Here is a 144,179-nt window from a genome sequence, read left to right as displayed (position 1 = left end):
CAAAAACTAGCTTGTTATGTATCTGGTACGACGTTCATTGGAAATGGAAAAGTCCCAATGGAGAGACTAAAAATGAAAACGACTTCATAATGTGTTCAACCCCCGCCATTATGCAAGATGTAGAGGTAATCGGGAAAGTGCGATGCAGTGACCACAGGATGGCGAGGTCCCGAATTAGCCTAAATCTGAAGAAGGAACGCAACAGATTAGTAAGAAAGAAACCCATCAACGAATTAGCGGTGAAGGGGAGGGCAGAAGAGTTCAGGATCTCGCTACAGAATAGGCATTCAGCTCTAACCAAGGACGGCGACATTACACTGGAAGCAAGGAACAATAATTTCAGAGATATTACTGAGTGCGCGGTAGAAGTAGGCGGTAGGATAGTAAGCTGTCTAAGGAGACGAAAGATTTGATTAAGAAACGCCAGAGTATGAACGCTTCCAATCCAACAGACCAGATCGAATTAGCCGAGATATCAAAGCTAATCAATAAGCGCAAGGTGGCCGATATAAGGAAGTATAACATGGAGAAAATTGAGCATGCTGTAAAGAACGGGGAAGCCTTAAAGTGGTAAAGACGAAATTGGGCATAGACAAAAACGAGATGTATGCGATAAGGGACAAGGCGGGCAACGTCATCACTAATATGGAAAAGATAGTCAAAGTAGCCGAGGAGTTCTATACAGATCTCTACAGTAGCCAAAGTAGTCAGGACCGTAATGAGATTGGCGGTAGGGAAAAACAGTCAGACGTTCCACCAGTGACGAAGGATGAGGACAAGAAAGCACAAGAAACTATGAAAAGGGGGAAATCAGCTAGAAAGGATCAGATAAGTACAGATTTGCTAAAGGAAGGGGGGGATATCGTGCTAGAAAAACTGGCCACCCTGTATACGCAGTGACTGGTGTCATCGACGGTACCGGAATCATGGAAGAATGCAAATATTATCCTCATTCACAGGAAAGGGGACTCGAAGGACTTTAAAAATTGCAGACCAATCAGCTTACTGTCTGTTACGAATAAGGTATTTACTAAGGTAATCGCTAATAGAATCAGGACAACCTTAGACTGCAATCAAGCAAAGGATAAAGCAGGGTTTCGGAAACTGTACTCTACTATCGATCATATCCATACCATCAATCAGGTGATAGAAAAATGCTCGGAATATAACCAGCCCCTATACATAGCATTCATTGATTACAAAAAAGCATTTCACTCAGTTGAAACCTCGGCGGTGATGCAGGCATTGCGAGATCAGGGAGTAGACGAGCCGTACGTGAAAGTGCTGGAAGATATATATATAGTGGCTGCACAGCAACCATAGTTCTGCATAAAGAAAGTAACAAAATTCCCATAAAGAAAGGTGTTAGGCAAGGAGACACAACCTCCCCAGTACTATTCACAGCTTGTTTAGAGGAAGTATTCAGAGAATTGGAATGGGAGCAGTTAGGGATAAGGGTAGATGGAGAATACCTCAGTAATCTGCGATTTGCTGATGACATTGCCTTGCTAAGCAACTCGGGGGATGAGCTGCAAATAATGATTGATGACCTAGACAGGAAAAGTAGAAAGGTAGGCTTGAAAATCAGTATGAAGAAGACTAAGGTAATGTTCAACAGCCTCGGGAAGGAACAGCAGTTTACATCAGGTAGCGAAATACTGGAAGTAGTGAGGCGAATATGTCTACTTAGGACAGGTAGTAACCGCAGATCCGGACCATGAAAAAGAAATAACAAGAAGAATAAGATTGGGATGGAGCGCATTTGGCAAGCACTCGCAGATTATAACTAGCAGCTTACCGGTATCGCTCAAGAGGAAAGTATATAACAGTTGCATTTTACCTGTACTTACCTATGGGGCTGAAACGTGGATGCTAACTAAGAGAGTTCTACTTAAGTTGAGGACAACCCAGAGGGCTATGGAACGAAAAATGGTAGGGGTAACATTAAGATATAGGAAGCGTGCAGAGTGGGTCAGAAAAATAACTCAAGTTACTGACATTCTAGTGGAAATTAAGAAGAAATGGACATGGGCAGGACATGTAGTTCGAAGAGAGGATAACCGATGGTCGCTTAGGGTAACAAACTGCATTCTAAGGGAAGGAAAGCGTAGCAGGGGGCGGCAGAAAGTTAGGTGGGCGGATGAGATTAAGAAGTTCGCAGGGGGTCAAGTGGATGCAGCTAGCACAGAACCGGGTTAAGTGGAGAAATATTGGAGAGGCCTTCGCCCTGCAGTGGGTATAGTCAGGCTGATGATGATGATGATGATGAAAAAGAACATTTCAAGGTGTGCGTAAAGGTAAGCAGCAACTTACCTATTGCGCATACTGGTACGCTCCATAAGGCAACTGACGACCTAAATGAGAACTGCCTCTGGTAGAAAGCCAATTATTTTATATATAAAATATATCTTCCTTTAGTAGGGTTTAACATAGAAGAATGCTATCCGGCATATATGCTCAGAAAAGTGCATACCTAATTATTAACGACGGCTAACACCTGTCAAAAGTGAACTCTGCAGCGAAAAGTATGGTTGTAGACTCTTGAGATTGTTAAGGCGGGGGAATGATTAATTTTTACACTTCCAGAATGCTTTCAACTACTTCGGCGAGATTTTTCGCGTGCAGTTTTGCCACATTCAGAACTTCGACCTGCAAAGCAATAAGAAGAGAACATTTAGCGCAGCAGCCACTTATTCTTAAGAAAAAGATCTCTCGTCGTCACCTCTCACCAATAAAGGCGCTGCAACACGCATGACTTGAATTGCCGTTTACGTGGTTCTCCCCTACCACAGGAAAACCCCTCAGACGATGTCACTGCACGACCGCAGCTTTCCCTGGTCCCCTGCCCACCTCTGTTACAATTCGGTAGAATCACTTGTGCGCCGAGTACTTGTCGCGGCCTCAACGAGACAGCGGGATCGCCCGCTGCCGAATCCGATGTCGTAATGTCCACAGATGCGTAAGTGTCCTATAAGGACGCAGTGACTGCTCTCTGGAACCATATCAGCCTAAACAACACTAATGGTCGCCGCTGGAATTTCGCCTAATTATGCTAAGAGGCCCTGCGTCTTAAAAATAAGTGCATGCCTTCGGAAGGAAAGCCATATTTTTAACAATAACCTTACGGAGTTAAGAGCGTCAAGGAGGCCTGAGAAAAAGTTCACAGAAACCGATATATTCAAGAAAATGCTAACGTAGGAAGACGGGCTGATTATTTTGACATTGTGTCGGTAACGTAAAAAAAGTAAAGAATGAACCGCAAAATATGAAAAATGGAAAAGCAGTCGGTGAGCGCTAATAACTGCAAATGTTGTTAAGTACGGTAGGTAGAATGTCAAATAAAAACGCCCACCCTTTATAAGCAATGAAATAATAGTGCAAGCGACCTATATGTAGATATCACAAGCTCAAGTTTGGTCACGTGACGACCGCGGTGCTGCGCTTCTTGCATGGCGTGGAACTGTGAAATATGGAGGCGCCGGCGGAGCCGCCACTTGGCTTGCTTCCTGCGCACGCGCGGCGAACAAGCTGTGCTACGCGATATCTCACTCTGACGGTAATAGTATCCCCTAAGCGAAACGAAGATATGAAGATCTATTAAGTTGTGGGCTGTCAAAGTAGTACAGTACACACAGAAATTGATACCACCTTTGAAACTCTACGGATTCTTCCTTCAGATCCTGCGCAAGATCTCTTTTCCAGCAATAAGTCTTGTTAGGAGATATATCGCATTATTAGTGAAAAGAACAGCCATTTTTTTGCGTTAATACAGAAATATCTTCAGTTTATCAAGCTGGCTTGGCGTGAGATATTGAAAGGAACGAATGTCTGTGATGAATACAGTAATCAGACCTAAAGAAAGAACACAAGCCAGGTTCTGGCCTTTCGATATGGAAGGAGTTGTAGGGTAGCAGACAATGACAATTAGCCTATCACCCTAGCGGATGTTATGTGAGAGTCATGCAGCTTTTCGGGCTTACTGCCTCAGCGTTACTTCTTACGTACGGTAGTATATCGAACCATCAACTCCAACTCCCTTCCGAGGTCTGTCATCATCATCATCAGCCTAAATATACCCACTGCAGGGCGAACGCCTCTCCCATATTTCGCCAATTAACCTGGTTCTTTGCTAGCTGCATCCACTTGACCCCTGCGAAATTCTTGACCTCATCCGCCCACCTAGCTTCCTGCCGTCCTCTGCAACACTTTCTTTCCCTTGGAATCCAGTTTGTTACCCTAAGCGACCATCGGTTATCCTCTCTTCTCACTACATGCCCTGCCAATGCCCATTTCTTTTTTTTTTATTTCCACTAGAATGTCAGTAACTGGAGTTATTTCTCTGACCCACTCTGCACGCTTCCTATCTCTTAATGTTACCCCTACTATTTTTATTCCATAACCCTCTGCATTGTCCTCAACTTAATTAGAACCCTCTTGGTTAGCCTCTGAGGTATAAAGTTATAATACCAGACCTATAAAATCAAGAAGGCGGATAACTGGCATGGAGCAGCCGGACAGCCAATATACAGCAACCCATTGTGCTTAATGATCCACGTCATGGCTTTTTCCAGCTGGGACGCGTTTTCTATGATTAGCTGATATATAGCGGCAATCTGCTCTCATCAGCTGCGTTTGCCAGTGCCGTCACTGTCGTCTTCCGATTATAGCTGCATCACCAGGGGGCAGTCAATTATAATCACCATAACGCTCCGCCGGAACCAATCTAAAATGAAGTCACCTTTCGTCACCACAGCGAAGTGCATAGACCAACACCGTGTTTACAAACAAAGTGGGCGCTCCCGACGCCACAGTAGACTGGAGGTGAAAACTCTTAGCGCCCTAGGAATGCATGAAAGCGAACGTTTTCAGAGCAGTTTTTGAATTTAACGGGACACCTATGATGTCGTTTGGTACAGAGCAGCCATTGAAATACTATAACAGATTGCGAAACCTTGAGTAGCCATTTAAATGTCGCATTATTTTTAAAACACCGCAAAACGCCCGAGCGTGCGGGTCAGGAGGATGACCCATAGAAAACATGTAAGCACGGTATTGACTGCAGCATTTTTCTCGTTTTTCAGAGCATGGTGGCCGGTCGTTAAACGTTACGAGCATTTTGAAGAAATATGTGACAAAGTATATAGTACGCCATTCCTGTGTCTATCTAAACTTGAAACGCTGCTAAATGTATGTGCTGTGAAGGCGTACATACCGATGACACGCTCGTTATATGCTTTGTGTTTCTCCGAAACTGGCAACCTTCTTTTGTAGCCCAGTATACTGTCATAGGCACTGAATTTGCTTATTAATAGCTGTCGCTCAAGGTGCACAGCTTAAAAATCTACATAAAAAAAGATCTCGTCATAGCAAGGCGAGGAAACGATGCTCTATTTGATTGCGCACGACACCGTGAAATGGTAACGAGACGTGTAAGCAGACGAAAAATTTTGGTCGTATGCTGCTGCACGCAGTTTAATCATGTTGCGTGTGGACTGCCTTCAGCTGAAAGGTTTTTATCATTTAAGCGGCATTACCCATTGGCAACACCGACGTCCTACGGACATCCTTGTGATGTCAGAATAGTAAATACGGACATTATCCAAAAGGTCCAAAATTCATCAGGGGACATCCCATACACGCTGCTTTGGCCTATGGCTTTGGTTGCCAGGGGTGTCCGAGGCATATCTCGCGCGATCTAAAGCGGACTTGGGACGTTATCTCGTAGCTATCGTTTTGTTTGCTATTTTGACGATATTTTAAGGTTCCGATGCAGCACAAGACTCAGTAGCAAGACTTTTCCTATTTATTGAAACATTTATTGCATATTTGTGAAATCATGTCTACAAGGCAACCGTATGCAGTGCCACTTCATGCTTAAAAATATATCAAGATCGCAGAAAAAAGTGGTGTAAATATGTGGGATCTGAATACGTAACACTTCATCACCACATCGGCTCCAGCGCAAACAATGAAGGATAAACAGAAAACACTTGAAGCCAATGCTTGTGCTTGAAGAAGTACGCCACTTATCTGGGCGCACTTTCCATATTTTCGATGGGCACCGGCTGACAAGCCCCGCAGCTACTAAACGTCCAAAGAGACTCCAGTCCTTCGTCAAATAAGTCTCTGCTCCAAAAAAAAAAAGAAAACACGAGAGATCGTGCACGACGCCTGCGACATAGACACATGTGTGCACATGCAGTGTTTTGGACAAACTACGCGGGAGAATCGTAGCTTTTTGAGAAGTGCATCGTAGTAATGCGTGACTTGAAATCTTACAATCTCAAACTATAAGGCGTACTTTACAAGCAAAACATTGCGCATATATGCGCACAAAGTGCAGTAAAGAATCATTTACACAAGGTTGTCGCTAGCAAGGCCGCACAGCATATCCCAAGGATAGCCGGTCGAGGATATATAAATAAAAAATATCCCTAGATAATCCCTCCGATGTCCCATACGTACTGAGGCTATGCGGCTACTCCCTGGGATATATCTGGGATATGGTGTTTTACTGAGTAATTAAGAGGGAATGTAACCTGCGGGGCGGTACGTGGGACAACATGAGGAGCTGTAGTCATTGCGGGAAGCACCCAACGAATGACTTCGTTTTCAAGGGTATTTTGGTATTTACAAGCCACATTTACAGAGACATATTAAAGATTAATTCCCTTTGAAATGACGTAGCTTACTTTGTCACACATTTTCTTCAAAACAGCTGGTAATTTTACCCATTTGCCATGTTTATTGTTGCTCCTGAAAACAGGACACATATTTTGGTAGGTTTCTCTTGCGCGCGTTTTTATGAGCAGTGCTTCCCGCTTGCATCCCCATACGTTTCGCGGTGTTTTAAAAATACTCCACGTCTGTAATAAGGTTTCATACTTCCACAATGTGTGCAACAAAGTCGATAGTTACTCTGCACCGATTGACGACACCACAGGCATACTGTGAAATCAGTAACCTGCTTTGAAATCTTTTGATTCGATGTATTCTTCTAGACATTAAGCCTTCTTTTTACCCTAGCCTGTCCAGCCTGGAGACAGCAGTGCCACAGCATCTTAAGTTACAGATTGGTGTTGGTCTATAAGATAAACGCGGATGCTGCATCGAACTAGAGCTCTTGGCAGCAGCCGGACGTGCAACTTGCTGTGCAAACCATTTTCCTTTACGATCAAGGTTAGTTGGTACTTACCTGTCAAATATTATCGTAACGACAATACATTGTTGTTGCTGCTGGCTTGCCCACTATGTGTGAATACCTTGTTACGTTTTCATTTTATTCCTTTTTACCTTTTATCTTGTGGCGATATAGAAGTTAATCCCGGCTTAAAGGACCACGAAATGCTCGACCAGTTGCTAGCTGGTCAAAAGACAATGCAATCAGCTATCCATAACATACAAACCACCATGAAACACTTAATAAATACAATAATCCCATTAACGAAACCTGTCGATACCATGTAACAACAGGTTAACCCATTTACTCTGTTAACTGCTGATGTCAAGGACATGCAAGAAAATATGAACGAAATTGAATCTGCACTTGCTTCCAAAACAAGTAAAATAGATAGCATGAATGTTAGTCGGAAAAATGATCTAATTATTTAGGTAATAAAAATTCCTAGCAGTGAAACACACCAAGAGCTCCTGAAAATAGCGGAAGTGATCGAAACTAAGGTAGAGAGAAAAGCATGAAGTATTTAAAGATGCCACCGACGTGGACGAAAAAAACTATGCAAATTAAAATCGACCCGTAATCTTGAAGTTCTTTTATCATTGTGAAACGACGTCGTTATTATGGCTGCACACATGCAGAAAGGCTCTCATAAGTCCATTGCAGGCGATTTCTCACTTAGAATTTGGGAAAGCACAAAAACCTCTTAAAGAGCTGTGAATAATAGAGGGAAGATAGACCAAAAGTACAGCTGCATGGTTTACAACAAGCTCAGTGTAAATGGTATGCTATATTACTGGGATGCTGTAAAATAGATGTAAGTCTAAGTGAAGAAGAACGACAATTAGCGGAATATGCGCGACCCTCGCATATTGAGAATTGTGAACGTGAATGGCAGGAGCAATAATAATTTTACGGAATTAGAAGGACTCTTTGAAGGTTGTGAGTGACCCGCATATTGCAGTAACAGAGACACTGTTAAGCTGAAGCTTTTACAATAGCGAATTTGTGCACGTTCTTTATATATATATATATATATATATATATATATATATATATATATATATATATATTATTATCTTTCCCCTTAACAGATTACATTACTAATTTCTGTGATTATCCAAGTAAGCATTAAAAAAAAAAAGACATAAAGTACCATCCCCAACGCTTTCCTTGGCCTCGCCGACTGTTGGCTTCTTTCCTTCATGTATTATAACGAGCACCCTCATTTCCCCTTGATTGATCCGCTTGTAGCTTACGGGGGTCTCGGTTCTGGCAGTCTTGAAGCCATAGGTAGCGTAAGAGGGTTCTAGCACAGCTTTCGCCCTCGCTCTTGATCACGTTCTACGTGACGCTGGCGGTAACAAAGGACGTCCCACGTCCGCCGCTATGGCTGAGGGTGGCGCTGGTGAACACTATCAAGGTTCGTATACAGACAACATAAATACCCAAGAAAGTAGCAGGGGGGACAGCGGCCGATGTAGCTCAGTTGGAAGAGCACCGGACGCGTTATTCGGAGGTCGTGGGTTCGGATCCCACCATCGGCACGTTGTTTTTTTTTTTCTTCTACTTTGTATCTAATTATCTTTCCCCTTAACAGATTACATTACTAATTTCTGTGATTATCCAAGTAAACATTAAAAAAAAAAGACATAAAGTACCATCCCCAACGCTTTCCTTGGCCTCGCCGACTGTTGGCTTCTTTCCTTCATATATATAAATATATATATATATATATATATATATATATATATATATATGGCTATGGATATATATATATATATATATATATATATATATATATATATCCATAGCCAAGATCGTGGTAGCAAAGGATGTGAGGTGGGTAGAGTTTCCAACGCCTTACAAATGATAAGAATGCCCGACACACAAAACGTCAGCGGAATATTCTGCAATGCCTATCACATTAGGTATATCATAGGGGCTAATTATCGGTCACATATTTTTTCCTCTGAAATGCTGGATTTCATTAAAACTGGCGATTGGATTATTTTGGCCATAGATTTTAGCCTGCCGGGCTAGATCGGCTTTCCATCTCACAAAATGTTCCAGGAGATAGATGGGGCGATATGATGATAGACATAGCATTTGAGTTGGATCTACTTCAAGTCGTTAAAATTTTCACGAGAATTACAGCTAACACCAGATCAATACACAATCAATTTTTCATCAGCGAATCAATCGCAACAAACCGCAGCTGTTAAGTTCTCCACGGAATTTCAGATGACAATACAGGTTTATTACGTAAACAGTCTATAAAAATTTCATTGCCCAGTGTCTTGCGTGCAGAAGACATGTCAATATTAGGCATGCTGTCGTTCAAGTTTGATTCTTTTCTGAACAGCACCAAGGCTATTAATGTTTTCTGAGAGAGATTTAAGCGCCTCATAAACCATTGCATCGAGTGTTTGTTTCTTGAGTTGCGATAAAGAGAAGTCATAACCCCTATATTTCTCGAGGTACTTTGCAACCGAAAAGGCTACTTAAGCGCTTAAAAGTCAATAAAGGTACTGCTAAAGATCTACTGCACCCCTAAAGATAGTTTCCGAGGTTCCATTTGAATTCTATCTGAAGTAGGTTCGGGAAAACAGCAATATTACGGTGTAAAACTTCCCAATTGTATTTCGTCGCCCCCCTCAAAAATTCTGGAGGCTGATTATACATGTCGAACAAATCAAGTCGTTCAAAATAATGTTAAATGTGAAGAAGTTTGTAAATTGTAAGCGCTTTTAATTCTCATTTCATATCCCTGTTCAGTAAAGACAATGTGTTCTATTAAACGTCGATGGATAATATGCACCAATACCAGACATTGACATCAATTTAAAAAGCATACATAATTTTCTTTTAAAACTTTACGTTAAAAATCACTCGGGCTTGAAGGCTCGTAATAAATTTCTGAAATGTTATGCTCCTCGACATCAAACTGCGTATATGGTTTTTTCTCTAAATCTTTGCCTGATACATTCCAAGTGATTGGACAACTACAAAAAAAACGCCTCTTGATAAGAGAGGTAAAACAATCACATTACAAACTACCACCCTATTTTATTAACCTCAACATCCTGTAAGCTTTGTGAGCATACAATACACAAACACATTTCAGAATTTCTTGACAGGTTCAATATTGTACCGAGCGCTCAAAACGGTTTTCTGAAAAGGTTTCTCCACATTCACAAAGTTAGCAATTACCGTACATCACTTCGCAACTTCAATAAATTGATGTAGACATTGCGATGAAATGTTTATATACTTTGCAAAAGCTTTTGATAAAGTTTCACATAAAAACTGGCTCCTTAAGTTACAAAAAATATCAGAAAACACATAGCTCATCAAATTTATTTCTTACTATCTTTAAAATAGACAAAAGTATACATGTTCCTTTCAAAGATCACAGTTCTGATAATATTTCAATTCACTCTGGCGTGCCGCTAGGCTCTGTTATTTGAATAATTTTATTCTTCCACTCTATTAATGACATTGTAAATAACCATGATGTTAAGTTTAATCTGTACGCCGATGGTTCCGTCCTTTTTTCTGAAATTAACAGCAATAAGGATATATGAGAGCTAAATGAGTCATTTCATAAAGCAGTTTTTTGGTGTGAGGAATGGCAAATGGAGGTTAATTTTGAGATAACGGTATTTAAGACAATAACCACAAAAAGAACCTTCTTCGTTTCAGGTAGTCATCTCGAAATGTTTTTCAGTTAGGAGTTCAGTCCTTTTAGTACCTCGGTCTCTGGATTTGAAAGATCTGAGCTGGAGAAAACATATTAAATATGTAACAAATAATGCTTATCAAAAACTCTTTTTTTCTAAGACGAGCATTAAAACTTTCCACACCCGCTCTTTGGTTACTGACTTAGAAAACTCTTATCCTTGCAAGCACAGAATACGACTCTATTATCTGGTATCCCTATATCAAAAACATAAAAAGCTGATCGCAAATTTTGAGAAAAAGGAAGTGCGTTTTACTTATAATAGCGTTGGGCGCACCTCCAGGACAACACTTTTAGTAAAGACTAAACTTCCTGCGCTTGCAGAAAGGAACAGAGCATTGCGCATAAAGTTTTAATTTCAGTTAATAAAGAGTGATTATAAAGTGCACGTTTCAGACATAATTTCTTTTTCTACAGGATATGGCACAAGACAAATACATTCACTAACAATAGCTCCTTATACAGTTCGTAATAACTACTTCAAATCTTCTTTATTTCTTAGGATTATTACTGAGAATAAGCTACACAATGAGATGGTTTCACTGCCATCTGTCAAGTTGTTTTGCTTACGCTCTAATCTGTAACGTTTGTCTTATCATTACAGTGTTGCTGTTTGCCGTGACCTATTTTATTTGTTTTTGCCTTTTATTGAACTTTGTATTCTTGTTATTGTTGCCCATATTACTACGCATTAATGCTGCATCTCAAGCTGCTTAAATCCCGCGTACGATTGCAGTATTCATAATCAATCAATAAATAGATTTTTTTCTGAGATGCGACATGTTTTAGCTGATTCGTGTTTCTCACTGCTCTGATATTGCTATTTATCCAACAGAATCAGCCCAATTGACATGGAAATGCTGCCTGAAGAAAACTTTGCACCTAATTTTTATAACTACCGAGAAGGTGTAGACGAACGAAGAGTTTTTGCTGGAAAACAAGTGTGAATAAAACCCAGCAATGCGCCTGGGGCTCCACGCCTCTGACACAAAACACCACATTGTGTCAATAGGTTTATGAATGCAAAGCTATTATTCTAAAAATAATAAAGCTCAAGCATAGAATAAATGCTGAAATCAAGTACCAAACTACAATCGGGCCACTTTTTTAAAAGTTGGGAAGTGAGTATCGATCGTGCTTTACGCTGTTGCGCCGAAAGACTGCAGACAGAAAAAAGCATGCATATGAGGACAAGGGCGCGCCACGATTGCTTCTACCAGGCCTTTATAACATGTACAAAACCACCCCTGCCTATAGTCCACTGTTAAGCACCGATATATAAGAATGGAGCAGTTGTTGGAGCGGTTGTTATCTGAAAGAGCCTACATATCGGACACACACAGCTGCATGCACGCTCAAGAACTAAGCTGTGATTACTAGGTAGGAATACGTAATCGTTGAGGGCCCTAGATATTGTCGTATAGAGTTAAACGAAACATCTCAGAGAAAGTAGTTGGATCCAGAACCGGGACCTAGCATCGTGTTTCCAAAGTCAAGGGCTTGCCTCGATTTAAAAAGAAAAAAAAACACGCAGAAAATACAACTCGAGAGAAACATTTTCCCACAACTCGGCAATCAAACATCCTTTTCGGGAGTTGATTTGCACAAAACAGAAGAGCCATGCACATGACGCTTACCTCGACAGCATGACTGATGAGGCTGCTCGTTACCTTTCATGATTTCCTCTTTACGCCGATCTCCAGGCGCAACTCGAGAGAAACATTTTCCCACAACTCGGCAATCAAACATCCTTTTCGGGAGTTGATTTGCACAAAACAGAAGAGCCATGCACATGACGCTTACCTCGACAGCATGACTGATGAGGCTGCTCGTTACCTTTCATGATTTCCTCTTTACGCCGATCTCCAGGCGCTGATGCACCTGGAAATCGACGCTCGCGAGATACCTTATTTCAAAAACATTGCAAAGTGCACAGCGGGTTTCACTGAGTGCAAATTTCATCTGCTTCTGGAATGACCTGGCGATTAAAATTATGATCATGATTTTGCTTGAAAAACCAGTCCCAATGAAAACAACAACTAGCAATGCGCCGGCTGCGGGGTAACGCTTCTAAGACAGAAATTTGCATTATGTCAACAGGTTTCGTGAATGCGAAGCTAATATTTTCCGAGTAATGAAATACAAGCATTACATTTTTAGTGCGCGGCGAGTGTGTGTCGGAAACATTACCAGGTTTTTCATTCTACTACCATCATTCGCGGTGCAGAGACTCTCCCTCACAGTAAATGTACATTTCCACTGCGCACAATTTATTTTTGGTATGTCGATTATAATAAAACCAACTATATATACGTCGTATGCAACAACAAAAAGTCTCGTAAGCGAGTGCGCTGCCTTATCCTACTGCCTGTTAATAGTTTTGCTCATTTTAAAATAAAAGTAAATAATCTTTAATAATTCGTTACGGTCTTCCCTCCAGATTCACTCCCTGCACGATATTGTCGCTCACTTCGAAGACGTATTTTTCTGCCAAATGAAAACCTTATTCATTAATCGTCTTGCGCTACAGTGTATGCATCATTAAGTTTATCCAGTTTAATTAGGTGTACTTTTCAAACAGTCGCGACCATCAGGCGGATATTGTATTTCGCAGCCTAATTATATCCATATTCATTCATTCTTTTGGTTTGCAGTGTATGCATTATTAAGTCCCTCCAGTTTAATTAGGTCTACTTTTAGAATATTCGCGACCATCTGGCGATTCTTAATTGCACTATGGAGTTCGTATTCTGCGACACCTCGGCGCGAAGGCTTATATGTGCTTAACAAAGAGCCCGGCCTACACCACCAAAGCAGGCAACGGAGCAGTAAGCATTCCAGTTTAATTAACCTGGCGTGTAAGGCACCATGCGTTGGAAGATTAAGCGTCGCTGGCCGATGCTTTTGGGCCTATAACAAAGGGAACATCAAAAGCTCCCCAAGCCGATACGCCTAAAGTCCTTCACATAGAAGGATTTTGCTAGGATACTCACAAATAGATAAAGGTCAGCTTCCTACTTGTAATGAATCAAACCAGCATGCAGGTTTTCTCAAGGACCATTTAATAATGCAGTATGTTCTAACTAAATTTGGAAAGATTGTAAAATGAGAAGAATAAAATCAACCCCTTTAAGCACACGTCCACAATTTTCGGGAAAGCACACCACACATTCCAATCCTGAGAAATGATGAAATAATTATGGAAGCAAGGTTTAAATGTGACTTGTGCATATTTTTAGTTAATGGTTCAATTACTGCACAACCACCATGGGCCAGCACAGATGTACCGGATTGATCCTAAAAAGAACTGTTGTCAGACAGGGAGATATGGCCTCTTCGTTACTACTGACCATGAAATTGAAGGAAATGTTTATATATCGGACCTACGATGAGTACGAAGTAAAAATACCTTAGATCATCATAGCAATTATTGGTTTGACATTAACATTGCCCGGATATATGCAACTGTGGTTAAGTGTTTCAAAATAAAATTTGATGCATAATAATGAGAAAAAGTGCTTTTCGTCTACAAATGTTACTGAGAAAATAGAAGTACTTCTCTAGTTTCAGAGAAGTGAACATTAGTTAACCATAGGTAGACAGTGAAAGAAGCCAGAAGAAGGGGGAACACAATGTTATAGGGCAGGTAGTGGGCGCAGATCCAGACAATGTTATTAAAATAATATGAAGAATGAAAGCACAATGGTGGGATAGATAAGGCTTCGCGTATGTTCGGACGTCATGAAAAGAAGTTTAATAATGACCTTCCAAATGAAGATATATAGAAATTCTAAATTTACATAATAATTCGTGGGATAATCTTGGAGGCTACGTTGAGTCTTCAGTCGACATTGTGTACAGCAACACAGTGCAGAAATCTAATACGATATGTGGAACGTTGACCGAAGGGAGCCTATTTGGTCGGCAAAATAATTTCGCCAGCAAGCTATTGACGTTACATTCAATGTAAAGACAGCAGATGGCACAGGAACTACACTTAACGGAAGGTAATACAGTAGGCGTTCTTTAAGGGTAACGGACTGAAATCCAAGAGACAACAAGATTAGCAGGGCGCGGCAGAATGTTAGGCAGCCGGGTGAGATTAGGCACCTTGCGTTGATAATGCTGCTGCGACTAGAACGCAACATTATTAATATTGACGAATATGAGAGGAGCTTCACTACTCTATAGAAGATTGTTCGGATGGCGCTGATGGCCGAATGTAACCGCCTTATTTCAAACAGCGCTCACGCCAACATCACTAAATATAATTTCAAATTAAAAGCTAGAACAAAGAAAGTTAGCAGTTCTTTTTTTCATCACTTATGGTGAAAATCTTTGAAAATGCTTTAGAGATCAATAAATTGGATTATGTATCCATTTATATACTGATCGCAATCGTATATCTTTATAATCCAAGACTAACTTTGCTTCTTAAGGGTGTCCCGAGCATTGTCCTTTTGTTCGTGCATTTAAATGTAATGTAGAAAAGAAATAAGGCGCATATGGCAAATAAATGCAGAGATCGGCTCGAGATCCACCCGCGGAGCGGAGGATAAATCAACGAACGTAGTGGAAGTCTTCTATTCATAATAAACTGAATTCATATGGAAGTTTTTTAAATGAAATGAAGCTTACTGAAGACATTGTTGTGGAAGCAGTCAATGTCGCATGGTGGTAAAAAATCACATTTGATATATTTGTTTTCTCAGACTTCGAATATTTCTTGCAAAAGGGACCTTTTCTTTCATAACCAAAGAGGTCAATGGCACCATCGAATTTGAACTTGGAAATTTGTGACTTGCTTTCTCATTAATCAAATATTACGACTCCTAGCATCTTTTCACTCTTAACAAAAATATAAACAGTTTTAAGGAATCTTCGCAACTACTACTACTACTACAGAAGATATTAATAATAAAATAATATTATTAATAATAATAATTTTAATAATAATGACGAATCAATCAACCTTTATTTATTGTGCACAGGAAGAATTATAGGGTCTGGGTTGCAGCGCTGATAAAAAGAAGAAATGCACCCGCAAGTTTTACACACACAGATAAAACAGAAAAGAAGAAACAAAAAAATTATGAATGAAATTGAGACAAAATTAGTAAATATTCGTAAAAGAGAGCCACGGAGAGATTGAAATCAGTGAGTAGCATGTCCTGTGATCACGGTGTAAGAATTGTAGAGCACGTCACACATAAATAGCGATAGATAGAAAAAAAATAACAAAGAACAGGCATTGACTGTAGTACTATAGAAATGTGCACAAAATAAACAACCATTCCTGGCGCGACAAGTGTGTGGCACCTAAAACACTGGATTGAAATAGTGGGAAATAGAATAAAAAAATACAATTCAACACGGGACAGTAAGACTCAAATATTAAGTTTAAAGTTAAAATATAAATGAAGAACTGGTAAAAAGCAGTTCAAGATACAAACAGCATTGAAAAGAAGAAAAAGCAAAAGTGAAGTAAATACAATATTTAGGCTCGAAAGCGATAAAGTACCATTTAGCATACAACGCCACGAATATATAATATAACAGAAGAGAGCGAGTTTTGGAAGATGTCAAGGTGAAGACAAAAAGAGTTAAACAACATCTGCAATCTGTCAAGAGGGAACTGGGAATGAAGAAACTGCGAAACTTGAAACGGTCTGAATTCTCTCATGCTCTTTCGCGGAACGCGCAGAAGAATGTACTCTACGAGCGGAGGGCACATAATGTGGCCATGAAGGAGCTTGTACAGAAAAATTATATCTACTTCGGCACGACGGCAGGTAAAAGAAGGAAGATTCATTGGGGTACTCTTGGTGGAGCGAGAGGAGGAAGTTGAGCAAGGAAAGCAATATCGAAATATTCGTAAAATGTTTTCTGTACTTAATCGACCTTGTCACAGTTAGATTTGCAAATGTCATTTCAAACAACCGGGGTGTACCGCAAAAGCAGCAAGCAGATGGACAGGTAAATATTTAGAAACGGAAGTGGGGCGCGGAACTCTCTCTAAAGCCTACACATAAAACCGAAGCAGGCATAGCCCGCTGAGCAATGTCACATTGACGTCCGCCTGATATGACGTCATTGGTATAAGCCTCCCTTTCTTCTATTTGCTTGTCAATAAACTTATCACGCGGACGCGCAAAAAAATTGTTTATTTATGGCTTATAATTGGGCACGATGGCTCAAGTCTCAGCGTAAAGTGAATGGAATGTCAACTTCTGTAAACATTTCAATGCTCGATAGGAAGGGACATCAAATTTGAGGCAAAAGAAATTCTTGATATAAGTTAATTATCTCACAGTATTGATAATTGTATTACTCGTTCATTACCGTATGCTTCTTTTTCTGTTTTGAATAGTGCATCTAAGTGTGCAAAATATCTATATTTTTGACACATTATTCGTATGCTTTCTGCTACCATGAAAAAATTTGTCATGATTACAATATTAATGCTTCAAAATACACTGGTAGTCTATTGATGTGACATTTCTCATCCTTGCAAAATATTTCGAACCGAATAATGTACATTTGATTTATTAGATATGCACTAAGAGCCAAAAATGTATTTTTACATATTTGTAAAAATATGCACTGTCGTAATCCCAGTTTTCACACACACACACACACACACACACACACACACACACACACACACACACACACACACACACACACACACACACACACACACACACACACACACACACACACACACACACACACACACACACACACACACACACACACACACACACACACACACACACACACACACACACACACACACACACACACACACACACACACACACACACACACACACACACACACACACACACACACACACACACACACACACACACACACACGCACGCACGCACACACACACACACACACACACGCACGCACGCACACATATATATATATATATATATATATATAGTTTCCGTTGATTTGCGTTATTCAAATTTGAACACACTTATTTGGTGCCGACATTTCGGTCGGGGCCCGACTTTTATCAAGACTGAGGTCGGGCTCCAAGTACATATGTCGACAACAGGTACATGTTTCTCTATGAAATGTCTACTCTCTTTAACTATATATATATATATATATATATATATATATATATATATATATATATATATATATATATATATATATATATATATATATTATTCTGCTTTTACGTATAGTGACAAAAAGGTAATATAGATATGAAATAAATAAAATGGACTGGAAATGCTTTTTAGCTCAGTTTGTTTTTCCTGAGATGCGCGCCACTCAGTGTGTCCAGCTTAAATAGGCTGATCCAGTAGTTAAATCTTGGACTAAATTAAAAATGCGTAAATTTTCCCTGTTTTTATGCACCGTCTGCGTAGCTTTCATGTGCTTTCATTGTGAAAATTCGTCGCACAATGCAATAACTCTGCGTTTACCAATAGCTGCTCTCACCAATACCGCAAAGGACAGAGGCAGTCGGTTGGGCAGGTGCTGCGCTGCAGGACTTTTTTGATAGATTCAGTGCTTAGAATTAGTGGCCTTGTATAATAAGCCTATGCGGGCGCCTTCAACCAACGTTCAGCAACAGGGGGAAGCCGAGGGTTGAGTAGGCGTCCAAAAAATAGAACCTTATCGTACAGCTCTTTGAATGCATGCTACACTTGCTTTGACTAAAAAAAGCGCTGCAACCTACAGTGGGCATTCAAGAATACTACCTCGTCCAACATAGTTACGTGCCGCTTCTTGCTGCTTTTTGTCTTCCTGCTCCCATGATCCGCATAAGCCATTATGTTTGTTTTTTTTACTAGTTGCTTGACATCTGACTTCTATTTCCCCTTGTTATGTGTTTGCGAGACCACCACTAACGAATGTCACTAAACCCTCGGTGCAGGATGCTAAAGGGCTTATGCACTAAGGCAGATGTGTGAAGGCAGTGCTGACGACGACCAATTCCGCAAATAAAGCAAACGATTAACTGCCTTTTGTTGTTTAATGCATGAATTCCGCACCTAAGGTAGCACAGGAATATTCCACAGAAGCGAGACTACCAGCCAGAGTTATCACCAAAGTGGAGAAAATAATTTCACGTTAACAAAGTGGAGGTGGTATGGATCGGCGGGCGTAGCCCGACATCTTGCACCATTAGTCCAGCGGCGCGCAAGTGTTCACATTCTCATTGGACTCGCACGCAATATTATGCATACCCAAGCAAGCGTTCATAAATCGTGCGAAATCTGCAGATGCCATGGGATAAGTTATCCGGCGTCCGGTACACAATCTACCAACGCAAACAAGTTTTTCTTTTCTATGACCGAGCCCTTTGTGTAACGTCACTTGCCTCTCGACGTTACTTTCCTCGCTTCTGCCAATTTTACTTCTATAATATGCCCTTGAGGAATATATTTTATTCCATATATGTAATGATTCCCGCTTTTCTGCACGCGCTGGTGAATCATAAAAAGTCCTAATTGTTTAATGTCGTGTCGATCCCATACTCCTTAGTCATTTATTCGAGGCTGTCCATTAAGCAGCAAATCCGACTCTTATAAGCACAGCAGCATTAGAGACGACGTTCGGAGCAAACCCGGAGGTAGTATGCTATAAAACCCGGCTTTGGGCTAGAAGGATGCGGTGCCACAACGACACGACGTCGCATAGGTTAATCACACTCTCCCCATCTACTAAATAGGATAACAATGATGATCACTATATATTACCTCACTGGCCTACGGGGCATGGTTGGAAACTCAAATCAAAACTTGCAACAAGTCTCGAACGTCATTACAGCATGGCTAATTGTACATCATAAGCTTATTTTGTTGGTAAAAAAATTCGAGTGAGGATTGGATAGATTCTGGAACACTTCGGTCCACAGTCCGACACACTTGCTTTATGGCTTCGAGGCACGTCCGATGGGCTTCTGAAAACGAGGAGTTGTAGGTATAGTGAGAAAATATATAAAGCGAATAAACAAAAATTATTTTTCTCTTAGGTAAGTGATACGCAAACAGTACTCCGGGCGGCTTCAGTACCCATTGATGATATCGAGTCATAAGCTTAAGGCAGAGGTTAAACTGAATTTCCGGCACTTTTTCAGGCTCACTGATGTTAACTAAATTGGAACTGTGGGGTCTCCTTAGAGTAAAATTTGTGTGTTCAGAAAACCACACATAAAGGCGGTTTATCAATATCTCACGAAGTAATTTTAAAACTAACGCAAAAGCTTGTGACGCTCGTCTAATTGAAAATCGTTTCATGGCCTAAAATAGCACGGAAAAGTCTACAACGGCCATGCAGCAACCCTACAGGGCCAACTTCGTTTGAGAAAATGGGGTGGGTTACACTGATAGCTCTTTGCACGCTTCGGATGCTGCGTCCTCGTAATTGGCATTAGCGCATGTTCAAGCTTGGGGCATGCCACGAGACCGCCGACGCTACATGCAAACGACGGGTCAAAACGCAGGCGAGCCATAGTCTGTACACAAGCCGCATCTATCGTTGTTTCAGGTTCCTCTATCTTTACCTAGCACTTGCTGCGTGTTCCTTGCAGCCTTGATTGGTAGCTTATGCTGTCTTGTGGATGCAAGAATCACCCGGCGAAAAGAAACACAAAGGTACGGCAAATTTCGCAAAGGCTAAGGGGTCAGGAACAAAGCGATTTTTTAAATCAGGATCCTCAACTTTCTTCCCAGTATTACAACAGCTATGTGCACACAACTCGGCACGCTGTACTACTGCAAAATACAATGTCTCTGATGGAGGAGTTCGGTTTCCCAATTAGGAGGCAGTGATTGAAATCAGATGTTTTGCCATGACCTTCCGGCAGTTTTTCGCCTCGTAAACTATCAGTGTGTCGAGGGGCAGGAAGAGAAAACGAGCATAGATTGGCAGATAAAAATTTGTTATTCCCAAACTACTGTAAGAGGCAACTCGCGGCACCAATAACTGAGGGTTTGGAGCGTCAACTTCGCTAGCGACACGACGGTGGGGGGCGTCGATAATGATGCAAGAATGGTAATGTGGTTTAGCCCTTAAGTTCGGCCGACCTAAAAGTCAGCGTTTTTTTTGTTTTCAAAATATACGCCACCACATCACGTTGCGCGAATGCATGAATGATTTTCTAGCCAGTCGTTTCGGCAGCCGAGTTTAGCTATATTCCTTATACCTCTGAGTTCTGCCCTCTTTTTTTCTTGGATGCAGAGACAGCTTCTTAATTCTTTCACGTTGCCATTTGGGAAAATATTTCTATACGTCCTTCGTAACATCCCTATGGGATGCCTAATATTCGCCGCTTGTGCCCGGCAGTGCGGATGTATTAATACACTGATTTTGTCGTTTCATTCAGTTGAAATTGATGCTTGTTCGTATGCACTCTGTAGTGATTCGGAAACGCGATGTCCTGCGTTCTCCCAGCATCGCTAACAATGTGCCCTTGCCGCTGCAGCGGATCGTGGGGAAAAGGGATATGGCTGTCGTTGCCACCTAACGGGTTGAGTCCTCGCTGTCATCATTCATTATCTTTGCTACCCTTGCTGTCACCACCTGAAAAACGAATAACTAATTTTCGCCTGTGTCCGCAGCACGGTGCCACGATCTCAGAACAGCGGCCGCGCGTGCATGCCGCTCGGTTGGAAATCAGTCTCGTCATTAGTGATGTTAGTGAGGGAAAACAGTGCTCCCTGGGCATGGGTAGAGTTTGAAATTCAGTTCAAGTTTTTGATTTAAATTATTGCCTTCGTGTCGAAACTAATTAAATAGCCTACTTTGATGAGAAAGCCTTTGGCTGTATAACCACCAAACATTACTTTTTTACTATCGTAAAACTATCGGAGCCCCGTCTGGGCGGCAAAGTGATTAGGACGCTCGACTACTGTACCTAGATTAGGGATCCAATCCTGGCTTCGGCGGCCGCTTTTCAGTGGAGGCGAACGCAAGGCACCCGTGTGCTATGCGTTGTCAGTACACGTTCATGAACCCCAGGTAGCCAAAATTTCCAGAGTTCTCTACTGCGGTGCTTCTCGCGGCCTGAGTCGCTTCGGGACGCTAATCCCCATAAACCAAATCAAATCAAACCAACACTAACGTAGTTGCTTTTCAAGTAAGAACCGGCTAAAATTGCTTCGTTTCATATCAACTGTAGACCAGCGACGCAAGACTCCATCAAAATCACTTCGTCAGGTAGTTCATTTCCATGTGATGATACTCCTGGCTTGTTAAAAGAAACGTAGCGATCCACTAGCGGCCAGTAAAGTTTTTCGCTGTGACAGATTCTATTGCCTTTATCATTGGGTAGCGACATACCTTGCCGCAAATTGTACTGTGAGATGCCTGCTGACCTGGCGAATTGATACTTTTTTCGTGTGCGTGTGTGTGTAAGACACAGTGCCAATCATTACATCATGTAACTTCTTCCTTGGCAAGTTGGTGCATATTGAGCATTAAAATCAAAGCGTTAAAAAACAATCACACCCAGAAAGACTAACGACACAACACAAACGCTGACAAACCAACAGCTTTATTGCCAGAAGGTGACACCTCATACAGGGCGAAAAGAGCATGAAAGAAGTACGGAAAAGAAACATAACAAAAAATGATAACCGAGAAAGACTACGTACGCGCAAGCAAGAAGCAATAAAAATTTAATTTTTTTTCTTTAAAATAGTCCTTGCCGGCGCGCAGGGACAGTTTTTTTCGGCTCAGAAGCCTAAAGTAATGTTCAACAGCCTCGGAAAGGCACAGCCATTTACGATAAGTAGCGACGCATTGAAAGTAGGCGAATATGTCTACTTAGGACAGGGAGTAACTGCAGATCTAGACAATGAAACGGAAATAACAAGAAGAATAAGATTAGGATGGAGGAGATTTGGCAAGCACTCGCACATTATCACTAGCAGCTCACTGGTATCGCTCAAAAGGAAAGTATACAACAGTTGCTTCCTACATGTACCCACCTATGGGGCTCGAACGTGGGGCTAACGAAAAGCTTTCTACTTTAGTTGAGGACAACGCAGATGGCTCTGGAATGAAGAAATCGTAGGGATAACGTTAAGAAGTAGGAAGCGTGCAGAGTAGGTGAGAGAAAGAACTCAAGTCACACAGATTCTAGAGTGAAAATCAAAAAGAAATGGGCATGCGCAGGACATATAGTGCGAAGAGAAGATAACAGATGGTTGCTTAGGTTAATAAACTGGATTGCAATATCTGCGCACAGGGAACGAGGATGTAGTACATTTGACCGCACCATGCTGATGGGCCTCCATTGTATATGGCGGTCGAGAATGGCAGGTTATTTGTGCGAACCCGATGCAAAGCCTGCGTGCATGTATTTTCGGCAGTGGGTGTAAACGTTTTTGTACGAACTGAAAAAGTCATGTATACCAGAAAGGGTTCCACAGCTGAAACCATTAAAAAAGATTAGGGAATATTTTTTAGAGAGCCTCTGCCAAGTGGTCGGTAGGAGACTTGCGAATGCTTTTCTGTGTGTTCTGTTGAATTTCTCAAGAACTGGCAATAAGAAAACACGCGATCGACTGCGGCGATATATGCAACGTTCGGACTCGGTCACAGTGGTGGGTTCGGGGGCCCGAATCCACTTCCCTTGAAGAATTTTTTTCCCCACTTTTTTATATCAAGCCACAAATGTCTTGGTAGAGATTTACTTCTGAAGTATCGCTTTTTCGCTGATAATTTTTCGGGTTTAATCTGATTAGACCAATGGGGCCATGTGAAAGCCACAAGCCAGAGCGTATTTTCTTTGACGTCAAGATATTGTGGGTCAATTAGAACTCAAACTTAACCACTGTTGACAAAACGCCTGCTCGCCTCTCAGTCCATAGGGTAATTTGGCACTAGTATTGGATCATCCTCCAATGCGTGTCTGTGGCTGTGTGTTACAGGGGGGGGGGGGGGGGGGGGGGATTGCGCGAGAGGAGCGCGGGTTTACACGAACTGACCGACACCACCAAAAATGCTTGATTTAAAAACCTCGCTGCATTGTTAGATCATTTCACCGCAAATCAGCTTCTGAAACACATGTGGCCTCAGCAACTGTCTTCCCACCTGGAGCAAACCAGCGTTGCCCAAGGGCAGTGGCCTTCTATAACAGTGCAGTGTCGTCCTATCTGGCCAACCACCTCCCACTCCACGCGAAGTCGAAGAGAAAACCGCTTTAAGACGCATTACTTACCCATCGTTAAAAAGCACTATTCCCTTGTTCAAAAATTGCGCATGGAATGACGAAGTGATGAAGTAATTGGTGGTAAAAGAGCCCGTAATACGAAGGACAAAGACGGAACACACAGACGAGACGTCCCTCTTTGTCCTTCGCATTAAGCGCTGTTTTATCATCATGAATCACCAACTCACCCAACAAGCATCCCTTCTTTATGTAATTGAGCTTTAATTTTGCACGTACAATGATTTCATAGAACTACGAAGTCATGGATGTAACTTGTCGAATTCGGCACCTACTTTTTGTATGCTTTGCATGTTCTCAACTTTTATCATCATCATCATGATCATCAGCCCGACTATACCCACTGCAGGGCGAAGGCCTCTCCCATATTTCACCACTTAACCCGGTTCTGTGCTATCTACATCCACTTGACCCCCGCGAACTCCTTAACCTCATCCGCCCACCTAACTTTCTGCCGCCCCCTGCTACGCTTTCCTTCTCTTGGAATCCGGGTTTTGACAACAGAAGTCAATTATTTGAAGATGCCCATACCACAGAAATGTAACATTTATGCGATCCGTTTTCGCTATCGCCATGAAAGTTCCTCACTGTGATATTTTTTGCCAGTTGCAACATATGGATGTGAGTGAAGGAATATTTTTCGAGGAAAGATAACACCGTCAGTCCAAAGCTTGCACACTTTTATTCAATATTTTCATTAGAGCATTTTCTAGTACTCCGAGAGAAAGGCAAAAATAGCATAGAAAGGCAGGAAGGTTAACTACGCGATGCCCATCAGGCTACCCTACGCGTGAGGATGGAAACAAAGGGAGAAAAAGAAAGGAAAGAGCTCCAAGGAAATAAGTCTGTCACATGTCCAGAGATCTATAGTGACAATTGGGTACAGAGCGTACACCTAAAGCCTAGAACTCAACTCCAAGTCTTTTAATAACTTAAGTTGCGCCTTCACTGCGTTTATAAACTCTGTGGGCTACGCAGCCCACGGAGGCCCTCGGAGCACAGGCCTATGAGCCGCCCTCAATCGCGTGCGTTCTCTTCTTTACCCGAGTACGAGTGCACTCTTGTGCGCCGCTACGGCTCATTCCCGACTGTTGCGGAGTATCTGATGGAAGCGGCGGCAACGCTTGATAAGCACCCAGCAAGCAATGTTTCTAGAGGAATGCAGGTGTCCACGCGCTCCGCGATTTCGCAATTCACTTCCGCTTGTCCAACGCGTGGCAGCAGCTCAGGGAGACATGTTTAGAGCGCCGTGAGCTCGCTTTTTTGTCGTCAGTTTTAAGGTTTTTGCCTGCAGGTCAGCTATGCATTTCTAATCACTACTCCCTGTCAGTTAGTTCAACTTCAATGGGGAGACCCATGTACTGTTACGTGGCGTATGGACTCGAGTCTACTGACAGACTCGAATAGCATGGCGTCGTTCTCTTTCTTTTTTCCGAAACAAAACACCTTTATTCACATATACATGTACAATACGGCTACTCAGCGAATAACAAGAAGTAGTGATTGCTTCTCGCGTTAACATCAGCCGGAAGAAACAGGAAAGGAGTTTAATGTACAAAAAGAAGTATATATAGAGGCGTCTGGTAAGTGAGGACATAGAAGGTTAGACCTGTTCATCGAGATGCGCACCAAGAAAAAAGGGTGACTTCCACACAGGAGAGGGAGACATCTTTGTGTAACGCTGCATGCAGCATCACCGCCACCTAAACCGTTTGTACTGGCGGGTCTTGAAGACAACCACAGCGCGACAGCCCCGCTTCGGTTCTTTCCGAAGGCTGTCGTTGGAACCAGATAACAAGAATGCGCTCTCTGTCCACTCTGTTTTGTCCACATATTGCCGCCACACTGGTTTAGGGAAATGCACACTCCACCACATCCACACGCGCACGCCAGAGCTAGGCTTGAGGTGCAAGTGCTATCACAAGTACTATCACCCGTGGGAGACAAGTTCGAAACTCAAACGTGCTGCTAGTTGTGCACGCCATTTGACGTACAAGCTTCGACGTGTTCGCTGTTATAAAAAGCAAAAGACAAAGCAAACGACGAGAAACGACTGGCTGCAATGATACAGCGGGATGTAAAATAGGATTAGAGTTGGAAAAAAGTACTTGTTTCGAAGTTAGAGCTACGTCTTTTGCACATTGTATCATTTTTTCTTTTAAGCTGGATTTGAGGTCAGATAGGTATATAGAGAAAATTTTCAATTGTCGAATCGTACGATGCTATAAATAGAGACGTCGAGAATTTCCAGCAGCTGTAGAATGGTGCTTCTCACACGTAGGTATTATCGGGATCAAAAGTGGTGTTTACCACTCGTCCTTGAGCGCCTCTCTGCTCTTACGGCTTCCCCTCAGTTTTTTTGTTTTGTTTTTTGCCATGCCGCAGAGCCACGGATCGCAAAATATGGTCCGACATGCATCAAGATAATTATGGTGGCATCCTACCCTATCTTGATAGCACGCGTTATCCTGAAACATCCGCGACAACCTACTCTAACCGAAGCTGATTGGCATACACCACTTTTTATCCCAACAGTTCCAAGTGTACACCGACCTCGCAGCCATTGTCTAATTTTACACCTTTCTTCCCCTTAAACGTCGTCCCATCTGGTCACCTAGTCTAAAAGGACGCGAGTAAATATGTCAGGCAAAACAAATTACAAACTAGCATTGGCGGTCTGGAGTCCGCATTTCAGCCCCAGTTATGCGAAGTAACATTGTCTGGCTAAGATTTTCATTGGCATATCTTTTGAGTAAGACGGAATAGAAACAAAAAGCAGAGACTTCATGATAAGAAAAAGAGGCGGCTTTAAAGAGAGCCATTATTACTTTTATTCTCATGCCACAAATAATATTTTATAAGCCGCGCGGGCTGGAGAATTAGCGGCAATCTACTGTATTCGCACATGAAACGTCGGCCTGTTTTTTAATAACTGCATTGACAGTTAGGTGGCCAGTGCTGAAATGCTAGACTCAGTAAAGTCGTGAATCTGACATGCGGAAGTCAGAAACAATGCTCACCAATGGAGCTTCACATGTCCGCGGATCAGGAATTCGTGCTAGAAACTGACATAGCTTTGTAATACGAGAACAAGGGCTCAGCAATACGAGTTATTATCACCGCTTCCTTCTTCCGTGAATGATCTAGCGAAAATATACATAGTGTGATCTCACCGTAGGCTAACAGTTCGTGATGACTGATGGCCACAATATGCAGTTTCCTGTATTTTATATAACCAATTTCCGCTTTTTGCTCATGAAAGTTAACCGCGCGCATATGAAAAGAGCAGAAACAAACACAGAAGGCTCTATGCACTGCACCACAGAAACTGGCAAACAAAGATGATAGATCGGGAGATGCTGGCCAACGCTAGTTGCCTTGCTCGACTGTCATTCGCTCTGATGATAGACAAGACGGCAGCGTGTTGGTAGCCCATACGGACTATTTTAGAATGGTAAAGCAATCGGACAACCACTATCAATCAAACCGTTGCACTGGAAAAAAAAAACCTGGCGCCATTTGTTTGCGTTCTCTACGTTTACTTATCCCTCATGTTAATATCACTGTGTGCTGCCTCCCACCGCTTCAGCTGGGATTTGGCAACGCGTCCTGATGACTCACTGCTTTGGCGGTGACTAGGACGTGCTCTTTTTCTCATTGAGGCAATAATTATTGGACACGGCGAAACCTTACGGCGGGCGCTAATTCTTTTACGTCATTGCGGAGTCTTCTGCACACATGAATTTCAATATGCATCATGACAGGAGAGAAGCCAGAGTCCAAGTACTCAACAGAGTTCATCGACAATCCCAGCGCAGTCTACACGGACGGAGCAAAGTACCGTTACCAATGCAAATTAGTCGCCGTGGTAACGGACGTTGGAGGTAAAAAAATATCCAGCAACAATAAAGAACCCAAGCATACAGGTAGCTGAAAAAGCCACTCTGGCAATGCCCATGCCAATGCAACGAGACAGAGCCTCACTATAAATAGGATTCCAAACACGCATGCCAAAACTACACAAGGAGCAGAATTGACACAATCGCTAATCGTGTCATAAAAACGACGACAACGCATATAACGAACACTGCAGACAGTATATTATGGGTTTCTGGACACGAGGGGATGAGGAGCAACGAGGCAGCAGATGAGTGACCTCGAGGGTACGTCGACCGAGCGGACTCAACCCTCTGCATCAAGGACGCCATGGACTCTGTTTTCCCCACATACTGAGATATACTAGATCATTACAGAAACCAGCGAAAACGCTTCCAAGTACTGCCCAAAAGGAGGCAGTACTCAGGCGCAAAATACAGTCCAGCGTTTATCCACACCTACACAAAATACACAAGAATTTCCTTACTCAATATGAAGATGAATGCCGATAATGTAATTTTACACCGATGCTCGAGCACGCCACGCGGGTCTCTCCTGAGGCAGACGTGGACACAAAAATACAAAACCCTAGTTAGACGTAATGAGAGCACTTGCTGGATATCGAGGACGATGAAGAGCGAATATTTCTCGTACTCCAAGCCACAATGGCAGCAGTGAAGTGCGTCATCCTGGACCGAGGATTGACCACGGCGCGCAAGTGACCAGCAACGGTCACAAGCACATCGAATATGTAGAAAATAGTTTTTGCCATCCATCTGCACAATGGGATTCGTGTGACGTTCAGCGAGTACTGTTTCCATTGGCTGTTGGGATACGTAGTTTCATACGAAAATGTATCCGGCACGAAGATTGTTAAGAAGAATGACCAAACTTTTCTTCAGTCCTAAATGTTTGTTGGCGACACCAGATAAACACACCGTTCGGCGCCACAAGACCGCAATTATGGCGATGGAACGTGGGCCTCAAGAAAAATGATTAGGTCTAGTTGTCTTGGGTTTAGTCGCAGAGCGGCGTCACTACCTCCGGACGTCCGCGAAGGGCTTCACGTGCTTTCTTTGATAAATGCGACTGCTACCACCGGTACCTGCGGTACCACCGCAAATTCGCCGTGAGAACTTCAAGACTCCCCCATCGTTCGTAACAGCGTATAGGTGAATCAGGTTAGGCTGGCACGTTACCTGACGTACGCATAACGCTCTAGAGGGCCGTTTACAGCACATGTTTTGTACGCGGTACTGCGGTTGTGTTAGAAGATGTAGTAGCGAGCCATTCTGCAGAGGTCTGTCTAGTACTTAGGAATTGAAGCGCCCGATTAGGCCTTATCTTAGCGTGGGAAAAAGCCTTCGGTCCTCAGGAGTGGGCCGAGGCTGTTCCTGCAGATGTCGTCCTAGACGACCATGGCATTTATTCTCGGAATGTAGTGAAAATGACCAGGTGTGCGTTCTTAGATGCAGCTCCATAAGTTTGGCGCTAAGTAGGAGACCATATGTGGTAATAAATGTGATGACGACGGCTTCGGACAGGTTATCATCTCCCAAAATGGGAGAGTTCAGATGTGCTCTTATCCCCCTACTGCAGTCTCTTACACCGCTCGTCGCTTTGCTGCTCCCGGACTCCTCTCCATCGCCGTCTTCCACAGGTGCATTGTGCAGAGTAAGGGCACAGGGACCGATACGAGAGGAAAGAACCCGACGCTGAGAGATCTTGTGCTCACACAGGATAGAGGGTTCTGTATTTTGTATTTTTCCTTATTTTGGTAGTGTTCAATCGCATACCTCAAGGTAAACTATTGTTGTGTATCTTTACTATTATGTCGAAAAAGGGAAGAGTTTGCTTGGCACGGTGCACTTATTTTCATGCGTCAAATCTGAACCTTGCTTCTACGTACTCCTGAATAATATATATATTATTATGCATATGTGAGCCGAACAGATGAGGTTAAAGGAAATAGAACTGCTTAGATCTATTACTGGATCGAGTTTCTACAGGAAAAAGAGACAAAGCTCGCTCTATAATACAGTTTTCTTCCTTCCCCGCTGTTAGCACAGCGTGGCGGATGAAACAAGCCCTACTCATAGTCCTCTATTCTAATCTGCTAATGCCCGTTATTTATTTATTTATATTTATTTATTTCAAATATCCTATATGCCCTTGCGGGAATTACATAGGGGTGGGGGTCATCAAACAAACACAAATATTTTACAATACAAGCAAACAAAAAAGGTTTTAGGAGATTAAAAATAAAATAAAAATGGACATCTAACAAAACAGAAAAATACAGCACTTCAAGCAAAAAAAAAATGAAACTATCGCAGTCGGAAGTTGCGGAACATACATGGAACCGGGAATTGTTTCAGGGCACCTAACGGAGCACGTAACATACACGATAAATTGAAGAGCTGGAAAGGTAAAATGCCCATCAGATTAGGTTCGTGAATTCAAGTGCGATACAAGAGATGCTTGAAAAGATGATGCTTAAGGAATAATGGCGATACTAGAATGAAGTGATTCCCACTTGTTAATAGACAGAACCAAAGGTGAGCGCTTGAATTTTTCTCTTCGCGTTAAAAGGTTTAACTTTGTTTACTTTGTATCTGCTCTGAAATATAAATGAATTGAATTGAATTGAATTGATATGATCTACATAAGCAAAGATGTGCGGCACCGGAAACATATACTCAATAAATTTACATTTACAGGGTGAAGGTGTTATTTTGCGTAAGAGAAAAGGACACGGTCATTTATGCAAGATGCGCGGAAGATTTTGATGCTTAAAGTATATATTTAAATATTTACAGCAATAGGAAGGAGCATAGCGCATGCTGATAATCGACAAAAAGCAGTTAGAGATGATAATTCCTGCATAGATCTCGCATGGGTCCGGTGGACAGCAGGCGACTATATACAAGGAGATTATGCACACAGTAAAAAGCTGCCGTGTTCGAACAGAACTACTAGCCTGCACAGTTAGCCTGCCGTAAGAGCGAAAACCAGCTCCTTGTTTCAGATTATTTAAGTGCATTCGCGTGTCTTTGTCAACAACACGCTTATAAAGACAAAAATAAACTAATACTAAACATTTACGACAGATGGTTGGAAATTAGGTTAGGCCTGTTTAGTGCTTAAATAACACCATAAAAAAGGTCGGTGATTGCAAACACCTTAATGGCGATATATCATAGGTATAAAAACAGCCAACGATGACTTTGAGAAACGGAACCGGAAGGCATTTATAGCTATGATGTATTATGTAAAATAAACTTTAGATATTTTTTATCTAAGCTCTTTTCTCCTTTTCTAATGATATTTCATGGGCTATTAGCCGAGTGAAATATCTTGGAATCTTTTTCTCGTGTCAACGTTTCACTATTACAAATGATGTTCAAGTTTCCTCGGTTGTAAAATCCAATTGTACCAAAGTCATAAACCGGACACATTTTGCATTTTTAGTGTTATTGTATCCTAGCACTTGACGTTCGAGCCCGATGACGCGGGGTTGTTTGTGACCATGGCGGTCTTGTTTCAGTGGAGGCGATATCAGGCTGAGGAACATGTCTACTGAGAGATCTTACTGCCCAGTAAAATACCTAGAGCTGAAACATGCTGAACCGGAACCCTCACCAGCTGCATCCCTTATAGTCGACATCGCAATTGGGCGTGAATGCAAATAACTGAACCGAAATCGACCCCTATTTTTTGTGAAAAGAATAATTCGAATCTCGTTATTTCCATTCTTGCCATATAAGGTATAGCCTATGTGGCATTTCAAATTAATGCTTACGACACACGATAAGTTATCTTCAAATACTTTGACTACTTTTATATTACTTTTTAGCACCCTATATGTTTGGTTTGACTTAATGACCGAAAACAGAGGTGTGGTAATTTTTTGTTGGGGTTTTTAACGAAACCTCAGCAGGAAAGGTTTCTGACAACGTGGATCCTTCTTGTAAAAGGCTTATCGGCGCCGTCATTTATAATTAGATCCCCACAGCATGTGGCGTAATTAGTCTTATGCACCTTGCGATGGTTGAGCACCCCTTTAAAGGTACAAGCCAATATATTAAATGATATATATATTTCAAAGAAGTTTTCGCTTTGTAAAACATTATCATCCTCTCTTGCGCAAACGTGTTGTTCGAACGATCTCCAGATCCCGAAAGCTTGTGTTTTGGATACTGAAAGGTTTCGACTCCGACTTAAACCTTGGTTACAATACCTTTTTGAAAACAACAGGCGTAGCAACCTGATATAAATTTGCGTGTTGTTTCTTTACTAAGCACCAGTGGGCCTCATAATTACCTTCTAGACATTAATGCCGAACTACACGCAGAAATCACTTAAGTTTTGTGTTTCGATGTTATTCGTTTTATCTGCAATAATGTGATGCTTAGAGCATTTGATGCTGCACCAACTGCCAAGACTGTATGATTGCAGTAAGAAATGATGACATAGTTTTGGCAAAAGAGGCAATCCCGAAACTGTACCAAGGTGAATAACTTAGCAGAGGTAAGCTATTGCTCTCCCTTCGGTCTTCATTAAATATGAGACAGGCCAAAGGTTGGGCATTTATTAACAAATTTGATTCAGTGTTAGCTTTACAAATCTTGTAGTACTGGTGGGCCCACAGCATGAAGGAACATCACATTCGTCGAAAAGGAGATGGCAGTAGTGAGATGGTGCGTTTGTATTATATTTTTTCTTAATATCTAGGAGGATATGGTTATTTTACATTGATTTCTCTGATCTCTTTTAATATTACTGACACTTGCGTTTCAGCCCAAGTGGCCAATATATAGAGAAGCCGACATGTTTCCAGCCTGTATACCGTGGCCCGGACGTGAGGATGACGTACACAGATATTTATGTCAGGTGCTAATATAGGGTCACAATCTCAACGTGCCAGGAGTCGCTTGCGTCCTGAGTAAGGTCAGCGTCAAGTTGTTAATGATCACCTTGGCTAACGTCAATGTGTACAGCGAGAAAAAATGTAGTATGACGCTGCTTTAAAAATACTTGCGGTTCCAAAATGCAGAAAGCCTGGCTTCTTCAAATGCCGCAACGGAGAAGCGTAAAAGAAGGGCTTCACACTAGCTGCACAAAAAAAGAAGAGAACAAGTGGACGAACAAAAGTCCGCACAAGATGGAGGCTATCCCATAAAACAATGACTGCCAATAATTCAGTATGCAAGAGGACAGTTGCCCAACCGCAACACTCTGAGGCAAAAAGGACCCTGAATTTCGCACAATAGAGAGCAATAATACGATGCCAGAGCTAAGAAACCGCTTCATAGAATACATAAAATAAAAAATAGTCTTTTCCATCTTTTACAAAGCTTCGTGCTACTAATCTAACAAGCCGTTTTATTTTTATTTTCTTTTATTTGGGCGCAACAGTCCAATAATCAGATTACCTGAATATTAACATGAAGGTTTGGCCGTGCCTTTATGTTCTACTGCAGTTGATCTTTGAAGCGTTTTATTACTCTGTAGATACCCCGCGAATTGCCCCAAAACCAAGGAATTTCTGCGTTGATTTCTATTAATGGTGTGTGCGAATGCGCTAGACACGTTGCGTTTTTTCGCCAGTTTATAGGCAACGACCTAGCGGCTTCATCACTGCTACCTGATGGTTTTTCGTAGTTAATATAAAGGGTTTTTTAGTGACCTCCATATCACCTGCGAAATCGTATTGCACTTTGGGCCCTTAAACTTTAGCAGGTACGAAAGGTTCCGCGGAATAAAGCACTTTTTAACTGCTATGTCAATGCAGAGCTAAAGACGAAAACATAGCATTCGTATTAGCAAAAACTGTAATCAGAAGTCGCTGGCAAAAACTGCAGTTTTTTATCATTTGAGGCAAACTATGAAATACTCCGGCACTGTAATTGCAGAGTCGCAACATTTTCGTGCATCGCCTCTGAGTGCAGGATCCCCGAGGAGAATACACTCGGTACAGTCGCACCCACTGTGAGCGACACGAATGTCGATTGTATCATATGCAGCACTGCAAACTATCGCCAGCCGTCAGGGATCATTTTTCGATTCGCGACCTGCGCCTTTATTTCCTGTAGCCGACTGCCAACTGTGACTAGCAGAGGTTTTGCGGTAATGTTTCCAGTAAAAACGGTGCCACATGATGCCAGATTTCAACCAATTCAAATCAAAGAATGCCAGGACAAATCAAATGCCCGGTGTGAAAGAGAAAATAGCGGCGTATCCTGAGAAAAGGTCAATTTACAGTAGTTATGAATCGTATTTGGCGTCCTAGCTATTGTATTCTACATAATGTCTTGTCCCCGACATTTGCTTCATAGAACAATAAACCTATCCTCCACAAAAGGCCCGTCTTGAGAACAATGTCCATGTACCATATATATATATATATATATATATAAAGAAATCACCGCCATGCTGAAGCGACGAAGCGAACTCTAATAACACTATTTCAGAAGCAATAGTAACGAACAAAATGTTTCGTTTTGTCATTTGCAAGGGCTTCGAAGGCGCATTCGGTCATTGTCGTAATGTTGATGTGAGAATGCCGACCATTTCTGCGCCGTCGATGCCACACTAAGGCAATCCAATTGAAAAAGAACATGCTTTGTTGTTCCAACAGCAAAGCTTGCCATACGTATTGGCAAGCATGGCATTGCCATAAATGCAGGAGTGGCCTCGGCTATGGAATAACATGAATAGAGCGAGAGACAATAAGCGCGACAGGTTGTTTTTAATGGTAAGAATTGTGGGTCTCAACGAATTTACTGAAGAGATGGCAGAAAGCAGAGACAGAGAATCCGTATAGAAATGAATAGGCGTAGTGGGAGGGTTGTTAAGCGCATAATCAACTGCAGACTTAAAGGCTACAAGTTCCGCTTCATACGCACTGGAAGGTGGCTGCAAAGAAAGGCGATTAACAAATAATATGTTTTGGATTGAGTTAGGCACTACAAAACCTGTGCCAGCGGAGTGAAGTGTGAACGACCCATCAGTATAGATATGCAGTGTGCGTTGAGAAGAGCAAAACATGGCTTCTTGGTAGGTGCGTTTAATAAAATGAAATTTAATCTTCATTGAGGGATGACCAGTCCAGGAATTGAACAATGGCTGTGCTTCAGAAGGGTTGTATGTAACGTTGCCATAAACTATAGGTTGCCGGAGTTGTATCATCATCATCATCATCATCATCAGCAGCAGCAGCAGCAGCAGCAGCAGCAGCAGCAGCAGCAGCCTGACTATTCCCCCTGCAGGGCGAGGGCCTCACCCATATTTCTCCAATTATATAGCCCTGTTCTGTGTTAGCTGCATCCACTTGACCCCTGCGAACTTCTTACCCTAATCCGCCCACCTAACTTTCTGCCGCCCCCTGCTACGCTTTCCTTCCCTTGGAATCCAGTTTGTTACCCTAAGCGACCATCGGTTATCCTCTCTTCGCACTACATGTCCTGCCCATGCCCATTTCTTCTTCTTAATTTCCGCTAGAATGTCAGTAACTTGAGTTATTTCTCTGACCCACTCTGCATGCTTCCTATCTCCTAATGTTACCCCTACCGGAGTGTAAAAAGGCTGAACTAGGAACGTAACTGGTCTAGATGAATAGACAATGGAACAACATTTGCAAGAACACGAAGTGCAGCTGTTCGCGTGGTTGCGTAGGCGCCAGTAAGAGCGAGGAGCGGTATTCGTTGTAATGATAAGACGCGATCTCTTAGTCGAGAAAGAGGCCAGTGATACCACCATGCAGGGGCAGCTAATGTAATCGAGGGGAGAATGGCTTGGGGATAAATTTGACGCAAATGAAAAGGCGGAGCCTGAAACTGTAAACTAAACCAAATAAGGAGCTTAGTTGTAGAGGCCAAATTTCAGTTTGCAAGTGATTTACTTGGGGAATAAAGTTAAGGTACGAATCAAAACCAACCCCTAAAATTTTGACAGTTTACTCGCCCGTAAGGCTGTAAGATCCAAGACGAATGGTGTTCTTACGCTTGTGTAATGGTGGTACTCCTTTATGAAATAAAACATAAGAATATTTGTGCGTTTAACCCACGCCGTTGCTACCAAGAACATCAAAAGAGGTATGGAACATGTATAGCACGAGACCAACCTTCTATATATGATAGAGGTTTAACTTCGTTAAACTAAGTAGACATGGAAAAGCATGTAATTTGTCTCGTCATCTCATGTTTTCCTTTGTGTTTGCCGAATGCCAGAGAGCGCCAGCAAAACAGGCTGCGTGAACGACGGTATTGATAGGTACGAATCTGCGTACTCGCTTCTTGCGAAAATTAATACTTTTCACCGCCACCACTACCACCTTGGTTAGAATTAGCTCTAATTTTTGTTGTTATGCAAGGTTTGGCAAGTGAAACCAGGATAAACAAAACATCATGTATAATGAGCAACTTTTGCACACAATACATCCTTCAAACTAAAACAGACTACAATTCAGACGCACACCCTTCTCTCTGGAGCTCCCAGATGTTGTATCTGAAGTATAAACAAGACATACTAGACATGCCCCTTCGTTGCAGTTATCGTAAAATAAAGACAAAGACATTCAACCTTAGAAACCTGAGCCAGGGATTGCAAAAGTTAGAAATTTTCATTTACCTTTCTCTGTAGATCTCAAGCCCCTGTTGAACTCGGGATTGTATAAACAAGAGAAAAAGCGACTAAGAAGTATGTTTATCCGACATGCTCCTCAGTCCAAATTAGGCCACAGGCAATATGATTTATTTTTATAGGCGACAGCGGTCATATTGTGCTACCAACAACAGCCTAAAAATAAATATTAATCACAGCCTCTGTCTCAACATCCTCCTAGGCATGAATAATATACTTGGGCGGCTATTTGTATCAATAACGCGAGCTCTTATACCAGACATCGGAAATACGTTTGCGTAAATAAATATATTACATCGCAGAGCACTGTCTGCAGATAGTGCAGGAGATATGTCAGTTGTTGCATATGCTCCTTAGGTATACGACATCGTAATGAAATACATGAGGTCTAAGAGTGAAGCTTGCGAATAATGCGACATGCCTATCTACCTACAGAGTAGAAATTTGCTAAATAATTCCCACACATAACTCTAGACACACTGGCAACGCGACAAATTGCCGACCATATTCTTTTACTTCTACAGCATACAAACTTTTAGAGCATACCATACTCAAGCACATCGTGACTTACATAGAAGAAAATAGACCGCTCAACAAAAATCAACATGGATTTAAAAAGGAATTGTCCACAATAGCGCAGCTGGTGGAAACCACCCATGACTTAGTATCTGTAATACACAAGTGCGGACAAACTGATATGTTGCTCCTTGACCGTTCAGAAGCTTTCGACAATGTGTCTTACCCCAAAACATTATCGGCACTAGCCTAATCACTAACATAATAGCAGCTTCTTTCAAACCGCTGATAGTTTGTCTAGTTTGAAGGCTACGATTCGGATAAGACTGAAATAATATGAGCAGTCCCGCAGAGCACAGTACTAGAACCATTACACTTCATAATCTATGTAAATGATATCACCAATGATACAGACGTCAAATTGCGCATGTTTGCCAACGATTGTATATACTATACAAATTAACACTCGAAATGACTAACTTCAATTAATTATTGTCGTTGAAGAAATAGCAGCTGGGTACGATGATTGGCAAATGGTACTAAATTTAGATAAATCAATAGCGATGATAGTATCAAGAAACAGAAGCCATTGACTTTAACTTACAAATATAAAGACATGACACCACAGGCTGTTAACGAGTACAAATAACTCGGAATAATCATTTCCTGGAGTTTCAGGTGGCCAAGTACGCATTATATTTAACAACAAAGTCACCTACCGCCCTTTGTTCACTCAGACGTTCCATTTGATTCGCTTCACCTGAAACCAAATTACTTGCATGCACACCCTTGTACGGTCAGTCATTATATTATACTGTCATAATAATAAGTGCGGTCAGTCAACGTAATATGCTTGTTTCCTCACACAAAATTTTGATTTCTAAACTGAAAGGAGTGCAACGCAAGGCTATATTATTTGTTTTTAATAAGTATCGCCACCTCGATTCCACATCTGAACTTTTAAGACGAGCTGGATTTCTGATTATTAGTTTTCGCGCGAATACCGAACTAATATTTATGTATATCGTTTTGTCCAGAGCACTAAACATCGACCCTAATCTGCACTTATCTTTTTTGACAACACAAAATTCTAACACTCAGACCAGAATATCGAACACACAACAATACCTCTAAGTTCTCATTTTTCCATAAGAAATTCGAGATTGGAATTCGTGGCCAGATAATACTGTTAATAGAACCTGTTTGAATGCCTTTTCTCCGCAGTTGTCTAGCCTTGGCTGGAAACAGAGCACTGTTTTCGTTTTGTCATTGTTTTTTTTTTTTTTTGCCGTGAATTTCTATTGCATTGTTGCTTGTTATAGGTCTATTGCAGGTGGTTTTATGCTTGCTAATCCATCTATACTGTGCATCCTTTATGTGCTTTTGCTTTTCTTTGCTAAATGCTGCAACAGCCTCGTTGAGGTTAGCAGTATGTACTAAAAAATAATAAATACTCCCTCATGGATCACAAAGTCAGCAAAGTTGGCTTTACGACTTCAGAAGTTCTGAATTAAATTGCAGTTGTAAACGATGAAACAACTGTGGGATTTCTAAAGAGCTCAACACCTGGCATCGTACTGACGTGGACCCATTTCTCGCACAGCGTACTTCGCCCATACTGATGACGAGTTTTCGCTTTTCTGCCATCTAGTTATTGCTTGACGGAATACCAAAGCACAGAGTAACACTTCAATGCTGCCCATTTCGACTTTAGTGAAGAGAGAGAAAGAGAGAGAGAAAACTTTATTTAAAAAAGAAAAAAGAAAGGGGGGGGGCAGTGAGTGCAAGACCCCAGTGGCCTGGGCTGCCGCTCCTGCCTGAGTTACCAGCCTACGCTGGGTCTCTAGATCATACCATTGCAGAGTGGCCTCCCACTGCGCCTCCGAATGATGCATGTTTATGTGTGGAGGTTTGGGGCCTGTGTACCCCCATGTGACGTGGTAGGCAGTGGGCTGGTCGTTGCACCAAGGGCATATGTCTGTGTAGTGTTCTGGGAACATTATGTTGTATTAATGTAGGTTGGGGTAAGTGTTGGTTTGGAGCTGTCTCCATTCCCGCATTTCTTGTGCATTTAGACCCTTGTGTGGAGGGGGATAAATCCTACTTTAGTGAAGGATTTGATCAGTCACGTTCCATTCATTAGTCACTGTTTTTCAATGTACACCCATGGCCAGTATGCCTTCAGTGCTGCTCTTTGCATGCTCTCACATCACTGCTCTATGTTAAGCAATGCCCGCTGAAATGACATTGAAACTACCACTGATAAAGTTACGTATGCACTCACAAAAAACTCTGGTGTTTTTTATTCCGATGAAAGGAACAAGCAAGGATGCGTTTATATGCACAACTGGATGCGTGTTTTCTGACCAATCTCACTATAAGTTGAAAAGCAGAAAATATAGCTCTCATTTAAGGTATGGCCTCATTAGTAAATATAAAAGAGAGGTAATTAAAAGGCACAGAATGTCTATCTACATTTCAACATCTTTTACCATGATAATTTTATAACCGCTTACTTTGATCGAAAGTGGAGATGAGTGCGCAGGAAATGAAAATCGTGTTCGCTCAATTAGTTTTATTAATTTGCAGATTATGTTGCACCACATGCGCCTTAGATACCCCCATGTAGTAATGAGCAGCATAATAAAAACACTTGCTACCAATTTATATCAATTTCTACCTTTGGCCCCACATCATTTTACCGATGTGAAGCCGTTTTCAGGAGTGTCTGTAAAATTTTCAGCAGTTCTCAGTCATCTCTAACGCTGCGGAGCCTGTCTTCAGCCCCTCTTGCACAGCCATTCTTATCAGGTTTTCATTCTCCTACTGCTTCTCAGTCACCTTTAAATTAGCTCCTTAATGCTTGGTTGCCTTTATCTCCCCGAATATCACTTACCCATAAAGTAATGGGGCATTGCAGGCTTCAGCCAGTATTATTACATTTACATAAGTCGCAATTAAAAATTTCATCTTTCTCTTGCTCACTCGTGCTATGATGCCATAAGTTATTGTCTTGCGTTGTGACTAGCGATTATTGGCATACATGTTTGCTACCACTCATCTCACTTTCCTCACGGTCCTACTCTCCATTCACCTTTTACATACCGACATCAAATCACTATTTCCCAAGAAGTTAGATTCAGAAGGACAGTATACCCTTTTCTACAACTTCTAATACGTATGTTGGACTTAAAACAACGACACTGGTTTTAAGCCCTCTAGCTGTGCTACCATTTGATCGCCGTGCGTAAGCACTCTTATAGGAGCCCGAAACAAGTAAACCTTCACGGCTTAACATAACGGCGAAAGTTTCGAGACGCCTATTGTGCTGGATGTATAAAAAGGTCCCTTATTTATCCACCAGAGTCAGCATGTCTGGCACATTGTACGCACGTGCCGTGAGAACAGCTTACCTCTGGCTGTGTTTTGTAAGTGACGCCCGATCTTAAAATATTCTCCCTGTTAGATACAAGGTTTGAGAGGTATTAAATGCCGTTGAAACAACCGGTCGACTTTACTAGAACCTGGCGGTTGCTTTGAAGTTTCCGGTGAGGCTGGTAATGTTGCTGCGTCAGTGCTTGTCCGGGAAATTGCTAGTGGAAATTACTTTCGCTTCAGCGCTTTTTTCACAAAGATTCCGGCATAAGCAGCAATCGCGGCGCAAAAGGACACGCGAGCGCTTTCTAATTCCCCGAGAATACGTCCGACCGTCTCCGGGAGAAGAGCTTGTGAAGACTCCGAAGACCTCTGGTGCTCTTTTGTTGTGTGTGTGTGTTGTGTTTGCGTATAACTATACAGCGCTAGAGGTCTTTGGAGTCGTCTAGTCAACTTGCCTGCTCGCAAGTACTACTGAGGCTGTGAAGGCCTTGGGTTTCCTTAACGCTAGAGGTTCAGGAATCCTCTTTATTTCCAAACAATTCATGCCTTTGTGCCATTCCTAAAGGCCCTGTTGACGACTAAGGAACTTCTGCTCAGATTATTCCGCTGTTATATCGTTTATATGAGTCGAAATTAAATCAGGCTTTTCCGAACTCAAATGAGATAGTTTATAGAAACAGGAAAGTACGCTTATTTGTATTGGATGAGATCAAATGTTTTTTTTTAAGCATATAGAATGAATGACCCGAAAGAAAGAAAAAGTCAGATGCTTGCTGCGTAAGATATTGCGTGCAAATATATTTTCATGACAAAAACGTTAACAAAGGTAGCATAGATCAAGTGAACGAATGTGCGCACATAAAAAAAAAGGGATTTTAAATTGAGCATTATACTCGTACCTAATATGCTCTTAAACGTCCATTAAGAAGAATCCGGCAAGTTTTTTTTTTTTTTTTAGTCAACAATAATAGTTTTCGTAATACAAAACCTTCACATAGCTCGGTAATGTGATCCACGAGAAGTACACGTCCGAAAGATATCTTTCTTAAATTCTGTTTTCGCGAGATTTGCAGAATTTTGAAAGAGAAGAAATATTTCGGCAAAATACATGCAAAGAAAACAAACCCCCACAGAGGTGACAGCTGCTTCTGTAGCCTGCGTAGATGCTGCTGGTTGAAGGGCAAATACTTTGCCCCAGGTTTTGCCAGGTTTCGCACATCTACGAACAACACCACCTGCATATTGGCAGAATATTTCAGGCTCGAATAGTTTGCTTTTGTTTCGTGATATTTAGCGTTCAAGATTATTCTCTACGTGTTTTGCGCAAGCGCTAGTTATGGCCTAGTGTGATTCGTAGCTAAGAATAGGCAGTAACATGCATCAAGCATTTTCAAACAAATACACGAAGCTGTAACCAAGTAAGAAATATCTTATTGATTGAATGCAGCAGCTTTTTGAAATTGCAAACCGCGGTTTCCTCCGCATAAACAACCCTCTTCTCTTGAGTCACACGGGCCTTGTGAACGGCTTCCTTAGAATTTGAATTTAAGTATTTCTCGTGCATCACAACATTTCTTAGCAATTGGTTTGAGCTCTTATGATCACTTCCAACAAACGATAAGCCGAACAGCACCCTAATAGAAGATAGTGGGGTTCAGCCTGGCTGACAATAGTTAGAGCCTACCTAAGCTTTGTACGCCTCGCGCTGGGCTACATCAGCAAACTTTTCTGGTTCAGTCGGACGCTTGCGTGTAGATATCGACGGCCTAGACACCGCTTCATTCACTGCTACACACAGGGAGGGAGGCGAAGTTAAGCAACTGATATAGCCTTTTTGACCAGGCGCAATTTCGCAAAGAGGGCATTGGTTTACATCAGCGGCAAGATAAAAGAGAATCTCACGGCACAGCTGGCGGTCACATGACTGTAAGGCTAGCATTATTGTTGGTTCTATCGGCGGTGAACTGAAGTAGAGAGTACACGGTGCAGCTGAGGCGACGCCCTGATAAAGCAGGCGCGTATACGCAGTGCCTGCATATCGCAAAATAATGACCTCGGATAATGGTACCAGTAAAACTTAGGCTCAAATTTCAATATGCACAAGAATAAAGTATTGTCATAAATCGCGAGACGCTGGGAGTAGTTAGAGTACGTCTACTCAGGACAGTTGGTGGTCGCAGATCGGAGCTACAAAAAGGAATTAAGTAGAAGAAACTCACTCGGGTGGAGTGTATTCGGCAAGTAGTATTAGATCATGATCGGCAGGTTAGCGGTATCCCTCATGAAGAAAGTATCTAGCAGCTCTATTTTACCAGGACTCACCTATGACTCAGAAACCTGGAGCCCGGAGAGAAAAGGTAAACTGAAATTTAGGATGACGCTGAGAGCTATGGGAAAACAATTAGCTGTGGTTTAGCTTTATTTAAGCCCGCTAGGTTGCGAAAGCCATACTAGCATGGATACGCCATAGTTCCGTTGCCGTTCTTCTTTTGTTTCCTGAACTCGTCGTTGCCGCCTAGTTTTATTCCTACGTTCTTGACTGCTGAGTGAGCATGTCGACAAAGAGTCTTCACTGTTCAAAGCGTCCATTACATTGTAAATATGTCAGCAGTTTAATAGAGAGTAGGGCTAGTGGCTTCTGAGTTTTTGAATATTCTTTATTTTAAAAGGAAAAGTGCTGCACGATAAGAGCTGCTGCACGAACGTTTTGCTGAAAAGCTCAGGAACAACGAAACCGTCGTAAAGAACTAAAGAAAAGTCTGATGTTACGAATCAACTACATATTTTTTTTGTGATACGTTTTGCATGGTTCTGCAAGTCTTTCGAGATGGCTTCTCTCACTGCTAATCCCCGCAGAACGTAAGCTGTGTAACAGCGTCTGCAGCTCACCGAGGAGTACCTTCTTCCAATACAATATTCTGCGTCGGACGCTAAACGTATGACGTCAAGTTTTCTTAATGGGGTGGGTACGAGACATTAAAAGGGCACAAAATCAGCGGACTAAGTACAACCAACCTACGCCTGCCATAAAGGCATCGCAAGTGGGAAGCACTGTTAAAGGTCGGCTGAAGTAAGGGCTTTCGGACGAGAAGGGCACCCTTCCGTTCGAAGGCAAACAATTAACGCTGTACTGTTTCCTTAAGATTTGTTTACTTTCTACCGCGTTGTTTAGCATTCACTATTGCATTTTTTTTATTTTTACCCTTTCCTCCTCTCATTATCTCTAGCCGGCTCAAATTACGATGAAGTGAGCTCAAGCGAGCAAACTTGGAGCAGTGTACAAAGCACGTCTTTGCTGTGCAAACTCTGTGGAGTGCAGAGGCGTTTTTTTTTTTTTTTCTTTCAGCCGGCCTCTCAAAAGCAGACTTTGCCAGTGCGCTTTTGTGTGTACTGTGCGGCTTTCCAACCTTCCCACACATATTTTCTGCAAATTGCAAGCTGTCCCTTAGGTATCAGAGATACCACTTCAGTCTTCAACCTTAACATAACTTCAACCTTAGTCAAGGTTCTGAACAGGTGGTTTTTAGTGGGATCAGTGTACTGGGATGGTTTGCCACCAAAGCTGTTAGGGCGATGGGGGGAGGGTTTATGTCGAGAACTAAATCATTCTTAGTATATTTGCTTTGCAATGTTGGATAATTCTAACGACCACGCCAACATTATTGAAAATCTGTTTTCTTGCAACATATTTTCTTTGGTGTTTCTAACTCGACCCTACTGTGAAAACAAAATCTTCTGCAGGAGCATTAGAAGATGGTATAGTTGAGACGAAATATACCATAGAAGTACAGGCTACATAAAAGTGCAAGGAGAAAGAACTAGAGAATTGCAAAAAAATAGTGCACAACTAGAACAGTCTGACGTTATACGACAGAACTGGGAAAAGCATTTTCCCATTTTTTACTTGAATGTCGGTTACTAGAGCTGTGGAACGCTTCGCATCGTCTTGTGCATGTTTTATGTCAAGTGGTCGCTGGCGTCCGCCGCCTCTCTAACTGGAAAGCATTGAAAGAGTTTGTGCCCTCTTTTTTGTTAAAAGTCATCAAGGACTGTTACACTGTGATTAAAAGAATCTAAACGAGGTCTAGTTAGCACGGTGCCTAATAATGGCAGAACCTGGTCATAAACGACCTAGTTGCACTGGGATGCGGGATTTTGCAAGACAGGCTGAAAAATCCTGGGCATTTGTGCGAAACATTTTGCGGTAGAGACGAGATCTTCAAGCTGTTCATGACGCACAAGGTGGTCACGTAATAAAATACAGCCACACATGCAAAATAATATCTATTCCGGTATTCTGCAGCTTTTAGAAAGCTTATGAACATGACATCCGAAGCGATTGGGGAAGGACTGACAGCTTAGTATTGAAAGAGATGGCGCATTGTTCTTAAGAATAAGAAGTGTCCACGAGGTTCGTGCACTGAAAATTATGATCTTATTTTTGACAAGGTTCGTGCACTGCAGAGTATGATCATAATTTTAGGTGCTCGAACCTCTTGGTTTGTAATTTGCAGTTTCACGCCACTTCAAGGCGCGTCTCTGGCCTTCATATTGCATGAGACACACACTTCAGTCAGAAGGCTGCAAATAAATTTCCGATTAGAATGAAGAATGCTCTCGCTAAAAAAAGAACTTCATTGGCAACTGCTACATAATAAATGTCTAAAAGATAATATAATAACAAGACCCAGGAGGCAACAAAAATGCTGTCCAATCAAGAATAGGGTGAGATCTATACAAGCAACTAAAATATATCTGGTAACGGTCAAAGTAATGTCTGAGAATTATAGCATTTATGAAGCCATTACAGTTCGGCGCAATAATACTAGAACCACGATCAGTCACAAATAATAATATACGCTAATTTTGAGTGCACACTCATTACTTAAACTGATCCAGACAAGATAATCTGACGTCTTCACAGCAAGCGGCACAAGACGCTAACAGCACTCAGTTGTAAAGCCGTAATAACGACGCCAGGAAACAACATCATTTGCGAAATGGTTCACGATTAGGCGCATGGAAAACGTATTCTACAACAGTATCCAGGTTCGATCCGTACCGCCGGCGGCTGGGCTTCGATAAAGGCAAAACGAAGTGGCGTCAGTGTGCTGTGCGATGTTCGTGAGCAATGAAAAATTCAGGGTCACTTTGACTCGTTAAATAGCTTTAATGAGGAAGCCTTCCCTGTGGCGCTGCTTAAGGATTGACTGCGAGTTCATTTGTGACTGAATAGGATTGTTGCAGATACTGCGCATTTTCTTTGATAGCCACCAATTGTAAACGCTGCTGATGTCTGCTGTGCCAAGTCTATTTCTTTATATTCTCTGTTGTGCGGCATTTAAGGAAGTGCTAAATGAATGGCTTCGCAGGGATGCCGGGATAGAACGCCCGGCGGGGTCAGCTACTATGTTCGAACTAGTCATCGAACCCCAAAAGGCCAAGGGACGCAGAACAATTATGCTGAGATAGGATACGTCAGAACACTGTATGCGGCGAAAAGCGATACGGTCACGCCAAACAACAGCTTTTCCGACAATCCACGATCAAGATCGGCTTTGCGAATATGAACCCGGGTATACCCAACCCTGAAACACCGGAACGCTGCATCTAAACCCGGAAGAGAGGAAGCGATGTAAAAACATGAGCCCTAGCCTGAAATTGCGTGCGCGACGTGAAATATATACTTCTTTCATACTGTATCCATGCTCAGATTTCCGTTCAATTTAGCTGCCGCTTTTCGGATCCGGTTAATAAAGCCTGACTTTTAAATCGTGGTGTGTAAGAGGTCAAGCCCCACTTGTAATAAAATGCGCCCCTAAAAGGAGCGCTTCAGTGAAACCGATTCTAAATGTTTCTTGAAGTAGTCTCAGTTGTCACTTCTCAGGGGCAACATTATAGTGAGGTTATTACTTGAATTCCGGCTAGATATGTCATTACTTAAGAAAAGAGATATTGAATTCTCGTCGCAGCGAACGCCAAAATGTTCGTTCAATTCACAACGCCTGGACATTGGTTTCAGAGTTATTTGTTAGCCTTTCTAACAGCTATATATTTAGAAAATATTGTGAGAGATGTCGAGGCAGAGAAAATCATTTAACATGTTGACACGGACGTTGAAATCTCTGCGACCGAAAGTGTATACGAGAAGAAATTAGAAAGAAAAATATGAAAAGCATAAATAAAACGGGAATAAAAATACCAGAGAACAATTATCAAACGCCTTTTCTGGGTCGCATTCAAAGCAATATTTTGTTCGTGTCAGATGAGCCTAAACGCCACTTCGAATGTTGACAACTCATTGACAACTCATATAATCGATGTGTGTGGCGTGTATGTGAATGCGCCGGGCAATTCTAATTTAGTGGCACAGTTGAACTATGAAAATGCACATCTTGGTTTCCGTGTTCCCCTTAGCTGATTGGTCACAAGTCTTATTGCCACTCTCACACGGGCATGACTGAAGTCCTTTCAAATCTCTTCACTGTGCACGGTTGTGTTTATCTCGAGGGCTATGCGTTCCATGTCAAATGACAGACCTTTAGGAAAGAAAGTTTAAGGAAGTTCCGAGCGAGAGGAAATCGGCGATCTCTCTTGAATGGCGAAGGGAGTACTCATGCAAGATGGAGAAGAAGGGAGCAGGAGGAGGAAAAAAGGAGGGCGGAAGGCAATAGAGAAAGCCAGCGACATAACCTAGAGAGACATTTCATTCATATGAAACATGTTAGAACAGCTATGCGCTTTCATGCGAATTAGGTGGTTCTTGGTAGCTCCACGCAAAGAACAATAACGCTGCGAAAGCTAGCAACCACACTGGCGTCTCCTCGTTACACTTGTCTCAGAGACGTAGCACATCAAATCGGGGAAGCGCTTCCGGCTGCCTGCTGCCGCCAGTGAGACTGGATCTGTTGCGGATTCTCTTCCCAACTAAGGAAAATTCAATCGTGTATTGAGTTGGGCCAAAAATAAAGAACTGTTTACGTTTTAAGTATAAAAATGCTAGCCGATATTTTCATGAAGCGACAGTGTCAAAAATGCCTTTGTACCTCCATCAAATATTATATTAATCAAAATATAACATTTTGGATCATACGGTTTCCCTGATAATGCTATTTGCCTCACAATAAAGAGAACTTATCAGCGAGGTTTCTCTACGTGCGCAAATCGTAGCACCCACGCTTCGTCAGTTCCATGCTCCATTGTCGCTGTTATGGTGCATTGTTATGACTGGTGCTCTGACATTTCCGTCACACATGCGCAGGAGAAAGTATGGAATCTTTCGGAAAGGCTCTTCCGGCAAGCTTCTCAGTCGTAGTGCTGATGAATAGAGCCCTTCTTCCTAAATGCACCGTCAAGGCAAGCCCCATCCACTGCGGTCAGCAAGAAACCTACGTCGGCAAAAAACGACTAGTAAATCGCAGCACCCACATTTCGCCTGTTCCACTCGTTACCCTCCATGCGGCAGCCAATAAGGTTTTGTCCTGCGCTGCAGCTTCGTCTTGATAGCCAGCCCACCAATCGCCATCTCGGTTGGAAGCGGGCAAATATTTCTCCTGGGCATTCTCCGAGTAACCCGTAGCGCTGGGCCGAGGTAGCTGCGGCGTCATCCATACGATGGTTGTTCGGATTGGTACTTTGTTCCTTTTCCTAACCTCGCAGCAAGTGTCTCGTGCTCTCTTGAGGAGCACTTCCGGGTCTGAGCTGGAGCTATTCTTCCAGACAGCGGAAAGACAATGATATAAAGATACGAATGAGATATAAAGGCATGGAAAAGATACCGAGCACTTAGGAGGATTTATGAGCTTCAAAGACTAACGATTTGTTTTTTTTCTTGGACGCCATTTTATCTGTATTCTGTCACTCTTCAACAATAATCAATCTAAACCCACACAATTCCCACAAAAATAACATTTGCCTTAATTCAACTCAATCGTTATTTTTTTTCAGCGGCTTGCAGTTCATAATGATTTAAATATAACACATGCAACGCAATCATTCATACCACCATCCAGCTTATAAAATTTTAATCCACCCTACTCGCTATATTTCAGAACTAAATGAAGAGCGATTAACAGCACACCCCAGAATCAACCATAACCCAACTTACTGCATGTTATTTTCAATTAGGCCAATAATTCCTCTTAGAAATCGCAAGATTCCAACCTTATGCAATGTATCCACCGTAATCTACCTTATTCGCCTTAATCTCTTAGAACCAACTTATCCCAATCTATGCAGTTCAGTAATTCAGCACGCGTGTTATCCCGTTGCTAAGTTGAGGTAGCTTTTATCAATGCCATTGGACAGATTTCAGCAAAGCAAGGACTTGTGGCTTGCCTGTTTTATGACTCAATATGCAAATTAACATATTTGGTAACAGTTCTCGGACCACCAAGAAAAAAACACAGACAGCATGAACGGGACAAGTGCTATATTCAAAAAGGGTTATTAAAAGGTGGAAAAACGTTTTTATAGTTTTGTTTTTTTGAACATACACCATAGGCACTCGTGGCAATGACGATGCAAACATGAACACTTGCTTTATAGGTTTCTGTCAACGGAATTGTATTGGGTAAAACTCGCCGAAGGGGTGGACATTCAACCTCCAATTTCGTTTCTCATATGGAAAACGTGCGGAAAAGCGTCATTGTGTGTTCTTACATCTGTCGTTTCAGCAAAGGCGACCTGTTTTGACATCAATATTTTCAAATTACCGATATAGTCGTCTCGGCTACTACCCGAAGAATGTTTCACGCTCACGAACCATCCACGTTTCTCAGTGTCCAGTTTCCCAGCAATAAGCGGGCAAATGATACCGAATCTCCACTTTTCCTTCCAACTGTTAGTTTCATGTTGTAAATTTATCCTCTATGTCGCATTACGAGCATACTGAGCCAACTCCGCGACAAAGTTTTCCGGCAGTTCAAAATTTGTTCGCTTGGAATTTAAATGGTAAGGAAGCCTAAACGCGTTAGGACTGAACGGTCGTTTTTACTGCTTTGAAGTCCGAAGCTCCCGAAGCACATGTATTAAAAGCTTCAATTCGCAGATTTTGTAGCCTGTTACATGGATGCCCCTTTACATTGATGCTACCGATGTTAATTATATTTTCTGTGCAGCATATTCTTCAATATGAAATGCATAAGTGCTCAATGCATGAAAAAACACGTACATTAATTGTCTCAGAGCGAACTTTCCTTAAATATATCCATTTGCGAACGCCCAAAATTTATCCCCTTATGATTGCAGTCACATTTGTCGCCATAATTTTTCGAAGTATTTTAACTTGTAAAGCACGGTAAATAAAGTAAATCAGGTAATCAGAGCGGTAGTCAGGATCCTCTGCGAATATAAGTTAAATTGCTGTATAACGTTTTCTTTTTTTACTTTTAAGGCCGGCAACAGGCTGCAGTGTATAAAAATACAATTGAATGTGAGAACGTTATTTGAGCATGCGGCAGCGAGACTGCACGATTGAAGAGATTTCAGAGTCATTGGCGGCAATGTGGCCATGCTGATACTGGAATGATGAGGCTAGAACCTGCAGCCAGATGAGCTATGTAAAGTTGCTGCTCGTAAGAGGTTTTGCTTTACCGGAAAGGAGACAGCACTACTAACCCCTTTTTCTAAATTATCGGAATGTCAATATTATATCCATTTATTACTTCGCGGTAAAGTACCAGTTGGATTGTCTGGCAGAGTCAATCTCTAACTGTTTGGCAGGGAACCTCGTAGCGCTGCACGATTTAGCAGACAGGGTCAAGAGAGCCTATATAATATATACGTCATTATAGAACACGTCATTATTGAACACAGCATTCCCTGATCGTGCGAAGAATTCGGATGATTTATTCTAGTATTACTTTTCAATCACGCTTGTGCATCGACTATGTAGATTAAAGGACACGGAAAACATAAAACAGAAAATGTGGGCAAGGTGACGTGTACAAAGAACAGTGGAATAGTTTCTGAACCTCAAATGGTGGCTGAGAGCCACATCATTCATGTCAGGAGGCGAGACGGAAACGTAATATCTATGCTAGGGCTTTATAAGAGGAGTGCTTATTTTATGGACCGGAAATACAAATATAGCAGTAGAATGCATTTCACTGAGGCACACTTGATTTCAAAAAAAAAGATAGGAGACGAAAGAACTTCTTTTTGATGGAACTGCGTGGCTACGACTCTCTTGAAAACAATATGTGCGGGGAACGCTCGCAGCATTAAAAAATAAATAACAATATTCTTTTCCTGTTGTAGCTACACAAGATTAATGGTTGAGTGTACAAAACACAGGAAGTACACTTCAGCCTCCACGATAAAATGGTGAAATAAGAGGAAACAATCAAAGCATGAGTCCGCTTGCTACGAACATGAGCACACGAACTCTCATTTTCTGCTCGCAAAGAGAGGTCGTTCGTGGTATTTTGGCAGATAATAACAGACCTCACGAGTGCTCTTACCATGCTTCAAAACAGTAAACAATTTGAGCTCTATGTTTTTACGTTCATGATTGCTGCGAGCATGAGCACAAGAGAAGCTCCCATTTTCTCGCCAGAACGAAACTTGTTTCTGGTCTCTGGAGGCAGATAATAAGAGGCCTCCACGAGTGCCTCTGAAAGCTCTGTTGCTGTTGTTGTGGCTGTAGGAAGAAGGAAAATAAAATGCATGGGCCTGTTAGTGACTCTGTATCAGAGCCACCTCCACTGCGAGTGACACGACACGAAAATGTGTATAAATTTCCCCTCTTCTCTGCTTTCTAATGAATCTCAGTTGATAGTCAGCGCTGTACTCGTCCTCCTCCCTCTTTTCATGTCTGTCTGCGCTATTACATCTCTATGGATTACCAACTAGTCCAGCAAAGGACTATTCTAAGTCATATTTCAAGCACAGTGGGCCCTGTCTTCTTTGAAACCCACCCCTCTGCTTTAGTCTCCCTTGCCGCCGTTGCCACCTGTCAAGCAAGATCCCTTCCATTTTTTGCTTGAGACGCACGTTTCTCTCGCATGACGTCAAGGCTGTCCTCGGAGGGTTCGTTCCTGAAATCAGTCCTGCCATTTGGCTGACGAACATACTTCTATCTGACTACAGAAGGCAAAAACAAATTACGAGAAACTTTGACGACTAAAGTAATGAGAGACGAAAGCTTTAGTGCCGCATTCTGCTAAGCATTTGTTGCGAATGTGGCGGTGAATGATGGTTCGAGTAAAATGGGTGACTACTGTTTCACATTCTTCCCTTCTTTTATGGCATGGTAAATGTATACGCGGAGAATTGTGACAGATACCGCGCCTTTTCTATCCTGTAAATCAAATTCAAACGCTGCTGATGCCTGCGGTACTAATGCCTCCTAGACATCTGGGCCTGCTTGTGTTTGCTGTGTTGTGCGGCGTTCAAACAAGCGGCAAATGAAAAGACACACAACATCTGGATCGCACTCCCGATGTGGTAAGCTTCGTATATACATTAATTGCCTTGTGGCGTCATGACCTGTCGTGACGTGTCATCGCGCGTCCCTTATCGAACACAAACAGCATTTCATTGAAGGCAATAAAGTTCACCGCCGTTTTATAATTCGTCTAGAGGAAAGAAAAGGTGCTATCACTGGGGGATTCTGGCTGTCATTCTCACTGTAGACAAGGAGAATTATGAACAGCGTTTCGTGATCTGGAGCGTGGCGAAGTGGGAGAGCGCTGGGCTGAGGATCCAAGGGAGGGAGGTTCAATTTCCCTTTGGGAGACATGGTTTATTATTTATTTTTTAAGTATCAGAGGCACCGCAAAAGCGTGACTTTTGCTGACGGCAATGATTTGCTATTAAACGCTTTCACCTTAGTAAAGACTCTAACGAAATCATCTGTATGTGTTGATACGAATTTGGTGCAGGCTTACCTCCGTGCCGTATCAAGGACGACCGAGTTCTTCTGGCAGCAAGTATTCCACCAGCTTCAGACCATAGCGCCAGGGAGACGATACACATCTCGAAGAGGCGTCACCAAGATGGGTTATGTCTACCTGAGCACATAGAAAACGACCTTGCTCTGGCCCAAAGTTTGCAGTCGAACCGCGATAGCCTGCTCCTGAGTTGCTGACATTGGCCGATCACGTCGCAAGGAGGGCTCCTGGCTGTGAACGTGCAAGGTGCGTTTCTGAAGATGTAGACGTGCTTATGCGGCTTAAATTGTCGAAAAGACATCTGCACGTAAGTAAGACATCTGCTTACTTCACCTGTAAGCAGATGTCTCACTTCGCGATCGATTGCTTTTTTTTTTTTTGCTAGATGTTCTTTTGGTTTCATCAATACTGTGTATATAATTATTAAGCAATATATTACATAGTATATAATACTATGTAAATAATGTATATAAATTCCCCCTCTTTTTCAATAAACCTTAGTTGAAAGTCAGCGCTGTGTTCGTCTTCCTCACTGTGTCCATGTCTGTCTGTGCTACTACTACATCTCAATGAATCTCCAGCTATCCCAACAAAGACAATTCTAAGCAATAAAATAGCGTCGCCTAAGCATTGTATTGTTATTGAATGTACTCCGAATCTTACATAGCTGGAATTGAGAACAGAAATTTGTACTCCCTGGAGAACACAAAATTTCTTGGTGTCTAGGATGAAATTCTGGATCTTACTCAAAGAAACTGAAACATACCACTCGTAACCGAGCGCAAATAAGCGTGCGGTCTGCCGTGAAGAAAAAGGAATGGCAAATTTGCTAAAATATGGGATTGTAATCATGTAGTATTTGCTGCTTTTTATTGCTGGAATGGGTATATTTGGTAGATGTATATCTATAAAAAACCCTGCTGGTGCAATTAGAAATCTTGCTGCTAAGAGCGGCTATATTTCTGTTGATTCCACAAACACAAGCCTCCTTTGAAAAGTGGCGGTCACGTGCGCTATATGGTAGTTGCCGTAAGGGAAAGGTAAATGCCGTTCTATATCCAAGTGGACGACAAAAGTTTAAAGCTGATTTCAAAGAAACGCCTTTCCTAAGTTCGAATTCACTAAACAACAAACTAATTTACCACAACCGGCGATCATCGCTGTGCCAGCACGTGGAACGTCTTCATTATACTCTTTAGGTTTATTTACTCTTCACAGGGTATTGAGCCGCTTAAGTTTAGGTTCATGTGAGGAAAATACCACACCCCTTTTGTCGCAACGTTTTTTTTATTTTAAGCGCATATAGTCCAGCGGATCGTATGCATAACTCACTGTAGATTTGCGCTCGCGAATGGGCTCATTTGCGTAAGCTTCAATGGACTTAGGTTGGTCAGTATATATGACGCCACAGAAACAGCGAATTTTTTACCTTTCAAATATAACACGTTTTTGCGTTGATATTTCAGGCGTGCGAAAATAATCTTTTTTGTTTAAATATACAAGAAAAAGAGTGAAGTCCATTTTAATAAATATGATTGAATATTCCATGCACTACATTAATCTAATGACAACATTTATTCCTTAGCGGTATCTAATGTTATTCTAAAAGTTCTGCAAGCGGGGGTGAGGGGTCAAGATCCCGTCGCCCCCACTGCCCTAACGTATACACATTCCTCCACACACGCTCGCACACGAGGCCTCCTTAAGGATCAGGGTTAAAGGCACCGAAATGCTTTTTTTTAACTTATTATTCAGATGCGCGCATTATAATATGTGAAAGTTGTAGATTAAGCTCACAAAGTATATTCGCGGTAACGTATAAAGTTATGACGTAATCTACAATTATATTTCTGGCAATTATCAGGCTTCTCCTCGCAGCAATACGGCAGTGCGGTGAAACTAGACAATGACGTCATTATGGGTGACATTTAGAGTTTAATATTTCGCCAAATTCTTTCTGCGAGTCACCTGATACCGCCAAACATCACCTCGCGACATTTACCTTTGTTGGCGTTGGTCTTTATCAGAGCAAATGCTTCCGCTTTGGAAATGCATCATCTCTAGTGATGACGTCATCACTGGTGTCCCCACTTATCACCGTGTACTGCGTAGAAGTCTGAATGCCAAAATAGATTTATTTAGCGATTACGTTCGCGAATTTAAATGCTAGCGCAAAACGGCTTGTCATAAATACCTTTAGCCTTCACACGTTCGAATCCTTTAATTTAGTTTAATTCTAAATTTCTTCAGTTTCCATTTAAATTATGCGTCTGCTGTGTATCAAGGAGGTCGTATTTCGCAGACGGGCTGCAAACGGTAATGACCGCGTCTAAGTATCATAGCAAAGCCTACTGCACGCAACAAACATGGCCAAATCTTAAAACGGTTGTCGCGGTCTCTGTAATAAAGTATGTAATTCGGCATCTGTCTTGTGAAAATATATGCCTGAAATTTAAGCCTTTGTCAAAGCCACAAGTTCTCTTCTTTCAGGAAGACGACAAGCTTGTCATTGCTTACAGCCGTAGCCCTGCGGTGAAGAAACATCCTGAAATATGCATGTGTTGTGTGCGTGCGTGTGTGCGCGTGCGTGTGTGTGTGTCTGTGTGTATGTGTGTGTTTTTGCGTGTATGTGTGTGTGCGTGCGTGTGTGTGTGTGTGTGTGTGGTGTTCCACGCCCTATATAAGTGATTGTTGGTCATGAACATGTACCTACTTCCATTAATAAAATCTCGCATCGCGCACTGCTTTCCTTTTTTATTTTATGATTAGTGGGACGAGTAATTGCCGAGGAAATACTGACTGTGATTTCGTGGAGCGTACTTATCTGCACGAGAAATACATAGGAAACCATAGGGATCCAGTAGAAGTGACGAATCGGTGACAATTTCTTTTCTGTGCGCAACATTTTACAATTTACAATGTCCAAATAATTCTTGCTGGCACTGATTTTTAATATTATATTCTTAGCGGCCGCCATTCGCATGAATAAAATCTAGAGCGTAAACAAATGGCATATATAAGTCACTGCACTGGCTGCTTTGAAATCCTTAGCAATTAAAGAACAGCACTGCAAACAGGGAAGTCAGCCGATCTCTTTCTTTTACTGTCGTTTTTTTTTTGTTCTTATATGATTTTTTCACTATATGCACTGTATTCAGTTTAGATAACAGTGACCTAAACTGCCCTTGTAGACAGGTTTCATGCGTAGTTTGTGCTAAGATGCGATACATATTGCTACCTCCTTTCTCTTTCAATTTCCTTTGATGCACCATTCTAGTCAGGAAATGATGTTGTTATAGCAAGAAGACTTGGTGACTGGCCAAAGCAAGAATACGAATGACATTTCGGGTACCATACGAGGCCCTTTTTTATAAACGAACTATCTCGGTAAAATGGAAATTCATATACAGGCTTCAGGATCCACTGTAAAATTTCACTGTAGATATGCTGAAGTCTGCCCTCGTACTTGCTAAGCGTGATGGTAGTCGTCTCGATGACTATAGGGACTCCGAATATGCTCTTGCTAAAGTGCTTCTTTGGATAATAAAAAAGTCATATCATCCCAGACTATGTCCTGGTCGGTAGATTCTGCGTGTCGTACAAATGCAAGCATTGCGCATGGCTTGTTTCTTCATCGCCCTGGTGCTTCTTTATTACTTGCTGAAAGATTCCGGTTTCCGCGATGTCTACGGAGGAGCAGTCGGTTAACGGAATTGCATAAGGAGTCTCGGAGAACGCAGCACCCAGCAGCTGGCCGATCACTTTTACAACGTCAGCCCACAGCTTACATTTTGACACGTGTGCGATATATGCCCCGTTTTTTTTTTTTTTTTTTTCTGACGATCCGTGAATGCGTTTCGCTGATCTCAAGAATATATAAAACTTTAGCGCGTGTCATACTTTTTGCTCTCAGTTGTCGTGCTCCTCACGTCTACTGGAATGTTTCTTCATCTTCTCATAAAATGTTTGAAGAAATCGCCTTGCTTAAGATGTCCTTCACTAGCTTTATTCCATTGCCAGGTTCCCCGAACTGTTTGCTGATTTTTTGTTGAATTCCACGCTGTGACGAAACCTGCGTCTAGATCGGGGAAACCGGAAACCTTTAGCGAGGAATAAAGGAATACAACAGCGAGATACGAAATACAACAGCGAGATACGAAAGACATGCACACCAGATGATGCTCGTGTTCTGCAATAGAAAGGTAGGAGTCCACCAACCACGGAATTGGCCGGAATAAAGAGGCGATCTCGGCAGCCGAAAGCAACCCTTCGGCAATATTGCACTAGTGGTCCCTGTCACACCAGATGCTGGCACGTGTTCTGCAATAGAAAGAGGGGGAGTCCCCCAACCACGGAATTGGCCGGAATAAAGAGGCGATCTCGGCAGCCGAAAGCAACCCTTCGGCAATATTGCACTAGTGGTCCCTGTCACTCAGATGACAACCAAAGCTCTAAACGAGAGTTAAGACAAGGTCATTTATCTGCAGGAAAAAATAGAGAAAATCCTAAAGTCACAAAAAAATCTTATTTTTTTTTTTCTCATGATACAGTCGTTTTGTGTAGAAGGGCCAAGTATGGGGGATCCAAAGCGTTGTTTTCGTTGTAGACTTCCCGAGTGACCCAATATTTACGGTAGTAATAACTAACCCTCACTAGACGATGTCTCTCGAACCATAAGCCACAAAATTATGGTCCTTGTTTGAGTAGAAAATGAATGCTTGCTTATTTCAATTGGTTTTATGAGTGGGAATGCATAGATATTAATTTTATCTGTCATGCAGGGTAAATATTTTCTTTAAATGCTTATTTTTTCCGCAAGCGAAAGGTTTGCTTGATTTTATTGGTAATATTTTGTTTTATGAAATAACTTCAGAATATTTCCCGCGTATGTTTGTCTGTGACTGTTTTATAGATTTGGGAAGCCCGACGTACAAATGGCAAAGCACGTGTAAATAAACGCTTCCTCAAGGACTACACATAATGTGTGCCCCATTTTAATTCACGAAATTCAGGTCCGACCTTACCGTGCTAGGTCTCCCTTATCATCCGATTTCGTCCTCGCTACTGTTCTCTGGACGCAATAAGGTATGTAGTACATGTTAGGAAATCGTACCCACGAATAATAGAAAGATTTTTCACTCCGGCCCACAACACATCCCTCTTGGATCCCATATCCCATTCGGTTTTGATATGCATCAAACATTACTTCTTTCTGCGAAAAGCGAAATGCATTCTCGGATTTGAAATGCGCTTTGTTATTTTTCACAAGCGCACTTGAGAGCAGAAGAATTCTCTGCATAGACAGTAGGGCCATGGCTCCAGTGTAGCAGCCATAATGAATATACCACTAGCGAGGCCTTACATATTTTTATTTAGAGAAAAGCTGATTGGCCTGTTCTCCGTTCCAAATCTCCTAGTCGTGTTTTTAGGTATTTCAATTCCGGTTATACATCGGTGGGCTAGAAGACTACCAAGAATAATCATATCAAGGAATGCTCCTTGTCCCAGCTATGCTACGGCGACTGACAAGCAGGTGTGAGCCAACCGCTTTTGCTAATTGTGTTTGGTCACGGCCGCACAGAATGCTTATAAGGCATCCAATATGACCGCTTTCGGATATCGTTTTATTTACATAAACTTTTGTAAACGCAAGATATTCAGCGGAGAACATAATTCACTTGTTTTCATGAAATCCGAGTTTCTGTATCTCTAAGCAGTTATTTTTATCAGCAGAAAAAGAGACACTTGTCGCGTACCCTCGCAATTATTATTGCTTTGTCAGGAATAGCACTAAAAGAAGGTCTTGTGCTTCTCCCAATGTACCCTTTGCTTTACGGAAGGTATCTTGAACGACCTATTTGAGGCTATAAATAAAACATTTGACCACAATCTACTGCCCTAGAAAGTTACTGTGTTCAACGGGATTAACAGCTAGATAATACAGAAAGAAAATGTAAAGAGCGGACACTCGTCTTGAACTGGCCTCAGGAAGCACGTCACAACTATTCAGGCGTCTAGTAGTATCACCCAACGCCAGAGGGCACGAACAGGAAAACAATGTTTTTAAACTCAAGTGCACAACTTTATGGATGTTAAATAATTATCTAATGTTTTAAGAACACTATTTTAACATGCATGTTCAGATATAATGTATGGAGGAAGCATGCAAGACTGCCAGTCGTCTGCTCTGTCAGATCGCTATTGCTGTGGTGCACCAAACGACTATTCGCTTCCTGGAAAACACGTGAGACAAGATTTACTGCTTGAAAATACAGACATAAAAATATAGCGCAGGCTAGCATTGTTTTTACATCGCAGCTAGTTTTTCATTAACGCACAGTATGGTATTTAAAGCGCGGCGCCCGTGAAGGTTTCATTGTAATAGTAACAGGATGGATGAGGGGCCAGAGCGCATTTATTCGCGGTTCAGCTGAAGGGCAAAGTTGTGCGCATTTATGAATCCCTGAGTCTGTTGGTTACTCTGACAACTGCGGGCAGGCGCTGAATTGGCGCGCATTCAAATTCCGAAAAATGCTCATATTAGTATATTTCTGGTATACTTTATCTGCGCCTGTCATCAACTCCTATTTAGAGTCAAATAAATCCCGTGTATCAATGCGACACCGTTTCTGTATGGCGGAGCACTTTTCTGCGGCGTTCAAAACAATATTTAACATATTTATGACTTGAGAATATGAATCGGTAATTGAGAATAACACGAGCGTGTATTGACATTTTTCAGACCATTCTTCCATGCCATCGGCGGCCCTAGTTTCCTACGGCAGCTACATGTTGTGTGTCGTTGTCCCAGAACAACGGCAGAACGCACATGAAGCCAGGAATTAGTTTCTTCCGCATACCATAGGACAGCAGGACAGCGAAGGCTACAGTTCCTTTCGCTTCATAATATTTAGGCTGCTGACGATGATTGACAGGCCACACAGTACACAGACTTGTGCAAATTGGTTCATAAACAAAGGCAATGGGCTGCCGACATTGGAGCAGTGTTTTTTTTATCATCTACACAAGCTACAAAGCAATACCTGCACTTTTCAGCATGTCCATATTGTCTTACTATGTTTTGCTTCAAGCACTAGCGATGTGTTGACTTTTTGTCTTGTGTTCTTTCTTTTCTTATATATGTATTCAAATTTGATTTGGCCAATGAATGCAGTTGCGTTACTATCGAGCCTTTCTCCGCCAGGCTAACGTACTTCTCGTCACGATTTCTTGGTAACTGGAGAGCTAAGGAAAAGACGGGCATCAGCATAAGGTAGTCGCACATTCGACTTGCTTCCAGTTCAGGTCGTCGACATGCGACAAGGCAAAGTTTCGCGGCGATTTATTGAGCAAAGGCTGGTGCTTAAGATGGTCCGTTTGAACTGTATATATAATAGGCTCGTTTGCTGAAGTAATTTACAAGACCGACAGCGTTCTTCGACGTCAGTCGATAGATGCTGGCTACGCTGCATAGCTCAGTAGAAAATTTTCTTCTAGCTAGAGCCTTTCAGTATTACACCTAAAGCCGTCTGAATGCTTTCCGTTTTCTAGCGTGCACTGCATTTTCCTTTTTTTTTTCTTAGAAGTAAGGTGGGCGATATCTCCAGGTTTCCACCTAATATCATATAAGGTTGCCCATTCCTACCCTCAACGCGTGCGTATAGGTGTGTACGCATAGCTGCCATGTGCTAAAATGTAATAATAACAAAGTAAGCGCTCCTTTACCTCAGTCTACGATCGTGACTTTTTGTTGTTTTTATCGTAAACTGCCGTACTCAGTTGAAGCACCGAAAGGTAGGGCTCTCTCCAAGTGCGCGGTGTGCGTCGAATGCGAGCTTTTGAAGTAAAGGGGTATTCAGACACAGGCGGCCAGAAAACCAACGCTTCAACGCGCAGAAAACATTTAACAGCTAAAATATAATAGCCTTTCTAACTTTTGCAATGACAGAAAAACCAAATTCTCTGAAAAAAAAAATGCTTTGTTCTGAAGGAAGAAAAGAACAAGCAGGTATCTTGGATTTGAAACGACGCGTATTCTGTTTTGTGTTGCACATTCTTTTTGAATGTGCACAAAAAGCCCCCCGTCGCATATGATTTTATTTTTTTATGCGTATCTAGGCACTTCAAACCGACCTTTAGTCAGGCAACGAATGAAAACAACACATGTAAATCATTTTCGGATAGAAGCGGCTTTGTGAGTATGAATGTAGGCCGGTTTGCTTGCTAGACCTAACCATTAAGCCCTAACATTAAGGCAGCTAGGAACATTTGAACACTCCCTGGAATCATACCCTAAGAACGATGGAAAAAAATATTCTTCCGGGGCCTGCTGGCTTAGCCTGAATAGCACTCAAAAGATTTCGTCGTCCAGCCACCTTTTGTGCTTCGACCGTGGGGAATTCTTTTTTCTCTCCTGTCCTTTGAAGAGGCATGCAATACGCCTTCTTTGAACCACTGAAATCCCTTTTTATCTGCCTTACCCGGAGCAGTAACGCAGAAAACGGAGACCAGCATAATCATCGCTCTCTTGTTGATCCTCTTATACGATCTTCCTTTTCGTTGGCAAGGCTGCCAGGGGACCACGGGAGAGACTGAAGCGTGAATACGGCCCTAGGTGTCTCGGTTTTTTTTAGAGCAGGGGTTTGTGCTCTGCTCTTCAAATATTTAGTTTCTTGGTTAGAAAATCCAGAACTGAATTGCAGAAAGCGCACAGAGGACGTTTGTATTATTATGTGAAGATCCGGCTTTTAAACTTTCCTAAACGATGGAGCGGGCAGCGGCGCAGGGAACAGAAAGAGAGGAGAGGGAGTGCAGCATGGATATATTGGAATGTATTGCTAGCTGAAAAATGTTTTTGCTATTAGATTATTTTCACCGCTTTATGAAATCTAGGGTTTTTATAAGCACTGCTATCGTTTTATCGCAGAGCATAAATTTAGGCCAGTGTGGTGAGCACAGATTGAAAACCAAAAGGGAATAACGCTGACTACCGTATTCTTAGTGTGCGCTATTTTTTAATACTTTGCACACGTACAATTGTTTTGTATATGAGGACACATTGCAACACAAGCTGTCTCTATCTCGGAAGGGTGTAATGGAAGAAAGGCAGGGAAATATTGTTGTTGTTTGGTTTAATATATAGACTTCAGCTTTTCAAATATATACAGGCTACAAAGGATGTCGCGGTAGAATGCATCGGAAAATTTTGATCTGGGGTTTTTCAATGCTCACTAACATCGCAGAGTTAGTGAACTTTGATAAGGCGCATTGCTTTCAAAAGCGGCCACCACGCCTTTGATTAGGCCCCGCATTCATGTGATCAGCAGGCAGATGACCCAACAAGGCGAAATTAACGATGAAGAAAAAAAGTAAATATGGTGACATCGTCAAAGACTTATAATTATTTCCAGCCCTCTAGTCTTCTTTTATTTACAAACCTTAGCTTTGCCAAAAATTAATACTTGGAGCACATCTTCGTAGAAACGGCGTCCAACGTTGCATATCAACTTTATAAACGTGACGTTTTGATAATTCAACAACACATATTTAGTGCTGTTTGCATGCTTCCATTCCTCTAATATTTTCTGACAATCTGCACACATGACCCACTCAATAGCTACTTACTGAATGGCTTACAGACCGCACGGCCACCTGCACAAATATAAGCGCAGGTTGAAGTCAGGTGGAAACCTGTCTTTCTCCATCGGAGCTTGAGACTCGTTACAAAGAACAGAATTCTGAAACAGATTAATATTTCACAACAAATAAATGCAGAAATGTCACCTAAATTTCGGTAAGGTCCCAGTTAGGTTGAGAAACCAGTAAAAAGCAAGTAAGCTCACGTTTTATTATGTGTAGCTAGTGGAGGTGGTCTTTTATTACAAAAGCATCCGGCCTACCATGATAATTTTTAATAATTTTTTAATTCTGGCGTTTTTGTCGGCCATCCTAAGCAGGACACGTCTGGAATGATGGGAAGAGGCAATAGAGCAATGGCGATTGCTCAAGATGCCACAAAAATCCGTTGGGAACCTTATTCGGTGAGGTGCAGCTTGACTTTGAAGCTTGTCAACTTCATTTTCCTTTCCTTCGGTGACGGCGAGCCTAAAATGGTAGTAGAGTGACATCATGAAGCATTATGTGATGGTTGTCTTTTTTTCACTGCCAGTAGACAGTGCGAAATTCCCTTGTCAGTTAGTAATGGTTTGGTTAAGGGGACTCTATTTTATATAAAAAGTCAGCAGCTCGATATACGTTTTCGTCAAACTGATGCGGAGCTCATGGAATTCAATATTGTAGGCCAAAACTACAATGGGAAGAACAATTTGACGTGTCCGTTCAAATTCAACGAAAAATCCGAAGAATAAAATTTTTTAATTCGCTTTGACGTGCGTCTCTTTATTTAAACTTCGGTGGCATCACCAAGAACGCGGTGCATTGTTTTCGTGAAGGCGCATGGCTAGAACTTGTTTGGTACTATCCCACTGCGCTTTATTGAAGCGCACGTAATTCAAAGTATTCTTCGAAATTGTAGGGAAGTCTTTATAGAACTTATATAGCTTCAAAACGGGAAAGCATAAAAATAGCAATATTTGGCACCTTCGCTTCTCAAATGCAATATTACCGGCATTCCGGTAGTCCTGCAATCAAAGGAAGATTCGATGCGATTTAACTAGAAATACCGATTTCAACTAAGCCCACAATGAAGGAAACCGAGATCCAAATCAGTTACTGGAGGGCACACAACGTCGCCCTACATTTAGACCTAATGTGGTAGTGTTGTTATGAAACTAAGAAAGGGGTTAACTTATATTCAGACAATCCACACTTCCTTATGATAGTTAGGCGCAGTCGGCTATTATATTTACGACCCTGGTACCCTGACATGTACTGAGATAAGCATCTGAGGACCACATTTTACGGCTACTCAGTTCTGTTAACAGTGCTGTCATTAGATTGTAATATGATGAGAAAAAAAGAGTGCACGATTGCAAATATCATCTAATAAAGGCAACATTTTGGTTCTAGAGCCTTTTTTATTATTTATTACTTTGTTTATAACATACCTACAGTGCCTTCTGGTATTACAAGGGGAGAGCGGGGGCCCTCACAAGCACAGAAAAGTGTAGAGAACATTCAGAAAGCACATCTACTACATGTCATATTTTGGTACACTAAGAACTGACTGGCATCGCTTCCGTGAGAATGATTTTGAGATCATATCAGCTGCGACAAGAGCAGCTCTTCTACACCATACTTTATTGGCACTACATCCAATGTCAAAGGGCAACACGCACGTGCACGTACATAAAATGAGACAAAATTCGGTACCCCATTTATGCGCGAATAAGGAACCAATCTGTGCAATAATGTGAGACCGATATAAAAAAAAGTAAAGAGAAAGAAGAGTCCTACAGCGAACACGCATGTGCATTAACAATATTAGGATAAGTGCGATCATCGTATCGAAACGCGAACAACTAATATTGTGTGCAAAACTACAAGCCAAAAATATGAACAAGAGGAAAACTGTTTGCGTTATATCGGAGACACACATCGTAAATAAAACGAGCATTCGGTATATAGCAGCTTGATGGGTGATCTTTTGCCTAGGAACGTGAAATAACGTTCTTATGCTAATAGAAGCGATTATGCCGGTCGGTAGCTGGGTAGGGGATAGAGCCGCTCCTTTGCACGTAGAAGATACAAAACTATAATCGAAAGGAAGAACCAGCTCCCGCCCGATATAACATTATTTCAGTATGCGTATGATCCTGCATGTATTGCATAAAAGAGGGTAAAACGAGGCTTTAAGTGCAATAATTTAAGGAACGCGTGTTTAAAAACATTGCAGGTTTTCCACAGTGTGTAGGTCGGACATTATGAATGTATATGATGTAGAAACGAACATTAAGATGCTTTTGTATTCAAGACCTGATGTATCGGTTTACTAATTTGCTGCGCTGAAAAGCACTGTTTCAAAAGGCTTATTATTAATACCAACTTCTTTATATATATTGTTTTTAGATCTCTTCAACCGTGATCAATATTATCATTAATATTCAGAAATATTTACTGATATGGAAACAGTACACCGGGGGTTCGAGCTAACTGGACCAATCGAATTAAGAAGATTTGACGTAGAGCCGGCAACACCGTTACATGCAACTGCCAGCTGTCTTGAGCAAAACAGGCAATTTTAGTTTTGCAGTTGCAATTCGTTATTTCGGGTAATTGCTTCATATTACAAAACCATACTTTAGAACTCAAAATGTGGTTTGGAAAGTTTGAGGGCGCCTACAGAAAATCTCATTCGGTATCTATTTTGTCTAGCTAAAAGAAAGTCTGTGAGTGAAAAAAAATCACCTGACAAGCGCCAAGGCAATAATATATTCTGAGCCTACCAAAATTACTTGCTGAAAATTTTTTATGCTTTTTTTCTTGAGGAAACTGCAGGGCAAGAAAGTTTTTTCGCGCGTTCTAAAATAGCAGGCACGTGAGCGCTGCTTTGCAGGCGCGGGTCGGTAATAGTGACGCGTATTCAAACATCACTGCCTCATTTATGGAAGCTTCGACCGCAAATAGATAAGGATAGCTCGTCAATAAAAAAAGTCCTATTTGAACGAAATGGTGGCATCAAACGACTATGTGGAGGAAAAGAGTGTTAAAATAATGCGGACATGAAGCCCTTTGACGGCTTCAGATTAACCTCAAAAGGCAGACCAGTGATGGCGACGAATCACTCAAAAAAGGCGGTAACTTTCGACTGAGGCAAATTCTGCTGGATTGCCAGTGCTGTCATCGAGAGCTGATGGCAAAATTCAAGATTCTAAACAACTGCGCAGGATCATTTTCTGGCCAAATCACTGCTGCTCTCTGATCCCCCTAAAGCCAATCTGCGTTTACAAGTTAGCGCCGTGAGATTTAGAACTCTGAAATGAAGCTTCCACCATCGCTCTTCAACACAGTCTTATTTCGTGGCTGTCATGCTTAGGAGTTTACATCCAATAAAGGAGTATAAAACTTGACTAGCAGTCATTAACTACCTTCCGGCGAAATAAGGCAACACGTAGCTCTGCGAGAGAAAACCTCCACAACTACGAATTCAATCGAGAGATTGATCTAAAAAGATTTACCTGCAACTCAGTTCTATGAAATCAGGGTAAGGTACAGAAATTTAGTCGAATGAATAGGAATTCAAGATTCATGAAGCTATTTAATATGCCTTTAAAGCTTTAGGAAATGCAATCAGTATATAATCGTTTTATCGAAAATATTCCTAATAAAATGCCAGTTAAATTATAAGCTCCCAGAGATATGTTTTGTGGTAATCGCCCTTTCGAAATCCATGTTGATGACTAGAGTAAATACATTAAAGCACTCATGATCGATGACAGGACAAGAGATAGCATCAGGTTCAGCGAAGTTTATAGCCAATCAATGCAGTTGCAGCGGTGGATGCCTTGGAATATTAATTCCAGATGAACGTTTGCCGGACTAGCCCTATGTTGAGAAGGTCACAATAAGTAGAAGCTAGTCAAAATTGAAGCGGCAGCAGGAACTGCGGCTGCCGTCGGTGGCTAACTGTAAACAGCAGTTTCTAGTCCGGAAATAAAGAAGTACATTTCAAGCTTAATCTAAAACGTGTACAAGGGAAGCGGGGTATTCGTGAGAATAAAATTGTTCGTATTCTAAAGTATTTGGTCAAAAAGAGCACGAAATTGCCTATTATTTAATCACAGAATGGATGCATTCTTTTTCGGCCATGTAACAAAATAAAATGCGTAAGAATAATTTTTAGTGCAAATGTTTAATTTAACGACTCAATGGGCTTCCTGTTGCGGGTTTTCTATTCGTGAGATGGTAGAAGCATTGCTGCTAAAATTAGGCAGCCAAATTGTAGAAAAACAAAGAAAGCGCGAAAACAGTGCGTTTTCTTTCCAGAAAGAGAGCAGTACGCCGTACTTTTAAATGTGGATAAAAAACGTTGTTGCTGGTTGAAGAGTCTGTATTTGCAGCTAAATACATATTCAGAGGAATCAAACAAAATTGACGACGAAAGATCTTCATGTGAAAATACAATATGTTCACTGCCCTTGTTCTGCGATGCAAGAAACAGAATGGCTTTATGTACGGTACTTTGTAGGGCGATTAAACTTTCGGCCTATAATGCAGCTGGCTGTTATAAGGGTATTACACAAACAGAGATGTAAATTAGCGTTGCTCACAAAAAAAGGACGGAAAAATTGAAGCCACATTCATGACGCCTCTCACCAACCTTCCACCTTGAAAGAGCACGTTTAGAGATTACAGTCTTGCACGTATTAAAATGACGTATCTAAAGCCTCCACCTTATTTCAATCAGGTGGATTTTCCTTACAAATTAGGACTCGCTATTGTATCTTCACATTTTAAGAAAGAAGTTTTTAAAAACAGCAAACCAAGCAAATCCGCATAAAAAATTGGCTAAGCAAATTTTGTATAAACAAAAACTCACCATCCCGTAAACTCGCCATCATGATCGCAGTCAATATCCAGGTCAATTCAACAGAAATAAAAAGCATTCCCCATTTACTCTCGATAAGGCAGGATTGGGACCGACACTACATCCTTCAAATCTCGTCAATATAGCACCTCCAGATGGTTCTCCGCCTCATCCCTTAAATTTCGCTTCTCCGTTACAATAACTGATTTTCGGTTATTTTCTCTGAAAATTGCACGTGCCGCGTTAGCGCCATTTTGTCTTCCAAGTGCAATATTTCCCCTTGAATATTTCGGGCTCTTTTTTCCTTAAACCATGCCTTCCTCCGTGTTAGGCGTTGCACAGCTCATATTTGCTCCCGAGAAGCCCAAAGTATTGCTTGAGTCCTTTTTTGCCGTTGCCACCGCGAACGCGGTGCGGGCGCTGCTTCACCAGCTGTCGCTACGCAATCGACCGCGTGACTCGTCTTGCGTTTAATAATGGGAAATGGCACCGCTCACTCTCTCGCAGTGCCTCATTATGGCTCTATGGCCATAGCGAGTAGAGCAGAGCCGTCAGCGTCGTACAGACGATTTCGCTGACAGAGGACTAAGTCCATTAAACCTAATGACATCGCCGCTCACGTAAGGTATTCGGCAAAAGCAAAAGGGGGCGCTAACAAGCCAAGGTAGCCGCAGAAACCGATGAGAAACTCCCGTTGTGAACGCTGACTAGGTTAACGCCGGATTAGGTATGCAGAACGCCGGCAGCTAAGGATGGCATAACAACTGAGAATAAAGATTTCGCTTGCATAACCTTGAATAACGGAGTAAAGCTGCAGCCATTTTTTATCCTAATAAACTTTCGTGGAAGGTAGGGGCCTGGAACTAAGTTGAGGACTGGCATGAAAATGACCTTTCTTCATAGCAGCAAGTGCATTATTTCCGTAATATATCATCTTAAGAGATAGAACCAGAAACACTTGTATACCACTTTCTCTGTTTAGCTGTAAAGTTTTTCAACTGCTGCTCAATCGGCTGCGCTGCTTAAGACAGCAGCAAAAAACGCCGGAAGGAAAAAAACGAACAGATACCTGGCAAGTCCACAGATAATATGGTGGAGCAAGATCGCTCCGTCCTATGTGTAATTAGTATTTGTAATTATTTTTGTAAATGTGTAATTATTTTGTGTCAGCATTGGTTAAGGGTCGTTTTCAACTCTTATTAAATGTTGTATAGTTGAAAATATAGAACATAACATGATCCGCTATTTCATTTACTTCTAGTGTTTGAGTCATGAAAACATATTACAGGATGTGTGCTTCTACCGTTTGGTTAGTTTTATATCTCCTCGTATTTAGTGCTTTAGATGCCAGTTTATTAGGACAAAATTCCTTGTGAAGAGGGGTATACTAGGGGTTATTCGGAGGACTGGAGACGGCGACCGGTGACACACGGCGATCGTAGAGTAAGGCACAATCATGTCCGAACAAGACAGTCCGAGCTTCGAGTACGCGCGCCAGCTGATCGGCCAGGAACTCACCCGTCTTCGTCGTCATTTGCGTGGTCGCTGAATCATCTTCTTCCTTACAATTGCCCCGGCGGAAAGAGGGAGCCATCCTGGCGACTTAAGCCAAGGGGACGACAAGAGGATCGTAGTATGGTTTAAGTCGACTGACATGAACAACTTCTCGCCCGCGGCGACGGTGGTCCGAAGAAGGCGTTGCCGGCTCCACAACGTAGTTAACTGGAGATGTGCGCTCTAATGCACGATAAGGGCCATGATACTTTGCAGAGAATTTGGAATCAGCTAGCCGGAACAAAGAGCCAAACGAGGGTGTTTGTAGGAAAGTCGGAAGCGGGATTGCCGTGATCGCTCTCATGTCGGCGAAGATCTTGAGTTTCCCACGTGAATGAACGAGCCAGCTGACGGCACTGTTCAGCATTACGGGCAACAGTAGAAAGAGAAGTGTACTCTGAACTGTCGGGGTGGTAAGGAAGTATGGTGTCCAGTAGACAGGAAAGCTCACGACCGTAAAGGAGAAAGAATGGTGAAAATCCAGTCGTTGCCTGAGACGCTGTGTTATAGGCATAGGTGACATACGGAAGCACCTGATCCCAATTAGACGCGTCAGAAGAAACGTACATGGCGAGCATGTTACCAAGCGGTCGGTTAAACCTTTCTGTGAGGCTGTTGGTTTGAGGATGGTAAGCTGTGGTGGTTCGATGTATTATTTTGCAAGCTTCTAACAGCTCGTGGACCACTTGTGATAGGAAGACGCGGCCGCGGTCACTGAGAAGTTCACGAGGAGCCCCGTGACGTAGAACGAAGTGACGTAGAATAAAGGAAGCGACGTCACGAGCACTAGCCGTAGGCAGGGCTGCAGTCTCCGCGTTGCGAGTGAGGTGATCCATGGCGACTATTATCCAGCGATTGCCTGATGTCGAAGATGGAAGGGGGCCATAAAGGTCGATGCCGACACGATCGAAGGGTCCCGCTGGACAAGGCCATGGCTGTAATCGGCCTGTGGAGGGGCGCGGAGACGACTTCCGCTGTTGACAAGCAGTACAGGAGCGCATATAGCGGCGGACAAAGTTGTACATCCCGCGCCAGTAGTACCGCTGGCGGAGACGCTCGTATGTCTTCAACAAGCCAGCATGTGCACTTAGTGGGTCGGCATGGTGATGGGCACAAATTTCAGAGTCAAGATGGCGAGGAATGACCAAGAGCCATTTGCGACCATCCAGGCGATAGCTTTTGCGATACAGCAGGCCACCCCGGATCATAAAATGGGAAGCTTGGCAACGAAGGGCTAGCGAGCATGAATATGTTGAGGAGGTGGTGAGGATGTCTAGGAGTGACGGTATCCAGGGATCCCGGCGTTGTTCAAAAGGAAGATCGTCGGAAGTAAGGGCTGCAGCTGAGGGTTCGGATATCGAGTCCCAGGGTGCAGGAGAAGGCCGCGGCGAGCGCGACAAGGTGCCAGCGTCGAAGTGTTTGCGTCCCGATCGATATATCACCTCAAAGTCAAAGTCTTGAAGGCGAAGAGCCATGCGGCCGAGGCGTCCAGAAGGGTCTTTCAGGGAAGCCAACCAGCAGAGGGCATGGTGGTTGGTGATAACATTGAAGCGGCGGCCATATAAGTAGGGGCGAAACTTCTTTCAGTCCCACACAATTGAAAGATACTTCTTTTCCGTGACGGTGTAGTTAGATTCAACTTTCGTTAGCGCTCGGCTAGCGTAAGCAACTACATATTCAGAAAAGCCGGGTTTGCGTTCAGCGAGGACAGCACCGAGACCGATGCCGCTGGTGTCAGTGTGCACCTCTGTAGGAGCGGATAAGTCGTAATGACGGAGAATGGGTGGCGAAGTGAGTAGACGTCGGAGCGTAGTGAAAGCATCGTCGCAGATTGGAGTCCAGGTAGAAAAGTCGGCAGGACCATTCAGCAATTTTTTAAGCGGTGCAATGATGGTAGCGAAATTCCGGACAAAACGGAGAAAATATGAGCATAGGCCGACGAAGCTGCGCATCTCTTTAACAGAAGTCGGTTTCGGGAATTCAGTGACCGCACGTAGTTTGTCCGGATCGGGCAGGACACCATCTTTTGACACGCCGTGACCCAGTATTGTCAGCTTGCGGGCGCCAAAATGACACTTCTTCAGGTTAAGTTGAAGACCGGCGCCAGTGAGACAGCTCAAGATTTGGTTCAAGCACACGAGGCGCGTCGGAAAATCGGGAGAGAAAACGACAATATCATTCAAATAACAAAGACAAATGTTCCACTTGTTGCCGCGTAAGAGGTCGTCCATCATTCGCTCAAACGTAGCAGGAGCATTGCAAAGACCAAACGGCATCACAGTGAACTCATATGGTCCATCAGGGGTAGCAAAGGCTCTCTTGGGACGGTCAGGCTCAGCCATAGGGACTTGCCAATAGCCAGAGCGCAGGTCCAGGGACGAAAAGAACTCGGCTCCTTGTAAACAGTCGATGGCGTCGTCAATACTGGGTAGTGGGTATACATCTTTACGTGTAATTTTGTTAAGACGGGGGTAGTCAACGCAAAATCTTATGGGGCCATCCCTTTTCACAAGTACTACGGGAGACAACCACGGAATAAATGAAGGCTGAATTACACCACGTTGTAGCATGTCGTCGACCTGCTCAGCAATAACACGGCACTCCGTAGGCGAAACACGGTAAGGGCGCTGGCGAAGAGGGGTATGACTGCCGGTGTCGATGTGGGGAACAACCTCGGTCGCACGGCCCAAGGAAGTCGTCTGCACGTCAAACGAAGAACGGAACTGGTTGAGGAGAGCCAGCAGTTGCTCACGATGAGTCGGGTCGAGGTCACTGGCCACAGATGATTGAAAAAGGTCCCAACTCGGTATATCGGAAGACGCAGTAATTGGCGTTAGGGAGGCTACGTGGTCACTCTGGTAAATACCCGTCAACATGAAACTGCGAGATGAGGTCAGCAACTTCAATATGGCCAAGGAATTCGTCACGAAGTAGCGGGATCACAGCGGTTGAGGCATTCGCAACAACAATGTCAGCGGCACCGCGGGTTATATTGATGATAGCAAAGGGAAGAAAGAGGTTACGGCGAGAAGCGAACATGGGAGAAGGCGCAAAACGAACAGTCGCGTCTAAGGAAAAGGGAACACACACGGGAACAATCACAGCACAGTTGGGCGGAATGTCGGTGTCGTCGGCGACAACAAGTTTGGCGCAAGAAAAAGACGGCGTATCGTCAGGAACCGCATCACAGAGCGCAGAGAAGACGACGTGGGCGCAGCGCAGTCAATAACATCATTGTGGCGGGACAGGAAATAATGGCCAAGAATTAAGTCATGCGAGCATGACGCAAGCACTAAAAACTCGACGATGTATAAGACGTCCGCGATAACGACACGTGCTGTGCAAGCAGCAGACGGACGAACAGACGCGGCGCTGGCGGTGCGAAGAGAGAGTCCAGAAGGCGGGGTGGTGACTTTATAAAGCGATCGGCAAAAACTTTCGCTAATGACAGAGAGAGTGGCCCTTGTATCGACGAGTGCAAGGGTACGAACACCATCAACAAAAACTTCGAGAACGTTCGGCGGAGACAGACGAGGACTTGTGGTAGGCGAAATGTGCCTAGGAACTGCGGCGGCTAGTTTTCCGAGTCTTGTGTCACGCTTCGACGCCGCATTGAAGACAAGGACCGACGGCGAAGGGACGGCGCGCGGAGCAGTGGAATGTGCTGGCGGCCCGACGAGTTGTGCGGCTGGCCTGGAGATGTCACTGGAGGTGGGCGCAAGGTGTCATACTGATAATTGCAGTCAGCCATAGTGCGTGAAGAGGCAGAGCGCAGAGTACGACGGCACAGGCGGGCGACGTGGCCTGGAATACCACAGGCATAGCAAATAGGCCAGTTGTCATTCGTGCGCCAAGGATTGTAAGGAGGCGTCGTTGATCGGAACCGTGGGGCGACCGACGGTGGCGCCATAGTCGGCACGTACGCAAAAGACTGCGGCGGCGGTGGGCGGGCGGTAATTTGTGCATACGTGGGAGGCATCTGTACAGTCGACAAGGGTATATCTACCTTGCAGTCGAGCGCGATTTGAAGGTTTTCGCGCGAGCGTCGACTGGGTACATGAACAGCGCCATGGCCCAGAATTCTCTGCCGAGGCGAGGGAGGTATCAAGCCAGCTTCCCTGACTATTTTTGCTGTTCTTTTAGTAGCCGTCACTCCCTGCTGGGACATCACTTTCATATTTTTTTTTCGTTTGGTTCTACGAACAGGCAGTTATCGTTGTGAGCACGACGTATTCTTCGGTATTATCTGAAATCGGACACTTTATCGCAACAAATGGAAAGCTTAGAACAGAGAGAAATGGCGGTGAGTATGTCGCGGTGGTGATGGTTGTTGCATGGAACAGCGAACGAGGAAGAGAAGAGTGCGAAATCATGATTTTTCCTGTTCCAAACCCGGCCGCCAGGTGCCTGGAGTGCAAGGCTGGTCGACGCTCGCGCGATAACCTTCAATTCGCACTCGACTGTACTTGCACAGGTAAAGGCGGCACGACAACAGGGGGCTGTAACTCAATGGTGCAGTGAGAAGTGTGGGCTGCAGTGGAACAGGTTCGGCATGAGATGTGACGGGCGCTGGCTAGCCAAAACTGGGAAGGGCATCGGAAACCTCCTGAGTGATGGTGTGTCGGATAGAAGGGGTAAGCAGCTGGGCTGTAGATGACGGACTTTGGCCAGAAAAAAAAGGCCAAGCTGTCGAGAGACCTCATCTCGAACTAAGTCTTTTATGTGAGTTAAAAGGTCGCTGCTCACATCCGGGCCAGAAATGGCCGCAGCAGGTGCGTGAGGGCGACGAGTGCAGAGGCGTTGCTTGAGCAGCTCGTTGAAACTTCAACGTCCTGTTCGCCCTACCCGCTGAAAACTGCGGGGTCTCGCTGGCGAATGGCAACGGAGCATGAGATGGACTGCGAAGAGGCAGCCACTGGAGGGGTGGCCTACCTCGTTTGTCGCCATAGGTATCGTACGGCTGCGAAGCTCCACGGTGATCGTGTAAGAGTCTTACCCTGGCACTTTCCACCAAATGAAGAGGGGTTTATTAGGGGTTATTCGGAGGACTGGAGACGGCGACCGGTGACACACGACGATCGTAGAGTAAGGCACAATATCATCCGAACAAGACAGTCCGAGCTTCGAGTGTGCGCACCAGCTGATCGGCCAAGGGATCGGCCAGGAACTCAGCCGTCTTCGTCGTCGGTTGCGTGGGCGCTGAATCATCTTGTTCCTTACACTTGTACTGTTCAAATCACGTTAAAAAACGCTGTAGCGAAAACTATTTGAAAATGTTGATGACATTGCGTATGTTTTGTCATCCACAGTCAAAATATGTTTGGTTGCACCCTACCTGCGCGGTGTGCTCTAGTAATAGTGATACTGGTGACGCATTATTTAAAAACGTGACCTCAAATCATTTAAAGCAATCGCAATTTCAAGGCAGCGCACAAGAGACAAATATGCTGAAGTGGCCTTTATTTGGAATACCTATATTTGTCCAATATGCTTGAAACAAAAATGAATAATTATAGTTGGCGAACCATAAACCAAAATAATAAACTAAAGGCAATAGCAACATTGCAAGCGATGGCTTCTCTGTCTTTCACTAAGTTAGTAAGGGATGTTGTGAATAAGCATACCTTCAAACCTTTCAAAACTATTTCTTCTACATATATATCGTACCATCGCTTTACAGGAACAGGCAGGATGGTTCTCCATGTCAGTCCTTTTCTTTCATTTTCAATATACGTGCTTTGGATTGTTTCCTGGACTATGCATTTTCCGACTTTTGTGAAGTAGTCGTATCTTATTCTGCATAAGTTATATATTTTTATTGCAAGCCATTTCCTCTAACTCTAGAACGGGTAACATAGAACGCAAAGGTTTTTCAACTTTACTGATTTCGATGCTTGTCTGATACGACTAAAGATAAATTAAAGTGTAAATACAGCAAGAAATAGGACTTCAACCGCAAAGATAACTTAATTTCACCACGCGATTGTACTTCATGTTTTGGTACCACGGACATACTTTATGCATCATATGTATTGCGGAATAAATAAATGCCGGGAAATGTATTGCAGGCATCCTTTTCTTTCATCCAAACGCATCTGCGGTTGATAAAAAATAGCTATTACTTATTCGTGACCCTAAATGAATGTTGAAATGCGTACGTATACCTGGATTATAGACGAACACAAATTTCTTTATTTACTTATGAACAGTTGGTGCCAATCCTATTGCGAATTAATGCAAGGGAGCACTTAAATAATTGTGGCAGGCTCAAAAACAGATTGAAATGGGACAACTTTCAGAACATGTTAAGAAGTGTTACGATGTTGAATAAGGTATGGTAGTAAACCAATAAAGCATAAATGCATGAAGTTTGTTCCCAGAAATACCTTTGCATACCATTATGCATATTCAAAAAGAGATCGCAATGAAACATTCAGAAAAAAAAAGAAAACAATTAGCATTGTATTTTATTAATATAATTGTTGTAATTGGTGTGGACAACGTTAATACCGGAGCTGGGTCCAGTTTCTGGAAGATACTAGTTTACACGGCCTTATGTTCGAGACAGCCCCATCCTAATTCATATGGCAAGCCTTCGAATAAAAGAAAACGTAATCCTTGCCGGAAAAGTGTACAGATCAATGTCAGCAAAGCGATAAATTATTCTTAAATTTTGTCCTGACTTTTTTAGAATTTGCTTTGGTTCTGTAGTTACGCAGTACTTTTCTGTTGGGGCTATAGGAAATTGTGATGTAAAAGAGAAACTTCATTTTGTTTTACAAAACAGGTTAACTTTTAAAAAGAGCACGGAAATACTCTCTTGACAACAGAACTGGAATTGAATGTTTGTAAAAATGGATGCAAATCTGAGTTTTTGGGCATTTAGGCATTGCAGGATCTAGACTACTCTATTCTCTTATGGCTCGTGGTAAAATGGATATTTGAATCAGTCAGAATCAAAGGGTGATTCTGTTAGCATCACGAAGCACTGGTACCGTGTTGTTCTATAAGTTCCGCTCAGCGAAGTGTTCATATTTGTCGGCTCATGAAGCAACTAGTACATGAACTTTGAGCGTCCTAGTTTGGCTCTGTACTAAAAGTTAGCGTACTGGAGTTCTTGAGTAGCTCAGTAGGGATGTCTGTTAATCAGCATGTATCAAACATTAAATCTCACTGCCTTTCTTCTCAGTCCCTATATTCTGTACCCGAGAGTATTAGTAAATGCAGGCAAGTAAATTGAGCATATTCCAGCGTTCATCTGGCGAACGTAATGCAAAGGAGGAGTTTTAAATGTGAGGTTGTTTATAGCGGAGGTTTTTCACGTATCGAGCACAGGCAGCTTAATGTATTCGCCGCAGTGACGTCACCATGATGAAGTCACATCTGTCCATTACGCCACGTCCTGTGCTACATAACGTCAACATGATGCCACAATGGCAGTAATGACACCCCGATTACCGTATATGACGTTATGATCAGATGTGGCATAATCATGACGTCTCACCCGCTCATGTCTAATAAATGTAACTGACATCATCAGGGTGTCACATTTGATTATGATGTCGCGTGCAGTCATGGCCGGCACGTTTTCCATGTGATTCAGGAATATACGAAGGTTACCTGCAGCGCTCTTCATTTGGTGCTTCTTTGAACGCCGCTTCACAAAGCATAAGGAAGCAGACTCAGTAAAGCAGGAATCAACAGCTTTTAAAATTAACTTACAGGAAACAAAAGGAACGAATCTGTCACGCTTCGTCGAAGACACCGAATAGAAATGAGGAGGAGTCTTGTTGTATAACCATAGATAACTTAATTGAACCAAGCGCAAACAGCTTATCACTTTTTCATGAGATCGTAATCTGCCTAATTTTCTCCCTTAATTGGTGCTAATTGAGGCCCTCTGGTAACAAATTTATGAATACTTAATATTAATAATATAGAATCCGACCACAAAATCTTGGGTTGGTATCACTCAAAGGTATTTTTATAATAATATGTTATTAGGGTTAAAATATTATTATAGGATGGGGATTTATTCGGGGTACTGGGGCTCTATCCAGAAGCACAGCAGGAACAGGACGCGTACATGTAGGTACAGCGCACACATCAATGGCGATACCACTGAAGAAAACACGCAGAATTTTCGTCTTTTCATGTACCTCTCCCTTTTCACAAGGCTCCCGGGCAGAAGAGTCGCCACACTGGCGAATTACGGCGTAGGTAAGTTAGCTGGTAAGATATTGCTTAAGTCGCTGGGCGTGGGCGAATTCGAAGCCGCGTTGGCGAAGATCGGGATAGAGCGTCAGGGGTGCCACAGCGTAACTGACAGGAGAGATGCGCTCCATGTCACGATAAAGGCCGCGATACTTGCAAGCAAATTTAGTGGATAGTCCGGGAATACCTAATGCATCCAGATCCGCACAACACTGCCAGAATAGAATTGCGGTTTCGTATGATGGTTATCGTGGATGGATTTGGGATTTGACCGGACAATTTGGCGACACTCATCTGAGTGTCGAGCAGCTTCAGTAGCTGCGGTATACTGAGATGCGTCTCACTGGTATGGAACAGTTGTATCTAGTGGAGCATAAGGGTGACAGCCGTAAACAAGATAGCACGGAAAGAAACCGGTAGCTGACTGTAGCAGTATTGTACGGGTACGTCGCACATGGAAGAAGGAGATCCCAGTCGGAGTGGTCGGAGCAGACTTACTTACAAAAGATGCCGTCAAGCGTATATTTAAAACATTTGGTGAGTCCGTCAGTCTGCTGATGATAGGCGGAGCAGATTACATGAATTATGTGGCACTTGTTCAGTAGAGAATTACTTACAAAAGATGCCGTCAAGCGTATATTTAAGACATTTGGTGAGTCCGTCAGTCTGCTGATGATAGGCGGCGGAGATTACATGAATTATGTGGCACTTGTTCAGTAGAGAATTAACAGCGTCATATAAAAAGATGCATCCTGCGTCAATAAGTAGTTCACGAGGTGAGCCGTGGTAAAAGACGAATTGCTGTAAAACTAATGAGGCTATGTCTAATGCGGTGCCATATGGAAGGGCAGCTGTTTCAGCATATCTCGTCAGGTGGTCAACCGCGACGATGGCCCGACCAGCGGCAGTGCACAGCAGCGGGCTGCATAAATCAATACCGACGTGATCAAAGCGGCGTGGTGTTTAAGGTAATTGCTGCAGGTCACCAGTAGTACGAATAGGAGTGGAGTAAACGCATTTCAGATCGAAGTTGTACATGCCCCTCCAGCAGTATCGTATATGTAGCCGATGCAATTGATAACACTCCCGCATGGCTGCATTGTGGATGAGCGTGAAAGAAGTCGCAGACTTGCGATCGTAGGTGGCGCGGAATGACTAGCAACCATTTGCGGCCATCAGCGATGTAGCTGCGGCGATAAAGGAGGTTGTTACGAATGGCGAAATGTGATGCTTGGTGGCAAAATGCACGTGGTGGAGAAACAGCCAATGGATCTGAGAGGAGCTCGTTAGGAGAAGAGACCCAGTGGTCTCCCCGCTGCGCAGAAGGTATTTCATTGATGTGAAGTGACGTCATGGAGGCGTCAAGGTGGAAAGGCTGGCGACGTCAGCTGCAGGGGGGGCAGCGAGAAAGCATCTACGTCTGTATGCTTGCGACCAGAGCGGTAGACTACTTGGACATCAAATTCCTGTGTATGAAGAGTGCACCTGGCAAGAGGGCGCGTTGGGTCTTTCCGGGAGGATAGCCAGCATAGCGTATAGTGTTCCATCACAATTTATAAAAGGTGGCCTGAGAGGTAAGGGCGAAATTTGTTTTTTGCCCGAACTATAGCCAGTCTTCCCAGTGGCCGAGTAATTTGACTTTGGCTTCGCGAGCGTATATAATAATATTGTTATTACTATATAGTTTGAATATTTTCTGATATAAGATTAACTTCATACTATTATTGTAGGATGGGATTTGTTCGAGGTACTGGGGTTCAATCCTGAAGCACAGCAGGAACACGTCGCGTAAGGTAGGTTCAGTGCACACACCATTGGCGATACCACTGAATGCAGCGCACAAAACCTTCACCTTTTCATGTACGTCTTCATCTTTATAATATTCATGTTCTTGGCCTGTAGTGCTCAGGGTGTCAATTAAGCTATACTGAAAGTGTGAATGGTCGCTTCTTCTGGTTATTAATATTGTGTGTGTTGTTCTTACGCTGATTAATATTTGCCATATGTGCGCCAGTCGGATACGGGTCGTAAAGGCCCACTGTCCATCCTCCGGCCGAAAGTATTTTCTTCTCCGGTAACTGAGACTTCGCCACCAGAACGCAAGGCCGCAAAATTTTTTTGAAGAGAGTAACTAATAATGCAGTTAAAGCCACCGCAATCACCCGATTCTGTCGTGTTTCTCTCCTCCCGTTCCTTCTTTTTTTCTTTATTGCCTGACTTCGGCACAATACACAAAACCACTTACAAGGTACAATGAGCATTCATTAATACAACAATCAGCCAGGTTGGTTGTGGCGTCATCATGCTAAAATTCTCTTAGGGTCACTAATGGCTTCAATCTTCCGAGCCACTCGGGAGCTTCAGGAGCAAGTTTCTGAATTTCAATATATCTATTCATGCCTTCCTGAAAATAGATCCGTGCTGGCCGTGCGTCAGGATCGCAATGGTATCCTGCCATTCTCGAGCGCCAAATACAGTGGAGGGCCATTAGCATAATATGGTCAAATGGCACCGCATCCTCATTTTCTACTGGCAAGTACCTATTACCATGCGAGTCTAATGGAAATTCCTTTTTTAAAGTCCTTTTAAAATATCCCAAAAGTATACCCCTTCCCAACAATGTAGGAAAACGTGGTCTATAGTTTCTGGCTGTTTACAAATTTAGCAACGCGAACCCCAAGGTAAAAATAAATTCTTCCCTTCCAAGAACTTCTTTACTGGCAGTGTTTCCGTGTGTAACTTAAAGAAAAACGTTTTTGCATTTGACGGTACCTGCATCGCCTTTACCCGCTTAAGTACGTCGCGTCCTGGTCCTCCACTGTATAAGGCCCTGTACATTGGTATGGGTAGAACTACGTCGCACAAATCCTTGTACAGCTTCTTCCTGCAAACACAAGATAAATATTCATAAGAAAATCGAACAGACAGGAATCGCACACTAGCGACAATTTCTCTAAAATAACCAAAAATGATACACTTTCGGTCGAGACAACAAAGTCCGGCAATGCATTTCCGAGCCCTAATTGACACACAGTAGGCAAAAATGGATCTTTTACATCGCGAACAAAAAGAAATCTGCTAACAGTCTGTCGTAGAAATAAATGCCCCAAAACCAGTCCACCGTCCTTCACCCGCCCTAATTGGCACACAGTAGGCAAAAATGGGTCTTTTACATCGCGAACAAAAAGAAATCTGCTGACAATCTGTCGTAGAAATAAATGCTCCAAACCCAGTCCACCGTCCTTCACCCGCCTAAACAAACTGGTCCGGCTACATCGTTCCTATTCTGCTGCCCACGCAAAAATAGCAAATATCCGGCGCAGTCTCTGCACGTTCATCCTTGCATAATGCAACACTTGCATCACGTACCACAGCTTCGACATAAAAAACATATTGCACACTGTGGCTCAAAGGTTTTTCACTCTCCTGCCCGTTCGTCTAGCCTCCGCAAGACAAATTCCCATTCTCCTTCACGTTTCGCGGGAGACGGGGCGTGGCACTCCGCGTGCGCGAAAAATTAAACGGGCGAGGGAGCGCGCGCCGCTGGATGCAGTCCGGCCGTGGTGAGGGAGAAGTGCGCAGCGAGCGGTAGACACCCATACTTCCCCCTCAGACAGCGAGACGGACCAATGGACGTAGTTTTCAACTACGACGTCAGCCTTCTGGCTCGTAGAGAGCGGGTAAGCTGGTTTACCGACGGTGAGAATGAGATAGCTTTGATTTGTATTTTTGCTGCTTTGCGGCGCGCGTATCGCTTTAGGATTTTGCAAAGGCTACCCGTGGTACCTGATCGAAACACTGGGCTCCTTTGCTTATATGGTCCTTCCCTGGACAGTGTCCCTTTAAAGGGGTTTTATTTGTTAAATAATCATGAAATGAAATATTTACTGTTACATCATGCAATTATTTACCTTTCTATTCGACACTTTAGGGACAATTCACTGGCGACTGCGATTACAAATATAAAAACACTTATGACCAGCGAGTTCTACTTCGCAAAATGATTACGACCATTCGCCGCTGAAGCAAAGTAGAGCACCGCCGATATTTTTTCACCGATTCGCCAGAACTTTTTCAGGGGAAGAGATGAGCTTATTGTTACAGTAAGAGGATTCTAGATTGATACAAAAGTTACTTCACGAAAAGGCCATAACGGTGATAACGAGACAGACAGAGGAAAACGAAACTACATGTGTAATTGCGATGTCCTTACAGGAACGCCGAAAAATCGTTCCGATGTCAAAGTGGAAGGACATGTTAAGGAGAGCCAGGGAACAGAAAACATGGAGTTGTGACACATCATACATTGCGCGCGGCTCCTACGGACACCGTCATGCTAGGCGTAATGTAAAATAAATTAGTCAGTGACTGCTCTCAGAGTCGCAGGTTGGTTACAATTGACTGACCGTGCGTGTCTTCTTGAGCAAAAAGTATGCGCATTAGTAGCGTAATTTTCAAGTCAAGGCATTTGGGGATTTTAAAAGTCATTCTTACATGCACTTTATACAAAAAGAAATGATGTAACTATGTAAGTCAATTTGCTGATTTCTATTTATTGCAGTATTCATTGAAACTACAGACTTCATGTGACCAAGTGATGTGATCACTACCGTGATCAGTCACTGAATTTGGTGCCAACACGAGTATTTGTAGGTTGTAATGTGGATGAATCAGCAAATCTGCGACCACATGCACCGAGCCTAACACATCGCAAAGTTTTATCACAATTTTATCCTGTGATCTAGCGAAGAGTTTAATTTATCTCTATGCCAGTTTTCCTTCACGATATTGATAAACCTCTTTAAATAAGGTGGTGCAAAGTGCGCCTTAAGAGCACGAAACCAAGCGGCGTTCTTCAAATAATTAAGAAAAGCCTGAGAGAATGAGCAGATATCAGAATAAGCGGTCAGCAATCGTTAATAAGTATCCAACGCTGTCATGTGCACAGAAATCGAACGCAATATAAGCGAGTAATGTTCTTCAAACTTCTGCCTCCATGAACATCTGGTGTTTGGCACAAATATTAGCTTGAACGCTGGTTTTGAGGTTTTATTTCGGACTACTGTGTCTATAACCACGCACCTGTGCACAAGCACCGCGCTTGATTGGTTCGAAAACCATAGTTTAGTGCATTATATGTGGTTATATGTGCCAAATAAACTTGGTCATAGAGAATGCGGTAGTGTAGGCACGCTAGTTTCTTTGAACCAGCTGTGTTCTTAATTTGCGCAGGATAGTATAGTTCACGGTGTTTTCTTGTTCCCCGCCATCAAAACAGAATTCTCTAGCTGACGAGTCCAGTCTGTTTCTAAGTGAGCAACCTTTTCGGTTTCAAAATAGAAAACTAAAACTTATTAATATAAAACAACCATTTTTTTGTTTCCAGTAGATAATGTCCCTGCGCATATCCTGATTCAGACAAAAGAGAGGTCACTGCATCCTACCAACTATGTATATGTGGATAGTCTGAAATGGGCAAGCAATGTACTGAGACCCTTAAAAACACGTTCTACAACCCTGTCACCTTACCTCATCTAAGTCTGTATTATCTAGTCAGGGCAGCATCATAGCTTTACTCTCTTAACTACGTGTCTGATGCCTTCGATGTTGACGGAACTGCTGGACAAAACGCGGTAAGCATTCTGAAAAATAGGACATTAAGCTTATCAACCATTAGAGCGAGAAGGCAGGAAGATAGACCTCTTGAAGGAACAAAAGTAACAACTATAGAGGGTTGAGGGGCAGCGTGATTTTCGGAGGAAATTTTGTAAGAGTAGGCATTCTCTTCAACCGAGTTCTGAGGAAGAAACATCTTTTTGCAGAAACTTTTGCGAGCGCAATATGTCACTGGTAGTATTCATTTTTGCTACTCATGGCGAACTTACAAATATAGCTATAGTTACGATACCTTATGAGGTCCCGCATTAGACGTAGCTACTAAATGGTGATATAACTTCTTGCTTGATCCAAAAAACGCTACTTGGTTAAAGTGCAATTATTGCATCTCACTAGTAAGATCATGCTAGCAGGGTTACTGTTAATCAATATCGCTAGGGTTACCAAGTAAATTCAGTTAAGTTCCTAGGATAGAGCGGCCCACAGGACCTCTGAATCAATCGGCTTTTAGAACTTGCATGCTTTAAGAACAATTATCGGCTTGATTTGCGTTGATAAGTGCGCCAAAGCGAATAAGATGGCAAAGTATGCAGCATGAGAGGTCTCAGTAACGTTATAGCACCTGGAATCTTTACCTTGCACTCGCATCGAACAAAACTGGTGCGCATTCTAAGAAGCTGCAAGATTTGTGGAGACACGGCAACACTGCATTATTAGTTGTTAGTTTATTATGCTTTTTCATTTAAACAGAAACAGTGTTTTTCATAAGCGATCAAGTAGTCACCTCACAGAATACTATTTATTCAAGTCTACACTATAGACCCTCTTATTGGAAGTGGACAATCGCGCAATATCTCGAAATCATCATCCACCTCACCGCCACAAGAAATTCATAAAAAAAGTTTCGTGGGTGTTGCTGTCGGACCAAAATAAACAAAGAAAAGAGCTAGAAATTATGCAGTCATTTTTTTTATCTAGCGGTGCTTGACTAGAGGTGCACTCAACTTCAATCACGGTGCATTACCTCGTTTCCAAAGTTCATAACGAAATGTTTTATTGTCCGGGAGGTCCACTGGTTACGTCACTCGAAGGCTGGACCAGAATCACCGTTACTCCTTTCATATAAAAATGCACCGACATTACTGATTTCGAAAGAGACCAAGAAAACCACAAGCAGTAAAACTGCTAAATAGGAATCTTGAAAGAGGAAGCCCCACCGGTAGCACATACCTGCCACTACAACCGGCGCCATTACGCAGGGGTCTCTGAAAACAAATATTGGCGTGTGTATCTGCTGTTTTTATCACGGTGCAAATATATAGGGACAACGTATTTGCTGTCGGGTGCAGATACACTTCCTTGAGCTTTAGAAGTTGAGAATGCCTCCCTTCGTTATCTATATCGTTTCTGTATGAGGCAGTTCTTTGACATTGAGGTTCCGAAAATTTTCGGGCATGCGAAAAAGCATTTTCTTTCCGTCTCCTCTAATATTCGTTTTGCCATTGCAATGCTCGGAAGGGTACTTTTGCAAACTGCGAGGCCCGCGGTTTAAGCTTTCTAGGACTGGGAGACCATTCACTATAGTTTTGCAATTAATCATATCTCGACGGAAACGAGAACTAATAGGTTGAGCTATGACTTGGGATATTCAGTTCAGTTCAGTTCAGTCGTTCAGTCGTGTCCGACTCTTCGTGACCCTATGGACCATGTCACGCCACGCTTTCCGGTCTCTCACCATCTTCCTAACATTACATAACTTCATCTGCAGTGCCTCGAGGATGCCATCTAACCATCGCGTTCGCTGCCTACCCCTTCTCCGGCGACCCTCAACCTTTCCCAACATCAAATCTTTCTCCAGCGACTCCTCTCTTCTCATTAGATGACCAAAGTAGCTGAGCTTTAACTTTAGAATTTGACCCTCCAATGAGCAGTCAAGGTTTATAGTCGACAATATTGACTGATTTGATCTTCTGGCAGTCCAAGGAACTCTCAAGAGTCTTCGCCAGCACCACAATTCAAACGCGTCAATTCTTCGGCGGTCAGCCTTTTTCACAGTCCAACTCTCGCATCCATACATCACAACTGGAAAGACCATAGCACGAGTTATACGGATCTTGGCTGGCAGACTAATGTCTCTGCTCTTTACTAGGCGGTCAAGGCTAACCATTGCTCTCTTTCCCAGAAGCAGGCGTCTTCTAATTTCATGGCTGCAGTCTCCTTTCGAGGCAATCTTGCAGCCCAAGAAGAAAAAATATGTCACAGCTTCCACTTCTTGTCCTTTGGTGCTCCAGGACTTGATAGGGCAAGACGCCATGATCTTTGTCTTTTTAATGTTCAGTTTAAGCCCAAACTTCTCACTCTCTTCTTGTACGCGCATCAGAAGTCTCTTGAGTTCCGCTTCACTTTCTGCCATTAAAGTGGTATCATCCGCATATCTAAGGTTGTTGATACGTTTTCCAGCAATCTTCACTCCAGCTGAAGACTCGTCCAGACCGGCCTTCCTCATTACGCACTCTGCATATAGGTTAAATAGGCAGGGCGACAGTATGCAGCCTTGCCTCAGTCCTTTCTCAATCGGAAACCAATCAGTAAGACCATGCCGAGTTCTGACTGTGGCCTCTTGCCCTTCATACAGGTTCCTGAGGAGGCAGATGAGGTGAATTGGAACTCCCATCTCTTGGAGAGCTTGCCACAATCTGCTGTGATCTACGCAGTCAAACGCTTCCGCATAATCAATAAAGCAGAAGTAGATGGGTTTCTGGAACTCTCTTGCTTTTTCCATGATCCAGCGAAGGTTGGCAACTTGGTCTCTAGTTCCTCTGCCCTTGCGAAACCCAGCTTGCACGTCCGAAAGCTCCCGATCCACATACTGCTGCAGCCTACCTTGGAGGATTTTCAACATCACCTTGCTAGCATGCGAAATAAGCGCGATCGTGCGGTAGTTGGAACAATCTTTGGCACTACCTTTCTTTGGAATGGGGATGTAAACTGACCTCCTCCAATCCTGTGGCCACTGCAGGGTTGTCCAAATCTTCTGACATAACGTAAGCAGAATGTTAACAGCGTCCTGGTTGAGGTTTTGGAAGCAACTCAGCTGGAATGCCATCAATTCCGCTAGCTTTGTTCTTAGCAAGGCTGGCTAAGGCCCGTTCAACTTCACTCTTCAGGATGCCCGGCTCGAGATCAGTGATCACAACCGTCTTATGTTGGGTTTGCACATTCAGGTCCTTCTTGTACAGTTCTTCTGTGTATTCCTGCCACTTCTTCTTTATCTCTGCGGCTTCAGTGAGGTCCTTGCCTCGTTTGTCCTTTATCACGCCCAGCTTAGCACAGAAGCTTCCTTTGATATCTTTGATTTTACGGATTTTACGGGATATTACGGAAAACAAAATTATGGCACGATGTTTTGATAACGTCGCATAGGAAAGCTTAGAGCATTCAGCTGAAAAAATATTGGTTTTATTATTCCTACTTTTCATTGCACTCGTAATCTGTGGGGTGCTTGCCTGGCAAAGTATTCATGAAGGTGGCTTGTAATTTCTTTTTTCTTGAAATAATTTGTGCAAAAATTTATAGAAAACAACAGAATGTCGCGGCATAGAACGGGGTAAGAGGGCATTAGCGTTTTCACCAACTACACGACATGAGTTGCCAGAACCATGCGACTAATTATAATCACTGCAGGAGGCAAGTTTCATTCGGTAAACATAGTGCAGCGGTAATATACTCGTTTGTTTCTTCCTTTGCAAACAGCTACAGATAGATGCAAACGGCTTTCCAAACAGCCGATTCGGTGACAGCGTACTTAATGTGGAAGTGTTCAATTTTTATTGAACTATATGTCTTCTCACTGAGGAGCTTAAAAGCTTCTTTGAGGTTGCACTAGGATCCGAAGTTCAATACAACTTGTAACCACATAATAAACAAATATTAAGCACTGACTATGTAAAGCCTATCTACTGCACGAAACTGGGATTATTTTGTACAATCGAGTGAAGAGTTCAGAAATTCACCAGTTCGTATAATAGTGGTTGTTGTCATGAGGTCCTTTTCTCAGATATTAATGAATTTTTATTTCGGACACATTTGGTGAACTGGCGTAGTTCGAGGGAAAGACAGATATCTGAAATGAATACCCTACCAAAGTAATATGTTATCAGTATTCCGTATCTGTGAGAATACACCGTTAAGCCTGGATCATATCCACATACATTATATTCAGATATTGTCGTTCATTTTTTTCAAACTCATTAGTTTACTCCGTTCCTGCTACAATCGACGCTGCCACTGGCGCTTATGCATAAAAGTAGTCACACTCAGGTTATGGATGTTCAAGCCATCCCTTAAATTAAAACATTGCTCTATATTTTATACGTTAATATTCCTAGACCACCTCTTAAAATTTTGGAATTTTTTTTCTACCAAAATAAGGAATTGTAGCTGGTATGGGCTGACGAATGCTCAGTTATGACGATTGGGGGCATTGTTGTTAAATGCAGGCAGATTTCGGCAGATTTCGAATGCCGGCGCGTATTTATCGTGGAGTACAATAGATACCTATCACATGCCACTACTCTAAAGGTCAGTGTTCTTTCTAAATTTGAAAATGGTAGGTAGGTAGGCGTAAATATTTATCGATGAGCCTGGCAAAGGGTGTTACATCCAAGGGCTCGTCAGGGTCTTGATCTCTGGTGGTGGCTAACAGTCCATGATGTGTGGCAAACTTTGCAGCTCATACTTCGTGATTCTGGTTCGCAAGCATGGTTTTCTTTCAGAGGGAGACATGTGAGGGGACCGAGGAGTATATACTCTCTGTAGTGGCACGTAATGTCATGGTAGGCAAAGAGTTATTCCGGAGTACTGCCCTGGTCTACGGTGTGCCCTTACCAATTGATGTACGCCTGAACAAGGAAGGGGACGTCTTCGTTTCGGGGTTCGCCAGCATGGGCAAGGACACTAACTAATGAATTGTTCTGGATTGTATGGAGCAAAAACTGGGAGTTCTTATGGTGGCAGAATGAATCTTTCCCCCTGCAGAATTCGTAATTGAGGATTTAGAATCGCTCAGAATGAGTATGGCAGAAGAGGATGAAATGGCACGCGCTAGCTGCTTCTTTAGCCTCGAGTGAGGTTGTTGGCTTGATCGATCCCGAGGATACGTGTTTGAAGTCGTGAGATGCTACACTGATCGCGTAGGCCTAACTGTGGCTGTATTCTGCCGCGCCCACGTAGACCCCGTCTTTGTCCTTTGCATGAGTTGTATGTAAAGAGTTTGCCCGAGCTTCGCGCAAGGCCTGGTCACGATATGGCTGTGGGTTTTTTGACAGAGGGTAAAATATGTGTTCATCCTAAATATTTGTTGAGATGGGGAGTGTGTTTTTGGAGGTGGACTTGTTGGGTGAATTTTTTGCGATAAGAGAATGTGTATATCTGTATTAGGGGATGAGAGTCGGTCAATCTGAGCTGTAAGGCTGTAAGGTGAGTATCAATTAGTTCCTACAGTTTATATTGTGGCTTCTTGGAGAGGAGATGCGAGGTGGAAACTCGTTGTGGGAGATTTAAGGCTGACTTGTATGCATGTCTTAATAGTGCATCTACCTTCTACTCCTCTGCAATACAAAGTAGAGGTAGGGAAGGGAGTAAGCTATTCGACCAATCACGGAAGCCTGCACCAGTCGCCTCAAGCCATGTTAACGCATGCCTCGGGGCTTGTAGGCTATCCTACTAATCAGTCGGATGGTTTGATGTGTAGCGATTGATAGTTTTGATATGGTCGCCATGCTGTGTACGTTTTTTTGTAAGAACACATCTGGGATGCGTATCCTTTGCACATCTGGCACAAATAGACACTGACCTTGACATGAATGGTGGGTTTTTTGTTCCTACTATGGTTCGGGGTCTGGTGGAGTGGTAAAGTAGTAAAGCACGTGATCCACATTGGTAATGATCGCGTTAAGAGTTGGAGAGTTCTACGCGAAAACGTTTCCTTCACTATCTTGCAGCTTCAGCGATGAACTGGCAAGGCACTAAACTCTGGTTGCTATGCAAGAAACATTTATTTACATGTTATTGAGGGATTTTTTTTAGGGGAAAGGGGACGGAAAGGAAAACTATTCCCCTGACTCCTTATGTGTAGCTCGGTCGATTGTGGGCACTGATTGCTTTCTAGCCGTCCAAATATGCAAATTAGAGTACAACAAGCAGACAAAAACATTCGCAGTGCTGACGTTATAGTATGGTCTACGATTGCAATCGCCTTAATGCCCGTACTGAGCGAACATTTTGCGAAGAAGTGAGGCTGCGCACTGATTAATATAATTACTTCCGGCTGCAGACGTGATTGCGAGGAAACCAAACTCACCCGCATCTCGTGAAAGAATGGAAGCCGAGGGCTGCTGGGAGCGTCTTCGATTCTGGATTGCTGCATGATGCCCAATTGTCCCATTTTTATAATACGTAGGTGTTAAGTGGGTATGTATTCAAGGACGCGTTACCAGGCATTTTTTGGCAACATTATGTTTGAACGGAGCATGATAGAAAAAATGGTTGAAGTAGATAAAGAAAAAATTCTTCTTAAGCAGACGAATTCACCGCACGTAGAGTAATTAGTTCACTAATTATAACCAAATAAGTCAGTCAGACATCGGATATGTCGTGTCTTCAGAGGAAGATTACGTTCGAATGAAACGGGTGATAAGAAAATGAATAGTTACTCTAGATAGAGGATAAAAGAACGACAGGAAAACTTAGGTGAATGCAGAATAATTAGTTAATAATCATAGCCAAATGAGTACCTCAGACGTCGGATATGTTTTCAAGGTTGTATCATTCAAAAGGTTTAGACTAGGATGATGTTCATTTAAGAGAGCCGATTGTTGCACTAGATGGAGGATGAAAACTGTCATTTTGCTGAATGCAGTGTAATTAGCGAACTAATTAAAGTCAGTTAGGCCAATCAGACATAGAAATACCCAAGGGAGTAATGTCGACTTTCAGAGGGAGTCACGCGGTAACTAACTTCAATAGTGTGTTACGTCACAGTGTCACTTCACAAACCGGAAGCCTCTTCTTCAGTGTCTTCGTTCTTCCAAAAACAATATTTACGCATTTCCACATTCCCGGAAGTGCCGCAGTGATATGAAACTTTTTTCCTCCTCCTCAAGAGTGGAAGAGCAAATTCCTTAAGCTTCCGCTCCCCAAAAACATGCACCCGGAGCATTATCATGCTAAACTAGTGGCGAGAAGCAAGATGAACGAATCTAATTCAAGTAAAGGAGGAGCCTTCTTCGTGGACGCTGCGTATCCTGTAGCGGGGATATCAACAATATCAGTGGTGCACCAAATGTAGGTCGTGGACGGGCTTTCAGTTCGTAACGGGGATACGCAGGCTATGAAGCAAGTGGCGATAGCCCTAGCCGCAACGCACTCCGCAGCGAAACACATAGTTACATATTCCCAGGTAGCTTATAGAAACTACATTCATGGCAGAATCACGCCGCTAGCCTGCAAATTCTGGCTCAATGTAGGACTTCAGCTACATAGAAGCAGCTAATATGGATACCAGGTCACCAGGGAGTTGAAGGAAACGAGTACGCACACGCTTCGGCCCGAGCTTTTCTTCCTTGGAATCCTTCTACGTCCTCCCTTGATGATTTAGGATCCCCCTCTCCGTTACCAACATATTCAGAGATATTACAGCATTTGCGCCTTGAAAGGCAAACATTCCCGAAGCCCGCTAAGGGTCTTAATAAATCAAAAGAGTGTCACCTTCGAAGGTTACAAACTATGTCCTTTAATAATCCAGCAACTATTCACGCCAATCAGCCTCAATCCTTTTCGACGCAGTGCAAATTTTATCGCCAGAAGGCAAACATATACCATATGGTATGGGCTTGTCAACAAAATACCAGTATTGATATAATAAATCAGCCAATGTGGGAAGGCTGGGAGGCGGCCGTGTCCAGCTCGGATCTCGAGGAATAACGAGCCCTCGTCGAAAGAGCACGGACAGCGGCTTTTACCAACGGTGTCCCGGACTAGGGACCCGATCAGCCTTCCATTAATCTAAGCCAATGTCAATAAATGTTTTCATCATCATCATCACCATCATCCTTCGATGGAACAGGCGAAACTAGAGAGGAACTGTTCAACTATTCAAGTCACTGCGAAAGATGTTGAGTAAAGCGAATTGGCAGGTGAGACCAATATTCCATGCGGACAATAGTCCAGCTGCATTACGTAAATTGGCGGATCAGATGTGCAGGCTAGCATCTTCGGTGTAGCAGAAATATAATGTTAGAGAACATTCAGTTTCTAAGCTTGGACGTGCTGATGCCCCGGGATAAAAAGACAACAAAAAAAAATGAACGTCATAAAAGAAAACAAAAAAACTGAAGCGAACAATGCAGCGTACTCTGCTATAAATTACAATTAGGAAACAACTTTGATAGAAATTCCTCAGGAGAAAATTGCTTAAATTACAAACACATCACAGTATTAATATAAACGACCGATGGCAAGGCAGAATAGGTCAACTTCACCCGATTGTGCAATTGAGAGGCTTGTTACCGTAAAGATCTTTTTCAAGACCCTGTAAAAAAACCTTAATAAATAAATAAATAATATATATATATATATATTTATATATATATATATATATATATATATATATATATATATATATATATATATATATATATATATTATTTATTTATATTTCAATTAGGGGAAATGAGGGTGCTCGTTATAATACATGAAGGAAAGAAGCCAACAGTCGGCGAGGCCAAGGAAAGCGTTGGGGATGGTACTTTATGTATTTTTTTAATGTTTACTTAGATAATCACAGAAATTAGTAATGTAATCTGTTCAGGGGAAGATAATTATACACAAAGTAGAAGAAAAACAACGTGCCGATGGTGGGAACCGAATATATATATATATATATATATATATATATATATATATATATATATATATATATATATATATATATATATACTACACTGTGCTTCTTGCGGCATGCCCAAATAAATCGAACTACTTCGGCGGTGATTGCGTTCTAACTCTTTATTAAAAACTTCCTCCGGTTGACAGTCTTGGGCAAGATAAGTGGAAACGCTAAGCAAACGCCACTATACCCTCTATGGTTGTGAAATGAAGTTACGTCTGAACGTTGGACAGACGCCAGAATCTGTAATGTAAATGAAGTGTACCAACCTTGACAGAAGAAAGCAAAGATCTCAAACAGAACTCAGACTACTGACGAATATTTCCTCATTGGAAAAGCGAAAAATTCTAGAGGTTCCAGGCTCAAATGAAAATGACTTCAGTTAGCTCTCAGAATCATGCGGCGTAAGTTTTGCGAATTGATGCTCAGTGAAACATAATGCATTGGTTGCTAAAATTGTTTAGGTTTGACAGGTTATTTCATTACTATCAAAAACTTCAAATTGAAGTACGAAACGAGAAGCTGCTGCATCATTGTCAATGTTCATAGACTGCGAAATGTCAGAGAATTTTAAAATTTAAAGGAGATTGTTAATGACATCTGCATAGAAGTCTGCGGACATTTTCTCCGGCAGTATGCCACCCTACCTGCGAAAACATGGAGCATACGGAGCATTTTTCTTGCCCTGTTCTGACGCGCAAATGGCGCCGCATGTGAATTACCTTGTGGGAATTATGTTGACATCGACATATGTAAACGTTCAGTCCCTACAGAAAAATGGCTTCGTATTCTTGAATGGAACGTTTCCAACGCGACCACGACTCTGAAACGCATTAGAACTGCTGCATAATCGTCCCTATGTGTTTACTACAAACATGCTGTAAGAAAACAAATTATGGATGGCATTATGTGTCGACAAAGGCAAACATGTGCTCATTTTCTTAATAACAAAATGCCGTAGCCTTCCAAACCGCAAATAATTTAACATAGTTACATATCTCGAAATCTCTCCCGCGTAACTATATAAGAAGAAGGCTCCAGACAAGAATGCACCGGATCGACTGGGCCGACATCTTTGAGATTACAGACGTGAGATATTCCTGTAGGAAATTGTCAAATATTACAAGCAGCATTGCTTCCAATAGCTTTGTTTAAAAATATAGCACCTAACTAGACGAACATGAACGCCGTATATAAGAAAGACCTTCTAAAAGAGATAAATCAAACAATTTACGAGGTTTATCCCCTTTAAGCCTGGGAATTTGAGCGTGCATTGCTGCATAATTCTACTGGGGCTTCTCTCTGCGAGCTTCTCGCTTTTCGGCGCGGTCTGCCTCGAGCTGATAACGCTTTTTCTTAGTGGCTGCTTCTCGGCGAGACATTTAGGCTGGATGGTCAGCAAGCCTAATGCCTGCGCCGAAGCTTTGACGCCTTCGGGCCAGCGAGCACTTTATTCATGACGACACTTAGCAACCAGTGCCGGTTATCCACCCCCAACCCACCAGCTAGTCATACCATATCACAGCGGAAGCCCTCCATATGCACGAGTAATACCTCAGTCAAGCGTGCAAGTTAAAGTGCACCTCCGCGGAGTGCACTTTGCAGCTTGAAAGAGACTTTAAGCTACGCAGTGCTAAACGGGAAAGCGAAGTGCATTCGCATAAGCACTCATTGATACGAAACTAGCAACTGAAAAACATGTTTTAAAAAAGAAATTGAAACCTCCAAGCGCGAAGTTCAGGGAACTGCTTTATAAGGTAGTAAAACATTAAAATTGCTTAAAACTTGACACCGGGCCATGATTCATAGACCCCTTATCAACGAACACCTTGAACAATAACAACCGCCCCTAACTGAAAATGGCATAGCCGCAGTGGCGCACCACTCATAATGTGAAAGTTGCGGACGCGGTTACATCACGTTTTTGTTATTTGATATTTTGCCCGTCGCTATTATAAAACATTTCATCAGATGAAAATATGTACAAAACACGTAAATCAACTTGTATACATATCTTATTACATAATACATTTGTGACGAAGAAATGTTTGCCGGCGAGGCTACGCGCTCAGCCCTCGAAGTCTGTTTTGCGAACGCACTCCGACCTGAGTGCACTCTTTGGCAAGTGCACTTATGTTACGCTGTTTAGTAGCGGTAGAGTGAACTTTTCGTAAGTGACACTCGCCGTAAGTGCACTTTATTTTGCGCGCTTGACAGAGGTATAAGACGGTCGTTCGGTACCCGCGGGTATAGTGCTAGGGACAAGGAGGACGAGTAGGCGAGTTGTGGCGGGGCTGGGCAACAATAACGACAAGAGCAGTCGCGCTAGAATGCGGCGGTTCAAGGTTAGTCCAACGCAGACAACCTACGCAGGTAAATAAACGTTTCTTAACAATATTTCCTAATATCGCTACACACATTTAGCGTGTGCCTACCCAACAACAATGACTTTTGTTTGATAATGATTCATGATTACTTTCTTACATTTATGTAATGATTAAATATTTAACCTGCACAGGATGAGAACATTAAATGCCACTATATGCTTGTGGTAATGTGTAGGAGTACGAAATAATAGCCTGCACAAGTAAAATAGGTGTTTAATAAAAATAATGACCAATTGTAGATAGTAAAACTGCCGCTATGCCTGATGCCGCTTTACCACTGAAGATGTATCCGACAGTAGACAAGAAAATTGAGACCCAGCTAATTTAGAGATCGTCGCCTGTCGCATAATGCCCCAAAGAACCTTCTAAAAAACTCCGACTCTTGCATAAGCGAAAAGACTCCTTAAGCGTTCGGAATCCATTGTAGCTTTGCGCTGAATAGCTCATATTGCTAATCAGCCGCGCCAATTATTGCGATCGTACCTTGCGTGCAGGACGCTAACTCAAGGAAATGGCTGCAAAAGAAATAAATATATATTTATTCCCTTGCAGTAAATACGTGAGCTCTGATCTTTACACTTCGGCGACTACGTTTTCATAATATGAGTAACTTTTTTAAAAAGAAAAATCCCCTGGACTGTAATTCTAGATTCTTGATCGTGAGAAGTTAATGTTCGAACTCTAATGTGGCGCCAGGCGAATATTATAGTGCTGTTGTTTACCACTCATAGTATCTAACTATTTGAAAACATTCTTTTCCGTAAAGTGGCATGACAGAACTTATAAGATTCTATGAGTATTGAGAGGTGCGTGCGGTTTACACCTAAGCACTTATATTGGGCACTTCATAATACGTATCCATAAAAAGAAACACTGAGCTCCTGGAAAACAGGAAAAGCGAGTTGCTCGTTTCCAGTCCTCGTTTCCAATTTGGTGTTTCTACAAGTTCTAATTGCTTTCCAGAGAAATTACGATGTACGAAAATGTATTTGGGTTGATAACAGTTTCATACGCTGTATCTGCCTAATAAGAAATACGTGAAGGTAACGACAACTCTCTTGATGTTGGTCTTACCTAACTAAATGTGGCTTAAAATAAATCTAATCTTGACCTATTGTAGCAAGTGGTTTTCTTTCTATGCTACAATCTATAATTATTTATATATTCTTTACTTTAAATGTTTTGTATGCTGTGTCAGCAGAGGCAGGGATAAAATATTTCTTGCGCATAAGCTGGCGTTCTTTTCTTTTTCAAACGAGATGTCATTGCTTTTCCAACCTTTTTTAGTATGTTCCTGTAACGCATTGCCCTTGTTCATTTTGTTCCCAGGATTATTGTTGTCGCCACTCTTGCCGCCAAAGACTTCAGAATGAGACCGGCAATATCTTGTAGTAAAATAAACGAAATTTTAAGCAGTGAATAATATTCCCACCTGGTATTCCTGCTGTTTTTATGTGGTGCCTGGAAGAAAAGGACACTAAAGTCGGCTCACGTGATGTGCGCAAAACTCTGCCTCTTCAGGTTGTTATTGAGTTCAAATTATTCCGTTTTGTTTTCTGATCAGTAGGGCCTTTTCTGTCGCATTGCATATTTATATGTATTAGTTTTTTTATTCTCATAGCTAAAAGCATAGCTCCCTTAATACTGGTTTCACATGTGGCCATCCCACTAGTCGGTATGTGCTATTATCTGAGGGCACAACAATAACTCTGCCTGCTCCTAAAGCTTCGCCCTGTGATTTAGTCACGTCTCCTCCTCTTTTTGAGACTTATTTTGGTGTCGGGGTCGGGTATCGACCCAGGTATATGTCCTGCACACCACGCACGCCCACGACTCAACTCATGCGCCAGTCGACACCCCTTTGCACCGTACTAGCCAGAGGAATCAAGGCCTGTCATCTGAGCACGGGCCATTGGAGTTCAGCACCGCAGCCCCAACTCGACCAGCCATGCAAGCTCAAAGTTACTACACCCTGCAGAACCCACGACTGCGTCAGCCCTTCCACGGCAGTCAGACCGAAGTCTACGAAGACTGGTTTGTTCATTTTGAACGGGTCGCCTCGTTTAATCAGTGTTATGACGCCGCCAAGCTTAGAAACTTCTTCTTCAGCCTGGAAGATGGCGCTCGTACTTGGTAGGAGAACCGAGAAGACGCCCTAATCTCATGGCGCGAGTTTTGCCGACGCATCCTTCAGACGTATGCCAGAGCGAATCGGCGAGAACGCGTAAAAAGGGCTTTACAGCGTCGCATGCAGATGCCAAGTGAGACTGTAATCATGTAGGTGGAGGACATGACCCGGCTCTTTCGACGTCCTGATTCAGCCATTACCGAAGACAAAAAAGGTGCGCCACCTCATGAGCGGTGCTAAAGAGCAATTGTTCGCTGGTCGCCTCGGGCCTAATCCACCGAGCACGGTTGCCGAGTTTCTTGTGGAAGCTGTCACAATGGACAGGATGCTCCAGCAGCGGTCTACCACCTGCGACAGGCCGGCACTCGCCGCTTCGTTGCGGAGCCGCTTTCGGCTTTTGGGTCCACTACGAACCTACTTGACATCATCCGCTGTTTTACGCGAAGAGCTCCAGACGCTTTTGGGTGCTTGCCAGCCGATGGTCGGCTCTGTAGCTAGCATTGCCCGCGAAGAGCTCCAAGCATTGAGGCCTCCATAGCATCAGCTGATACGCCACCTTTCCTCATGGAGTACCATTTTCCAACTTTATGCAGATATGTTGCGACTCCCTGCGCCTGCTTCGACACCAATACAGAAGCCCGGTCAATGTTCACTGTATTCCGCACACACTGAGACGTACGTCGACAATCGACGACCACCCCAGCGGAAGGCGGACCTGTGGCGCACCCCAAATCGCCAACTCAGTACCGCTATCGAGCCCTGGAGCTTCACGGAAGTCCCATCGACATGCATCGCCCTCCGATAGGTCAACGACCCCGTGAGATTGAGGACTACTTAGCTCAGCAGCGCATGGCGCCACCTTCCCAGTGGCAGACAAGCTTCCCGTCCCCTCTAGCTCAGCAGCGCATGGCGCCACCTTCCCAGTGGCAGACAAGCTCCCCGTCCCAGCGCCGATTACCGCCACAGCCCAGATCCTCCTAGCTGGGGCAGCGACGGTCGCCAAGTACCCGCCGGGAAAACTAAGGTCAGCGACCTCTGGGGGTGAAGCCGCTTCAATCGCGTGACGAAAACCCTCTAACAAGACCTCTGAGCGATCGCGATCTTACTGCAGTGACGACAATTCCTACGCATGAAGATCGATTCTCGCTGGAGATACCCGAGATTCTCGGCACCTATAAGGTTAGCGGAATGGTGGACGCTGAGTTTTTTATTATAAGCGCGAAGCTAGCTACGCTTCTTAAAAAAGTAATAACACTAAGGTCTAGCAGCAGATTCGCGCCGCTGGCGGACATGTCGTATTATACCTGACTGTTACCGTGACGCTTTCCTTGGTGTTGATTTTTTCCGGGAGTATGTAGCTATTATCGACCTCCGAAAGTGCACAGTGACATTGTAGACCGACAAAGCTGCTATACTGACTCCAAGAATCGCCAACGCCGCGACGCCCTTCCAATGTCCGCCGAGAGCGCTTCGATTCTATCACGCGCCAGTGTTTTTGTAACTGTTACTTGCGACGAACTCCGTCACGCGCCTGCGGTCGCAGAAGGCCACCAGTCTCTATTGCTCAATAACGGCATCTCTACAGCACGTAGCCTCATCCACCTCCGCGGCAGCCTGTCTGAGCTCCTGTTAACTAACTTCATCAACGAACCCCAGAATCGTTTTCGTGCTGCTGCCATCGCATTCGCAGACGCCTTAGCAGATGTTTCAGGATGTTTTAAGTTTGGGGCTGTTACCACTGTCCATCGTCTTGATATCAGTCCGGACCTCTCGTAAACACCAAAGCTTGACTTACGCGACCTCCTACAGAGTGCAACACTTTGTTCGCATCCTCATCGAAAGTATGGCAAACGCCTCTTGTGAAGCACCGTATCATTACTCCTGACGACGCCCTCCCTATTCACCAGCAGCCGTACCGTATCTCAACGAAGAAACATGAAGCGATTCAGACACAAGTTCAGTAGTTGCTTAGTGATGGCCTCATATACCCATCCAACAGCCCATGGTCGTCCCCTGTCATGCTGGTAAAGAAAACGGATGGGACCCTTTGCTTATATATTGATTATAGAAAGTTAAACGACATCACTGAAAAAGAAGTCTACCCGGCCGTTGCCCCGTATCGACGATTCGCTCGACAAGCTTCCTCGCGCCCAGTACTTCTCCACAATTGACTTTAGGAGCGGGTACTGGCAGATTGAGGTCGATGAGCAGGACCGCGAAAAAACAGTTTGTCACCCAAATGGACTGTACGAGTTTGAAGTGCTGCCTTTCGGCCTTTATTCAGCGACGGATACTTTTCAGGGCATAAAGGAGACCGTTCTCGCCGGCCTGAAATAGCAAATCTGGTCAGTTTATCTCAGCGACATTGTCGTGTTCTCTAAAAGCTTTGGAGAACAACTCGAACACTTGCGCGCAGTATTAGATGCCCTCAGGTCAGCTGACCGTACGTTGAAGACCAAAAAGTGCCACTTTGGCTACAAAGAGTTGAAGTTTCTAGGTTATCTTGTGAGCGCCGCAGGCGTTAGGCCAGACCCCGACAAAACTGCCGCTGTCGCCAATTTCCCTGTTCCTGCCACGAAGAGGAGTTTGCAACGTTTCCTGGGTGTATGTGCCTACTACCACCGCTTCATTGCCGAATTTTTTAGGATATCCGCACCTCTGACCCCCCTCACGCGGGATAATACAGAGTTTGTGTGGGCCGTCCAGCAACAAGAGGCTTTTGTGGAGCTGCGCAGACGACTGCAAACTACCCCTGTTCTGGCGCACTTTGATGAAGACGCTTCCACCGGAGTCCACACCGACGCCAGCAACATCGTCCTTGGCGCTGTGCTCGTTCAAACACCAAGCTGGCGTGCAAAGTAAAGTTATTTATGGCAAGGTTTTTACCGGAGATATAGATGGTGAAAATCATGACTTAAAAGTGCATCTTGAAACAATGGAAGCTATGTACGTGAAGGAACCGGCCATCGAGGCGGCGCACTAGTCTTTGGTAATGCCTGGAGAAGCTTATCGCTCTGCCTCAGTCTGAGTTGTGAGTCGATTAATAGCTAGCGTTCTTACGAGGGGCAAAATCCAGAATTGAATGCAGCTAACATAACATTTGACAAAAGTTTGATAAACAGTTGCCCTCAAAAATAGTTTGTTTCAATGTTGGGATTAAGACCCAACTTTAGCACAAACGACCGACTGAAGGCAACACGCAGTCACGGGCTTAGCGCGCGATCTTGTCCCTTGTGTTCGGTGCGTTGTCGTGACGCTGGGACTAAGTCGACCCGGCCTTCACTTGGTAGCGTGCAGAGACTAGGGGTTGAAGTAGGATTGAATCTTCGAAGTTGGTGAAATATGTACAAGCAGGTTTAATGGCACTTTGAGAAACTTATTTACAAGATTATTTGCACGAAAAAGAAGGGTACATCAGCAAAATGGCAAGCGTTAAGAGTTCATAGCGAGAAGCGACTGGATGAGCCGTTTACCCAGGGCTCAGAGCGACATTTCGTGCTCTGCAGCGTCCTTAAAACCCCCTATGTCCAGCCCCTCTCTGAAGATGCTGGCCAACCAAATCCAGGGCACGCCCCTCAGATATCGGCATCCAATCGAACACATCACTGCACTGATGGTCTGAAGCACTGACTGGTCCGGCATTAATTCGTTGGGCGTGATCACTTGTTGGCGGGAAAAGCTTGGGAACGGCGAGGAGAGGAGGTACATTTCTATTCTTCAGCAAAGAAACCACAGGCTGGTTCTGACAAGTGGGTTTACTTCTCAGAAACCCAAGTGCACGTGGGCGCCGCATTCGCTCCCAGCATTGTCCGTTTTCGACAATTGCAAATCTTTCCTGCATTCCTGGGAAATCACTTAATGGCTGTATGCGTCATGCTCCTTTCTTGTCCTACACGTCAGCGGACGTGTCACTCTGTCGTCTCCTTTGTCCAGTAGGCATTCCTTACTGGACGATTGGGCTTCTCGACTGGAAGGGTGAACAAAAGAAAGAAAGCACTTCCTGCATTTCCCGCAGGGGGACGTTTCTTTGTGTTTTTCCAGACGTTCTCTTGACAGGGTCAATTTGGCATTTGCAGGGTGTCCACAAAGCAAAACAGGCTTACAAAACAGGATTCCTGGAAACAGGCTCACTTAGAGCCATTGGACCATCACCACATATCCACAGCACTTATTCATGCCCACAGGCGAACAATAGAGCGCGCCAAGGCGGATGCACGGTCGTAACAGCCTCCTCCCCCGCCAGAAGAGTCTCGGAGGGCAGCAGTCGCAGCTGCTGCATGAAGAGACGACTTAATGGCCTGCACGTGAACGCTTGAAGCTCGCTGTTGCTTGTCGTGTTGTCTTGATTGTTGTAGGCCAAATTGCTCGAGCTGTCTGAAACTCAACCACATGTCTAAACAAGCACTCGGCTCCCGTCTGAAGAGACCAGGTTAAAAGAAAACTGCCATTGTTGTTCGAGAAAAGCCCACTCTCAAGACGTTCAGGACCCACGTATGCCTAGAAAACCAAACGTGCTGCTTTACATAGTCACACATATACAAGCGCACGGAAAAAAAAAAAACCTGATTATCAATTTCGATACATGGTGAGGAACATCTCGGACCGCTTAGAAAGAGCGGCTAAGCGCGTCCGCATTCCCATTTAACTTCCCCTTTTTGTATCTTATTTCAAAATTGTACTGCTGTAAAATCAAGCTCCACCTAAGAAGGCGACTGTTTTTCGATGTCGCAGTTTGCAGCCAAGCCAGGGGACAATGGTCCGTCTCTACGGTGAATTTGGTCCCTCCAAGATAGCACTGCAATTTTTGAATGGCCCATACAATGCAAGCGCACTCTTTCTCTGACGCGCAATAAGCCCTCTCTCTAGAACTCAGTTTTCTGCTCAGGTAGAGCACAGGGTGCTCATTACCGTCGTCATCTCTCTGGCAGAGAACAGCACCTAGCCCTCGATCACTGGCATCACACTGGACCGTGAATTCTCGGTCATAGTCTGGAGCTCGCAATACCGGACGGCTAGTCAGCACAGCCTTCAGGTTTACGAAGGAGGCTTCCTTTTGTTCGTCCCAGACTACATTTGTCGGTTCTGTCTTGCGGAGAGCGTCGGTCAGAGGGCTGGCCAAAGCTGAATAGTTAGGGATGTAGTGATTGTAGTACCCAGTCAGACCTAGGAATGCTCGAATTTCCGTCTTCGTGCTCGGCCGCGGATAGTCTGCTACCGCAGAAATCTTAATCTCGCTGGGTTTCCTGAAACCCTGACCTACATTGTGACCCAAGTAGTCCACGGTCGCCCTTGCCAGGGAACATTTCTCGGCCTTTACGGTTAGTCCAGCTTGACGCAAAAGGCTCAGTACAGCCCTTAGATGTACCATATGGTCCGCCCATGAGTCGGAAAAAACCGCAATGTCGTCTAAATAAGGCACCGCGAATGTTTCACACCCCTTTAAAACCCTATCCATGAGTCGGGAAAAACAAAATGGAGCATTTTTGAGCCCGAAACTCATCATTGTTGGCTGGTAGCTGCCCGTCGGAGTGACGAAAGCCGCGTATCTGCTGGCGCGTTCAGTGAGCGGTACTTGCCAGTATCCTCGAGTAAGGTCCAGCGTAGTCACATATGCCGCTCTACTGACCTGTTTTACTCTCTCCTCAATATTCGGAATAGGATACACTTGATCCCTGGTGAGAGAATTTAGCTTTCGGTAGTCTACCACAGGCCTAGGGTCTTTACCTGGAGCTTCTACTAAGATCATAGGCGAAGCATAATCGCTTTCCGAGGGTTTTATTACTCCCAATTCCAGCATGCGAGTTACTTCCCTATCCAGAATTTCTCTTTGCCTTGGAGAGAATCGGTAGCACCTTGATCGCACTGGCACGTCTGAAGTCAGCTCAATATCGTGCTCAGTCAAATCAGTCCTGCCTGGCCTGTCCACGAAGCAGGCCTCAAACTCTGTTATTATTTCGCCCAGATCGGACAGCTGGGATTTCTTTAGTTCTCCTCTCTGCTCCGTCTTTTTGAGAAGCTCCTGAGCGTTGCTTCCTTTTCCGCTGAGGCAAATCAAGTTGTCCCCCATCTCCTCGGGAAGGTTTAAAGTTAGATTTACCATGGTTTCCCTCTGCTCATAAGGCTTCATAAGATTGCAATGATAAATGCGCACTGCTTTACGCCTATCGGGGATTTTCACTGCGTAGTTAGTGTCAGAAAGCTCTGCAACGACTTTAGCAGGTCCTTCCCACTGTACTTCGAGCTTATTCTTGGGATCATTGGCTTGCTCCATAGCTAAGTCCTCTCGGGTTCCACTTAGAAGTCTCGTGAGATTACTAGACACCGGCGGCAAGTGGTTACTCTCTAGAACGTCCTCATTCCGTGTCTTATCAAGCTCACTTTCTAGTTGACTTATCTGAGATGCCTTGCTCTCAAAGTTTTCTGACCCGCTATCTTCCGCATCGACCACTGTTTTAACTGCCGTTTCTTCCGCTGTGGATTTTTCTGGAATGAGCAGTGTAGCTAGTTCTCGCGCCTTTGAACGTGTTAAGGCTGGCACAACTCTGTCTCCCAAAAGGATGCCCCTCTTTCGCAGTAGCATGTCCGATTTGTTGGAGAACAAATACGGATAGCACTTAGGAAGCTTTCCTGAAACGGCAGCCTCGGTTGTGAACTTGCCGAAAGGGCCCTCGATGACCACGTTCGCTATCGGCAAGCACACACTCTGTTCCTCAACTACCTGTCGGATCCATGCACACTGTCCTGTATAGTCGGAAGGCGATACATACGCCGGATGGACAACATCCATCGTTGCGGCCGAATCGCGCAGTACCTTGCAAGGCTTCCCGTTGACTACTAGGTCATGCAGGTAGGGTTCTAAAAGCTGCATATTTTCATCGCAGTCACTGACATACGAGAAAGCAATCTTTTCTTTCCGGCAGTTGACGGCAATGTGACCCTGCTCATTACACCTAAAGCATGTGAGCGGCTTCCTAGCCTCAAACTTTTTCTTTGTGTTCTGCGCGTTGGTCACTTCCCCACTTTTCTCACTGCCGTCCTTTCTAGGGCGTTTGCCTGAAGAAGCCTTCCTTTCTTCGTTTGCAAATCTAGCAAAGTGCCTTTTCTGACGGTTATTCACACTCAACTTGGGATTGCGGAGCCTATCCACTGCTGGGTTGCTGAATTGTCGGCGCGAAGCGTACTCCTCAATGAGTTCGGCAGCTTCAGTTGCCGACTTAATGTCGCCTCGGTCCTGTAACCAATTTCTTTCTTTTTCTGGGAGGCAGCTATAAAACTGCTCCAAAAGAATTCGCTCGACTACAGCGTCCCTATCACTGTAGGAATCAGTGCTCTTTAGCCACTCGCCCAAATTAACTCTTAAATTGTACAGGAATTCAGGGTAACTCTCGTCCCTGGACTTAGTAGCGTTCCGAAAACGTTGTCTGAACGCCTCGGCGCTAAGCCTATACTTTCTCAGAAGGCAAGCTTTGACCTTCTCGTAGTTGTCCGCGTCCTCCTTGCTTAGCCGCGCTACAACCTCCGCTGCCTCGCAGGGCAGAACCGTCAATAATCTCTGAGACCAAGTGTCTCGCTGGAAGGACAGTTTTTCGCAGGTTCGCTCAAAGTTAGCCAGATACAGACCGATATCCCCTGATATCACATATGGCTGCATGTACTTTGACATCTTGAAATCTGCCTCCTTGTTGAGAAGAGGCACCGCTAGCTGGGGACAATTGCCCGACCTCTTGCTCAACTCTAGTTCTAATTTCCGGAGCTCAATTTCTAGCTCCAGCCTTTTTGCTTCTCTTTCAATTTCACGCTTCTTTTCCTCTTTTTCCCTCTCAAGTTCACGCTTCTTTTCCTCTTTTTCCCTCTCAAGTTCACGCTTCTTTTCCTCTTTTTCCCTCTCAAGTTCACGCTCACGCCTCTTTTCCTCGTTTTCCCGCTCTTTCTGCTGTCTGAGCTGCTCCTCCTTTTTTTGTCCGATGAGGTTCCATGCTTCACTGAGCTCCTCATCATCTGTTCCCAAATCAGTGATTGCCTTTATAATCAAGGGTTTTCGTGCCAAACCACTTGTATCAATTCCCAATTCCTCACACAATTGCAACAGTTCCGGTTTCTGCAGCTTTTGTAGGTCCATGATCGCTCCGAGTGTCGGCTACTTCCAAAACAACAGTGCAAACTACCAAACCTAAAGGCGTTTCAACACTTTTTACCAGTTCTAAAATCTAACCCTGTTCTAGAACCTGGTCCACATCAGAAGAAAAGCCAAGCACTCACCCACACATGCGATCGATGTTCCGAACTGCTTTCTTGTTGGCCGATTGTTGCGCCTGCTTGTTACTTGAGATGCCACCTCCGATCACCAGATGTTGTGGCTTGTAGATTCTGATCCACCTCGAATCACCAGATGTTGTAGCTTGTAGATCCAGATCCCACCTCCAGTCATCAGATGTTGTGGCTTGTAGATTCAGATCCCACCTCTGGTCACCAGTTGTCGTGACGCTGGGACTAAGTCGACCCGGCCTTCACTTGGTAGCGTGCAGAGACTCGGGGTTGAAGTAGGATTGAATCTTCGAAGTTGGTGAAATATGTACAAGCAGGTTTAATGGCACTTTGAGAAACTTATTTACAAGATTATTTACACGAAAAAGAAGGGTACATCAGCAAAATGGCAAGCGTTAAGAGTTCATAGCGAGAAGCGACTGGATGAGCCGTTTACCCAGGGCTCAGAGCGACATTTCGTGCTCTGCAGCGTCCTTAAAACCCCCTATGTCCAGCCCCTCTCTGAAGATGCTGACCAACCAAATCCAGGGCACGCCCCTCAGATATCGGCATCCAATCGAACACATCACTGCACTGATGGTCTGAAGCACTGACTGGTCCGGCATTAATTCGTTGGGCGTGATCACTTGTTGGCGGGAAAAGCTTGGGAACGGCGAGGAGAGGAGGTACATTTCTATTCTTCAGCAAAGAAACCACAGGCTGGTTCTGACAAGTGGGTTTACTTCTCAGAAACCCAAGTGCACGTGGGCGCCGCATTCGCTCCCAGCATTGTCCGTTTTCGACAATTGCAAATCTTTCCTGCATTCCTGGGAAATCACTTAATGGCTGTATGCGTCATGCTCCTTTCTTGTCCTACACGTCAGCGGACGTGTCACTCTGTCGTCTCCTTTGTCCAGTAGGCATTCCTTACTGGACGATAGGGCTTCTCGACTGGAAGGGTGAACAAAAGAAAGAAAGCACTTCCTGCATTTCCCGCAGGGGGACGTTTCTTTGTGTTTTTCCAGACGTTCTCTTGACAGGGTCAATTTGGCATTTGCAGGGTGTCCACAAAGCAAAACAGGCTTACAAAACAGGATTCCTGGAAACAGGCTCACTTAGAGCCATTGGACCATCACCACATATCCACAGCACTTATTCATGCCCACAGGCGAACAATAGAGCGCGCCAAGGCGGATGCACGGTCGTAACAGCGTCTTTCATGAAGCCTCAAGCACCCTACTCATCTGTTCTCGAGCACGTGCTAGTCATTATTTTCCTTTAAATTCGTGGCTTTAGCGCTGTGTGTGAAGGTTTTAGTCCCCTCTCCAGCCACACGCTCTCTCAAGCTGAAACAAATTATTCCGCTATGAAAAGGAAAGCCTCGCGGTTGTGTGGGCAACTATGAAATTTAGGCTTTACCTCTATGGCCGCCCGTTTAAAGTGGTTACTGACTACTATTCGTTTTTGCTGGCTGGCTAATCACCTAGCAGGTGTAATCAAGAATTTGATTGCACCATTGTGCACAAATCTGGTCAGAAGCACGGAGATGCTGACGCACTCTCGAGGGTACCGTCAGATTAGCCGATGACGTCACGGATGACGGCAGAGGTTTTCTTCGACTAGTGAATGCTTTAGACATAATGACCCGACGGCGAGCTGACCCAGACCTTGGACCTGTCATTGATTACCTGGAGGGTCGTGCTGCTGGCGTCCCTCGCCAGTTTAGAAGGAACCTGTCTGCATTCTGTCTTCAGAATGACGTTTTATTCAGGAAAACCTAATGCACTGTTGACCGAGCGTACCTCTTCGTCATGCCAGCCAACTTTTGCGCCGATATCCTTTCAGCTTGCCACGATGAGTCCCCCTCCGCTCCACTTGGGCTTTGCACGTACGCTCGCCCGAGTCCGCAAGCCTATTATTGACCTAACTTTTTGACGCCGTCCATCGCGACGTGTGAGGCTGCCGCGAGTGTCAACGTCGAAAGGTGCCGCCTCTCAAGCCCGCGGAGTTGTTCCAACCTATTACGCCACCTCGGATGCTGTTTGACTAAGTCGGCATCGACATTCTTGGCCCATTTCCGCTGCCATCGGCCGGTAACAAATGGATTACAGTCGCGACCGACTATCTCACATGGTATGCGGAAACCAAGGCAGGGCAGCGTGGCACATCATTTGAGAACGATCCGTTTTTTATACAGCAAATTCTATAGCGCCACGCACCGTCCCTAGTGGTCATCAATCGAGGCACCGCGTTTACGACGCAACTCATGCTCGACGTGTTCGAGCTTAGTCATGCGAGCCACCTCAAAAACACTACATATCACCTGCAGACGAATGGACTCATAGAGAGACTCAACAAAACCATCGCCGACACGATCGCAATGCACATACAATCGCAGCACAAAACATGGGATAAGAATCTCCCATACGTCACATATGCCTGCAACACGGCCACCCAAGAGACGACGCATTTTACACCATTTCGCCTAGTCTACGGACGAGCCTTTCAGACGATGTTGGATGCCATGCTTCCGTGCTGCACAGATGATCCTAGACGCCGAGCCGTTTGCTCAGCGCGCTGAGGAAGCACGTCAACTTGCCCGCATTCACATTCAGCAACAGTAGGGCACGGATACACGCCGCTACAACCTCCGTCATCGACACGTCACATACTGTCCTGGAGAGAAATTTTGGGTACGAACCCCGGTGCGTCGGTCCTGCTTGTGTGACAAACTGATTTCATGTTACTTCGGACCTTACGAAGTTCTGCGACGCGTCACGGAACTGATATACGAATTTCTTTCAGCGGGTACTGTGCAGCCCTCGTATTGGCAAACACTCTCCGAGGTCGTGCATGCTGTCCCGCATGAAGCCCTATTTCACGCGGTAGTGCGCTATGCACTTGTTTCGTTGTCACGTAGGACACCTTACCCCGCCTCCGTTATCTATGCTGTCCATGCGCTGATCTTTCTTTTCGCTTGCATTGCCCATCACTCGCGCTCTGTCTCTGCTTTCGTTTTTAGGAGGGGAAGTAATGCCACCTGGTGTTGCTGATGTTCTTAGGTGGCGCCTGGACGAAGAGGACGCTGAAGTTGGCTCGCGTGCTGTGTGCGGAACTCTGCCTGCTCCTAAAGCTTCGCCCTGTCATTTAGGCACGTCTTGCCCTGTTGTCCGCGACAATATTTCACTGATTTTTACCGCACCCAGTCGAAAAAAACTACAGAAAATTTTCTGATGTTACGACAGGATTTCTGTGCGGTTTTTGACGGGAAACCTGTTGTGACAACAGAACATTCTGTAGTAACATCAGAAATTTCTGTAGGTACAACAGGAAAGTACTACAGATCTACAGACAACAAAATTATACTACAGAAAAATTACAGAACTACAGAAAAGTACTACAGAACTACAGAAAAATCTGATGGTTACGACGGAACTACAGAATGTTTTGTCGTATTTTTCACAAGGTTCTGTAGTTTTTTTTTCGACTGGGCAGCCCCAACGTTTAGAACAAAACTTCACTTTCGAAGATCCAAATCTCGCAATTGGAGGCGGTGTTCAACTAAAATGTCGGTTTTTATTAGAGCGCAGAAATTCACTTCCAAATTTTAATTTACAAATACCGGGTTATGTAGCATCAAAAGTGAACACTTCTCCTAATGAAACACAACTCGCCGCAAGTCATCTGCGGTCAATTCATGGAATGTTTGAGAGTTTTCTTTTTTATGCGTGGCAGACACGAAGGAACCAGTCCAGAATGTACACTGCTGTTACCCAACGCAATAGTCATCTCGCCTTATCGTGACTTTCAGCGCTTTGCTGTTATCACCGGTTCTCATTCGAAACGGATTTATTCTAACATGCACAAGCCTTTGGTGTATTTTGCTGAACAGCCCACGTCATATTTTTGGCAGTTGTAATTAACCTGAGAAGAGGGCAGCGGAAGCAATAATACCAAAGTTTACAATACAGGTTATTGTGTAGACGATGATTATAATAAAAATAAACACCGAATTCTGACTGAAGGAATCTGATATTATTACTATAGTTCTCGTCTGTAGAGCTTTAGCGCAGCGCACAAATGCAGATAAAGAAACTTTTAATGAGGTTATGGAGTACTTACCGGAAATTTAGCGATTTATTACAAAGGAGGAGGATTAGCGAAGCCCTTTATTGCAAGTTTTTTACTGGAGATAAAGATGAACATGCTGACTTAGCAGTGCAACTTGAAGGAATGGAAGCTACGTATGTACGTGCAGGAATCTGCCATCGAGGTGGTGCATCGGTCCTTGGCATTGGCTAGAGAAGCTTATCTCCCTTCTTCAGCCTGAATTGAGACCCGATTATCGGCTAGCGTTTCTACGAATGGCGAAATCCAGACTTGAATACATAATATAACATAATAGTCGATAGAAGTTTGATAAATGATTGCCCTTAAAAATAGTTGGTTTCCAATGTTGGCCTTGAGACCCAACTTTATGCACAAACGACCGACTGAAAGCAACACACACTGACGGGCATAGCGCACGAATTTGTCACTTGTATCTTTCATGGAACCTCAAGTACCCTACGTATTTGTTCTGGCGCACATGCTAGTCATTATTTTCATTTAAATTCATGGCTTTAGCGCTGTGTCTGAATGTTTTACTCCCCAGTCCTTTGTTGCTCTCGCGTTGTGTCAATTTCAAAACTCAACGATCTCAGCTTACCGTGCTTAGAAAAACTGTTTTCCTCAGGTCTGTCTGTGCTGGTCTGTCTTTGCTGCCGTCGTATGAAAGGCTATCCTAAGTCTGTTTCTCTAAGGTACGCTAACTGGTATGTCATTTAAAATGTCCATTTCAGCAGTACCTGTCTCAAAATAAGGGCTAGTACCCTCGACTGGTAGCCAGGCCATGGAGATAATTGTTTTTGTTAGCTCTGATACGATTTCAAGTAAAATTTTGCCGCAAATTTTGATTACGATTTTTTTTAAGAGGGTGTACTACGTGGGTAGGAGGGGCAGGCATTTGGTTTAATATTGTGGTATAATTGCTGACCACTTTGGTTCGCACGCGTGTTAAACGGTTTGTTTAGCTAATGCACAAAAATTGCTAGTCGAGTCATTGAGCTCGCAAAGGTAGGTTCGGGGGGTCCTCGCAATGAATTGTTGTGGTTTTGAGGAAAGGCGCATGTATCTCTTACACTCCTCGGTGGACACCTGAACCACGCCGTAAGGGGAAGGGAAGAGTTCTAGGTGATGACAATGATGCCGCTACATGATCAACCATTAGTCACAATGCCTTTACTAATCTACTTCGTGTTTCTGCGGCCCCACCAGAGGGTGATCTGTTCCAAATTATATTTTTTAAGGTTACATCGTTTACGAAGGCACTTGCACACTGCGATCGGCCTGAGCGTTGTTCAACACCGCTAGACGAAGTCATCCTGTGCGAAGACCGGCGGTCGCGCTTTGAGAACTAGGATCATTTATGCAACCGTCACAGACTTGCAGATAGGCATTGCACGCCAACAAGAGCCGTTAAGCAATGTTTGGTTGTTCAGGCAGCGTCAGAAAACGGCTTACTACGTACAACAGCATTACACTGCACTGCCCTTCATCCGAGCAACGCAGCTTCGCCTCCCCCTTCACCTGAACGACAAAGCAGTGCAACCACGGCGGGAAAAAGCGAAATCCGGTAACTTGTTAAATAGTTCACTGCTAGAATTATGAGGATGCAATCAAGTCTCGTTTAGTGCTACGATGTCTGCGTCGATTTGTAAAGATACTTGAGAGGAAGACACGGTTATTAATTATGCTTTAAACATTAGCAACTAATACCGAAAAACTTGATTCCAAGAATTGCGCATTACGTCTCTTCGAGCGACCCAATGGGGCCAATGCGTCCGAACCTAAAGGAATATCTCGACAGGCTATCGTTGAAACAATTTTATAACGCTAGCAGCGGTAAAATTGCAGGTATGCCAATCTTCATTTGCAAGCGACGTCTTGTACCCCGGATGAAAAGCGGGATATTTGTGGGATCGACATTTTGAAGTCGGTAAGCTTTTTTTTCCTGACGTGTCCCGCAGCCGATCAAAATCTTCTTTGACAGAAACTTTTTATTCTGCTTTATGGTCTACTCGCGATAAACTGACTTAGACATTAGGTTTAAACGAAGATTTGACTATTTCGTGACGACGCTTACACTGTGAAAACGCATTACTGTCATGGGCATGTCTTTATTCTTTTCTCAGGGATACCCCGCTTTGGTCAAAGGCGTATAAGCAGAGGGGTTACAACTTGAAAAAGAACATCTTCATTAGTACTCCTCAACAGCCTGAACATGTTCACGAGACAATTTATTCCACTCTAATATGGTTCTGACAAAAATGAATTAGCATAAACATTCGTTCTAGTCCGGTATTTTCGATTTTTAAAGTCATGATCAGTTCCTCTTAATACATAGTGCGGTTGTTTAAAAAAACATCTTTATTAATGCCAGTCCTCTTGTGATATATTCTAAAAACCAATTTCAAGCGCAATTTTCTTCGACGAGTCGAGAGCGCTTCCCTTTCCAATTCTTTTATTTCAGTGCAGTTATCACCTCGATTGTACCGCCCGAGAACGAACCTCGAAGCTCTGTTCTGTATTTTCTCTATTCTATCTAATAAGGTTTTCTGGGGGGAGTCCCACACACAACAACGTATTCGAGGATCGGTCTAACATGTGACAGGTAAGCAGGGTTTTTCGTGGTCCAGGCTGGATATTTCAGGTACATTTGACTGAAATTTTGAGCTCTGGCGGAATTTGAAACCTCTTCCCTCACATGGGCATTCCAGGAACAATCAGTCGAGAATGTCACACTCAGATATTTATACATAATATGACCAACACATGTAGCAAACAGAACAAGAAACGAGCTGCGCTTTTTAAATGAAGCGAAGCTCGAGACAGACGAGGACGACGCTCAGGCACGCGCCAAGACATTCGGTCACTTGGTGGCGCTAGAAGATGGGAAGCTGTGTGGCATTGCCCCCCTTCCAAGAGGCATCGACCCGATGCCGCAAACGCAGGGGAACAATAGAAAAGCGGGGCAAGTTATACGGGAGTCTCAGGCTCTGGTTTGGACCCTAAAACGGTTTAACGATTGTGATATGGCTTCATTCTGGCGACGTGAACTATTTCAGACTTCGGATGCCGAGAGGAGAGGACAGTGTCTTGTGGTAACACCTTGTAGTTCATCGCGCTGAGCCGGCATAGCACCTCGTTGGGTCCAAAGTAAAGGCACAGAAGCTTTTCAGAGTGCCCTCGCAACCGTATTCGGCTCCATACCAACACTTGATCACCGGGTGTGTAAGTAACATTTCGATGTCGCAGGTTGTAACGCTGGGTGTCGTGTGCTTATTGGTTAAATTGGTTCACAGGAAGGGAAAGGCGCAGTAACTGTCACACTTGCTCTGTGGACACCCGAACCGCGCCGTAAGGGAAGGGAGGAAGGTGGGAATGAAAGTGGAAAGAGAGAAAGAGGGGCCGTAGTGGAGGGCTACAGAGTAATTTCGACCACCTGGGGATCTTTAACGTGCGCTGACATCGCACAGCACACGACGCCTCTTCGTTTCGCCTCCATCGAAACGCAGCCGCCGTGGTCGGGTTCGAACCCGGGAACTCCGGCACAGTAGTCGGGCGTCTTACCACTGCACCACCCCGGCGGGGCGCTTATTGGTGCCGAATTCGCTTTCGGGAAAGTTCGCGCGCGGCTTCTGCGTCACGCAAACTTCTGCGTCACGCAAAAATTGGTCGCCCCCTCGACAGTGGAGGAAACAGAATCCTGAACAAGCATGACAATCAACATAGTCAAAGGTTTGCGTCCATGGTCCAAATGAAATGGAGTGAAGCGCATACTTTCCTGGAGCGCAGTTTTTTATGCGATCGTGATATACGGCAGAATTCGGTCCCTGTTCCCATGATCGTCGTCTACATATATAGAAATCATATCGGCAATTGTCTTGTTAAGTCGCTCAGTTAGTCCATTATTTTGAGTATGATAGGCAGTTGTCTTGCGGTGGGAGGTGCCACTGAGTCGAAGGACCTAGCTCGTGAGCGCCGACGTAAACGAGGTTCCCCTGTCAGTTAAGACGACTGTTGGGGCACCGTGACGGAGTACAATGTTGTGAATAAATAAATGCGCAACTTCCTCTGCAGTACCCCGGGGAATGGCCTTGGTCTCACAGTAGCGGCTGAGGTAGTCAGTGGCAACCTCTATGTACATGTTACCCATGGAGGACTTGGAGAATGGGCCCAGTAAGTCCATGCGGACCTGTTGAAATGGGAATTTCGGGGGATCGATAGGCTGCCGGAGCCCAGCTTGTTTACTGGGAGGTGTCTTCCGCCGCTGGCACTTACGGCAGGTACCGACGTAGCGGTGCACAACTGCAGCTAGCCTGGGCCAGTAGTACTTTCGGCATATCCGTGACAATGTGCGAGAAAAGCGAGAAGGCCGGAAGAAAGGTCGTCGTGGCACGCACGAAGAACTTCATCAAGAAGCGGGGTGGGTACTACAAGCAGACAAACAGTTTCTGTTGGAGCGTACTTTTCCTTGTAGATCGCACCATCGCGCAAGCAACATGAGGACAGTCCGCGCCTCCTGAAGAGCTGAGGAGGAGATAACACGGTTCCTTAGAGGTATTCGATGTGGGGCAAAAGTTCAGAATCGGCCCGCTGCATTCGGGCTAAGGTCGACGTCGTGATAACACCGAGAAAAGCGGAATCGTCGTCGGAGCCGTGCGTGTGGCAGAGTGTAGGTACGCTGGACAGACACTCAACATCTCTGTGTTTCTTGCCGGACTTGTGCACGATAGTAACGTCAAGCCGACCCGATGGATCTTTCAGGTTTGCCAGCCAACAGAGTGAGTGATGGTCGCTCACGGCACGAAACGGACGACGGTACAAGTACAGACAAAATTTCATGACTACCCACAAAATAGCGAGGCACTCTTTTTCCGTAGTTAAAAAATTAACTTTGGAACGGGACAAAGTGCGACTGGCGTGAGCAATGACGAATTCTGTACCGTCCTTCCACTGAACACGGAACCGCACCAATGCAAACGGTACTGGCATCCGTGTGCAGTTCCGTGTCGGCCTCTTCGTCGAAGTGGCCAAGTATTGGCGTACACTGGAGACGGGACTTGAGTTCCGTGAAGGATTTTTCCTGGTCGGAGCCTCAAACGCGGTGTGGCAATATATTGCCGATTAATAACATCAGTATTCAAACAGTAACGAGTCTCTAGTTCTTCTTTTTTTTTTCACAAAAGACATATGGACACATTTCTTTATATTTAGATTTTTTTTTCACTTCTCACGCCATGCAACAATTTTAGCTATATCAGTCTGCAAATCGAGAGAATCCTGTTCACTTTTGAATTTTTGGGTATACCCAAAAATATGGGTATACCCATAATTTCCCAAACATATACACAATAATGTGTCATATATGGCATTTTATTCTGCAAACAAACCTAGTCGAGAAGATACACTAGTGTCAAGGTCATTAATGTAAACCAAAAATATTAAAGGCCTTAAGACGAAGCCTGAGGAACAACCGATGAGACCTAGTCAGCAGGGGAAGAAACTCCGTTTAGTATATGACACATTGTCGATGTTGGGACACGTAATTGGCACCCTGCCGGGGTGGCACAGTGATTACGGCGCTCGACTACTGTCCCCAAGGGCGCGGGATCGAATCCAGGCCTCGGCGGCAGCTTTTCGATTACGGCGAACAGCAAGGCGCCCGTGTGCTTTGCGATGTCAGTGCACGTTAAAGAACCCAAGTTGGTCGAAATTTCCGGAGTCCTCCGCTACGGCGTCTCTTATAGCCTGAGTTACTTTGGGACGTTAAACCCCACAAACCAAACAAAACCTAGTAATTGGCGAACCAGTTGCACACCTCCTGGTTTATATACACCATGTGAAGTTTGCGAAGAAGCAATGGGTGACACACCTTGTCGAACGCTTTGCGAAAATTAAAAAAAAAAAACACTGTCTGTTTGCTCGTTTTCATCTACCTCCGATACTATGTCATGGTAAACTCGCTACAACACTAGCGCGAAATGGCCGCCAAGATCATAATAAAGCATAGCGGTTTTTTTTTCTGTGTCTTGATATGATTCACTCTTTAGCTAAGGTACTTTATTGGGCTCCACCTTCTACGTCGTCCAGACGACTTTGATTAGTCTTGCGGGTAGGCTAAATGGCATATAGTGTCCTGAACGGATGCAGGGCTTTCTTCAAGCGCGTTTTTTGTGTAAACGTCACAAGCTCCTAAAGCCTTTCAAAAAAAAAAATCCCGTTTCGATTTTTTGCTGGGCATCTTACTATTTTAACAAAAGGCTGCATTTATGCTTGCCATTTCGCATGCATATGAGATGTTAAAATTTTTCAGCCATTGCAATGATAGCATATAATTGGTTTTAGTGGTTCTCGGAGGTTGAAAAAAGAACACACGGCTAGTATTGCGTTCAATATCACAGCACAAAAGCAGCAACATCACTTTAGCACATTCGCGCTTATGTCACAAATTGTTGTTAGCATGGAAGCATCTCTCGCACGTTTTCACATAAAGCTAAGAACGATTACAAGCCTGTGGAAGACGCAAAACGCACGCTGAACATTGCAACTGGATGTGCTTATCTCATAGTCGCGGATGAGGATGGTGTTTTAGGGTGTTTTAAAGTGATCACGATGCTGCTTGGCTCGCGGTGAATACGGTGCTGGATGATCGGCAGTCAAAGAATGTGCTGATCGGATTGCCGGGATGGACCACCACTGCGGCTCTGTGAACACTGGTATCATTGGGTTGTAGCTTGAAGGATGGTAGCAGCACAATGCTTCCGCCAACATGGGTTCTTGTGGAAAAACAAAAAATGGCGCTCAACCATACTGCATTATGCACTGGTCCTATGCTTACTCATATATATGTAACATGCATACAAACACGCACGTGCACACATGCAAGCACGCAGGCACGGTCAAACATTATGCGCGCAAGACTTTCTAAAGCCCGAAATATTTCACTCCTGACAGCTGCAGCTTCAATTCTTGTCCTGCTAAATATTTACCTCATGCCGTGATTCTGTCTTACGTAGGTGGCCGAAGATAGCTAAAGGTCATTAAATATCAGGCGTAAAAATTTGTTCACAGGAAGGGAAAAGCGCAGTATCTGTCACACTTGTTCTTGTGGACACTTGAACCGCGCCATAAGAGAAAAGAAGATGGGAGTAAAATAGAGTGAAAGGGGAGCCGTAGTGCAGGGCTACGGAGTAATTTCGACCACCTGGGGATCGTTAACTTGCGCTGACATCACACAGCACACGGACGCCATTTCGTTCCGCCTCCATCGAAACGCAGCCGCCGTGGTCGGGTTCGAGACCGGGAACTTCGGCACAGTAGTCGGACGTCTTACCACTGCACCACCCCGGCGAGGCAAGAAATCTATTGTTTGATTTAGACAAATAACGGGACAATTTCGATTGAACATATACTAATATGCAAATTGCCTGCTTGAATCATCAACACGTGGCCTGGACTAAGCAGCACTGTCTTTAGAGTTGCTTGCAAATGTCTTTACGAATAAAATATTCGAAACAGGAACTTCACCAAAATGTTTAACTCTATGAAATATGCATAGTTTGATTAGAAACAATGACGTTGGGTACAGCTGAATTTTTGAGGCTGGCAGAAAAAATAAGATAAGATCTAAAACCAATATTATAAAACGAAAATATAAAATTCATGCGCTCTCAAACCTGTATAACCTGTGTGTTATGTGTAGTCTATTTGTGTGCCGAACAGAGAAGTTTCGTTAAAGTTAGTACTGCTTCTTGCGGGCAAGGCTTGGGCCGCAGGAAGTTGAATTCGAGGCTCAGATGGGATTCAAAAAGAAATAATGAAAACCGGGAAACGTTTTCTGATTTTTCAAACATTTCACGAACAAATATTCTGCTTGAGTTACCACGCCATGTTATTGCAAGCTCTACATTGAAAGCGGCAATATTAGTCTAAGCATATAATAATAAATATATACTATAATACTCACTACATCTCACAAAATGTTGCCGTAGTAGTAGTTGCACAGACGAGGGGGGAGGAGAAGGTACATAACTACCATAAATGGGGAATAAATCACTTCTCACTACAGATGTTTCATAACTGCATGCTCAAAAAGCAAATCACTCATTTTATTTGCTGGAAATCTTTCACTACGAGAAAGTTAAGTAGCTTGAACAGAAGCAGTAAGTCATAGCAACAAAAATATAGTTAAAGCTTCCGTACTAAAGCTGAGCCTATATTCTGGCTTAGCTCTTTTTGCAGAAACATTTTGTCGAGTTAGGTTTGAAAAGAGAGAAGGTAGCAATTCTCCTAAGATTCCTTTAATACGACTAGCCTAAAGAAGAGAAAAGTAAACTTTGAGTGATTGAGTGAACTATCATAAGCCATTGACAGTATTGATAACCGTAACTTTATCCTAGTCTGTTTCAAGGCTTGCGACAGTTTGAGCAAATATTTCTTTCGCGTTTAAGCCATTGTAAAACCTATAGCTGCAGGCAGCTTTGCTTTAATTCCGTGTGTTTGGGTCCGGGGACCTTTCCTTCGTTGGTAAGGTGACAACTGGGGTTTCTTATAACTTGGATACTTTCGTTACGCGCAAAGTGCGAAGCTGGTCAGTCTGCAATGGTTTGGCGTCATTTTTTAGGATAGATTGTATTACATCAAAGCAACTTGATATTAAACTACATGTGCCGCAAGGGTCGATACTAGGCCCGTTCCATTTCCTCTTAAATGTGAATGACATCACCGAATTGAAAACAACCACAGTAACTGTGTTTGCAGACTCCACTATTTTATTTTTTACAGGTAGGACACTGCACGACATCGAACAATCAGCAAATTGTTATTTGGACGAACTATTCGCGTGGTCGCAGCAAAACAAACTTCAACTCAATGCAGTAAAAACAAAGTATACATGGTATTTAAGAAAACTAACAAGCACGGAAAAAAAAATTCATCTAGAATACAGAGGACAAAACTTACAGCAAGTGAGTGTTCAGAGGTTTCTTAGGGCATGGTATAGTGAAGTCTTGCTTTCGACCCCTCATGTCAATCATCTGCTCTCTGAACTCGCAAAGTCTGTCGGATGCCTAAAAAAAATAGCCTTCCTTCTACCTCTCTGGTTAAAACATTCACTCTATTTTTTTTTTTTTGCGAAGTTTATTGCCTCAGGGCATAAAAGGAATGTTATGATGGATGAAGGGTGTGGTGAAATAAATGAAAAAAGGTATTCTAGTCTGGGGAAAGACGACAAATGGAAACTATGATAGGCTACAAATGCTACAAAAGCGTATCCTCCGAACCTTTGTAAACCACACAGCTCCTTTTAGATTGCTACCCACGCAGCCACCTTTTCTTACCTTTGATATTTTACCCAGCAAATAAAGTCTATGGGTACTGGCACAGCAAATCTATAAAAAGAAACTCCACCCTATTTGCATTCCTCTTTTGCTGCCATATGATATTCGTAACCCCAAACGGAGAACCAAAAAAGTTAGAACAAATTATCGAAAGCAAGATTTTGAATATCAGGTAATAGACCTGCTAAATCGCTATGTTTCTGCTTTGGATTCCTGTTTGCCGACAAAGGCGTTCAATCGGCAACTTCCGACAATTTCGTTTTCTGTTGATAACGTAAAGTAACTTTGATAAATCTGTTTTCTTTTCATTATGCCAATATGAACTTTTTCTATGTTTGTGTGACATGAGCTAATATTCAATGTAAATAATGAAATCGAAGTTAAGCCGCCCCAGTCCATAGTGGTGGAAAGATTAGAGACATGCTGTATGAATGTATGCGTGTATTTTTTTACGTGGCTTCTATGTTCATATTTATGTATTGTACCAGCTTTCTGATGTACTGCTGTAGATCGCTTAGTTTGCTACGGGGGCAAAGACCTCGTCAGGCCACCCGCAGGAAGGAGCGTTTTCCTGCAAGTAAAAGACTGACTGACCCACCGACCGACTGACTGACTGACTGACTGACCGACCGACCGACCGACCGACCGACCGACCGACCGACCGACCGACCGACCGACCGACCGACCGACCGACTGACTGACTGACTGACTGACTGACTGACTGACTGACTGACTGCTGACTGACTGACTGACTGACTGACTGACTGACTGACTGACTGACTGACTGACTGACTGACTGACTGACTGACTGACTGACTGACTGACTGACTGACTGACTGACCGACCGACCGACCGACCGACCGACCGACTGACTGACTGACTGACTGACTGACCAACCGACCGACCGACCGACCGACTGACCGACCGACTGACTGACTGACTGACTGACTGACTGACTGACTGACTGACTGACTGACTGACTGACTGACTGACTGACTGACTGACTGACTGACTGACTGACTGACTGACTGACTGACTGACTGACTGACTGACTGAGAAAGACATGTTTTTTTCCATAGCATTGCTAGGGGACGTGAACAGCTCTTACTCGAACTCTTTTCTGATTATGCTTGATTAAATATCTTACCTTCCTTTATTTACGCTGCGTAAGCCCGTAAGATTTATAATGCAGCAAGCGACTTTTATTCGTTTGCTATTTCAAATACAAAAATGTTCCCTAGCCCGTGTGAACTAAAAAAAGACAAAAAATAGCAGCAATTATTGGCTATATTATTGGCCGCGGTGAAACTCTGGCCAGGGAACCCAGCTGCATTCAGCAGCCTGGATCGCTTTTACTTGCCAGCACCCCCCCCCCCCCCTATTCGCTTTTCCTTGAAAAAGAAACAAAAGGAGACAGCTTTCACCCTCAGTACCCACAATAACAGAGGAGCGAGTTGCAAATATAGTCTGCTACAAAGCAGCATTGATATCGACTCACATATGCTTTTTATGGTGCAGTAAACTAGCCAAAGCCACACCAGGATATGGTGGCAACAAGTTTTTCTTGGCTACTGTAGCCCCCGTATAATGCATGGTTTCTAGTTCATCTGTTTTTTGGCTCCCCGTTGAGAGAAATTATTTCAAGTTATTCTCCGCACTAGGTTTTCTAATGTTTTATATCGGTGGCCTTTAATTGACTTGGTAATGCAATATCTTTCTCTTGTGAAAATGTATTATGGAAGCCCCATTTGCAGCTTGAAGGCTCGGCATATGAACTAAGCAGACGTGATCTCCTTTGGTACTCTGGGGGCTGACAGCTGTTAAGTGAATAGCTGGCTATGAAACCAGAGTGGAAATGTGTTTTTCTGCCCTTGCTCCGCTGTATATAAGGATATATTAAAAAGGAACCGGCGCTGTATTTCGTGTGAGTTCAATCACAGCTTTTTGTTTGGAAAGGTTTGAAGTGGTTCCTATTCTGAACAATAGCAATTTCAGAACTTTCACCTTGTCCCTTTCAAAACAAATGTTATTATTCATTCCAGTTACTTCACTTCATCCGTGTAATGTTTCAAACGCGTACATACGTATAATGTACTCAGGCAAAGTAAACAAGGCATATAACTTAGTTCTCTTTCATTTTCGCAAGCAATAGCGTTGTCATGCGGCAGCTGCAGCATCGTGTAAACCCGACACGTTAAGCTTGTTGCAAACAAGACCAAATCAGACGACGTTACCTTAAGTAAACAAAGGTTGCACACCATTGTTGCACACCAACACCCGATCGAGGCCGAAAAAATTGCAAACCTAAAAGACAGCTGTGTAAGCATTCCCTCCATAGCCCTTCTAGATAAGGAGTTGCTTTTCCTATCGGGTGTTGGATGATCATGGTGCTCCTGCTTGATGTCTGGCTGAGATGAGTGCCTATCAGGCTTTGTTGTTCTTTTTTTTGATGCTTGCTGTATTTTCTGAGGTGTCAGAACAATAAACCTTCAGTTGTTAGTCAGCGCTTGTGTCTCGTCTACCCTTCTCTGTCCGTTGTGAAGTTTGCGCTGTTTTGCTCTACACTAACGAACTTGAGTTTGCCCCGAATTTTGCTGCCTTGTGCTCATGAACTGTTTGAAGCAGCAACCTTTATTTGCACTGCGGAAAGTACATTTATTATATTTAGGAAGCAGGAGATCGTTCCCGGTACCCGGTAAGGATTCGACAGACCCGAAGCGATGGCTCGAAACCGAGTCTTACCTAAATTCCGAGATGCTACATCACGCGGACCCGGCATTCATGGCTACGTGCAAATTCTGTTTGTAGTACGTTGACCTATGCCGCATGCTGTCACCTTGCCAGGAGGGCACAGATATTGAAAAAATTCTACAACAATGGAATAATTATAAGCTGCCCTCTCCAGATCATTCCTGGGGGCCAGCGGATCCTTCTCCAAACAGCTCGGCAGCGGCCAATGGTTGCCCGGATAATGGACTGCCCTGCCCCCCCCCCCCCCCCCGCATCATACCTCTTTCTCGTAGACATTTCCTAACTCATTATTGTGAATCGATCAATAATTTCTCCCTCTCCAGGACATCATCACTTCTTTATTACAAAAACTTTCTACCTATCATTTAGGTGACTGGGCTAAACAAAATAATCACCTGTTTTTGTGTGACTGTAATGTACACAGCCATGTAATAACCTTTAAGTTTACATTACACTTTTACATTTGCCGAAGAAGGAACGATTAGGAACCTCAACAGACAATAAGCGGAAGTTTAAAATACTAGACAGAGCGATTAACTTAATGAATATCATTAGTTAAATCGAATATATAATTTAAAAAGAGGCCCTGATCACAAGTATGTTACCGTTCACAAAAAATCTCATCGTGCAATGAACAGATGATAGCCTATGAAGTGTTTGCTAAACTAAATTTCAAATTGTGGTAATTTCAAGGTGCAGTAAGAAGCACGTAGACTGGAGTAATTGGTTGGATGAGATATCTTGAAATACGTGAGAATGGTGTTGATGGAGCCAAACATTCAGATCTTTCGCCACATATCCTGTGCAAAAACAGTGTTAGAAGGACGAAAAACTAAAACTGCATATCCAAATTTAGATAAATTATGGCGATTTCCACTGGTCGCTACGGAGCACGTTTTCTTGCTCCGGGACGACGATTTCGATTTCCACTGGTCGACCAAGATAGGTTTCGCGTATTCCGCTGGTCGTTTGGGGCAACTCGGGACTCTCCAGCTCGATCCGCCGACGGAAGTCGGATCTCGCCGGAAGTCCTAGTCGCTGACGCAGTCACTTCCGGATGCTGCTGGATTCTTTTGGCTGTTTTTGACCGTTTCAGCGACATTGGCAGAGGACGCTGGATGTCATCGTTTTTTGCGCGAATATGTCGAAGTGCGTCTATCGAAAAACGTCTGCAGCGTTAAAAAAAATGAGAAAGCAAGTTGTTGAGGGCCGCACTCCTGCCTATTTATCAACCGCAAACATTTTGGCGCTCGGATGCGGCTACAACTTTCGAAACCGGCTCAGCTTTACTTCCGCCGCGCGCTCTACACGTTCCGCTGGTCGACCAAGGCTGATTCGCTCTGTAGCGCTTTAGGTCGGCTCGGGCGCCCAGCTCCGATCGACCAGTGGAAATCGCCATTAGTTTGCACAGAACAAGCCACCTAGCCTCGTTACAGAAGGCGATATGGGGGGGATGACATAACTTCGGGAAAAATGTTTCTGTTATTAGAAGGAACACAGGAGTGGAAAAGGGAGGTTTGTTGGTATTCAGACGACATCGTACGGAAAGGCCACAAAAAAGCATTCTGTCAGATGGCGAGCTAAGCCGAAGGACGTCTGCCCACTTTTAAGATATTGTTTTATGTTAATAATTCACCATTTTTTGTAAACATTCAATGCATGTTTGAATCTGTGATCAGTTGAAACAATCCGGAGGTTGATTCTCCTTCAATAAAAAGTGGTTGGAACTACCTATCTGATGTATATTGCATTTTTTACTTGCATGTTTGAACCTTTTGTGCAGAAACATTGCTGCGTATTAAGTTACATTCAAGATTAGACTTCCCTCCAAAGCTGCAATTCATGCAGAGCCCGGTCGTTTCGGTATCAAATACGACCATTTCTTATTGTTTATATTACGCTTTTCACATATGTGCGCCACTGTTATTATGTGGATGTAGGTTTCCATATTCGTGTTGTACAAGGCATCACCTGGCGAATTCAGTTTATAGCGAAGAAAATTTTTTTAGGCGTGATGAAAGACATCCGTGTAGTCTTTTTGCTTCGTCAGCAAAACGTCATTCAGCTGCCGTCATATCGCTTCCCAATTTGTCTTATCCCAATTTGCCTTATGAACATATGAATGACAATGTTTCCAGATAGGTTCTTGTAAATACATCTATTGAGCGCTTGGGAAGCTACAGAGTATGACTGTGATGTAACAAGTGCGAAAGAAGTTCAAACAGCGTACTTTTCATATTTTCTAGCGTAACAGGCTCAATAGGATGAGACATGCGACTAGTGGTTTCAAGAGCAGCTTTTAGCAAATTTACCCTTGCGGTTAAGGGAAACGGACACAAATGGTCATTGTCTTCTCACACTCATGTGTAAGGACCAAAACAGGGGAAATGTACATCGACAAAAATATATTTTATCTTCCAAAGAACTGCATCGAGGAGGGCAAAGTGAAGCTTTGATGTACAGCCTTCGTCAAAAGTGCAGAGCTCGGGGGTCTTCTTCTGAGCCTTGCAGTGGCTCTGACTTAGCGTTATTAGAGGCTCCTCCCATAGGAGAGGGTAGGACAAAAATCTTTTTTGCAATAAAAAAGTTTGGAACACTCAAAAAAGATTAGAAACCGCACGAAGTGGCTGAGAAGAACTCCCCCTCAGCTCTACACTTTTTTTTTTTATTCGAAAAGTTTGCCACAAGGCATAAGTTGAGAAAAAGGGAATGGGATGCAGGAGATAGAAAGTTAAAAGAAGGATTGATGTTCAGTTGCACTTAGGTATTCGACAAACACTGTACATCTCTGATGCACTGCCCGATTTTACAACCATTTATGAAACAAATATATAAATAAATATAGTACAAAAATTAACATAGCAGCTGTTAATTTGTTTACCCAAAATTAGAAACACAAAACTTGATCTTTGTCATTCTGTGATTTTATTAATATATAATTAACCCGCGGTACATCCCATTTAGCAAGGCTGAACATCGTAGTAATTAATGCATAACAGAAGATTAATATTATGTATGTACACGGAGTTCTAAACACATTAAACCGGATGCCAGATTTCAAATAGCAGTCACTATTATTGAAAGGCAGTGTAAACTTTTGTTCGAGTGAGTGGATGGATTTGGGTATGGCAACGTCATTACAGCTTAAAACAAATATAAAATGTAATCATCAGAACGTTGATGCGATGAAACAGCTCCGTGCGTTTCCAGCCAAAAATGACAGCACACCTCTGCAATTCGGACTAAATTGCTTGCCTTTATAGGGGTTTCAGCCACACATGTATTGCGAACGGTGATATTTAGGGACACAGGTTAACAGCAAGGCTTTCACCAAAACAAAATAACCATTGATATAAAAGAGAAGCATAAAATAAGTTTGCGCTTTCACAATTCTCTTACAATATTTAGCCTTCACGGTGCACAGCCCACATTCCCAGCCCGATTATCGAGCGGCTTGGGAATCCATCCTTCTAGCATTCCTTATTTCCCCTCTCGGATTCAGCCCTAATGGGGAAGAGCTCGGTCGGTGCAGTCGTATTTGCTTTCGAAGTGCGTTTTTCCCTCGCTTCCATTAGTAGTGCGAGCGGATCTTGGTTGGCCAATATGAGAGACATTACTCAGGTGTCACGGCAGTGCGGATTAGTGTATAGCTCCTTCATTGTACCTCGCCTGGCATTGCATGATCGATTATCACATTAGTTGGGAGCAGCTCCTTCAGAACGATTTTTGTTTCTCTTCCAGTTAGAGACATAAAAGAGGGCACAAATAGCGAATTGGTTTCATTTTCGCCTAGAAAATGTTTACCCTATCTATAAGGTTTCCTTGAAAGCTTCTTTGAGTCTTCTGCGGAAGACCGCTTTGTAATGCCTTTCTTCAGGGGCCCATTGCATTCGGGGGTGCGGTATTAAGATTTGGGTAGTATATGTAGACGATTAGAGCCAGAAACGTGACGCTTGCCGGAAGCCAGCGAACTACGGGGAGTTTGTTTTGCGTTTTTGTGTGGACGTCATTGTAAAATCTAAAAATTTACCGGAGCTGTGAAAAGAGAACCGCTTTTACCAAGAAAGGTGAATGATCCTGCTTGAATGATATATTTGAAACTAAGGCCTTTTCAAGATTTGGAAGAACAGTCAACACAAATTTTTCGCCTAACGCAGAAAGAAAAACAACATTTCCATTGCTACACTTTATTCTTCAATAATATTTTCGGGTAAAATTAATTCTCGTACTATTGTAAGCTGCTGTCAATAAATATTATTTCAATTCTGTTTCTGCACTGATCACAAATTTTGTTTTGTTAAGCAGTAATTAACCTTTACCAAGTTTAGCTTCACTTTGAAATGTATCTAAATTTCAGATAGCTGAAGACAGGTAGGGTCGTTCGCGCTTATCTACGCAGTCTATTTTGAAGGATCTACAGGGAGAAACCAAAGCAATGTGCATGAATAGAGTTAATTTCTAAAGCATAATGATTATCTACGCAACCAAAATTGCCTTTTAGGAATGCAATAAGATTGCGTGTTGTAGCATTCACTTTGCGCGCTGCTAACTACATATCACTCATTCTCTTTTCATGATAATCAAGCAACTATATAGGAAATTGAAAGCTCTGTAGTTCTGAATAAATTAAAGGCGACAGAAGCATGAAAAAAAAAACTGAGCAGAATAGGTGTTCTGGTTAATCGGAAGCTGCCTGGTGACGACAATATAAAATTTATGCACGAAGCGTATTGCGTGGGTCTTAGTTTATAGTCGCATGGCAACAAGAAGATAGGAGCGCGATCGCTTATATGCACAGAAACGTGGTACTCCATCTGTTCTAATACAAGTAGCGCCATCTAGTGAACAAATTTTGCAGTAATCTGGCAAATCTGTTGTACATATTATATACATATCTGTAGCCCACGGTGTGCAGTCTTTGTCAAAAGTGTAGAGCCTCTTCGTGTGGCTTTTATTGCTTTTTCAGTGTTCCCAATCAATTGATAGTAAGAAGATTATTTGCCCTACCCTCTGCTATGGAGAACACTTCCGCCAATTCTAAATCAGGGCGACCACATGGCTCGGAAGCAGATCCCTTGGGCTCTACACTATTGAAGAAGGTTTTACATTCATCCTCGCTCTATCCGGCATACCATTTTCGTTTTATACAAAATGAAAACCCTTTAAGACCATCTAGAAAGTCTTGTGATAACGGTTTGGCTGCAATAACCGTTTGAAGATCTCGGGGGGCTGGGTTTGAAAGAGCAAAGGTCAACGATGCGAATCCCCTGCGTAGAGTAAGCTCCTGGTCAACTAGCAATTTTAGCGATATGTGACCCATCGAATTTTCTGACATTACCCCGCACCTTATACGCTAAATGGGCTACGCACAATTTGTGTACAGTAACGATGAAGATGTACGTGCGAAGGTAAAGAAAAAGCTTCCGTGCGCTGTCTCGAGTGACATCGCTATCGGTGTGTATACTGGACCTGCTTGTGTGTGGACTGTTCCTGATATGCTCTGAGATTGAGTCCTAGTACCTCTAACATCCTCCATCCTACATTTTGGTCTAGGAGCTTGGGTTAGAAACGCTGGTGCTGGAGCTCCGCAGCCGCACTGTTCCTGCACGTGCCATGCCAGACGACGTCCAACATCAAGGCATGCAGGCGGATCCAACTGTCATCTGCGCCGGCTCCCTTCACCAGCGGGACCCGGCTATCCTCAGCGGAACCGATGAGCACAATGTCGAAGATTGGCTCACTTATGAACGGGTGAGCCTCTGCAATAAATGGGACGACGAAACTAAATTCAATAACGTAATATTTTATCTCGCCGCGAGGCAAGTCTGTGGTACCGCAACCATGACTCAATTATGGACTCAATTGAAAACAACGCTCGCCAAAGTCTTTGCTCTCGCGGCTGTCAGCGCGACGGGCAGCGCTTGCGTGAGCAGTTCCAGCAGGTCGGCGAAATATTTACACGCTATATCGAAAATGTCGTCTAAAGTCGTCTACTTGTGCGGAGGTGTGGACGCAACATATGTCAGAGGCTGCACATATCAAGCATATTTTCAAGGGTTTTCACAATGACGCCTTCCATATGCTTTCAGCTCGCTACTTGCGTACCGTCAGTGAAGTCTTCACGCTTCGCCAGAGCTTCGAAAAGCTGCGCAAGCAAAGGGTGTTGACGCGTCAACCTCTATCACAGGTTGAATAGCTTACCAGAGTGACGCCTGCAGCCGACAATCCATCCTTGCTGCAGCAAATCAAAGTATTTATTTGAGAAGAGTTGCCGCGACAACTTTTCCTGTTTCTCAGCACTCAAAAGATGCCACACCAGATAGCCCCGGCATTGTTGCAGGCTATCCAGGAGCAAGTTGCTAAGGCGCTTCTATTTGTCCATCAGCCATCTGTAACTGTTGCTTCTTTCACTTACGCCGACGCCATTCTAAGACCAGCTGCCACTCCGATCACCTATGACATTGTAATCCCAAAGTCCGGTTCCTTCACTTACATCGACATCTTTGCACAACCTCGGCCGCCAACGTGCAGTCTACCGCCAGTGTCTGTGCAAGTGCCAGCACACTATTTTCGACCGGCTCCAAGCCCACGCAGTCTCTGGCGCACGAAAGATAACCGGCCAATTTGTTACAAGTGCGGTCTGGCGGGACATATTTCCCGTTATTGCTGAAACGGTCTCCCACTGTCAGCACCACCTACTCAAAGATTTGGGTACTGGTCTTCGACGCCTCATTGTTCCGCGCCTACTGATTCTCCAACAGGCCATGATTTCTTCCCAAACCGCTCAACCATGTCCGACCACCATTCACCCTCACCGCGACGCCGCTCTATCTCGCCCATGCAACGCCAACCGAACGCTTCACGTGTGGAAAATTAGTGGCCGCAGTTCTTGAAGCGAGAACTGAAACCCCGTCGAACCTTCCAAGTCCTCATCAATTACCAGCCAACTTCATTGAAGTTTTGGCAGAGGGTGTTTCTGTTATGGCCCTAATTGACATTGGTGCTGCGATTTCGGTAATGGGTGCAAAACTTTGTAGCTGTTTAAAGAAAGTCAAGACGCCGCTAAGAAAAATCGCCAAGAAAAACACATCAATACAAACTACCAGCATCAATATAAAACAGCACATATCTCCAACAATTTTTAACACAACTGCATGAAAATGGTTGCAAAGAAAGACAACACGTAAATAATGGGAGCCAGTCCCATTGATAGTCACTATCTTCATAAGTGTCGCTAAGCTGCTGCACCATCAGGCTGAAATGCGTACTAGGGGAAACTAGAGGCTCAGAATTTAGGTCCTACAAAAGCGCTTTCCACACTCTGCAAATCAAAGGAGGAAAATTATGTCAAATGGTTCATGGTGATGCTGGGTGGCCATAAGGTACCACACACCTTGAGAATTCCATAGAAAGTCTTTCTTCAGTTTTTTTTTTTTTTTTTTTGTAGCATGTCCCTGAATAATATCGCATCTTGGGACGCAATAAAAGTGTCCGATGGTATCAGGTGTGTCACAAAGGCCGCAATTAACAGAAGAAAAACAAATTTTTTTTTAGAAGCCACACCCTCACAAGTAGAACTTCAGAGTAAATTGAAAGGAAAACGTTTTAGTACAAGGCAAAATCGCCATTTTACGTATTTTTCTCTGCACATCAGGCTCCATATATTTCGCATAGAGAGAACGCCGAAGAAAAGAGACATGAAATGTACGAATACATATTGAGCGCATGATAATATCAGTTCAGTTCAATCGTTCAGTCGTGTCCGACTCTTCGTGACCCTATGAACCATGTCACGCCACGCTTTCCGGTCTCTCACTATCCTCCTAACATCACATAACTTCATCTGCAGTGCCTCGAGGATGCCATCTAACCATCACGTTCGCTGCCTACCCCCTCTCCGGTAACCCTTAACCTTTCCCAACATCAAATCTTTCTCCAGCGACTCCTCTCTTCTCATCAGATGACCAAAGTAGCTGAGCTTAACTTTAGAATTTGACCCTCCAATGAGCAGTCAGGGTTTATGGTCGACAATATCGACTGATTTGATCTTCTGGCAGTCCAAGGAACTCTCAAGAGTCTTCGCCAGCACCACAATTCAAACGCGTCAATTCTTCGGCGGACAGCCTTCTTCACAGTCCAACTCTCGCATCCATACATCACAACTGGAAGGACCATAGCACGAGTTACCTTTAGTGGGCTGTTTTGTTACTGTACAAGCAATGTAATATGGAGATATTTTCATTGGAGTTCCAGAGTTCACTACAGCAAGCAACCATGAGGCACCGCCTAATTTTCACTTAGCCAATTGGAATCACTGCGATCGGTGTCTGCGTATTGGGCCTGAAAGTATCAAGTTTTCTTTTTTCTTACACGTATCAACAAAGCCTCAGCTAGAGTAGAATATAAATTCTAATATCATATTGCCATAGTAGAGACAGCCGAGCAAGCATGAAGAAACAACTGTTTCACGTTAGAAAAACAGAAGACTTGATAATATGCACTGAAGATAATCCTGCTTGTAGATAGGATGAAGGGGCTACGCAAGACATTTTCCCCCGGTAGAATCTCTCTCAACGACCTGAACACATATATTGTTTATTGGAAAAAGAACCGATCAGCTCACTGTCTAGAAAAGCCTATCGAGAAGTCCACAGAAAAATGCATATATACTTGATTAGGTTGCGGAACATAGTCAAATGCTTCTCGCCCGGCACTTTTCCCTCTCGTTGCTGACCAAATCGGTGAAAAAACAAACAAACAATATGATGACCTAAAACAGATGAGACAAGGTTTTCCAGTTGCGATGAGATTTTGTTGCTGTTTTTTGTCGGGGCGTGATATTGTTACATAATCACTACACATGGCCTAAAAGTGTCGAAGAAAAATTCAATGCCAATATTGCCTAGAAAGTAAGAAAAAGCATAATAAAAAAGAACGGATTGCAAGATGGTGCGAAGTTTTGATTACAAGCCCTACATTGACCTTTTTATACAGAGGCTTAGCCATGTACAGAATCTCAGCGCAGCACGATTCTAGTTCGCGAAAAAAATTTTGAAACTTATGTTTACTGCCAAGACGAAGTTCGACGGCTCTCCGGCGAAGCTTAATGTCCGGAAATTCTAAAACTTGCGTTGGTTTGTATTTAGAGGGTTGAACGGTCCCAAACCAAACCAAGCTACAAGAGATTCCAAAATTGGTGACGTGGCAGTCAATATGCGAATAATTCAAGCTTTGTATATAGCGAAAAGAGAAATCAAATTCGTCAGCTACCTATCTTTGCCATTTCTAGCAAAGTAAATGACATTTCAAGATAGCTTCGAAAATACTTTTTGCAATGCAGCTTTTTTCTCACGCTCTTTTATCCTGATATCTTCAATTAGCCGCTTTGCGTATGAGCAGTACTATCACGTATTCTTTCGATATAGCTCAAGCTCATATTTCGCCTCTATGTGCCTCCACATCGCCAGCCTTTTCGGAATGTACCTGTGCGTATTTAAAAAAAAAAAAAACTATTTCCCAGGCTCGATACAGGATGCCCCGAACTTCGCGCTCGAGTATGCTTGTCGCTTTCCAGGGAGCAAAGATAGCGCAGAAATTCTGAAGCGAAGAATAAAATAAATACCTAGTTAAGGCTACGATAGCCAACACCTGCGCAAAAGATCGTGAACATTATAAAGGTCGAGCAACTTTTGCCATCTTGATGCTTGAGTCACGTCTTGCGTCACTTCAGTGAGAGCAGTTAACGCTTTCTTCAGAGCTTCGTTTAGTTAAGTTTTCTGCTTATGGTTTTGTGGTGGAGTTAACATGGCATCAGCGTTGCCTCTTCTTTAAAATAGGAGCCAAAAACTCCTGTTTCCTATGACTAATAGTACACTTTATCTTTTTCATGAACTGCTAAGGGTGCTGTACTATTATGCACACGGATGCTGTATCCATTCCCGGCTGTGCTAGCCGCTATTCCATGGAGGTGAAAAGCAAGGCGCCTGTGTGCATTATGTTGTCAGTGCATGTTAAAGAAACCCCGGTTTTGCAATTTGTCCGGAGCCCTCCACTACAGCGGATCTCAGCCTTAGTCATATTGGGACATTAACCCACACGAACCATACCAGGAACCAAATATTTTCAGTACTTTGGACCTTTTCATACTTATTGGGCAGACACTCTCATTTGGCAGATACTCGCATAATATGACTAGCGGCTTACCACTATCGCTCAAGATGAAAGTATATAACAGTTGAATCTCACAGGTACTCATCTATTGGGGTGAAATGTGGAGGCTTACGAAAAGGGTTTTAATCTAGCTGAAGAGTACACTGAGAGCAATGGAACAGAAAACGGTCGGTCTAACGATAAGAGATCCGAAATGTGCGATGTGGGTGAGACAAATAGCTCGGGTAAATGGCATTTTAGTGCAAACTCAATACGAAATGGGCATGGGCAGGGCAATTAGTGAAAAGAGAGGATAACCGATGAGCGCTTCGGGAAATAAATTGGATTCCAAGGGAAATAAAGCTTTGCAGGAGGTGGCAGAATTTTAGGCAGGCGGATTAGGTTAAGACATTAGCAGACGTCAAGTTGGCAGCACAAGAGTGGGTTAATTGTAGGCGTAAGTTGTTAGAATTAGGATGATGATTATAATAATAATACCCAGAAGCTCATTTCAAAGTCATAAACTTGCATTAGTTGCGGTACACAATTCTTCTAGTTTTTACATGTGAAGCCCTTTGTAGGGCTTGTATAGTTCGTACAAAGTGCACAGTCGCCAATGAAATTGCCACATTCATGGGCAACAGGCATCAATTGTTTACGGAAAGACGCTATGCAGCTAATATCTTTGCAAACTCCCACTTCTTTCGTTTTAATGCTTTGTAGCTGCCTTGAAAATATTGCCACAAATAATTTCTATCTGCAAGAGCTGCCGACGTCGGCGGCAGACGTAACAGCACAGCGTTTTGCATCATCAAATTGCTAAACTGCAGTCTGTTCATTTGCAAAATATTCTCTGCAGCGTAGCCGTTGGTCATTGTGGCGTGTGCTGTGGTGGTTTGCTCGTTTTGGGCAGAATGTTTTGTTCCTGCTTTCAGAAGTGCCACGGAAATATATCAGAAACTAGATTTCTCGCCATAAATTGACAATGACGCTGCTCGAGTTCGATCACATGTTGGTTGCTTCTAAGCTCATAAAAGTTGACCGTACTTCTTTTTCACATGCTTACCCAAGCGACAAACCGTATGTCACAATACTCTCATGCAGACTTCTCATACTAAAGTCATACTAAACCCATTCAAATCTCATACAATTTCATATAATTTTCATACGATGAATGATATTTGCATGAGATGATATGCGATTTGTACGAGTCTAGTATGAATTTTGTGTGAAAAATGTGTATGAGGTTATTGTGACTCATAGTGTTTTTTTACTAGGGTTAGTTGTGGTTACCAATATTTTGTCTGCGCGGAGTATCCCACTCACTCAGTTTGCATGAGGTGAATAAGGGAGTGCAGAGAGCTGTCTCTTCTCCCTGTTACGTCCAAACTTTCTGGCACAAAATGAGACAGAATCGCTGATATGTGATTCTTTAGTAAAAATTCAGTCTAAACCAGAGAAAACAACCGACCCCATCTAACCTCTGCGAACAATTATTATAAATGTTTTTCGCTTGAAAACCGGCGTCTGGTAGCCCTTGCTACTAGTACTAAAAGTCGTGCCGCATACTGGAAGATGCACAAGTCGTCCAAGAAATAAAAAATATGATAGCACAGCAAAAAATGAACCCGAAATAAATGCGTGCCTCTACAGCAATGTAGCGGCGTGGGGATGGATGGATAGAATACAGGAGCGTCCCCTTTGAAACGGGGTGGTAACAGTAGCTACATGCTCATTTTTCTCCCTGCATCTTAATTATTGTTTTACATTGGTTAACTATACCATCAATCTATTTATTGAATTTTTGTTTCTACATTACTAATATTATGTCAATTGTCTGCTTTTAGGTCACCAATCTTCCAGACGTTTTTTGCTAGCTTCCACCGCCTGTTTATACATCCGGCCACTGGTATCTCTAAACCCCAGAGCTTTAGGAACAGTGACTGTGCCTGCATCGACTTCCGGATGGATACCATTACATTTGAGTATATTATGGTCAATTGATTCACTGGAGTTACCAGATACAGCACATGCGTCATCTTCATTGTTAAATTTCTTTTTGTAGCTGCGTGTTCTAAGGCATCCTAATCTAGCTTCAAAAAGTAGGGCACTGCCTCCTGAGTTATCAAAGAAAGCTTCCTTCCTGATCTAACTTTTCCACTTTCGGTATAATTCCACACTCTGTTTCTTTTCCATCGAATGTATCCAATTTTTACCTCCTTTGGTTTTCACCTGTTGCTTAACGCTCTTTATTTCTTCGTTCTTGTGACCAGCGTACTTGCTGGTTAGTTTCCTAGTTCTTTTCCTCCATTGTGAGTCAACACATTTTAGGTATAGGTATTTAAATACTTTAGCTGCCCATCTGTTACTGTCCAATTTCCTCAGGCGGTTCTTATACAATATTTTACTCTGAGCTTCCCGTACTTCGAAAGATGCCAAGCCCATATCTCCCTATACCGCTTCATTTGTGGCCTTGCCGTGGGCACCAAGTGCTAATCGTCCGACTGACTACTCTAGGATTTATTTCTAATGTCGACTAAAATGGTAATCTTCGACTTCAGCGCCATCTGAATGGCTTGGCTCAAAACGCGGCCGATTTCAAGGCGCAGTTTCAAAATTAAGGGGTCCCTATATAATTTGCTGAAATTAAATACTGTCATCAGAGTGGGCTTCAGTATGGCATACTAGTCCTGATTCTAGAACTCTGTCACTGCCCGCCAAAACCCATGATGTTGCACCGTCCCCAGACAGGTCAACACTCGTCACGGGAAGATCTGTGAGGAAATTCCTCTGATCACATTTGCGTCGCGACGCGGACGCTTTCCAACGACACCAAGCCGGTTCATGTATTTCGACCCCGCCTCGATGGTTCAGCTGTAAACGCGCTCTACTGCTGTGTTCAATGATGTGGAATCAAATCCTGGCGATTTCCACGACTTTTTGATGGAAGTGGAAATCAAGGCGCCCTTAGCTGCACAATATCAATGCCTAATAAAGAATCTCAGGTAGTCAAATTTCCGAAGGTTTTTCAAAGCCACCTTTCACAACCTGAGTCGCGTCTGTACGTAAAGGCCCTAGAACCTGCTCATACATTTGTGCTGTGCGTAAATCACATTGTTCAGCACGAAAAGTGTGGACGAAGGAGTGTTACAAGTACACTAACGCAGTGGTGTCCCGTACAGAGCCCTGGACTTATCTCGTTTATAAAGCTATGTCTATACGGCTTTTGCACCAAAATGGTCTTACTGAAGGCACTTGAACCGCAATCGCCTTTTTCTCCCGCTGATTCTATGCATATCCTCGTCACTTTTTGAAGGCAGAACTGCCAATACTTCGATACTAACTGCTGTAAAAAGCCGGTGTTTAGACGTGACTTGTTAGACGCGAGGAAAATAGCGATGGAAGAGAAGATTAGGAATTGCCAATGTAGTAGTAGGCTTAAGAAGTCAGCTCGTTGATGACGCAAAGGTTATTTCGAAGTAAACCGATGGCACCCTTTTTTAAAATCACCGTCATGATTACTAACAAAAATGAATGGAGACATGAGTCATTGGTTACTAAAGGCATGCGTTACTAGTTAATAATTTCTATTCTTTCCGTAGCCGGCAGCGTTGCCATGGTGATGAAGCGGCCGTCAAGGTACAGAGTAGGAGCATAAAACCTTCTTCGACGTGAAAAGATGGGAACGAACGCTCAATAGCACCATCCACATCTTGATGACCCGCATTTTCTCTAACTTCAGTCCTTCAGAAAGAGGAAGATTTATTGCTTTTGCCCCGCTCGACTTGAAAACGTGTCAACGGGGCGACCACGTCAGCAGGGTGGCGACGTCCATAGTGTCGTATACGCCTTGAAATGCCGCAACACTAAGTTCTCCTCAAGCAGGAGCCGGCAGCCTAAGCACTTCATTTTTTTTTAAGACTTCAATGCATGCGGTCGTCAAGATGCCTCGTTACTCTACCGAGCTTCATTGCGTTGCAAAAAACCAGGCTGCGGGGCAATTACCATCGTACAGAAGATGGCGAATGAGCAGACCATGAGTCTTTTGAACGCAAATGATAATGTATTTATTGAGTATGTTTGTGTGCATTTCCAACACAACAGCGTGCTGCGTATTTCAGTGTTTTCATCATAATGCGGAAAGTGCATAGCAAAATCCGTAGTCATCACTTTGTAATTCGATTATTATTGTGTTGGCCTCTTTAAACATATTAGTGTTCGCCAATAAATTTAGCAAGCTACATGTCATAAATAATCATTTCTCTAGACTTCACCCGAACTTAGTGACTCCGCTGAAGTCAATTAGACGAGTTAAAACAGATAGACTACAACCATCATGTGCCTTCTGCCTTTTTGAAGAGTCAAACTCTAGCTATGCGTTGAAATGAAGAGTGTTTTGTTAGTCTAGAAGTCACAGACACTGTTCTTCAAAAACTTGCGCAGGGCCAGGTTTTGTGGAGTTATGAAGTAGCTAAAAAAGACAGAATTTTTTGTGGTAACATAAAGCTCCACTTCCTCTGGCCTGTTTTTGTCTGGCGTTTGCACATTCACACAAATTGGAATAAATCCATTTCTAGAACCAATACTGAGTATTTAGGACATATTCTAGGCACTGCGTCTACATTAAAGCTCTGTCGGCAGTCAAGCTTGCTCTATTTCTACAGCAACTCCATTGGACAACTGTGCTCCAGAGTTCGGCGGAAGCCGCGAATTCGCTATTCGCTGAATACAACTGATATTTATTGTAGAGGCTCACTGGTATTGTGGCCTAATTGAGTAAGGTGAATAATATAAATGCCTATCGTTTACGTATACTATAGAGAGGAAGGATTGAAACATCCTAAATGAGTTAAACCCATGCTATAATGTCACAGATTTGCAACATGTCGACATAAATACACACGGGGCTACTAAAACTCGCTACTGCAGCTACCACACTAGTTGATGAATGACGTTACAAACCGAATAACCTGGTCAATCTTGGGCAAGGAGGTGCAAGCTGGGCTTGCACCTTCAAATAGGGACTCACGCCCCAAATTAGACATGGAATTCTTATTACATTACGTGGTTATTGCCCATATATCGGAGCGGGCGCTGCAGCTTCAGATGTAATGCATTAATACCATGTAAAATTGAAGCTGAAAGCCAAATTGCCTGAAGGATGTTTTGTGAATAGAAATGTCTATTAGCTCAAGACTATTCAATATCTTTCGAATCTACATTTCCTACGCATGGTTTGACAATGTGCCATTGCTCTAAGAGGGAAGTCTTACAAATAATCCAAAAGCTGAGATTCCCGCAAAAAAGCCGAGCAGAAGCCCCGTGATTGGCTGAAAATTAAATGGTATTTGCAAGAAAAAGAAGAGAAATGTCTCATCAGGAAAAAATATGTTGTCTGGAAACATTTTCACGCCTTCGTTAGAAGTTGCTGTTTCACAAGAAGCTGCATGATTTCCTCTAAGGTTAACGTGGGCCGTAAGCAAACTTTATCAGCGAGTAATCTTTATTGCACTAAAATCTAGTTACTATGAAAAGATTGAATGCAAATAACTTAGGTTCTGTAGTATCGCTAGACCAGAACTAAAAACTGAATCATTTTGCAGTTACAGCCCACTTCCGGACAAAAGTAGCACGAGCTTTGCTTTAGTAAACTTCACAAGCAAAACAAGTGCTTGCTTTGTCACTGGATCTTACTTTCATGGAAGTGTTTCTTCCATAATGCTAATAGCTGTAAAGAAAGCTGGGGAGTCAAAAGGAAATGACATTGCACAGCTATGAAGACACTAGGCGTAATGAAAAGGAATGTCAAGAAGGATGTGCTTTCTGTCGAAGCAATCGTGTTCGTTCTAGAAAGCATTGTCACATCTCCTTAAGGGCGTGTTCTTTTTACTCCGACGCGGCTCCCTTCAGTGCAATATCAAATATGCTTTTGTGCTCTTACAGTGTAGGATATTTTTGAAAGGTCGTTCAGGCGTGCTGCCTACGCGAAAATCCTTGCTGTGGGACGCAGGAAAAATTTTATCATTGCTTCTGTACAGTTCAGTGAAAAACATAGCGTTAAGACATGACTACAGTGACAAAGACAAGATAGAGCTACAACTTACAACTTGCAGTACACAGATATAATCTTTTAGAGCTAGATTCGTTCTCTTGACGCAGCGAATTTGACTATTCCTAAGAGCCTGCAGTTCAAACAAGGCTTCTTTAAGCTACCAAAATCTTTATTTTAAATTTTTTTCAGGTGTTTCTTGCTCGAAATGGTTGCCATGATACTTTCTTTTTCCGTTTGAAAACTAATTCAGTGATGCAAAACATTCAAAGACAAAAAAGTGTGATCACCTCTAGCGGTTACAGTGGCCTAATGGGAGCGTGTATCGTTAAAGCACCCTTATGCGCTTGCTGTGGAGCCCAAAAAAATGGGAGCTTCGTGATCAGTGCCCTATAAAAATATAGGTATGGTTGCAGAAGTGTTTATTATCGTACTCTTTGTCCGGTCGAATTATAGTGCGTTTGTTGTCGCTATAAAGCTTCCACAGAGGCCATAAAGTAAGTTTTGAATACAATAGCCAGCGTCTAAGACAGGATGATTCCAATCTAGGTCCACCCGCTCGTCTGAACGCTTTAGGAAAGAAATGATGTGAAACCTAAAAGAAATTCCGCAAGCAATGATTCTACCTATAAGCCCTAACACATGTACATAATTTAGTACTTAAAGATAGGAATATTCTTAAGTGCTCCATTTCATCGTGCAGAACGTGCAATTGCTTTGTAAGGTGAACTAAAGTGTATAGTTCCTTGAACATTGGCACGGCCTTGCGGTAATACATAGCACTCAGATCGGGGTTACTGGCCGCATTCGTGTTTCGAAAATATCGCGGCGTTGTCCAACGAAAATCGGTAGATATGAGATATGAATATTGATCGATATTGCGTACTGAGTATTAACCGAATTACATCAAATCTTTGCTTCTGTTTAGATAGCATCACTGTGTGCAAAGCAATGCTTCAACCTTGGTTTATTTACGGTGTCCCAGGAATTTCACGCAATATTTTCATTAAATCCCCTTCAATCATTTGGCTTGTTAGAATATGAGCTCATGGTCGTGTTGGCGACATCTGCAAACCTTGTTTTGCGAAGAGAATGACAAAATAATTTCAATGCAACACATCGCCAAGAGCGGTTCTGCGAAGGTTCGGTTGGGTTATGGGGTTTAACTTCCCAAAGCGACTGAGGCTATGAGAGACGCCGTAGTGGAGGACTCCGGAAAGTTCGACCACCTGGAGTTCTTTAATGTGCACTACATCGCACAGCTCACAGGCGCCTTGCTTTTCGCCTCCATCGAAAAGTGGCCGCCGAGGCCGGGATTCGATCGCGCGCCCTTGGGAACGGTAGTTGAGCGCCGTAACCACTGCTCCACCCCGGCGGATGGTCTACGAAGGTGAAACCATACCAACCTCCATGGCGTAGCATGTGTCTTTACGAGTTGTACACAGTAGGAACCCTAATTCGTTTTATCGCATGGTCGAAGAATATAATATTTGTTACAAAAAAAAAACAGCGGCAGTTATATGTATGCCTTATGTGCGTCGTCTGTGTTTTCACCTCGTCTCGGAGCTAGCTGCTGGGAGCGTTTCGTTTTGAACCAACTTTCCAAAACTGCATTCTGTACGCAATCTATGAAGGCTGTGAAGGTTTAGAATGCTCTGTTAAACTATTTATTTTTCATAAGTTCGTTGCAAGACTGAGCGTCTTCTAAAACTTTTTCCGCCGCAAAAGAAACCGGTTCCCGCTTTTTTGCCAGCTTGTTTAGCGTTTGAAACGTCTCGCAATATTGGCAACAATAAAATAATAAATTTATTACATAAACATAGCCTTTTCTTCTATATACATGTGTTTCAGTACTTTCTAAAAATATCTTTAATTTATGAATACAGCATAGAAGACGACTGAGCTCTAACAATTAATTCGCGTATGAAAAAGTGCGACTGAAATTCTTCTCAACGGACTGGTGCAAGAGAGAATAATAATAAAGACACTAAAACGGAAAGTAGGTTTTCCGAGAAATTTCAGCTCTCCATAGCGAACCATTTTGCTTGAATCTCGGAATTCTCGGCTTTCATCAACATCATAATTATTAGTAAGTCAAAGTTTGGTCAAATTAGATAATTTCAACACAATAATAGCAATCGCTCAGGCCTCCGAATTGTAGGAAATTATTGCTCACGAAGTTTGTGCTGCAGGTTTGCCGCGGAGATAAGACCGGAGTGAACAACGATATGTTAAGGCTTTCATCATGGTTCAGCACACAGTGGAATAGTGTAAAATATTCTCATCGGCACGTTGGATTCTCGAAAATTTCCATGCAATGAAAAAATGCTACTTTTATTGTCTTTACCTCGTTTGCACTGAGAATGCACGATTGCCGTTAGAAACCGTTATGAATGGCCGATAATCACTGATAATGGAGGCATTAGAAGGCATTACTAATCACAGTTTATTATTTAATGTGGACAAAATTGTGTTTTTTAGATTTGCGTCATTGACAAGAACACTTGTGTACGTTTTCTGGATGAGGGTAATTTTAAAGGCGACAAACTCTGTTTTTCTTGAATCAACCATTGTTTCTTTCTATATACATTCTGCATCATAGTTTTTTTATCCCTGCCAAAAATTTGAGATAGCTGTTATAGGCAATAGATGCGTTATGGCATTTCAGTCTAAGGTGTTCGCTTACTACTGATGCGCCTACCAGAACTCGCACAGTCGGCCTTCAAAGCAGCTTTTCGAGGTTGATTTTTTGGGCACGTTTAAAGAAATGTTCCTAAAAAACTAGCAGATTCTTCAATAAACATGCAAATTAACTTAAGCCAATAAACGAACTGATATTTCTAATTAAACTACCAACCATCCTTCACATCAGGCATCGATTGATTTTGTTCGCTCACAGAGGCATTGATTTGATTAGGACAGTCATGTCTTTCTGACGCAAATTTTTGCATCGAGTCCTGCATTCTCATATATACTCCAGAATGTTTTGCCTTTTCTTGCGGCAAATGGACTTTTATTGATAGTTCTCTAGAAAAATATGTATAATCTGTATCATAGTAGATTAAGTTACGGAAGCCGGTCAAATACTATTATTCTAGTAGAGCTCTGAAAAGAGAAATGAGTATGGTCAGGACATATAATGTGATAGCACGGTAACCTATACCCTTTAAGGATACCGGGTCAAATTTAAAGAAGGCAACCATAGTAGGCACGCAGGGTTATACTCAGGTAGAGGAACCAATAAACTTTGCAGATAATAGAAGGCCATGTATCTACAGGACTCTGTGAACTACCCAGAAAAAATAAAATATAAGATATATGCAGTCGTCCTACATTGTGCGCAGGCAGGCTTGCTATGAGCTGCGCGAATGTTTGCGGTCTTTTCACAACCCGCATTCAATAAATATTATAATAGACATTCGAACTGTATTTTATTTCCGAATCGTAATTTAAAGAACTTTTTGAATTTTGGCGGTGCTCACCTTCACCTCCAATGACTTACTTAAAAGAATTGTCTATTGTTACTTTACAAAATGTGAATATTTATATTCTTACAGATTTGCTGTTAATCTTGTAGAGTGTATAAAAAGAAATTCATCCAGGCCCTCTCGAAATAAGCATTGTATTTGCTTATCTCTGTATTGGCGCTCCATAATAAGTACAAATTTTCGTTTTTGTTTTCTCACTTACGATTGCAGATCTTAAATCGCTGCCGATTAACGCGCGCGTTTTCGTCTTACAGCAGAAGTGTGATATATTCTAGTCTGCGCTTTGTTTCTCCTGTATCATCAGTTGTCTAACAAAAATTGCGCCTCTGTGCCGTTTCTCAAGCTGCATAATATTGATTGTACTGACGTCTCCTGCTTGAGCACGGTATGCTTTCAGTATTTCTGAGAACCAAATAACAATAAACCAAACGGGAGCTGCTTCTGGTAGGAAACAAACTTTAGGCACCTATATTAATGTCTTGCTGTACTTACAATGTTGTTAGTCATTCCTTGCTGCGCAAGCCATTGAAGTGGGTAGCTGCAATGTAAAATTGGATTCTGTCCCCGTTTTCTCCAAGGTTCTCCTGTAAAGGCTGCACTGCCACATGCTGTGCCCTAATGCGGGGAAGCCAACAACATGTATGGCAGCTCGCTTCGCGCAGATAATTTCGGAGTGAACTAAACATCTATGTCCTTGAGAACAAAACAATTAGGCATTTCGCGAATGTATACAGTGCTCATATGTTAACGTTTATCGACAGACTGAACATACGGTATAAATATGCGCATTTATGCGATTTGTGTTCACACACTCACTCTAAAGACTCATGCTCGTTATGCAAGACAACTATTACTTATTAAGTGTGGGTTGAAGGACCTCTAGAAAACGCATTCAGTAATTTTAGTTTATATAAAAGGTAATGCAAAACTATATTCCGCTCTCTGATTGGCTATCGATTAGTGGTTTGACGCTCCACATTCAAAATGAATGCAGAACAGTTATTAGTTTTCTGCAAAATAAAATTTATCTCGCTTCTTGCGCAGTTTAATCTACAGCTATAAAATACCCTCTCGCTCTCATTCAATTCTTCACTAGAAATATGGATAAATGTACTATTAGATATCCCATTGTTCACACGGCTACATCATTCAAGGGCACTGTTCATCGTGCAGCATGCAAAACACATTAACAATGTACATGACCATCTTTGATTTCAGTTATTTAGGTGTTCTATGTGTATTCAAATTAAGCACCCAGTTCTCACTTGGCCATAGTTTTTATTTTACTATATTAGTACCTGTCTAAAGGCCAGCTTTTGTGGAGAAACCTGATAGCACACAAAATAGCTACCGCGTTTCTAACTTGTTCAGAAGTTTACAAAATTTTCTTGCCTCTGTAAAGACTAATACTTTCCTTGTCGGTTGCCACTTCAGCGTTTTTATTTTACAATTTACTTTCTCAATAAATAACGTCTTTAATCTAATATACAAATGCCTCTCATTGGTTTGGGTATATTTCCTGCAATAATTATCTTTCCTAATATATATGTCACAATCTATTTGTGAGTACCTTGTGTTCATTAAACTTCTGCTGTAATGTTACTTTGGGAAAGCGTGCCAGAGAAAAGGACGCAGCAGATGCTGGGCATTATGCGATGCATTACTGAAATATTTATTGATTGAAACAATATTTGATAGGTTTAATTTACTTGATTGACATCAGAGCATGCGGGTAGCTGATATTTTTCAGCGCACTTGTTCAAGCGCACCATAATTTAAAACAATAGTCCATTTTAATAAAATCTCAGACTGACAAATTTATATTTTATATGTATTTTTCAGATTTTGGGAGTAGAAGCAATCGCGCTCTACTACATTGAAAAGGCAGTTGACAGCACACGACAGTCCAAGACAACCCGAGAAGAGGCTTAAACAAACAGACATCGACCGCATCTGGATATCGATCCGATCAGGGGACGCTCAGGAAGTTTGAGGACAAAGCTTAAACCTGCAAGTAGTGTCCAAAATATGAAAGCCCTGGTAGCATTGTGTATAATGCTTTCCAATGGCAGATGCAAAGTGCAAGACTTCTCATAGGCTTAGCCGACTGAAGCGATCTACGAACAAGTGGTTTAGGCGTACAGGATGACTCTTTTTGCAGTAGGAACTTGGACCACGAAAGATCCGCAGTCGGACACCGACCGCGATGAGGACGAGCAATCCGAGTTGAAGGACAAAAATACAAAAGAACTGACTCCAACTAAGGAGGGTTGGTAAAGACAGGTCATTTTTCTTCAGACGCGACGTGCAGACGCAGTAGATGCGCTAACCACATTTGCCCTTCTATCCAAGAGGCGCCTTACAGTTCTTGCTGGCAATGTGTCCACCCCTTTCGACTTTTGGTGAGCGCGTCCGGCAAACGACCAGGCAACATCTGTGGTTAACTTTGCTCATTCGACATTCGGTCGGAAGTGGAGGCGTGTTGTTGTAAACAATGCCATTAGAAGGAACTACTTTCGATCTGTTTCTTGTAAGCGCAGTTGTGTCTCTAATGAGGTAATGGTTGCTTTTTCTAAAACTGTTGTCACGCTATACCCCCCCCCCCCCTTTGATGCACAACTAAGGCCACGCTTGCTTAAAATTTTGAATACAAAACAAATGAAAGAGAAGAAAAGGACGATATGCTAGCCAAACAATTTATCTGTATATTTAAGTGAAGGAGACGCATTTCAAATACACGCGGCATGTAGGCGTTCAATATACAGAAGTAATTACACTCTGATAAGTAAACATCCGTGAAGCTATAGTAATCTATTCTCGGTTAGTTAAGCTAAGCATCAAGCTGAACGTTCCTAATAATATATTTTAAGCAAGGTACAGGGTGATCTACTTCTAGCTATAGCACGGTCACTGCTTTCAAAGCAGCATTGAGTTGGATTCAGGCTCTTATCGAAACTAAGCTACATATGCACAGTGGGACGCTGAGGTGATGCTTCGCATGGCCTGCCGCCTAGCTTTATGGAATGGTCGGGTCGGACGCATGATGCTTTGAAAGCAGTGGTCGTGTTATAGCTAGAAGTGGATCACCCTGTACCTAACAGCACATACAATGCTTGCAGCAAGAAATGATAATCGACTTGTAAAGTATTTAAGCTTTTGTCCAAAACAAAAACACTCCAGTATCATAATTGCTGTCAAGGCGTAAAATCGTACAATGTCATAAAAACGTTCAGTGTGGCATGTTTAAAAGTAATGAGGATAAAGAAAACCTTACACATGTTTGTGCTGGCGAACGGAAATCTAAGTATTTTTGGAGTATTTATATTCTTTTCCGGAGCTTGCCCTAGTGAAAAACGCCGTATGAGTCACAATAACTTCATACAGATTTCTCCTACTAAACTCATACAGATGTCATAAAATCTCATATATTTCTCATACAATGAATCAGATTTGTATGAGATGATATGAGATCGTACGAGATTAGTATGAGAATTTGTACGAGGTTATTGTGACTCAGGGGTTTTTTCACTAGGGTGGTCATTAGCAGAAACGATTGCTTTAGATTTGTAGATAAATTATTATTCTCATCCTCAATTTTTATAAAGAGATTTAAAGCCAGTCTCAAGCATATTGGCTGCGGTTATATAAGAAAATGGTCCGAAATAGAGATTTTTTTTTCTTTTTGAAAACGGAAGATTCTATAGCCTTCGTGCGTGATGAGTGGTTTACAAACCTTACAGAAAAGACAGTTCAGTCTGTCTAGTGTAGTGTTCCTGCAATATCAAGCACTCGAGTAGATAATAGGCATTGCTGCGGTCGCAAGTAAAACCACCACTATGAAGAAATTCGCATTCTCAAGTCATTTGAGAATATGTTTTTTTAGGTGCTGCGCTTGTCAGCGTAAAATGCTTGTATTGCAGTACCTTGCGCTGCAGGTTGTGAATTACCCTTCCTTCCAGTCAGGCTTTGAAAAGGTTATTTGTGATGTTGCCACAATACACAGACATCGTCGTCTAAATATCGACAGTTATTGTCGAATTGTGCTATATAGCCAGAAGTTCTTATTCATCCTTATTCATTCAGATTATTTTGGCCTACCTGCTCTTCATTGCCACAGTGATGTATGGTACAGAATGTACCGATAAAATTCTGATTATTAACTTTGAAAATTAGCTTCACTTGCAGCAGCAGGAATCTCTACGTGACTCGCAAAAGGCAGATTACCGTAATTGTCGATAGCCGCCCACATAGAGATTATTTGTATACAGGGAAGCAGCATGCATTGTCAA

Source organism: Amblyomma maculatum, chromosome 11 (assembly GCF_055883805.1).
Source record: "Amblyomma maculatum isolate TAMU_Amacu chromosome 11, ASM5588380v1, whole genome shotgun sequence".
NCBI classification, from domain to species: domain Eukaryota; kingdom Metazoa; phylum Arthropoda; class Arachnida; order Ixodida; family Ixodidae; genus Amblyomma; species Amblyomma maculatum.
Note: the sequence above shows the minus strand (reverse complement) of the source record.